This window comes from Callospermophilus lateralis, chromosome 12, assembly GCF_048772815.1.
Source record: "Callospermophilus lateralis isolate mCalLat2 chromosome 12, mCalLat2.hap1, whole genome shotgun sequence".
In the NCBI taxonomy this organism is placed as follows: domain Eukaryota; kingdom Metazoa; phylum Chordata; class Mammalia; order Rodentia; family Sciuridae; genus Callospermophilus; species Callospermophilus lateralis.
In genome coordinates this window covers 96,446,967-96,568,244 of record NC_135316.1, presented here as the reverse complement: position 1 = coordinate 96,568,244, position 121,278 = coordinate 96,446,967, and the positions used below count along the sequence as shown (strand labels likewise).

The 121,278-nt window shown below is 37.7% G+C and overlaps 2 protein-coding genes and 1 non-coding gene across 3 annotated transcripts; 2 read left to right on the top strand and 1 right to left on the bottom strand.

Annotated features, from left to right (window-relative positions):
• Positions 1 to 12,191: 12,191 nt before the first annotated feature.
• Positions 12,192 to 38,296, bottom strand: Gpr180 (G protein-coupled receptor 180). Its single transcript, XM_076872190.1, has 9 exons — positions 38,092 to 38,296; positions 35,597 to 35,755; positions 29,342 to 29,542; positions 21,629 to 21,809; positions 21,437 to 21,486; positions 18,313 to 18,470; positions 15,711 to 15,902; positions 13,627 to 13,704; positions 12,192 to 12,565 (listed from the first exon to the last, which is right to left on the bottom strand). Exons 1-9 carry the CDS (start codon positions 38,234 to 38,236, stop codon positions 12,407 to 12,409), a joined length of 1,323 nt encoding a protein of 440 aa, XP_076728305.1. The 5' UTR covers positions 38,237 to 38,296; the 3' UTR covers positions 12,192 to 12,406.
• A 4,506-nt stretch (positions 38,297 to 42,802) lies between these two features.
• On the top strand, positions 42,803 to 67,419 carry Tgds (TDP-glucose 4,6-dehydratase). The gene is made up of 12 exons (XM_076872378.1): positions 42,803 to 42,941; positions 45,092 to 45,158; positions 46,441 to 46,509; positions 47,719 to 47,809; positions 52,790 to 52,932; positions 56,698 to 56,796; positions 57,866 to 57,925; positions 59,331 to 59,374; positions 60,107 to 60,272; positions 60,892 to 60,950; positions 61,546 to 61,643; positions 63,276 to 67,419. The coding sequence occupies exons 1-12, from the start codon at positions 42,856 to 42,858 to the stop codon at positions 63,344 to 63,346; spliced, it is 1,053 nt and encodes a 350-aa protein (XP_076728493.1). The 5' UTR covers positions 42,803 to 42,855; the 3' UTR covers positions 63,347 to 67,419.
• Positions 67,420 to 81,496: 14,077 nt separating this feature from the next.
• Positions 81,497 to 81,569, top strand: Trnaf-gaa (transfer RNA phenylalanine (anticodon GAA)). The gene has a single exon. It is a non-coding gene; the product is annotated as a tRNA-Phe (tRNA).
• The last annotated feature ends 39,709 nt before the right edge of the window (positions 81,570 to 121,278 follow it).

Below are 121,278 nucleotides of genomic sequence, written 5' to 3'. Positions count from 1 at the left end.
ATAAAGGAAAAGATGAAGGACAAGTGGAAAAGGCCAAGTGTAGGCAAATCACCCAGAAAAATAAGTCACTATATATATGGAGATAAAATGCATTTCCTTTTTAAATGAAAAATGAGTTGAGCTCCACATCAGGATGTATTTCCCCTCTCCCGACTTCTGCCCTGCCCCTCCCCTGCCACCCATAACTCAGGGACCATCCAGCAGTGTTTACATTCATGACTGTAAGCTTTACCTCATTTAAAAAGAAAAATCAAACTCAAAGCAAATATATTAAAACTAAAACATGAATATATAAAGAGGAAAGTCACTCTGACACATAAAGATCTCATAAAATCAGATTCAAAGAAACATAGCCTCACTTTATTGCTGCCAGAGTCGAGCTCTGCACAGGTTCAACTTGCAATAAAAGGAAGTCTTTTCAATCTGCTCTAGTGACTTTACCCTTATTAGAATGCATACTCATTATTTTCTGATTACCCCTCTACATAAAACACACAATTTTGTACCTTGGTTTCCACACCCCCTTGTACAGTATTCATATTTTATCTCTAAAGATTGTAATAAATCACTTCAAACACAATAATCCGTTTAAGAATGGATTTTATAGGCAAAAAGGCACACCCTTAGTGATGTGATTGCAATCATCAGATGCTCCAATTCTCCTCAAGCGTGCATTACCCAGGGTGTACACAATGATGCGGCAGTGTAGAAGAGGCTATTACTGGCTGAATGAGTCAACTCAACCCTGTGTGTACTTCCTGGTTTCAGGAGGTATCCATAGGAACCCTTTGAAATGTTTTGTTTTAGTAATTTGGCTCCTTTTTAGTTTTCACTAGAGCCAACACTTTTAAGATAATGCAGTTTAGACATGTCACAGCTGTGGAAACTCAGCATGAGCTTGAGCTGACAGTGGTATATCATCAAAAACTAGAAACACCAAAACAACATTATGATAAAGAGTATACATGTGAAAAAGAAGACAATGAAGGGCAGGAAACCTTGCCTTACAGTCTTCACAGCCCTGGGGGAAAACATCTGGTTGGGAGCAAACAGTGATTCTTTTAACCTAGGGAAAGGGTCTCACTGATAGAGTGGTCAGATCTGAGGGATAGGTTCCTGGAAGGGGAAGAACAGGCAGTGAAAGTCTACTTTCAGAAGGAAATATATATATATAATTTTTTTTAAAGTAAGCCATAAAGACCTCTAAATCTGGATGAGAGTCATAATCTGCGATTTTTGCTCTGTGTTTAAAACCTGACCTTCCTACACCAGGAGCATTTTTCCACCTTGAATTCTCAGGCTAACTTTATGAACCATCTACATGTTTTGAGGACCCATCAAAGGTAGAATTTATAGGGCTTAAAAAGATCATTAATTTGAAAATATTAAATTGTAACCACTATGGAACATCATTTATTTCCACAGACTCAATATCTTTACAAAATAAAATCAAGAATATCTGTTTGCTAGTTTGGAGAGAAACATAAATTATAACATTTTGGGGTGTTTCCAAGAAGAAACAACTTTCTACCTAAAAAAAAAAAAAAATCCACCTCTCTCTTGACCACACCCCCCAAAAACTTCTACAAATATTGACTTCTGGGTAGTCTTAAAAACTAATCTTCTGAAGGATCTGTAAGGCTCACAGGCTAGGCAAGAGATGTAAAAGTTTATTTTGTGTGGGAGTGAGTTGGAATGCAGTTGTGTGTGAATTAGATAGAATCTTGAACATATTCCAATCACACCTACTTTCTGTTCTAACCACATATGTATGATTATTTAAAACAAACATTTCATCTCAGGGGCATTTAAATATTATCTCCATGAATGGAGAGATTAGAAATAACCTCAAGTTCGCTGAAAATTTTACACACAACCCTCAGGTCTATAAATAAGAAGCATTAATTGCACTGAGTAGGCAAAAACACCATCTGTCATCTCTGCTACAATCCTGAGGTGGTAATATTAGAACCGATCTCTCAGATTGGGCCACTGCTCTAACCTGCAGTTAACACTGTGATTCCTGTCCCCCTTTTTATTCCTAATATCTATCCCAAAGAACTCTGTACTCAAAGAATCTGTTTGCTCTGAACCAGATTCAAGATGGGAAAGTCACTGAAAACTGGCAGAGGCCGGTTTTGAAATCAGGTCTGTTGCCACAAAGTCCATGTTCTTTCCAGTACATTTATAATATCTTCTAATCATGAAAATTTTCAGTAACTTTTATTCCTCACCAGCCATCCACTGAAGCATCTGAAGTAGAAGTGATGTTATCCAGCAAAATTTCAAAATAATACAAGTGATTTTAAATATATCTTTCAAACACAAATGAGTTTTTCAACAGACCTTCTCAAGGAGTGAATTTAAATATTCTCCAGTTGCTAAAGTTTAGACTCTACTAAAGTACCCCCAAGAGTTGTTTTAATTTCCTCAGTTTGAAATGGTAAAACTTCCAAGAATGGATTGAATGATACATTGGACATCAAGAAATCTATGACAACTACTTATATTACTAGAACAAAAAAAGAAAAATCATATTCTTTTCTTAGATGTTGATGAGGGCAGACTTGATTTTAAAACAAACACTTTTGTGATAATGGCATTGATCTCTTGAGGAGGTTCTGCCTCATGGCCTGGTTATCTCTTAAAGGCCCCACCCGTAATCTAGCTATGCTGGGATCAAGCTTCTAACACATGAATCTGGGGGACACATCCAAATATAGCAACTTTTCAGTTTATAAGTAGGGTAAAAATCTCAAACCCTTCAGATTCTGGATATACAGTTGTTTTTAGGAGATCAGTCATTTCACCTAAATTGGCACGTACACATTAGAAGATTTTTACTCCCTCCCATGACCTTTTTTTGCAGTATTCCGCTGAGTTTGATATTTCCTTTGAAATTCTTAATATCAGTAATTTATATTTTCTCTTTTTTCCTGTGACAATCTTGCTAAAGGTTTATATAAATTTTATTGATCTTTCCAAAGAACCAGCTTTTGGTTCCATTGATCTTCCTATGGTTTTCTGTGATTAAGTTCATTAATATCTGCTCTTATCTTTATTATTACCGTCCCCTGCTTGCCTTTGAGTTTTTAGTTTTTTTATTTCCTTATGTTGAAAGCTTATTAAGATCTTCTTTTTGATTAAAGTATTTAATGCTATAAATGTTCTCCTAAGAAATACTGTAGCTGCCCCTCCGCCGCCCAATTTTGATATGCTCTATTTTCATTTTTAGTCCATTCAAATTGTATTTGTTAAGCCACAAATACTTTTTTTTTTAAGACAGGGTCTCACTATGTTGCCCAGGCTGGCCTCCCACTCCAGTGTTCACAGGATTGTTCTAACCCAGCCTTCTGAGTAGCTGGGATTACAGATGTGTGCCCCACAACCGGGTCAAGTCATGGACAATTTTTAGGTATTTGATTCTCAAGTGTTTGTAGATTTTCAGTTTACTGATTATGAGCACAGTGCATCTTTTTGTATAATTTTGAGTTTAGATTTATATGGTCTTTCTTGGTAATGGTTCATGTACACCTGAGCAGAATGTATATTTCCTGCTGTGGGTTGAGTGATCTTTAAATGTCAAAATACCCAGTTGATTCATAGTGCTGTTCAGTTGTTCTATATTCTAGCTGATTTTCAGTCTTCTAGTTCTACTGATTACTGAGAGAAGAGTATTGACATCTCCAATTATAATTATGGATTTGTCTATTTCTTGTTCAGTTCTATCAGTTTTTACTGCATGTATTTTGAGGATCTGTTTGGCATGTACATTTAACATTATTAACATCTTGGTAAATTGATGACCCTTTTATTTTTTCTTTATTGATTGTAATTTTTGTTACTCTGAACTCTACTTTGATATCAATATAGCCATTCCAGCTTTCTGAGATCAAGCCCTCACCTGATACTGAATATGCTGGTTCCTTGATCCTGGACTTCCCAGCCTCTAGAATTATAATAAATTTTTGTTTTTTATAAGTTATTTTGCTATAGCAACGTGAACAGACTGACACATAGCTACATCTTTTCCCATCATTTTAGTTTTCATTTACCTACAACATATTTCAAGTGTGTGTGTGTGTTGGGGGGGAGATAGCATATAATTGAGTCATTTAAAAATTTTTGATTAGTGTGTTTATAACATTTACACTTAATATAATTACTGATGTGTTTGGATTTAGGTCTACTGTTTTATTATTTTCTCCTTGTTTTTTTTTTTTAAATTTTGTTTTACTTTAACTCAGCTCCGCCTTCCTCTTTTTGGGGTGTCATTTTGATTTTTTATTATTACATTTTGATTTTCCTATTGCAGTTTTGACAATCCCTAGTTGTACAGTTTTTTTGTTTGTTTAGTTGCTGATCCAGAGAATGCAGTATACATATTTAACTTTTCAGTCCACTTGGAACCACTACATGTGGAATGTAGAAATCTTACCACCATGTAAGATTATCAAATTTATAAAATTATCAAAATTACTTAACATAATTATAAAGATACCAGCAGTAAGGAGGAAAAATGATATAAAATGGAAAGAAGACAAAAATGATCATTATTTGAAGAGGACATAATTGTTTATCTAGAAAAGACAAGAAAACCAACTAAAAATGTCTTAAAGATATTAGGAGAATTTAGGTGATTGGGAGCAAATTAGGTTATAGAAATCAATAGTCTTCATGTGAAAAACAACCATATACAAAATATAATGAAAGAAAACATTAAAATATATAGGGGCATCAAGAAATGCACAAAACCCATAAAAAGAAATCTTTCAAAGATGACTGACAAATACAAAATTACATTAAAGAAATAGGTATTTTCTATTGGTTTCTTGGATCACCATGAGAACTACCATACTTTCCGACAGTTGATATGTTTGGCCAATGGGATTAAGCTACCATCTTAAAATCTCAAAGAGGTAAATTGCTGAGGCTGGCTAGTGAGACTTTTCTATTTGGGAGATAGGTAGAACACAGGGTTTAATACCTACCATGTTAAGAAAGCCAAATCTCCTTAAACTAAAATGGAAATTTAATTCATTGCCTTAAAAATACTAAACAAGATTTTTTTCTTTTGAATCAGAAAAAAATAATTCCAAAGTTCATATGAAAAAACTACAAAAATGACTGGAAAAGTTATGAAAAAGACCAGCACTTACAGGAAATTATCCCAACCATAGAGTAAAGCCTATTTTAAAACTACAATAATGGAAACACTATAGTACTAGAGCATGAATCAATGGTTTACTGGACAGCCTTAAAAGTACAGAAATGATTAGCATCAAATCAGTGAAGAAAATATGGATTACATAATACATAATGTTGTAATAAGTGGACAACCATTTGAAAAAATTAAATTTGATTTGTAATTCATATTTTATAGGAAAATTCCAGGTGGATAAAACATTAAACATATAAAATAAAACTATAAATCTACTAGAAGAAAATATGAGGGATTTAATCAGAATCTCAAAGAGGTAAATTGCTGAGGCTGGCTAGTGAGACTTTTGTATTTGGGAGATAGGTAGAACACAGGAATTAGTAAAAAAGAGAAAAAAATCTGATAATTTCACTTATATTTAAAAAATCTACAAGGAAAAAATATATCATTAACATAGTAGAAAGAATAATGGAAAACACATTTTAAATTTTTATCATAAGTGACCAATTTCTTTTATAAAGAGCTTCAATAAACCAGTAAGAAACACAACCAGCTCCATAGAAGAGTGGGCAAAAAACATGAAGAGATAACACACCAAGAAAGAAAATGTTTTTTAAAAATAAATTAATAGGGCTTGGGGTTTAGCTCAGTGGTAAAGTGCTTGCCTACCATGAGTGAGGCCCTGGGTCCAATTCTCAGCACCACATAAAAACAAATAAATAAATAAAGGTTAAATTCTTAAAAAAATAATAATGCCAAGAACTATAATGAAATATTATTATTTGTCATACTGGCATCTAATATTGCACAAGGATACTTGCAATGGTTTCTATCTAACACCAACTACCTGAAGTTAAAGCAAATATCAGTTTAATCCTCCATAGGACTGTCCTCACTTAAGAAACTAGCAGAATTCTGGGCATTGTAGGGCCATCCTCACTTCTGACCAATTGGCCACATGTTTGAAATTCCCACAACCCCCTCAAGTTCGAGAATTCACTAGAACAACATGCAGTGTTATAATGCAAGAATATCTATGGCCCTTAAGTGACCACGGATGTCCTCTCATTAGTTCTTGTGATCATACCAGGAAGTTTTTAGACCATCATATGTGGTAGCAGATGTGAGTTTATTAGAAGGGATAGGAAAAAGGGGAAAAGGAGCTGGCACTAAGAGAGGGGTGGTATACCCCTCCTGCCCTCCAGTTGTATTAGGGGTCCCAGGGAAGTTTCCAGAGAGTCCCAGCCAAGTCCACTTCTTGATTTTTGGCTGAGAGCAAACTTGCATCAGACTTCTGAGTCCCCACTACACCTAGTCTTTCCAGGTGGAGAAGAAATTTTACTATTATAATGATATGCTAAAGATCTGAAGGCAACTCTGGGTCACTTCGGCCCACATTGATGGGTTCCTATAGATTTTATCCTTACAGGGCTTTGCTGCTACTTCCCTGAGTTCTGGAATCTAGTCTTTCCAAGGGTCACAAAAGTCCCCCACTTCAGGGTAATTTTCTTATTACATGACAGGAACTTTTGGGCCTGCATTTCTTTTGCAGAAAACAGGTTGTTTGCTAAGGAATGAATGTAAAATATCCTATTGACTTAAGCCAGGCTGCAGGTAAATTGCTTTTAAAAAGAAAGTATGTGGGGGTCCGCCCAGGAGGCCCAATTTATGGAATTATCCCCTTAACCCCATGTTCCCACTGCTTACGTCTGTTACCTATCAACAGAACTCAGGAAAAGGCTATACGTGCAATTATAGTTTATTATAGCAAAAGAATACAAATCAAAATAGCTTAAAGAAGATGTGCATAGGGTGAGGTTTGGAGGATCCAAACACAAAGTTTTTGTGTCTTCAGAGGCATGTTACCTTCCTAGAACATTGACGTATGACTACGCAGAGTACTGCCAACCAACCTGAGAAAGTCACCTGAGTGGACTGTTGTCTATATTGGGATTCCATTATGTAGGCAGGATTCATTGAATCACTGACCATGAGGTTCAACTCAATCTCCAGTCTCTCCCTGCTTCCTAGAGGTTGGGTTGTAATCATGTGACTCAATGCCCCAAACCTCTAATCAGATGGTTAGTATTTCTGGTGTGGCTAACCCTCATCCTGTGTCATCTTACTAGTAAAAACTATCAGGAGTCCACCGTGAATCACAAAGACATTCAATAACTCAGAAAATTCCAAGAAGTTAGATCTGGGAACTAGATTGGAGGAAGGCTAGGAAAATTCTTGATTACATAGTCTTAAACTCAGCCTTATTGATAATAGAAGACTAAAAACACCAAAGTCCAGTAAGAGAGAACTGATACAAATGTATAATATATACAATTTAATGGAGTTCTGTGTAAATGGTGTAAGAGTCTATTGGGATACACAGGGCTGTTTTCACTCAAACTAAATGACCCCAGGTTGCTGTGATGGTATTGTCACTTTTAGTTTTCTGTCTTCTTCCAGCGACCTCCAACTTCTGTCAACATTCTTTCCTCTAGATGACTCAAAAACTTTCTCTTAAATTAGTGCTTCTAGTTGTGATGGGCAAAGAAACCAGCCACAATGGTCCATGGAGTATTACAGAAAAATGGAAACTCCCTCGTGACAACCTGTGTCATCCTCTTATAACTGGAGAGTTTTACAGTTGAGTCTTTATAACTACTTGACTATTCCAGACTTACACACTTCCAAGTTCCATGATTTAATGGAGAACAGGTAGAATATTACTAAAGTCACTATGGAATTTTTATTATTTAACTAATGCCACATTATAAGTACATCTAGAACTTCAGGATTGTTTTCATTCATTCATTCAAAAATATTTTGAGTACCTGGTGTGTACCAGGGGATGTTCTAGGTGTTAGGCATACAGTGATGGACAAAACAATGGGCAAACTCCCTTAGAATTTATATTCTAATTGGAAAGAGACAACAAAGAAAAAAAAAGGATAATATGAGAATAATTAGGATGGGAGAGCAGAATTAGATAGGATGGTGTTTTCAGGATCTGATTAGGAGAACCGTTAGAATGTAACACATACCTTTAATATTTAAAACAAAGCAATTATATGGATTTTAGGAAAGCTGTTTCTCTTTGTCTGGCACTTGGGTACGAAAGATGATATAAAATGGAAGAATCCAGGAACTTTCTAGGAAGAATAAAACTCATGGGGACTAAACGGAACTTATAAGAATGGACTGGAACTCACACCAATCTCACTTCCTTCAGCTGTCCAAAGTTAAGGATGGTGTTGTTTTGCAGAAACTAATACTGTCTGTCACAGAGTAATATACACACTTGGTCCAGGAATCACAGGCTTAAGGGGATGATCCAGCAGGAAGCTGTGTTCCTTGCTATTGTCCCATAGGCCAAGAAGATGAGTCAACAATGTGGGGTAAGCTGCAACAGTGCCTAGTGCCTTGCTTGGACATTCTAATTAGAGAGTCTGGATCTGACTGCTGCTTTACTTCCACCTTCTAAATCTCCTCTATCAATTGTTTTTTTGTGGGCTATACTGTCTTAGAGTTACATAGGGACAAAAACTCTGGGGAACTTAATTGGCACCATCAAAACTACCACAGATGGTTGAGGTGTCTGAAAAGGCATTTGTACAGAGAATTTGAAGAATGAGGATTTGGTCATGCAACCATGATTTGGAAGAGAATATCCTAGGCAGAAGAAATGGCTAGTGTCAATTTAGGGACATAAGCGGGGTATTTTTAGATGAAGAACAATGAGGTTGAGGTATAGTGGAAGGGAGAGTGATACAAATTAATAAAATCACATATAGAGGTAGGGATTAACTAGACCCTATGGGGACTTGCAGAAAACATGGTAATACATAAGGACTTCTTTTTTCTAAGTACAATGAGAAGCAAATAGAGTTATCAGGGCTGTAGTAGTTGGATCTGATTTAAATATTTTTTCAATGTTTTATTTTGAAATAATTTCAAATTTCCAAAAAAGTCATAAGATTAGCACAAAGAATTCCTGGATGCCCGTTGTATGGCTGATTTGTCTTTAAGAGGCTATTCTGGCTGCATAGTGGAGAATGCCTACAGTGGCAGGGCTGTCTTCCCACACCTCCAGGCCTCACTGCATTCCTAGAGCCCAGTGTGCACAAAGCTTTTGGAGCTAGGCAGAAGGCTGCACAGGTATGGAGGCAGGAATGTTACTCACAAGCCACTACAAAAGTTCAAGCTATAGGGCTTCCACACTGGTCTCCAGACCTCATAGGAAAATCAATCCTTTATTGTCTCAATTCAGAAATCCATGCTGGAAGACAAAATGGCACTAACCCTTCCGATCTGACCTCTAACCAACTGGATGTTTCTAATGAGCATGACAATTCTCAAAACAAAAACAAAATCCTCAATGATTTGACACCACAGAAGCTATGTAAAAGAGTGGGTTTTACAAGTAATTTCAGGTTTCTAAAAAATTTCCAGAGAATGTGCAGTCTCCCAAGGGAGAGAAGGGGTTCATGTTCATGCTGATATACAGATTCTAGTCTTATTGGAGGTGACCTTAGACTTGTATCACTTCTACCTTCATGAGAATTGGCTTAACTTTACTTGAGATTATGAAAAATTTCCCTCAAGTAAGCTCTTCTGCCTAGATTAATTCTCCCTGCTAGCAATACAGTCTGGCTGAAAGCCAGGTTCAAATACTGAAGTACTGAGTTCTTTTCATTTCAGATTTCAGCACAATTCTGGATTTAATGTTCAAACCAACAGTAAAATTAACATGGATAACCATTCATTCTCACTAAAACCATACACACTGAATACATGCTCATTAAATCGTGAGGGTAGAGTAGAAAAACTCAATGGATGGATGACCTTAGAGGAAACAGTCTCCTACTCAGTTCATTGGGAGCTTGGTTATTGCAATAGGGCTTAGTGATAATGAGGGTTAAGTGCCTGATGCATAGCAGGCATTCTTACTATTATGCATGTCAATAAGGAAAGAATTTTTTTCTTCCCAAAGAAAAAAATTTTTGCTTCCCAAAAGGGGCAGGAGTGGCAGAACATTTATCCCAAGAAAAATTGTAAAAGTGGATAAAAAAGAATTATCTGACAGAGGAAGAGAAGAAAAGTTTTTATCTTTCATTAGAGTTTGCACTATATGCTTATCTTCCTGTAATCTGTAGTGAAGAATCTCCATGTAAACATTCAGAAAGAAAAAGAGATGCTGTGTCATGACTTACAAACTATAAATTTTGTCCCTGATTACTAACCAAGGACAGTTTTATATATTTATTAAAAACTGTTTTCCTTCATTTAACAATGGCTTTTCAATAACAAAATAAATTATCTGCAATTTCAGCTACACTTAAAAAAAATAAACAAAAACTTTTGAAGTTAAATAAATGCAAGTATAGTAATACATTTCACATATGTTGATTATAGTTACTGTGTTCTTTATGTAAAATAATACAAATAATTATTCCTTTCCCATTGTTGCAATTTCACAAATTGAATGAAAAAATTTCTCTCACTCTTTTAGATTAATTAACTGTGACTCAGTTGAACATAGCAGACATTAACTGGTTGTTATTAGTGATATGATAAAAGAAAAAGTTATGACCACTCAGCAGATCCTGTAAGCCTAAAACATTCTTCAGACTTTCTAGTCTTAACCTGCAGCACTCATTTATTCAATGATAGACAAAGAACTATTAGGGAGGTGATTTAATCAGTGGGTTGAGCTTTGTTACTGTGCCATTTTGCTAGTCACACACAAAAATATTTTGCCTTTAGAATAAAGTAGAATACTATTCATTTCCAGTGAGACTATGTGCCAGGGAAAAACACAGACAAAGCCATAGATATTCTTAAGTTGAGCTACATCATTTTAACTAATTTATAAGTTTAATTATCAGATCATTGCACCATTTCTTGTTTATAAATGTAATAAGCAGATAAAAATATTTTTAAATAACCAGAAATAAAAATAAAAAGGCCTGAACAACTTGACAAACAGCAACAGAATTATTTCCAGTCAGTTACTATGAATGGGAATATTCACTTTATACAGCAGGCAGTGACAACCATCTAGCAATTCTTTAATCAGGCACTTGATGGAGTATTTTTAAACTAGTGTACTCAACAGAAGGGCATCTTTCTTTCTCTCTCTCTCTCTCTCACACACACACACACACACACACACACACACACAAAACACAACCCACAAATATGGCTTTATTACAAAGGATTCAAGATGGCAACTACTTAAAATCCAGTGCCAACACGGATTATAACAAACCCAGTGAGTATTTTGTTTTTCAATTATTCATAGAAAATTTAATCCTGATTAAGTATCCTTGGGCAGGAATTCATGGGTAGTTGATGACTGAAACCAACATTTATGTGAAATGCTTCTGTTAATTTAATCTGGGTATATGGCTTAATTATGATTGAGGATTCAATGTAAGAGAAATGAATTATATCAGGATTAAAATTTTAGTACCATATCACATAGTACCTTTTCCTTTTTTCTTTTCAGACACATAAACCTTTTTGTCCCTTTACCTAAGTGCTCAAATTTTAAAATCCTTTGTCCTTAAAACCCATGTAAAGTGTCTAGGTTTTATTTTTCATAAATTTGTCAAAAATCCTTTACTAATCAAGCTAAACCTGAACTAGAGCCAAAAATGAAAGAATTGGCAAATAAACCCACCCACAAGTAAACAAAATCTTATTTAGGTAGCTGAATATATATTTTATATTCATTTCCTGAAGTAATCTCATTTTCAAATTCTTTAAACTCTAACATGAAATACATTTTCTTTAAAGCATTAAAATGAAGCAGTTTTTTCAACCAATGTATTACACTGATTTCATAACTGGACTAGTTTAGATATGTATATGTAAGTAATCATTTAACTGATTACTTTTTAAAATACTATCAAACCTGAGTTAGCTATTGATATGAGGCATTATAAGTGGTGAATATCTTACCAAACTATCATATAGTTCTTTTTCACATTTATTCCATATGGAAATTGCTTCAATCACCTTATAACAACACTCTTTCTTGAAAGTTTATTGTTTAAGTTTCTTTCAAAACATTTGACTTATTACCTTTTTGATTTTGGTACTGCTTAAATGCAGTTATATAAATAACATGCTCTGGTTTCAAAGTTCAATTTTTCATACCAAATGTATGAAAAAAGAGTCACTGTATTTGGATCCTTATTGCACTCCTTTAACCAATTCACTTTTTCTTTCAACAAAAATCAAGTATCAGAAATGAGGGCGACTTTTGTGTCCAGATGATATGGTCAGTGGTAGTGTTACTGAGGAAAGAGAAGAGACTTCCCAGTATAGACTGTGGGATACGAAAAGTCTGTAGAGGATAACCATGGAAACAGACTGGCAAAGGATAACACCTATTGTGATAACCTGAAAAGAAAAGAAAGAGAATGCTTTTACTGCAAGCAGAAACAGAAAATATATTCTATTTATCATGAACACGTATATGCTTTTTATATACAGTACTCTATCCTTCATCTTTACCACATGTACATTTTATCAAAGAAATCTTCAACAGGAAAATATGACTTATGTTATGAACTGTAATTGTTCAAGGGAAAAATTCCTCCAACAGTTTACAGATGCCAAGTAAGACACAAAAGAATAACTTGCTAAAACATTCTCTCCTAAGGGTGTGCACACAAGAGTATAGACAAGAGTAGTAACTCACAGGAAAAACCAGGTTCCTGGCTAATAGGAATTAAGCATGCCACTACCAAATGCCAGAGTACTCTAAAGCCCTTTCAGAGATTTTCAAGTCACTTCCCTATTTCTATATACTACCTTCCTACTTATTTAACCTTGTGAATACCTCAGGCTCAATAAACATTTGTGCATTCAAGCACATAGTGCACTGCTTTGTAAGGGGCTCCTGGCAGAACTCCACTATCAAGTGATGGAGCAGTTGGCCCAGGAGGGAAGGAATCAACACAATCAAGACTCGGCATACTTGAGCATGGCACTCCAGCCTATAGTCTGTTACAGAAACTAGACTGATTTTTATGAATCTATCATGATTTTTACCATTATGGAGCAAAAAATTTAATCTTTTTCTTAACAAAGATGTATTATAAATTCTATACTATGTGGCTGGGTATGTAGTTCAAAGTAAAACACTTGCCCAGCATACACAAGGCCCTGGGTTCGATGCCTAGCACTGGGGGTGGGAGGAGATATATATATTACATATTTAATATATAAAACATTATTCTGAAGAAGGCTGAATTAAGAACAAAAGATATTTCCATCATTTTGCTTATAAACTAAATTTCTAAAAATTATTTTATATTTTAAACAATCACAAGTTCAATATTTTGTCAGTTGTAAAGAACTCAAGAAACTTCTGAATCAACAGGCCTCTCCTACCTCAATATTTTTCAAAAAAAGACTACATTTTCATTTAAAACAACTAGTTTGATTATATTACTTACCTTATCTCTTTGGTAGTCACTGAAAAGGATAGAAATGCACGTAAGAACAGGATGGCATAAAAACCACAGGATACAACCCTGAAACAAATGAATAATAAGTCAAATAAGTACAGCTTTGTCTTTATTTACAGAATGTACCAGATAAAAACATTGTTACTAGCACTGAATTCCTGATTGGCCTCAACTGGCCTTTAGGATAAAGCTTGCAATAAAATGTAGAAAAAATTTACTGTTGCTGTCATATTAATACTGTTTCTAACCAAATGTGTTTTTAAAGAGTATTTATAACCTTCTATTTGTAAATCTGTTATATATACAAATTTTGATAATATTTATAAATACATTAATATAAGCAACAATAATTGAGAAAAAGCAAGGTACAAATGTAGAATATTTCTGTAAAAAAACATAAAAATGGACATTCATCTGTGAATGTAGACACACAAAGAAACTTTGTAAAAATACACACCAAAAAACTGATTAATAGTGGTTACCTATTTGGAGGTAATATGGAGGAGGGGGAACTGGGCAGGTAAGAATGGAAATCTGTTTATATTATACTTTCCAAATATCTTTTTCTGGTTTTCCTTGAACTATTTCAGCATATTCACTTTTCCAAAAATTAAATTTGAAACAAGTAAGTTAAAATATAGCTGTTGTGGGGTACACTGAAGATTCAAGGATTAAAAAGATGTAGAAAAAGTGTTTGGTACATTTTTACATGAATGAAAATGGAGGAAACTATCTGTAGAAATAAATAAAATTCTCTGGGAGGATAAATTAGGAACTCCTATCAGTGATGATATGAGGAGATGGTGGTAGCTGCATAGAAAGAAGCAAGGTAAGAAGTACTTTTTGCTACTCTTTGAATACTTTTAGATTTTTGACCCTATTCAAAAAGTTATATTAAAAACTAAAAATAATTTTTATTTAAGTTCAAATAAAAACATTTAATACTGTTTTGAACAAAAAAAATGGCCCAAACATCTCAAATATATATGAACTTATCAAACAATATCCACTCCTGCCCCTGTGAAAAATCCAAAAGCAAAATGGCAATTTCTTGCCCTTTTGGTACTCTGCAGTGGCCCTAGAACCCAGTCTGAAGCTGGGTTCTAGGGCCACTGCAGCAGCTTTGCAAAGTTCAACACCAGAAATAGGGAGGAATTTGGCCCTTCTGCCATACATGCCTCAGAATGCTGGTGGACCAGGCTGGATCTACTGCACACAGGATTGAAGGAACACAGATTTTTTCAACCTGACAGAAAAACAGAACCTCTACGGAAGGAAGGATTCTGTGAGTTACTGCTCCAACACTTCTCTTGCAATCTTTCCTTTGACTAACTAGGTATAGGGAGAATAAAACAAACAAATAAACAAACAAAAAAAATATATTTTTTAAAAGATCTCTCAGGCCTAAGAGTGATATACAAAGGGGGACTAAAGGGTTGGGGATATAGCTCAGTTGGTAGAGTGATTGCCTAGCAAGCATAAAGCCCCTAAGTCAATACTCAGCACAACAAAAAACAAATAAACAACCAAAAAATACAACAACAAAGAAAAGGGGAATAAAATGGACATGATTTTATATGGGTGAAGTAGCTGAAACACAATAGGTACTCAGCCACCTGGCTTCATCTGCTTATGCTACAGGATAGCTCCTCAAGTGTTATAAAACACTGCATAACTCTGAGACAAACAGTTCAGCTAATTAATAAACTGTTGAAAAATTGCAAACTGTATTCTAATTAGAATGATAAATTAGAATATCATTAAAAAATTAAAAAATATTCTGTTACCACAGAGAAAATGCAAAATCCCTATTGATATAAGAAACTATAATACAGGCAAAGTTGACAAAGATTACATGGAAAACACTACTCCATAGGTTCTCTAAAATTGGGAAGATAATGCCCACAGCATTATGGTTGTGAAGATTAAATGAGTAATGCAAATAAAGGACTTACAGTAGTTCCTAACACATAATAAGTAAACAGAAGTTAGCATGTGGATTTTATTAACTTCCCACAGAAATCAGAACAACATTCATAATCAGAATAATCACTTTTTACCCCAGCTCATACTTTGGCAAATGTGATGTAGAACTCTCTTTTGAGTGTGCTTCTCTCCACTGTGATGATTTGATAGAGTCCACATCCTAAAGACAATGCTAGGCAAATTCTTAAAATGATTAGGAGAATCCCCGCTAAGTTGTGGTGCGAATGGTAGCTGTGATGACTAGTATCTTCAAACTGTTCCCAAAGTAGTAAAATACTCTGCAAAAAATTTTTAAAAATTTAAACATTACATTTAGAGAAGAAAAAAAATGATACCTACCTAAAATATTTTTTTTTCAACTTTTGCAAACTTTCCCTTTAACATTATATAAATATTCCTAAGGGATGTAAAGATGTAACAGATTATAAAGGCTGTTAAATAATAAAGTACAGGCATAGTTTTTTCCTTGCTCTGATAACAACTAAGTCAGAGAAAATGAATTTTTATCAAGTGAAACCCAGTTTTAAAAACAAAACAAACAAACAAAAAAACAAACTAGTGCTATCCTGATTCAGATATGACATCTCTAAGGACAGAAATATATTGAAAAGGTTAAGTGAATAAATGTAAACTTTCTTCTAAATCCATCCTCTTCTTACTTCAGTATTGTCAATAAAAATCAAACTGTTCTGCATTACAGTCTATTATCTCAATGTAACTTTCAAATGTCTCAAGATCTTTTGTAATCCAGAATTAACAAGTCAGAGTTGTTGATTTCAGACTTCACTTTTTCATGGTAACCTCATAGCTAAAAGAAAACACATCTTTCATGTTCACTGTAAGTGCCCAGGGCACTGTTACACACCCTTATGTTGTCTGTTGACCTTTTCTCCCATATTGTTATTTCAACAGTGAAAAGCGCAGCAAGTTCTCATTATGCTGTTCTGTTCACTGCCATTCAGTAGAAATCAGTGTCCATCTTTCCTCCATCCTTACCAAACATCAACTGCTTAAATTACTGTAATATTTTTAGCATCAAACATACCTTTGGGCTTCATTTATTTGTCAACTCAGCCCACAGAACCAAGTCTTTAGTGACTTCTAAAGAGTTTAGATAAATCTCACTTTAAAATTCAATTCTTAGATTTTATGGGTTTACCAGCAACCTCTTCCTTTCCTCACTCTCATAGTTCTACCCTAATTTTATTGCTGCTAGTACTCTTAGTAAGTGAACTTTGTCATCCTGCACATGTAAAATTTTCTTTAGGAGCTTAAATTTTGCTATTACTGAAAGTGTTATTCCTTCCATAAAATTATGCCTATCTGATTTCTTAACCACATTTCTAAACTTAAATTTTACACCACAAGTACTATTATAGAATTACTATTTTTCATGTTTCACATTTTTACAATTTGAACTCACTATTTTCATACACATATGCCAATATGTGATCTGTATGATATATGTATTTATGTAGTCTTTGGTTGCCTGTCTCATCAACCTTGTCTGGCTGCTGAGGATCAGGGCTTTATCTAATGCATTATTCCTAAATGCCCACTTAAACTCTTAATTTTAAATCTTAATTTTCAGTTTGTATTTGTCTATGATAATGAATTAAAATTATAACAAAATGATTAATGAAAACTGAGTTTTTAAAAGAGCTATGAATTTAGAAATGAGAATTTAAAAAGAAATTAATAATATTCTCCATACATCCTGGATCAAAAACATGAAGTTGGTCTTACTTTATTTTAAACACTTCTAATTGAATTCATAGGCCCTTTCCTGGGACTCTCTACTTTCAAAATATCACCCACTAGGAAATAATCTTTCTCAAATCAATCATGTAAATTCAATACTCCTACGTCACTCAGCACCTACTATACTTTACTAATACTATGGGAAAAGATGAATACAGCATTGGCTCCACCACTGATTAGTGAATTTTCAATTTATTTAATGCATTAAAATCTACATCATAATGCCCTTTACAGAGCCCACATGCATATTTCATTATTATCTGTAGTTAATGCTGGCCACAGACTCAGTATAAATTTTTGTTCACACCTTTCTTTCTTCCTAATTTTTATAAATTCATTGCACATAGGCATAGAGATGTCTTAGAATACAGTCAATGCTACCAATATAGAGGAAAAGGAAAAAATTAAAAGGACCTACATTTTGCTATTACTGAAAATCCTCAAAACTTATGTCCTCTATATAAGACCAGATCTGTTTTTGTATTTGTTTCCAAAAAAATAGACCCCATTCTATCTTATTCCATATTTTGCCTTTTAATTAATCTCCTATAGTTACTCAAATATTTTTATGTATAAAGTAACCAACTGTAAAGATCCTTGTCAATGGAATAAAATCTCAAATTCATTGAATCACTCATTAAATGGTCAGTACTTACCATGTAATAAAGAAATATGAAAGAAAGCTATTATTAAATAGGAAACATTACATTTAGAAAAGCTGGTAGGATGCTCAAATCCAGGAAGTTACAATTAAATCCCACAAACTATATATATTAGCACCTGGAAGGTTAACAGATTATTTAATCTTTAAATCCATACTTCAAAATGATACAAATTCCTCATGGGTCCCAAATTTCAATTCTGAAATACGTTGGCATTTCTAAATATTGTTAAGCATAAAACTGGGTCTCAGCACTCACTACTCACCTGTGTTACGACAATGAACACGGCAATGCCAGTGGATGCAGGAGTAGAATCCCACTGGAGAGGTCTGCTTTGAGACTTCTTCATTCTGACTATAGTCCAACCCATGCATAGACTCAGAAGTAGGTATAACATGTAAATTTGGGAAGCAATGTCAAAAACTAAAGGGAAATAAAAATTGAAGTTAACCAAGTTTTCATAATACACAGAATTTGGTACTTTTTGCATTGAGATAAAATTACCTTTTGTTTTATTTTGTAAGCCACAAAAGTACAGGCATTTTTTAAAGAGACGCTAAGGAAATTCAATAAGAGATATTCATGTATGATAATTCTAAAGGATTACAAAAATTTCCGAAAAATGTGTAATGTTTATAAAAACAGTTAAAACAGTGGTAATACTACTTTAAAATATATACATATATATATACACATATCCACATATATGTATGTATACATATACACACACACACACACACACACACACCCATATCATACCTCTATTAAGTTTAACCTTAAAGATATACATGTTTTCCATTTTTCTAAGCTTTCATAACCATAGATAATCCTGATCAAAAGAATCAAATTTTAAATATAATTTGTGCAGTGTACAAAATATTAATACCTTTAGTTCTGGGTTGTTAAATTTTTTGATGACTAAACTATATTGTAAATAGCATTTTCTAAAATTATTAGTAAGAAACACTATGACAATAAAGTACATAGCCACTGTGACATCCAATTAATGTCAGTTTTAATTTCAAAGTGCTGAAGACAAATGGAAAGCTTGGTGAATTAGTGCAATGTGCCACCAGGTGGCTATCACTTGAACTGCAGGGGAAGCCTGCTACTTTTAAAAAACAGTAACAAAATCACCTGTTCATCCAGTTCAGCAGTATAGGGAAACAAAATCTATAAATACTTCAAGTTCCACCCATATTTAGATAAACTAGTAGTGATTGATTTTTTAAGGGCTATAATTTTTCATAGTGGTGTGTTCTGATGTGCATTTTAGAATAAATTTGTGATAATTTAACAAAGTGCCACACAGAAACTCTGATATTCATAAATTTTACTTCTTTTATGTAAGGATATTATAAAAACAGAGAAAACTAGCTCTAGTATATAAAGGCTCATGTTTAAAAACTGCAAGCTAAAAATCTATTTCTAATACACCTTTTCAAATATATTTTTACAGATTTTCCCCTTTCATCTAAATTAAAACTGGCTACTCTACATTTATACTAATGTATCTGTGGTAGTGAATTCTGATAATTGCCACTACATTTGAATAATATAAAATGTTATGGCCAATCACATCAAGAACACTTCTTTTCATCATAGATTTTTGAATCACTGTGATATCAATTAATTTTATTAAACATTTCACAAATACACATTCATTTAATTACATAAAGAAGCTAAAGGAATATTCCTACATAAGCTGCTAAGTAGCTTATGTAGAAATTGATTCACTCATTCAGTGTACTTGCCGTGCAATAGCAAATATGAAAGAAAGCTATTATTAAGCAGGAAATAATACATAAGCTGCTAAGTAGCAAAAACAAATACCTGGAAACCCCCCCTAATATTCTGGCTCATTTCTTTATGTACTAAGTAATACACAGATGGATATAAGACTATAACTGGATAGGTAGAAGACAGCTCATTTGTTGTTGGAAAGTAATTAATTTCATATAGAATACACAGATCACACAAAAACTCCATTCTGTCTTGAATTTTAATTACTTTAACTAACTAAACCTTTTGCTGTAGGAAACACCAAAAATCAGCAACATCAATTTATTGCCATTCTAAACACACACACACACACACACATATACACACAAATTTTTGTTTCTCAGCCTTCCATAAAAATTCAAGACTAACACTGTACTATATATAGCAGACACAAATATTCATCAGTCCTTCATTTTAGTAATAGCTTTGCCACTAATTGGCTCTGTATGCTTTGCCCCTTTGAATGTCAATTTCTTCATCTAAAATGCATAAGCTGAATTATTTCTAAGGTTCTGTCCAGCTTTAACAATCTACAATTCCATTAAATATTTGAAAGACTTCCAAAAGGGAGAAGCAGAGCTCTAGACAATGTTCAGAAAGGATAAGCCCCTCCTGCTTGTGTACAGGAGGTGCACTAAACATATCCGCTTCACAAGGAGAATGAAAGGGTTTTCAAGTTTCAAAATCTTGAAACAAGTGGCAAGGACTGGATGAGTGGGTCCAAAGATGATTAGTGGTAATTACCACAAGATACCCTAAAAGAGCAATGAGACTAGAAGAGAAATGTGGAAATATAAAGAAAAGTAAATCCTAGTAGTAAATCCAAAGATAAAATGAGTTTCATATTAAAAATCTGCTTTGTAGAGTAAATCTTAAATAGTTTTCCAGTATTAAGAGTGGCATAAAACTTAATGTCCCTTTGCAGTTCTCTAAAATGTCATGATTACAGGACCTTTTAAATATTTTTTTTCTATCATGCTTAATTGAAAAATTACTTCATAAAAGTTTCTCTTATAAATAAAAGAACAAAGATGTGCGATCAGCTCAATTATAGATGTACATATGGCCTAGTGTCAGAAACAGAAAAAAAGTTGGTGCAACAGAAAATGGAATTACAATAGGGAAAAAATATTCAGCATTGGGGTCAGACCTCTACTGCTCAATAGCTGACTGACATATGAAAACGTGCTTCATGTCACTGAGTCCAGATTCTTTATCTGCAAAATAGGGATAAGCATATCTACTTTTTGGTGAGGATAAAATCAGAGACTATATATGTAAATATGCTCTCAAAATAATGAAGAGTTACACATATTATTAAGAAGAAACTAGGGATGATAAATGAGAACTAAATCTGTAACCTTGTTTTCAGTCAATATGAGTTCTAACCAACCTTGGGCATAAAAACTGTACTATGTTAAAAAATTACATATTTATGTGGTTTTTGCAATGCTGGGGATTAAACCCAAGGCCTCACACCTGCTAGGCATGTGCTCTGCCACTGAGCTTTTTTCCCCAATACAAAATAATTTTTAAAAGGGAAAATGAACAAGCAGATAGCAAGTTTATCTTAAAAAAAATTAAACAGTGCTCAGAACAATACTCACATTCTGCCAAACTTCCCATAATAGGTACCCCTATTCCATCCTTGGAATACCTAAGGAATTGAAAAGGAACATATTAGTGTAAATTACAAATGTGAAAAAAAGTGTTCATAATCAAAGCAAGCATAATTGTGGTGCACTAATTAGGATTAATTAGACGTAATGATGAACACAGTTTTAGTGGTTTTGAGTTACCTGGAGAAATGAATGTAATTAGCTAAAGCTGAACCAGCTTGTAACAGCAATGCAGTTGTCAGAACCTTTAAAATCATGTGCATGGGTCCTCCTTTCTTAATAGCCTGCCACAATGATTGAGCATAAATGCAAGCAATCACAAAGTACACTAGGACTAGGAGGAAAAAGAACTCATGTAACCCTGCGAAGAGAAGAAAGGGAGTTTGCTTCAGTAAAACAAAGCCAGTGCAGTGTTGGGCTGCTTTCAAGTCTTCCTGTCAGTATATATCTAGACTTTTAAAACTGAAGTCACAGCATTTATTTTTGTGAGAAAATAAAGAGGGAAATTATTTAAAACCCAATTTTTTACTTTAGGACAAAGTTTTAACTATAAAAAAGTAGATTAAACCAACTACTTAAAGTCAATCTATTAAAAAAAAAATGCAGTCAAGGAAACCCAAAGATTCACCATAAAATCACACTTTAGTTTGAAAACAGCAAATGTAAACAAAGATTTCAATATTCAGTTAGATATACTTTTTACCCTAAAAGTGGATTCTTTTGTGAGAAGTTTAGAAATAGATCTATTTAGTCATTAATAGTTTGCTATACCTGGATGATGCTCCTCCAAGTGTCGTCCCTGGGCCAGCAGCATCACCAGAGAACTTGTCGAAAATGAAATACCTTAGGCCCCACTTCAGATCTACTGAATCAGAATCCCTGAAGGTGGAACTCATTAATTTGTGTTTTAGTAAGTCTTAGGGTAATTCTGATACCACTAACATGTTCTGGAATGCTCCATTACTTTAAATTTCCATTTGGATAAAACTTTAAAACACCTGTTATAGCCAAAGTCACTTTCTGAGGTAAACTTTGTGTAGCTCTTGCTAAAGAGGATATCCTATGGAGATCAAATGACTGCTCTACGATTAACTGGAATTGGGATACTAAATAACTGGCCACCAATTCAAGTTGCCAACAACATAACTTTGTTCTCAAAGGCAAGATGGGTCAGTCATACTTTTTGGAAATTAAAAAACAAAATATGAAAAGGGAAGTAGTACATAAAAGACTTGATGCTAGGACAGGACAGAGGAGTCAAACTAGGCTACAATGAAATAAAATTTTGAGTGAGCAGAAATTATGAGCAAAGAGCGCTGGTTGGCAAAGACGAGAACAAAGTGCAGATGCTATATTAAAAAGGATGCCAGTCATTATAGCGACCTCTAGTTCCAAAAAGCAGTTCTTCTCCATAGTCTTCACGTAACTTCATGATCAACACCACCTTTTCTGGGTTTTACTTGGAATCTTTTTCTGAGTGTTCCTCTTCCAGAAATTTTAGAATTTTTTTTATAATAAGCCAAAAGATGTACTGAGGTTTATTGCTTACATTTACAGGCATCCCTCAGTAACCAAAGAGGACTGGTTCCAGGATACCACTGAGATACCAAAATATATGGAGTCCTTCATATAAAATGGTATTTTATTTGCATAAAAGCAGGCACATGCTCCTATATACTCCAAACCATCTCTAGATTACTTATTATACCAATACAATGTAAATCCATGTTAACTAGATGTTATGCTGTATTGTTTAGTGAATACTGACAAGAAAAAAGTCTGCGTATGTTCAGTACAATTTTTTCCACAATATATTTGATCTGGTATCCATGAAAATAAAACCTGTGGATATAGAGGGCCAATAGTACTTGGTTACACTCAAGACAGTCCCTAATATAGAGCTTTTAAATTCTAACTAATATTAGAATGTCATGATAGCAGCTGAGATTAGAGCCATCTCCACAGAATCTGTGGATGAAGAATGTAAATTACACTCACTCTCCTTCCAATTGTGAACACTGAGCCTGCTCCAATTTCCCTGAGGAAAACTCCAGTTAATGAACAGAAAAGGAACATTCACATTATGTGGAAAATAATTTTGGAAAAGATATAGAAGACACAAATAAAAGGGAAAAAGTCAAATAGTTCAATCTCAATCACTTTAGGGGCATGATTAGGAGGAAAAAAAAAGGCAGCAAGAAGTTTTTCTCCACTGGGTGTCTCCCCTGCTCTACCTATATAAATATAAAGACAGTCACTTTCTAGAGCAGGTGAAAAAGTATGTTTAGACTTCAGGAAGAGAAGATCAAATAACAGAAGGGGCATACTTCCTTTTTAAATTCCTTACATAGAAAAGTACTGCAGCTTTAGAAATAATGGGACCATAATCCTCAGATTACTATAGGACTGGAACAATACAAAACACAAATGCTAACCATATTATAACAGCTGTGGATCAGTAAAATTCCTTATACTATTCTGTGTATTAGATCTTAGTTTTTACCTTTCCTTCTTTGTATTAAGGAATAAAGCATTCTATTTAAAGTTTTATTTATAATACTTTATAGAATATCTATTACAGGATAAAGTTTCAGGCTCCATTAGGGTACAAATCTACCATGAAAAGAAAATCCTCAGACTAAGAAATCAGAATAATGTGGGAGGAGGGTACTTTTAAAAATAAGACACCTATCACCAGCAAAAAAAAAAAAAAAAAAAAAAAAAATGCCTGAGGATTATTCAATGTTAAATGTATCTCTCAGAAAGGACCAATTTTATAGCTAATAAAGCAAATTGTTTCACTGAAATAATATATTAAATGAACCAAACTAAGATATTTGCCCTATACTTTGTTCACTAAATTTTAGATGATTCTTTCCTTGAGGCCATCCATGAGCTACTTTAAAGATAAAAAGGTGTGTTGTGTCTACACTGTTTTTAAAATTTTTAATGTTTTTAATGAGTATGTTATAGTTCTATATAATATATATAGAATCACACACGCATGGGATATAATTTGCTCCATTTCAGTCCCCATCACTTCCTCTTTTCTCTTCCTCCTTCCTGCTGTTCCCCTTCCTCTACCTACTGGGCTTCCCTCCATTTTATTGTTTTTAAAATTGATACTTTACAGAAGCTAGAGCAAAATAGGGGGAAAAAAACAAAAACAACAACAACAGTGTGGGGGGGGATCCTACAAAAAAGGAAGGGAGATCAGTGGAGTGGAGGAAGGAGATAAAGGAGGTGAAGGAGGGCAGGAAGAGAGGAACTCTGGAATGAAACAGACCAAAATATGCTATGTGCGTACATAAATGTCCACAGTGTATATCTACAAAGCACTGTTTTTTTTTTAAAAACAAATCACTCTCCCAAAAGTCTGATTTTTTCCTCTTATACCAATTATACGTTTTTTATGCCACCAAGCTTCACAAGACCAAAACAATCTGTGTTTGTTCACACTGAAATTAAAATCTAAAAACAGATGAATACAAAGTGTTACTTGTCCTACTTAAAACAACATTCACTAAAGAAGAAACACATTCTTAAATGAACATGTAACTGTGGTGACACAGGTTATAAGGAAATGTATAGGTTGTAAGGCAAGTTCAAATGAAGAACTGGCAAAATCAAGTAGGAAGAAAACTTAGAGAAGAGCTTCAATAACTTCAGCCCCACCTAAATGATGGGAGAGCAGAGGATAAGAAAAGCAGAAAGAGTCCTTGAGCCACGGGGCAGCACTTGCAGCAGATCTGCCTGCCTGTCCACCATCCTTCCTGTCTTGGTCCCTCCCTCCTATGCCCCAACAGCAATCAGAAATTCCAGTACCCTTGCCAGCATGAGGTAAACCTAGCCCCTTCGACAGATTTGTTTACCTTTATCATCTTTCTGGTATGGAAATTAACATTCCTCTTATAATGCAAAGATATATGACCTAGTTCTAGCCAATGAAATGTGATGGGAGCTTCTGGGAAAGATTCCCTTGCTATTAAGAAGAGATACCAAAATTTGCCAATACCTAGATGGGATGTCCAGAACAACTATAGCTAACCCTATGGGGAGCCAACCTAAAGACAAAGGTGACAGAGGATACCAGGGCAGAGAGACACTAAATAATCCACTCTGGAAAAGCCTTAGATCCTTTTCTTGTTTAAGATAATTAAGTATACCACTTGCCTTAGGGTTCTCTATTACTTTAAGCTAAAAACATTAAAACATGTTACTAATAAAACATGTTACCAGTGCAACATTAAGATCTAACCCATTATCTTTTGGAACATAGAGGAAAAAAGGGAAAACAGAAAAGCATGAACATATATGCTAAAATTAAATACAGTGAGATGGCAGATGTGAGAGCCTGTAATATTCCAATGAAAACCAGTCTATCTGCCTTAGGTAATAACGCTCTTGGATCCTATAACAAGAGCACGAATACAGTTAACAAGGATTTTAATCTTTTTACAAAGCAGTTTCATTTGATTCTACCTTAAAGCATTATGCTCCTATTTAGTACACTGTCCAGTGGCATCAAACTTGCCTTTCATTTTGTAAAATTAGACTGTATAGAATAGAGGATTAACCAAAGTCTGTTAGATATAAAAACACTAATTGTTTTGAAAGAAAACAAATTATAAAATTTAACCAGATTAACACGTAACATTAATTGCAACAATTATCAGCAGGTTATTCTAATTCAAACCTCCCAGACATAAGGAAATAGTCAATTCTTAATAAATAAAGCCATAGCAAATCAATTCTCCTTATTTGGAGCAGATACCGAGATAAGTGACCAAGTTTCTGAAATGAACTAATTGGAGATTATTCCCTGAAAACAAATACCTGAGAATAAAAGAATCCCTCTTAAGCTTTTACTTTAAAAAACTAACACATCACCAAAACAATGTGGAGTAGAGACTTTTAGGTCAGTGGTCCTGACAATAAACAGAATCAACTTCAGCGCTCTGAACCAATCTGGATTTTTAAAAATAGCTTCTCTAGCTATAAACACAGTAATAGGCTGCAAACCATCAATTTGGACTAGAATGACAAAGAATTGCAGGCATTTTAATCAATACAATGATATGATCTTTAGGAATTAAACTAGTCAAAAATTAAGGTTGAGTACTTTTGGATACTTTTGGCACTTTTTAATAATCAATCCCTGAAGGTTAGTCCGGCACAGAATCATGCTTAATGAAAATACACATTACAGTGAGGTTTTGCTCCTCGTTTAAATATTGTCATCTACATAACCAATGTAACTTTACACATTTTAGAATAAGAAAAAACTTTAAGATATCAGAGTGAGCATCAAATTAACATCAGTGACAACATTAAGAAAAGTTAAAATGAGTCAGAACTAAGAAGCAAAGCAGAATGTAAATCCTAAAAAGCTAGCCTTAACTCCAGATGTTAAGGAAAACACTAGAAGATATGGGCAAGGTTCAGGACAAGGCAGGTGGGTGTGGGTGGCATTCATTGGCCCAAGCACAACACAGGGCAGAGATGTAATTGCATAAAGGTGTGGGTTCAAAGTTCAGATGTGAAATTGGAATGAGGGAAGAGAGCAGAAATGGAAGCCTGAAAAAGGAGGCAAGAAAAAAGCATATCAGGAGTCTCAAGTCCCAGAGAGCCACACAATAAATAAGACAACCTTTTGAGCCAAAGGTCTACTGCCTAGAAGGCAGGAGGGGAAAGGACAGCGCATCTGGACTCCACTAGAGGCAGTGGGGCTGGCATATGAAGGATTACTTTCTAGTAAGCCCTTGCCTGGCCCTAAAAATTGGTGTTAAATGAAATAATGAAAGCATACAGTAAAGTGATCTTTCTTTCCCATATCTTTTTAAAACAACTTTACTAAGGAGGCATAACTGATATATATCATAAAACGCACTCAAGGTTAGTATACGATAATTTTTGGTATAGTTATACAGTTGTGCAACAACCACAATTCAGTTTTTTTCTTTTGGTAGTACTGGGGATTGAACTCAGGGCCTTGAATATGCTAGGCATGTGTTCCCCACTGAGCTATAGTCCCAGCCCACAATTCAGTTCTAAAACATTTCCATTTCTTCCAAAAACCCCTGGTGCGTTTTTGCAGTAATTCTCATACCTACTCTCAACTCCAAGCAACTATCAACTTTTTAAAAGTGTCTTTATTAGTGGATTATAGCTATACATAATAGTGAAGTTCATTTTGACATAACACATGCATGGAATATAATTTATTCCATTTCAGTGTCCATCTCCTCCTCTACTCCGTTGTTCTCCCCCATCTCTATTATTGCTCTTATAAATTGGTACTTCATAGATATACATAAAGGTGGAATTTACCATGGTACATTCACACATGCACACAGCATAATTTGGTCAACATCATTCTGCTATTCCTTCCCCTTCCCTTCCCTCCCCTATCCCTTTCAAACCACACCCCCACCCCACTGATCTCCCTTCTATTTTCATGGTGCTATTGAAAGGGATCTTAAAAGTAATTTAGTCCAGGGCTGGGGATGTGACTCAAGCGGTAACACGCATGCGTGGGGCGCTGGATTCAATCCTCGGCATCACATAAAATAAAATAAAGATATTGTGTCCACTGAAAACGGAAAAATAAATATTAAAAAATTCCCTCTCTAAAAAAAAAAAGTAATTTAGTCCAAATCAGTCATCCAATGCTATCAGATTTGGATTTCATCAATGCCTTTTCAAAATATGGAAAATAAATGTCAACATCTTTTATAAAGATAAAATAAATGACAAGACTAGCTTTCAATAATGATCCACACTGTTCTAAGGTTATCATTAGTGAAATCTGACCTTTAAGTTCATCTGCATTCAAAAACAACCTGAGTGGCTTAGACTCTCATTTCCCTCACAGAAAGAACTTTTAAAACTATTTTAAAACATTAGCATCACACTGACTCTATAAACTTTTTCAAACCAATGGATATTATAATATATTCATTCTTTATACCTATTACAAATGCTCTTTGACTTGCTTTTCTAGCTGTGGCAAACTTACACTTTGAACTAAACATTGGTTAAGTCTAACATGGCCTCATTTTGTCCCACCCTCCATCCATCCTCTTTATGGCCGATGAAATGCAATGGAATTAAATTCTTCTCTAAGTAGACTTTTTCAAATGGGCAAATAACTCATGAAGTCATCACTTTTCTTTGACAGATGGTCTACATAAATCCTTTTATAACTCTGACATGTTACTCCAACAAGTCTATTCTACTTCATACTGGGTTTATCGAAATCACAAGAATCCCTTAATTTTTGTTGAGGCTAGGAATCTCACTTCAATAGGGCCGGGCATAGTCACCTAAAATTTGGTAAAAATGTGTCTTTATGGAAGTAAATTTGACTCCAGAAAGCATTATATATTCTGATCATTCCTATGTACCAATAAAGGCAGTCCCTAAATCTGTTCAAACAACCTAGTGAAAGGATAGCCTTGGAAAATAATTCAGTTTCTAAGCTAAACTGCTGAAATATAATTTAAATTGCTTTACTAACATTTTTGTTTATAAATATAATTCTAAGATGTCATAAAACAATAAAAATAGGTAGACGACACAGAGCAGACTAAACACTATACATCTCTACCATTCAGAATAAGAAACCTATTATTTTTGTGATTTTTAAAAATTCATTCTCTGCATTTTTAAATACACTTGAAGTCATGCAATATAAAATTCAGTGTTCTGCCTTTTAAAGTTAATATTATAGCTATCAAAATGTTATCAAAAGATTCATTCAGCCATTTCCCAAATGCTAAACACATAGATGACTTTAAATTTTTAATATTCTAAAAACACAGCATGAAGGTGTTTTTTATGTCTTTTTTTTTTTTTTTTGTATTTAGGATATATTTAAATAGGTATTCTTACCAGATTCTCTAGCACTAAAATGGTCAAATGGATTTCCTTCAGCGTCTGGGTTTAGTAACACCATTTCAAAGGGGATATCTTCCACCTGAGAATTCTCCTTGTCATCTCTGCATGTATACTTGTCTGCATAAAATACGTGCCATGTTTGTGGAGATGGAATCTGGGACACTGTCAGATTATGTTCAGTCTGGTTCATTGTCACTTTAAAGAGAAAGAAAACAACACCTTTCAAAGCAAAATTCTTTTTTAATTATTTATATGTGACAGTGGAATGCATTACAATTCTTATTACACATATATAGCACAATTTTTCATATCTCTGGATGTATATAAATTATATTCACACCAATTCGTGTCTTTCATACGTGTACTCTGGATAATAATGATCATCACATTCCACCATCATTAATAACCCCAAGCCCCTTCCTGTCCTCTCCAAACCCTCTACCCTGTCTAGAGTTCATCTATTCCTCCCATGCTCCCTTTCCCTATCCCACTATGAACAGCCTCCTTATATTAAAGAAAACATTTGGCATTTGGTTTTTTGGGATTGGTTAACTTCATTTAGCATTATCTTCTCTAACTCCATCCATTTACCTGCAAATGCCATGATTTTATTCTCTTTTATTGCTGAGTAATATTCCATTGTATATATACATGCCACATTTTTTTTTTATCCATTCATCTACTGAAGGATATCTAGGTTGATTCCATAGTTTAGCTATTGTGAATTGTGCTGCTATAAACTTTGATGTGGCTGTGTCCCTGTAGCATGCTGTTTTTAAGACCTTTGGGTATAAAGTGGGGAGAGGGATAGCTGCGTCAAATGGTGGTTCCATTCCCAATTTTCCAAGAAATTGGTGAGGATGTGGGGAAAAGGTACACTCATATGCTGCTGGTAGGACTGCAAATTGGTGCAGCCAAAGCAAAACTTTTAAATATGCTCACTGTTTTAGTTGTATAATCAATCTAGGGATTAGAATCCTTTTTTTGCCTCAAAAACTCAGGCCTGGGTGTAGTACTGGAATAAGACATGTAAAGTATAAAGCAGATTAAAATGATGCATTTTATACCAAGAAATCACTATTAAAATACTGAAATACCACAAATGAAAATGATTTCACTGAAACTTTGAATTTACTGTGATAAGAAAAAAAGATACAAAATTTTATCATTTTAATCACTTTTAAGAGAACAGTCCATGACAATAAGCACATTCACAATGCTGTGCAGTAACTGCTGTGACATTTGACATTTTTAAGTTACTTGAGTTAAATTTTAAATGGAGCATTCAACTAACTAAGAAAATCATTATTATATCTAAAAATTATGACTGACAAATAGTTTTTCAAAAAATTTTTCCAAAACATTTTTCTGACTGGTCATTCTTAAAAGCAGTACTGGGCTAAAGGTACAGCTCCATGAGACAGTGCTTGCTTGGGCCCTGGGACTGATTCCTAGCACCCATATCAAAATAAAACAAAACAAAACAAACAAACAAAAACATCAAAAAGCACTTACAAGTGAAAAAAAGAAAAGAAAAAAAGAAATGCAGAAGATGTGGTGCCAACCTAGATGCCCTTCTGTAGATGAATGGATAAAAAAAGTGTGGCATATATACACAATGGAATATTACTCAGCAATAAAAGAGAATAAAATCATGGCATTTGCAGGTAAATGGATGGCATTGGAGAAGATAATGCTAAGTTAGTCAATTCCAAACAACCAAATGCCGAATGTTTTCTCTGATATAAGGAAGCTGATTCATAGTGGGATAGGGAGGGGGAATATGGGAAAAATAGACGATCTCTAGATAGGGCAGAGGGGTTGGAGGGGAATGGAGGGGGAAGGGGGTTAGCAAGGATGGTGGAATGTAATAGACATCATCATCCAAAGTACATATATGAAGATATGAATTGGTGTCAACATACTTTGTATACAACCAGAGATATGAAATATTGTGCTGTATATGTGTAATAAGAATTGTAATGCATTCTGCTGTCATTTATTTTTTAAAAAATCAATAAAAAAAGGAATACAGAAGATGAAAGTTACACTGGTTCAGGTCCATATAAAGTAATATGATATAGTGGGGGAAAACTCATGAAAGTTGGCATCAAACGGATCTGTATATGTATAATAACACTCACTTTCTTCATTTGTAAAATGAAGATAATACCTATAGCAAAGAACTGATGCAAGGACTAACTTATATGAGTCACCCAGCATGGTATTTGTCAAAGTAGTTGCTCAACAAATTAATTTTCCTTCTCCTTTCTTTAATACAAGGTTTTATACTAATCACAGTTCTCAAATCAGGGTAATCCTGCTTCCCTTTAGGGCATTTTGAAAATGTGTGGGGACAATTTTGTTGTCATAGTAGCTGTGAAAAACTTGGAGGGAAGCTGTGCTAAATCTCATGTAAGCTAGATAAAACTCACATAGCAAAAAACTGTTCCTCCTTAAAATGCCACAGTACCCTCTTTTGAGAAGTACAAAATAATGTCTATGATCTTTTCCAGCTCTAAGACCGTGATTCTGCCCTAAGAGGCATTAAATAATGCTACTTGAAGCAGTGGGGAAGCTGTGGGAAAGTGGTATCTCAGACTCCAGACACTATTCCAAACAGTGGAGTTAGCAAAGCAAGCCTTGGCTTTGTGTAATTCAGCAAATAAATTACATTTTATAAATTTGCTTCTTCAACAGTATAATGGAAGATACCTGCCCTATCTAGCTCAGAATTCTTCTGAGGACAAATGAGACACATGAAAAATCCTATATTAAGATATATGGTTTTATACAAAGTAGAGTATTCTTAATGCATAAAATTACATTGTTGGTCATTCTTTACTTTGAACTTTTCTGTACACTGGAAATTTTTCCTAATAGAAAATTGAGGAAGTGTTATGTATAGGATGGCTTGATAAACGATACAGATGTACCTAGTCAAGATTTTTGAAGACCTTTAGTAAAAATACAGTCAATCAATAGTTCAGGAATGAGACTGTTTAAATGTGAGGCTTGCAATTATATAATCTGGACCTCATTATATAAAGGTTCTGCTGTGTCTCTATCACTTGCACTTTTTCTCTTAGATAAGACAATACAAAAACTCATTATTATATTTTCATCAATATACTTTTTGATGTTTCATTTTAAATTACATGGATCTACAGAGACAAAATGTGCTTCATAAAGTGATACTGGCCTTTAGTTTTTGTCTGTCTTTTTCAGCAAGCCTGGTAAGTGAGCCTCTTGACAAAACTGTATGTTTATTGTTTGTGAGACAAAAGACTAAAGCACAGCATGCATATCCTATGCTGGTATAATTAGTACCTCAAATATTAACAAAAATTGAATTGCAGTGAATAGTGTTGAATGGCTAATTGCCTAGTCATATTATAAAAGAAAATGAATATTATTAACCAAAATACACAGAATAAAATACTAATATATTTAAATGATTTTAATACACCAAATACACAAAAAGATATAAAATATCAAAATATTTTACATACAATATATTTAGCTCTTATAATCTAACAGCAAATTATCCTGAATCTCATTAGATTTCTTTTAAATAGAAAGAAAAACTCACCATTTTCTGTGCTTGTAGGTGTTCAGTTTGCTTGCTTTTAAAACCAAAATAGTTCTTGTCATTAAAAAAAAAAAAAAAAAAAAAAAAAATCTGGCCTGGAGACACAACTCAGTGTAGGGCACTTGCCTTGTATGCACAAGGCCCTGGATTTGATCCCTACCACCATTCACACATTCACACAATAGGAAAAAAAAAAAGAAAGAAAGAAATCTGATGTGCTATGAAATTCAAGAACAAAAGAAGACTGAAAAATAATTTCTCAAACATTAATCTAGTGAATCAAGCAACTAGAGATTTTTCAAATCTACTAGTCTCTTCACAGTGAGTAGCAGCAGTAAGGTTTTACATAGGAGTTGGACATCATTGATGAGTTCATTCCAAATAGGTGAAAGACTATTAATTCCTAAAAGTCTTATTGATAGGAAATCCACTTCCTAAAAGAATTATTTTTAAGTATGTGGTACTATTACAGTGTCATAAATTTAAGAATATGCTTTGGTTTCAATGTACCCAAGCATCTATATAATAATATACTACAAATATGACAACTACTATATAAAAGTTCAAGACAGATTTTCTTAATATTTGGATTTTGTTACTGGGAAAAGAATTAATAAAATCTATAAATCTGTATCTATTTATATCAATACATATTAAGTACTTAATTTATTTCAGGCACGAATATTAACAAAAACAAATTTCATTGTTCTAAAATTCCTGTTTCCTGATATCTTCCGTTCCATAATTACAAAGAATACTTGTACTTCACAGAATAGAGAAAAGGAAAATAGGAAAAGACACAGCAGCAAAAGGCTTCCTTAAGTTATACTCCTACATATAACTGTATCCGAGTTGCAGCATCTTAGGATGGTCAGGAACCTAGAAACAGTCCGACTTATTTGTAGAACACATAAGTGAGGCTCAAAACAAGCCCTTTTATAAGTTACTAGCAGAGATTCCCAGTGTTGTGGATTTCCTATTGCACTATACTTTCTCCCTGTGTATAGAAGGTCTGGGAATGCAGGAATATGAATCATGAAAATGATGTTTTTTAAGAGTATATCATAAATGGCATAATACTGACCATGTGATGATAAAAAAATAAATTGGTATTCTTATAGCCCAAAGCTTTAAACTGCCTAACAAAGTTTGTTTTGTTTTTAAGGAAAAAAATTGTAGGAAAATGTCTTTAATAGCTAGTTTATATTTTTAGGTTAAAAAAATCTTAAAACAGATATAAAAAGCTTTTAAATAATTAAATTTAACCATATTTAAAACTAACCAATTTAAAATTATGTACACTCAGACAATAAATAAATACCATAAACAACATTAAAAGAGAAACCAGAGACTAGGAAAAATACATGAAGAATTCTTACTAATCAATAATAAAAAGCAAAATAATTCCAAATGGACAGGGTCATAAATAAACTATTAGCATAAGGGAAACCCAAATGGATAATAACATAATTCAACTAAACTCCAAGATAATATGTTCCTCAACTTTAAATACAGGGTATTACATGGTTCATAACTGGCTCCTTGTCCTCTTCCTGGAAGCCTGATAAATTTTTACTAAAGAGAGAAAGAAGTCTTTGCGGTACCCAAAACAAAAAGTGGTTCAAATCTGCTATTTAGAAAGAGCACTCTGGTTACAGAAGGGGGACCATCATGGCTACGGAGTGGCCAGGTGGGAGGCAATTTCAACAGTACATCAAAGGACTACGGCACTGCCACAATGGATGGCAGACTGAGGACCTTTACTTTTCTCCCTATCCTGACTGGCTGCCTTATGAGGGAACCAGATGGCTAATAGGAATGGATGTTTAGAAAGGGGAGTGTTTTACTTGCCTAGACAAAAAGAAGACTCTACCACATCCCTACATATGGATGAGTCTCTGAATAATAGGTGGATAAAGAGGGAAGAAGGTAATTCCTACTTTTTCTCAGGGATGATTCACATTTCTCATCTCCTACAGTTGGTTAACTTCCAAGGGGTAAAATGGGTAGAAGGGCACATGTGCTTCATTTCTAAATTCTAAAAGCTTTCACTTGCGCTGGATGGCTATCACCACAACCACGAGACAATGTTGAGGAAAATGGATGAGAGCAAGGATTCAAGCCACTAGATAAGGATAAGGGAAATCAAGGCTCACCAGAGGCAAACCCTGGGTTTTACAATGACTTGGTGCTGGTACCTCCCAAAGTTAAGTATTTTGTCACCATATGACTAAGTCAATGACATGAAACGGCATCACTTGGGCTAAGTTTTATAATTAACTAACATACATGTTAGTGTGTTAGCTCAGTGCTGGCAGAAATATGCATTCAAAAAATACTATCATTGGTTCCATGCTGACACTAGGTAAAAATATATTTGTCATATTACCATAAATTATATGAACAGTAAAGAGTCTGAATGAAAAAAAGGACTCCTTTATAAATTATCTGGATTTTTTAAAAAAAATTGAATGATATAGGCAGGGAGAGGCATTATATATTTTAAACAAGGAAAAGGTTATTTTCCTTAAAATTCAGCTTAAAATGTACCAAAGAGTTATCACAGTGTGATATAGGCAAACATGAAATATCTTATATACTTCAAACATAAGGAAAAAAAACATATCTAATGGTCAAAGAAAAAAGGATATACTCACTTGTCAACTGAGCTCTGGATAATTTTTCACTACAACTATAACCATGACTGCTTTCCTGCAGTTTTAGCCATTCCTGGGCTTGGAACAGGTAGAGTTTAGCTTCTTTTCCAATAGCTACTGCTATGTTGTTGATTCTGACACACAGAAGAGCATGGTCACCTTAATATTAAAACAAAAATGATCAACTCATTTGGTCTTATATGAAACTGAGATAGGACAATTGAATACTTTCACTTAAAAAAAAAACACAATTTTTTATATTTAAAAACACATATATTTCAAAAACAATTTTAACTCTTTTTTTGCCTCACTTTACAATCACTATACATCTTTTATATTGTTCATAATCAATAGAAATTTCCTGCCAAAGTTTCTTTTGTTTTTTAACATGGGTTTAATATTTCAATTTATTTTTAATATAAAAAAATAAGCCTAGAGCAAGAAAGTTTAAAGAAATGTGTTTTGAGGTATATATTTTACATCTAAGACAAAATTTTACATATCAGACTTTTACAAAAAAAAAAAAAAACTTTCATAACAATATGTGTTAAGTCATTAATAATCGAATGAGCCTGGTTGCACACAATAACAACAGTGAAGACCTGGAACAGAAATGGCAAAAAGTAGTTGATTCTAAGAATGGGGACACTAGGTGACGAGAGGTAAAGCAGGTGACTATTTTTCACCTTAAAATCTTCTTAAAAAAATTGTTATTAGAATTATCATTTTGACAATATATCATTTTGATTATAATATATATTTGTGTGTAGTATACATAATGAATGTCTAAGTCTCTTGCATAAATTGGTTACCTTATAAACTGTCAAATCATAAAACTGACTATAAAGCCCTGTTAACACCTTAAATTGCATTCTGAGTTATAGGCTGTTTTTTCAATATATTTTTAGTATCATTTTACTGAAGTGTAATTCACTGAAAAATTGGTAATAACAAAATATATATGAAAATATAATTACATATTTTACATATTACATACACACACACACACACACACACACACACACACACACATAGAATGAGAAAATGTATTTGGAACACCCTATACCCAATCTGTCTTGAGAAATTTAGACTTAGTATATGTTTCTCTCCCATGTTTACCAGGTAAAAACCAGGTTGTCTTCTAAGTCTGCAAGTCTGCTGGTACAGCATCCATGCACTCTAGATTTTTCAGCACTGTTCAGTTGTGCCATTTATTATAGTGATATTACTATCACTATTAATACTCAAAGTATTGTTACAGTGAGTTAAAAAATGAAAATCTGACAAAATAATAATGAAACTATTTAAAGGGTTTCTCCTTTATTCACCAAAGGTATATATTCATATTGGATTTTTTCCTTTCTCAGCTAGGTTCAAAAACTATAGATTTTTAAAAAATCAGGTTCCCCTGCCTTTATATCACCAATTCTTTAATCTCTCAGGACTTTAAATTCCTTTCCCACACCCAAACCACTTTTTATTTCTATTATCTTCTTCCTAAGAATCCTTTTTAGGTCAATATTCTGATCTCCATAGTTGTATCTTTTAATGCAACTAAAGGTTATTTAGACCAAAGATCATAAGTTTACCAAGGGGAAGGCCTTGGTAGAGTTTACTCTAATATTGTTATTTATTTTTAAATAACAATATTAGAGAAATAGTTTCAAGAAAATATCTGAAAATTTGAGGATACAAGTAAATGCAACAACTGCAGTTGAGTCAACTGCAAGTTCATTCATTATAGGAATGATTACTGATTTTTGAGGGAGACCAGACTGTACAAATCAAAGGCAACTCTGATTTCAGATGGGCGAAAGAGAATATCAATAATGAAATTTCCGGGACACTATACACTATGACGTTTCCATTGAATTAACTCCAGGCCTTAAGATCCATAGTAAATCACCCAAGTAACCAAACTGTTCTGGCAGTAATGGTAATTAGATTACAACCCCTCTGCTCCAAGAGGCTTTACCACACTGGTCTTTAAAAATAAAAGAATAAAGGAAAAAAAAAAAAAGAAATCTAAGTTCCTGGGCTTACATTCACCCTTAATAAGGGCCAAATGAATGTAATCAGGCCCAGTCGGGAATGAACAAAAGATGCTTGTTTAGGGGAAGGATCTCAAAAAGATGCAGCGATCAGATTAGTCATTTGTGTATTCTTTTGCAAGGGGAGGGCTGGTAAATGGACACGGGCTTTCAGGTGCAGAACACAACCTCTTTTCGCCAGAGGCTGCAGACAAGCTTGGGACAGCAACTGCGGGGCTGCCAACGCCTGCCGCGATCCCGGCTAGTTGCGGAGAGGGCAGGGCCGAGGCGACGGTGAAGTGCAGGTGAGGCTGGTGAAGTCGCCCGGCTGGCCCGACGTGGCAGGGAGGGGCTGGGTGCCACCCGCCCTCGGCCTACCCCCGGAGGCGGGGAGGAGCGGTCTGCGGGCCCTGCTGGAGCGATGGCCCGCGCGCCTCCATCCCTCTCCCCGCCCCCGGGACCTACCGTGGAACTCGAAGTGGCCGATGCTCTGGCCCTGAGTGTCTCGGGCCGCGGCGCTGCTGAAGCTGCCCCGCAGGGTTTTACCCTGGCTGCCCTGCGGCCACCAGCAGCACGTCAGGGCCACTGCCAGCAGCCGCAATCCCCCCATCCTTGCCTCCCGTTCGGCACCTGCACCCGGGGCCCTAACCGCCTGCGGCCGTCAGCCCCACGTCGGCAGCCGGAGGATGGGTGGGGCCAGCGCAGCGAGCCCGCCCCCCTGGAGACCAACAGCCAATGAGGTGAGGTTTTCGCCACGAGCCTAGCATATTCACCAATCAGAGGCAGAAGTGGGCAGGGCGTGCAGATCCGCGCGTCCCATCACTCCCCAGGCTTTTGGCTAGTTCCCGCCTTTTTTTAATGGAGAATTTGGAGGATGTTGCTTCGGGTTACTGAAAGCTTTTGCCCTCGGTGCCCCAGCGGATGGTGTCAATGCGCATGCGCGGGTTGCGCAGGTCGAAGGCACCTTGGAGCGGCTGACGGGATTAGGAAATTGCTAGTAAAACACGACGAGAGCATTCCGGTCAAAAAAAGAAAACTCCCTTATATTTGGAACCATGTTCTTTTTCTCCTCCATGCCTATATAGTTTACTGAGCATGTCCACTTTAATGTTTCGAAGACACATGTCTAAAGTATAAAACATGAGTCTGGCACCCAACTGATTTTTCATCCCTAGGTTTCCTCTTTAATTATATCATCACTTAGCATGCCAGAGGGTTAGGAAATGGAGCTCTCTTTACACCCTCATATCCCATCAATTCAATTGCAAATCTCTTCTGGTGATAGTAGGAAGAAGCAGCCTATGGCAGCGGACCTTCCTCCACTCTTGTCTAACAGGCTACAGTCTACCTCTTCCTTAGAACCACAGAAAACTTTAGGAAACAATATGATTGAACCACTTTCTTCAAAGGCTCTCAGCTGCCTTTAGTACACAACCCAAACTCTTTAGAATATGGCTCTCTAGTCACTCAAATTTTAGTCTCTCTACTGATCTCCATCCTTATCATTGTCAGTCTACAAACACCCCAATTTCTCCCCTCTAGGCCTTTGTCATTTGCAAATCCCTTTGACTGGAATAATTCTGCTTATCCTACCACTCAACCCTATGTCACCTATTATATCCCCTTCACCCCCCAACCCTGTCAGTTTAGGAGGCCTCTGTTAGGTGCCCCTAGGTCTGAAATCCCTTACTTCCTTATCAGGGAACTTACTACACTATATGGTGTATGACTTGACTTATCTGAATCCCTCACTACATTGTTAGGTCCAGTGGGTCAGAGACTATTCCTGTCTTAGTGAAAGCAAGAACTCAAAAATTGTTTCATGAATTAAGTGCATATAAATTATTCTCATTCCAAAACACACTTTAAAAATGTATAAATAAGTTCTCACAACACATCTCACAATTTAGAAAAGAAACTAGGGTAATACCTACTATGGTATACACAGCATTTTCAGTATCTCTGGCTGACCAGGAACAAACTGGAGGTATTAATATTTGGGTATTTTAAAAACTGCACTAGTTCTTTTTCATTATAAAAGAAATTCATGCAGCTTAGAAAAAATTCACTGTATAATTAAAGTAAAACTTAAAGTTTCTATTTCCTCCTTTCCCCTCCCATATCCAATACCCAAAGATTACCCTTGTTGGTAGTTTAGGGTGGATCCTTTTAGACCAGTTGTTACAAATAATGGTATTAAATTAAATTAAATTAGACCTGAAGCTATCTTCAATACTTTGAGTTAATACATGGAGAATCGCAACTTAATTTAGTATATAAATGAACAGCAACTTAAGCAGAAGTATAGTCTTCTAACAAGTAACTGAATCTCAGCCAATTATTGCAGGGGGGATTCAGCCAAACTCAGGCTGCCAACTGATCAGAGACAACCATATCTGGCAGATGTGTTGTCATATCAAGTCCTGATAAGGCAAAATTGGAGATGTAACCAGTTAAGCTGTTTCTGAATGTCACTTCCTTCTCCTTTGTGTACTTCTTTTTTTTTTTTTTTTTTTAAGAGAGAGAATTTTTAAAAATATTTATTTATTTTTTTTTAGGTTTTGGCAGACACAACATCTTTGTTTGTATGTGGTGCTGAGGATCGAACCCAGGCAGCATGCATGCCAGGCGAGCGAGCTACTGCTTGAGCCATATCCCCAGCCCTCCTTTGTGTACTTCTTCTATAAATATTTCCTGCCCCTGTTGCCCGGTAGAGCTAAACTCTCTGAATCTTTCTTTCTTCTGAGTCTGCCCAACTCATGAATCATTCTCTGTTCAAATATACTCTGCTAAATTTGTCTGAATTGTCTTTTAATAGTGTAACTTGTAAGTCAAAGACAGGGATACAATTGGTGCCAAAGGAGAAGCCGAACCTGGGCCTTGAATGCTAGGGGACTTTCTTTCTCTCTCTCTCTCTCTCTCTCTCTCTCTCAATTTAGTTATAGTTGGACACAACACCTTTATTTTATTTATCCTCATGTGGTGCTGAGGATCGAACCCAGGACCCCGAATGTGCTAGGCAAGTGCTCCACAGCTGAGCCACAACCCCAACCCTGGGGGACTTCTCTTTTTGTATCTTATTTTCTTCCCTTCTTGATCAGCTTTGTTTTTTCTCTCCAACTGAAGGCAGGTTTTCTGGTTCCTCAGTTCATTTGAAAGAATATGGCCACTAATAAGTCCCAAATTTGTAGGTTCTTAGAATTCATGAACAACCAGACTATTGTAGAACCTTAGTCCAATTTGACATCCCAGGAAGAGGCTTCAATTGGCCTAAGATGAGTCAGATCCCCATCCTTTGGCAGTGGATCTTGTGGAAATCATAAAGGGCAAGGTATTTAGGTCAGAAAAAAAAAATATAAGTATTCACTTTAATATATTTTGGTCAACATTTTCAATTATATCATACATTCCATGATAATACAATCTTTTAAAAGTCTATGTAACAGTCCATTGTATTTAAAAAGTTAGGCAATCTTACAGATTGTGTCTATTTTTTCCTTATTAAACAATACAACAATGAACAATTATCTATATTATACATCATGAAATTTGGGGGGCACAGACTATGTACACTTTAGATTTTCATTTATATTACCACTTTGCCCTCAAAATAAAAAGTTTGTAGCAAATAACACTTCCATAGACAGTGAATGTTCTTTTGTTGCTGTTGTTGTCTTTGCTAAAATACCGTGTAGGGGGAAAAAAGACATTTCCTATTTGACAATATTTACTAATTGTTTATTTTATGTCAGGCCTGGTCCTAGAGATTTGGAATTATCACAGTAAACAAAAAGGCCCTACCCTCATGGAGAAGAAGCAATGAACAATTCATCGAAGTATGTGTTGATGAGTGCTATAGCAGCACAATTCACAATAGCTAAACTGTGGAACCAACTTAGATGCCCTTCAGTAGATGAATGGATAAAGAAAATGTGGTATACATACACAATGGAATATTATTCTGCAATAAAAGAGAATAAAATCATGGCACTTGCAGGTAAATGGATGGCGCTGGAGAAGATAATGATAAGTGAAATTAACCAATCCCAAAAAAACAAATGCCAAATGATTTTTCTGATTTAAGGATGCTGATCCATAGTATGCTGGCCTGAGGGGGCTGGCGGAATGGGAGGATTAAATGAACTCTAAATAGGGCAAAGGGGGAAAGGGGAGGGGAGGGAAGGGAAGAGTGGGCATAGGGGTAGGAAAGACCGTGGAATACCATGGTCATCATTATCCTAAATACACATAAGACAACAGGAAGGATGTGACTCTACTTTGTGTACACCCAGAGATATGAAAAATTGTGCTCTATAAATGTAATATAAGTTGTAATGCATTCTGGTGTCATATATAACAAATCAAAATTTTAAAAATAAATAAAACAAAACAAAGAGTAAGATGGTTCTATAGGGCTAGGATACAGCTTGCTATTTTATTTGCGGTGGTCAGGAAAAGGACTCTAATAGAATGACATTCAAGCGAAGAAATAAAGAAATAAAAACTAAGCACAAGAGGGGAGAATATTAGGATAATACCTGAGAGTAAGGCCTAGGGAACATCTTTATCATGATTGCAAGTAGTCTCCTATCTATCTATCTTTTTTTTTTTTTTTTTTTTTTTAAAGAGAGAGAGGGGGCGGGAGAGAGTTTTTTTTTTTTTTTTTTTTTTAATATTTATTTTTTAGTTTTCGGCGGACACAACATCTTTGTTTGTATGTGATGCTGAGGATCCAACCGGGGCTGCACGCATGCCAGGCGAGCGCGCCACCACTTGAGCCACATCCCCAGCCCCTCCTATCTATCTTATTAATAATAACGATAAAAAATAAATTTGCAGTTGCAACCTCCTATTTCCACATTGCAAAAAGAGAACTCTGGAGTTCTCAGCTTAACTGGTGCCGTAATCTTTGGAGATGGGTGAAGTGCAAGAGCTAAAAGAAGGCACTCCTTTAAAACTCTGAACTTCCGTGTTTTAAGTTAAGCACAACTCGGACTAGCAACAGCTGCCTGGAAGACGTTCCAGACTCACTGCTCCGCCCCAACTCCCTCAATTACTCGCATTAGGTCTGGCTTTGGCCCAGAGGACCTGCGCCTGCGCGGTAGCCCTGCGCCGCCTTCTCTGTAACGTGTCAGCGGAACTAGGTGTGTCGCAAAAAGTCGCGGTGATACTTTCCTCTGGTCTTCAGACCCCGGCGCTTTACGGTGCTAGTCTCTGCAGCGCTGGGAGATGTCGGCGGAGGGCAGGGCGGAATCCCAGGGTGCTCCCGGCAGCTTTGCGAAGCGGGTTCTGGTGACCGGGGGTGCTGGTTTCATGTAGGTAACAGCGCCGTCAGTTTCTCCCCGGAAACCCCAACCTTTTCCTGCGACTCTGCTTGCCATTGGCAATTTGAGCCCAGCTTTGGGTGGGTCTCCTATAGGGAAGGTCCTCCTGCACCCCCGGGACCATCCTACCCATTCCTCTTTCCCTGGCCTGTGAAGACGTGGGTCTTTTGAAACTGGGACTTCTACCAAACGCCTGCCTCCCGAAGCAAGAGTACTGTAGTAATGTCCCCGCTTCTGCCTTGCCTGAGATGTACCTCCTGTCACTGCCTGAAGTGTGCACAAGTTAGTTAAGCTGTCGCCCACGGCTTCCCATGCGCAACCCCAGCCTGACCCCAACCTCCTTCACCGCGAAGCACAGGCCTTTACGTATAGGCGCCTCCAAAATGATTGGGGATTATGATAGGACTTATTTATTGTGCAAACTTCTAAAAATCCTTGGTTGCTGCTGACCTGCACTAGATGTTTGATCAGGTCCTTTCTCCTAATTCCATAGTGTGTCCTCGATGTGACCACTTCTCACACTCCCCGCCTTCCATTCCTAGTCCTGATCGCCGCCCCTCCCCCCCCCGCCCCCCCCCCCCCCACCACCACCACCACCACCACCACCACCACCTTTTGCCTAGACTACTGTTGTAGCCTCTTGATTGGTTATACTGCTTCCGCTCTTGTTCCCTTAGAGTGTTCCTCACGCAGAGGTCAGTGTTTCACTAAGTCAGATCATGTTAGTGCATAGAATTTTACTCCAATGGTTCCTGCCCACTTTAAAGTAAAAACTTATTACCATATTTACAAGCTTATTTGGCCAAGTCTTACTTTTCCAACCTGATCTCTTGCTTTTCTATTCCTGGCATGCTTACCCTCTTACGATTCTTGGAGCACACCAGGCTGTGCCCCCTTCTGTCTTGAGGCGTTTGCACTTGCTTCTCCTTCATTTCAGCTGCCTGTATCACTCAGTTTGGGTTTTTACTTGGATATCACTTCCTCAGAGAGTTCTTGCCTGACCACAGTATCTAAAATAACCCCTTTCCCAACTAACATACTTATCCTGCCTGATATTATATTGCATATTTGTGTTTCCTTGATTATTGCCTGCATCCCCATTCTAGAATGTAAACTCCATGAAGGTAGAGACTACTGTTCACTAAGCACTTGGCAGAATATCTGACCCATTTTCTGAAGGTCTTCAGTGATTGTTGAATGGATGAATGCAAGAATAATGATCAAGAAACTCCTACCCTCAAGAAATTCAGTGTCTAGTGGAAGAAGCGGAAATATGGGGATTGATTCTTATTTATTGCCTATTAGCACATTAATCATCCCTTCTAATCTGATGGTCATTTGGTGGAGAGTACCAGGCATGCAAGTTTCACTTATGAGAAGAGTATGAACAAGTGAGAGTGCTGGTCCAGGAATGGTATGACCTAGAAAATGCTGTGAAAGAACTACCAATGCACATCTTGATTTTATAATCTGGTCAATGCTTGCCGCTGTTCCAGGGGCCCCAGCATTTTAAGTATTATAAAATTGGGTAGATCTTCCACTGAAATATGCCTCAGGTTCTACTGCAGGGCCCCTCTGAAGCCCAGAGGCAAACAGGGGTTGGTTTCAACTGTTATTAGCCTGGGAAACCTACATTTTTTCAGGGACCCCCTTGAGAATTTTGGTTATAACACCAAACTCTTGTACCAAGACACAGGAATTGCAGAAGTTACTGTAAACAGACAAATGACTGCTCATATTGATTTAGTTTTTATGTAATCACATCTACAGTTCCTGAACAGGCACATTATAATTTCAGTGTAGTCGCTCTGAGTAGCACCATTATGTTTTTCATCCAGCATTAACTTTCACACTCTAAAAGATGCATGGACAGTATAATTTGTTGAACTGATTTTTTTTTCTTTATATCCAGAAACACTAAATTCTCTATTCTACATAGCATAAAGGGAGCATAAGATTTAGTTTATAGATGTTGTTGGTGAAAAGTGTGCATGTGTGTATATTGGTGTTGTTTCTGTTTTCTTGGAAACATTTAAAGTTATCTTTGATTATTTTCATAATAGTCAACAGCATAAGAAAATATTCAAGAGTCTGAAGGGGTTTACATTTTCCACTCACAAGATGTTTTTTTTTCCTTATAGTGCATCACATGTGATTGTCTCTTTAGTAGAAGATTATCCAAATTATATGATCATAAATCTAGACAAGGTGAGTTTCATAAAAATAAGCTTCATGCACTGAAATTACATTTCAATTTAATTACATTTTTTTTTTAAAGTACCAGAATCCTGTTAGTTTTTTATTTAGTCTTTAGCTGCTTGGGGGTCTGTATGGTCATGTGCTCATGCTGCGTTAAATCTTATGCAGAATCTTTGGAAACTTTTACTTATTATGCTAAGCCATAAAGTCAAAGTTTTTTTTTTTTTTTTTTTTTTTTTTTGTACTTGGGATCAAACCCAAGGACCCCATGCATGCTAGGCAAGTGCTCTATCACTGAGCCACATTCTCAGACCTTATGTGCAATATTTTTGCCAGAAGAAAACCTTCACTCTTTCTAAATTAAGTTTTTCGTAAAATGTGACTACCAGTTTTTTCTTGGTGTTGACATGCTTTATTTGATTTAATTATTTAACTATTTGGTTTTATAATTATCATCACCTAGAAAATTGTACATGTTTATTTTACAAAATAAAATTCAGTTAAATTAATTTGATTTTGTTGAGAATTCTGCAGTAATAATTGGAGTTTCCTTAAAGAATCCGAACGCCCTAGTTGGAAATCATAGATTTTTTGAATCTGAGCAAATACAAATGGCACAGATACAAATGGTTACCTTAATTTCCTAAAACACAATAGTTAAGAAGTACAGATAAAGAATAACCCTTAACTCTTAGGATTTTTTTTACTGCATTACTAGTGAACAAGAATTCTTTTTTTCCTCATCTGTACACTGATTTACCAACAGTTAACTCAGGAACTCAGGACCAGGTATAATGAACTGTAGTATGTATAAAACAGGCATCATTTTTGATTACTAGTAACTTCTCTGTCAGGAGTAGTAAACTTTTTTAAACACCAGTGGCCACAGGTAAATTTGGGTAGGAACATATTTTAAAGTACACATTTATAAAAAGGCTTTTTTTTGGAGTCCAGTATTTTGAAAAGGTATCACAATTACTTGTTTTTGTTTCTTTGTTTTTTGTTTAGTTTTTACTTGTAAGATGTCAGAAGCTGGGATGGGGATATAGCTTAATTGTAAAGTGCTTGCCTAGCATGCATAAGGCCCAGGATTTGGTTCTCTAGCACCTCGATCAATGTATGTCAGAAGCTTAGAATGTGTAAAAGCATAGAGGAAACACACTAGAAGAGAATATATTCTTGTATTACAATCATTAACATCTATAGTTTTAAAAATAAATTGGTATTTTTATAGGAAGAGCTAATATTATTACTTTTTGTGTTGCCCCTGGCCATCCTCTCTTTTTTTAAGCTGGATTACTGTGCAAGCTTAAAGAATCTTGAAACCATTTCTAACAAACAAAACTACAAATTCATAAAGGTATGGAAGTCTTCTTATAATTATTGAACTGTGCCTCTTTAGTCATATAGAGATCATAATAGCTTCCTACTTACAAGTTTGTGTGTAAAGGGCTTGGCAGGCACACTTACTAAAGGCCTTTTAAAAGACCAAATAGTTAATTTCCAGAAGTACCACATGCTCTAGAGAATTCTGCTTTTAGATATACCACATAAAAAATTGCATGTCATTTTTGGTACCTTAGAAAATCTATGAGTAGCTGGATGAATTTGTGTGGTTTTTAATTTTAAGTCCTCACTAGCCTGTTTAATAGTGCCTACCTAGGATTCAGAGTGGTTGGTGTGAAGTGTGGTGTTCTCCTGAAAGGCTAGCCAGACCATGAAGCACATGGGATAGTCTCTCCCCATGAGGGCACATGGCCTCTAGAAGGCTGATTCTTAACTCACCACTCTTAGACAAGTCCCAAGTATAAACCAGAGCAGATCCTTCATTTGCAAAGGGAAATGTTACTTTCCAGTGAAACTATGTTGTGATTTTATGTTCTTTTCTTTTAAAAATGATTTTACAGGGGCTGAGGTTGTGGCTCAGGGTAGAGCGCTCACCTAGCATGGGTGAGGCCCTGGGTTCGATCCTCAGTACCACATAAAATAAATAAATAAAGATATTGTGTCCAACTGCAACTAAAAGTTAAATATCTTTTTTAAAAAGTGATTTTACAAACTCTCTTTTAAACACAAAACCATAAAAATATACTGAGCAATTAGTTCATAATTCTGTTCTGTGTAAAAGTATTTTCTTCAGTTACCAAAGGTTTTTAGAGAATATATATTTTTAGAATAATTAAACCATAACTTTACTATAATTTTCCAATGTTCATTCCAGTTGTTATACTTACTTTAGATATATTTCAGTAATGGTTCTTTCAGAATTTTTAATACTATTTTCCTTTTTAATATACTAATCTTAGGTTGTCAAGAATATAATGAAAAAATGTAGAAGTATTTGGGTGGTCAATAAAATATTGTTTTATACTTATTTGCAAAAAATGCTTTGAATCGCATATCTGGAGAAATACATCATTACTGTACTTGTCTGACCATGTGGTTGAATGTTCAAGATATTCTCTATTGAACTGGGAAGTGGGAGATGGGATGTGTTATAGCAAAAATGGTTTTGATGATGACAGTGCTCAGAGAAACCTAGTGTTTTCATGTTTGCTTTCTCATATAGGGTGACATTTGTGATTCTCACTTTGTGAAACTGCTTTTTGAAACAGAGAAAATAGATATAGTACTACATTTTGCTGCACAAACACATGTAGGTAAGCATTGTCTTATGCTCTAGTTGTGACTGGCATTTCTTTTTCCTCTTGTGGCTAACTAGACTAAATCCAAAGTCCAGAAGTAGAACTAAATAAATGGTTATCTAATACACATCTTTGAAAGAGGATATACATGCTACACCATAAAAACAAGACATTTGCTATGTCATGATATACTTGACACTTTTTAGATCACTTTTATTAGTGTGGGTTGAAATATAACCCTGAATAGATCTTAAAACTTTGAGTGGAACCAAATTCAAACTAGTGATTACTTGTGAAAGGTAGGAATGAGGAAATGGGTCTTTAGCTGTAATTTTTATGTTGTTTTTCTTAAATTGGGTGGTGGATACACAGATGAATATTATGTTGTTTACTGTTTTATTATGCATTTGAGATATTTTCTAATAATTTTCTGATATTGTTATAGTGAATACAACATATATTCAAAAGAATTTAGAAGTGAAATAAATAATGGTAATGTGAACACCCATATAGCCATCATCCAAACAAAAATCAGAGTGTTGTCAGATCCTCTTTGGTAGTGCACTGCTATTGTCTGCTGTTTGATTTATTTCCTTTGTTTTTCTCTGTAGTTTTGCTATTTATATTCTTTTCCCTAAGCATTATAAGTTTTGGCTTTTAAAATTTTATTTAAAAAACATATAAGGTGATATGTAGGGTTTTTTTTTGTCTTTCTTTTTAAAAATCCATTTAGATTCATCTATCCATTTGGGTATAGGTACAGTTTGTTCGTTTTTCAGTACTGTATAACATTTCTAATTTAAGAATTGGCACAGTTTACTTAGCTTATTTCACTCCTGACGGAAATTTGGGTTGTTTATGCTTTAGGGCAATTTTGAACAGTACTACTGTGAGCATTCTTACGCATGTGTCATGGTACACATATGTACACATTCTGATACATATTTAGGATCGTAAGATTTGTCTGTTTCAACATAAAAATATCAAACTATTTTCCAGAGTATATTAATTTCTACTCCTCCAGTAATATGTAACTTCCTGTTGCTCTAGATCTCACCAAAACTTAGTTTTGTCAGATTTTTCCATTATTTCCAATCTCAGCAATGTGTGATTTGTCTTTTATTATATTTTAAATTTGTATTTTCCCTAATTGCTAATAAATTTGAGTATTTTTTGTTTTTTGGTAATTAGGATTTCTTCTGTGAAATGCTGTTGAAATCTTTTGTCCAGTTTTTAATTTTGTGGTTTATCTTTTTCCTCATTGAAAGAGATGTTTCCAGAATTAGTAATCATATTTCTTTTAGTTGTAGATGGACACAATATTTTTATTTATTTATTTATTTTTATATGGTGCTGAGGATCAAACACAGTGCCTCACACGTGAGGCAGGTGCTCTACCACTGAGCTACTCCCCCGCCCCTGAACCATTTATTTAGGAAGTCATTTTCTTAGATGATGTATACACTTTGAAGTCCATTTCATTTGACATTGATGTGACTGTATCACTTTCTTGTGTATCTTTTTTTATTAGTGCATTATAGTTATACATCATATGTCTTTTTCCATTCTCTTTTTTCAACCCTTCTGGCTTTATGGCTTATCTGTTTCTTAAAAACAATGTGTATTTGGATCATGGTTTTTATTTTAATTACTTTGAACATCCTTGATATTCATTTTCTTGCTTGCTTTTTAAAGGACTTAACTAAGAAATTGTTCTCTTTTTCTCCCTCTACTACTTTGGAAGATATATATTATTTGTATTCTTTGAGTGGTTACCTTAGGAATTACACATGTATAATTAGCTTATTTAAGTGTAAAGTCCATAAAACCTTTACCCTCCTCCTGGGTAATGAATTTTAACACCATTTATTTATTCCCAACTGTATTTATCTAGAATTTCAAGTCTATCTTATTTTGTTTTTCAATCCCATTATATATTTATCCCTACTATTTTGTGTAGTCAGTATTACTATTTTGTTTTATCAATATTCATTTTTAGAGGCTTGTAGATAATATTCAAATTATGTAATTTATTTTTCATTATATGTGGAATATCTACATACAAGTAGGTTTTCCACATAAATTATTAGGATGATTTAAGTGATACTGAAAAGCCAGGTTAACTGCTTGATACTTTTTGCTTATGTGGTAAGCTTTATTTGACTTGGTTTTCTACCACTCTCTTACTTTCATTTTTTTTTTTTTTTGTATAATTATGAATTCATAGAGTTGAACACATTTGATTCTTTGTTTGTTTTAATCAATTTCAGTTTATATTCAAATTGACCCACTACTAGCCACAGAGAGCCAGAGTTGCTTCCTGGGTCCTTAGAAGTATTTGTTGCCATCTTATTCTCTGGTGTAGCAGGATGTTCTAGGTTTATCTTCAAGTTTTCTTCTGAGGATCTGGAAACAACCCTTCTTCTAAGGACTGAGGTTCCTTTTAGTAGGAATTGTAGTTACAGACCTCAATCTGGGTATGTTGACTGTTACCAATTGGACATTGTTTCTAGACTTTTTCAATCAACTTCAGAGCTAAGGAATATTTATTTATTTGCCTATTTAAGATAAAATACATCATGAGTTCACAACTCATGAGTGCCTAACTCAAAGTTGTTATTAACCCCATGGGTCTTATATTTTCTTTCCCTTATCCTGAATACCTTGGTTCTCAATAGCACCATAATAATTTCTCATTTTCTTTTCTATTTCCCATTTCTTGGTACTGGGGATTGAGCCTAGGGATGCTTATCCCTAAGCTATATCCCAGGCCATTTTTATTTTATATTTTGAAGCAGGATCTCATTAAGTTGCTGAAGCTGGTCTTCAATTTGCAATCCTCCTGCCTCAGCCTCCAGAGTCTCTGGGAGTACAGCTGTCTACCACTGCATTCATTTGTCATTTTTTTAAAATCCCATAATACAACAATATAAGAATAATAATAGCACCATTATCTGCAATGACAAGGGTTTTGTTTTGTTTTGTTTTGTTTTCTTTTGTTCTTAGTAGTTTCCCACTAGGTCTATAGTCATTATTTTGTTTTATAGGTACTCAAAGCATGGTTATGTAACTAAGTAAATTCATTGTTTGATTCATATTTTCCATCTTGTTTTTGAGTTTTAGAATTTCTTTCTTTTTAATTGTTTTTCAGTTATTAAAAATATAAAATAGTTCCAAAGTCAAATCTCCCATATAAGGAATATTTATAAGTCTGTCTTTGGCCCCTGCTCTTCTTCTACTCTCCCCTGTAGAACACTTTATATACATTTTAGTTTGTTCTTTCTTTTAAAAGAATTGATATTCTGTGCCCCTCTTAGAGAAGTGATAATCTCTAACATACAGCTCTCTCCCTCTTGCCTTTTTTATTTGACAGTATATCTAGGACATCAGTCTATATGTACAGTGGTTAAGTTTACTTCCCACTGTTTTAAATAATGCTGGACTAGATGGCTTTGTACCTGTGTCTTTTTGTATATTTTTAACTGATGTTGGGAAGATATGCCTAGAAGTTGAATTGCTGGGGGCATTAATCTTCTAGAATTGCCAGGACAAAGTACCACAGACTGAGAGCTTAGAGAACAAATTTATTTGTCCCCATTCTGGGGCCTGGGAGTCCAAAGTCAAGGTGTTGCCAGGCTTGATTTCCTCTGAGGCCACCTGCTGGGCTTACAGCTCCTTTGCATTTACTCTGTGCTCACAGGACCTTTCCTCTATGTGCATTCCTGGCATCTCTTTTTAGGTGCAGATTCCTCTACACTAGGTAGATTGGACTGGGGTTCACCTTCAAGGCCTCATTTTAACTTAATCACATCTTTAAGGGCCCTAACTCCAAATATGCTCACATTCTGAAATACTGGCCAGGTATAGGGAGGTCAGGTGTCACTATACATTTTATGTAACAGTTCAGTTCATATCTTTGGGTTGGGGGTTCCTTAGGGTTATAAGCATTTTGCGTACTCATTCCCAGTGTGCAGAGTTAAGTCTCCCCCACATGCCACAAAGGCTCAGCAACAAAACATTTTGTCAAATTTTTAATTTTTTGTCATTGTGATAAGTTACAAGTGGCATTCTGTGAGTTTGAAACTTGGGTTTTCCTTATTATAAATGAGGTCGAGCATCATAAGCTTAAGGACTATTTATATTTTTACATCTAAACTATTTTGTACCCATTTTACTGTAGGATTGTTCTTATTTAGTTCTACAAGGTATTTATAGGTTGAATATATTAATGTTTTGTCTCTAATAATTTCAAATGTTTTTCCAAGTTTGTCTTTTTTTATTTTGTTTTTAGTCTAGTTTTTTTTTTTTTTGAGGGGGCAGGGGTTGACAATGAAAGATTTTTTACAAGGTAAAATTTATTAATCTCTTCCCTTATTGTTTGTGAATTGTGAGTCATAGTTAGGGAAGTTACCCCATTCCCTGGATGATTTATTCAACATTTATTGTTTTATTCAACATTTATTGTTTTTATCAGTAACAAGTTGCTCTGAAATGCATAGCCCTCAAATTGTAGAAACTGGAAATTTCAAAAATTTTTAAAATTTGAATACTTGAATTTTTAAATTTAGATGAATCATTTTGTGTTTCCTTTTTAGGATAAAATGTTTTTTCGAAAATTTAACAGATTTTTTTCTAGGTTCTAAAAAATTTATACATACTATATAATATAGGCTTACAGAAATAAATATCAATGCATATATATGTTATTTCCAAAATTATTTAATTATGATGAGTAAAGAGAAGGGAATAGTACTCTCTTAAAACTAGAATTGAGGGACTAGAGATGTAGCTCAGTAGTAGAGGGCTTGCCTAGCACGTGTGAAACACTGGGTTCCATCCTCAGCATTACATAAAAATAAATAAGTAAAATAAAGGTTTGTGTTCATCTACAACTAAAATTTAAAAATTTAATTAAACAAACAAACTGGAATTGATTGTTTGGTATTTGTTTTGTCCTTGGGTGAAATTGTTCTAGGTTTTTTTCTCTTCTTTTAGATTTGTCATTTGTCCGGGCCTTTGAGTTTACCTACGTTAATGTTTATGGCACTCACGTTTTGGTAAGTGCTGCTCATGAAGCCAGAGTGGAGAAGTTCATTTACGTCAGCACAGATGAAGTATATGGAGGCAGTCTCGATAAGGTAAATAATTTACCTTTTCTAAGTTTACCTTAGAAAATCTACACCATCTGTTTACTTATCATGTACCATGATGCAGATCCGTCTTACTAAACCTGTCCTGCACTCTTCTCATCCTCACTCTCCAGAATTCTATGCCATGGTCTCTTCTGTTCAAATCAAATGCCATCCTAAATGGAGAACAGCCTAGGCTCCTATAGATTTATTCATGATTTGCCTGACAGATTACAAGACAGCAGCAAATATAACATTTTTTGTCTCAACCTCACAAACATGTAAATTTACCAAGATGACTTCAGAGTGGACAGGCTGAAGCAGGAGTATGATAGGCTGCAGCAGACTCCTATGTACCATTCTCTGCCAATCGGCAAACACATTGGAATATCCAGGGGCAAGTGTGAAATTATTGTAGAAAGTGGAATCTATTTTTTATCATTTCTCAATATTATACTTTTTTGCACCAAAAGATGACTCCATTCTCCACAATTTATATATTTTTTCTTTTCTCTTGTTTTTTGGGAGATAAATATCTATGCTACTAGATACAGTGGTACTGAAATTAGGAAGGTACCAAAGGGAAATCTCAAAATATTTACAAGTAACAATTATTGGATAAATTAACTGTTAAGGGTTATTAACTCTTTTAAAGGTCATTCTCTGTACAATTGACACTTGAGGATGGTTGTGTGATCTTGTGCCATATTTAAAGGAAAACTGCAGGTAACATGAAATTATGTGGAAAAAATGTAGTTCCTCATATTTCTATAGTTTTAATCTCCAAATAACTACTGTGGCTGACCTATAAACCTCTAAAGACCCACCTAACCTTACCCAGTAAAAACTGTAGTTTTCCTTTATGGTAAGCCTATTTTTATGTTAGTTGAATTTTTTACTAGTACTTGTCATTTTAAAAAAGGTCTCTCAGATGCTTCTAATCTTTAGACCTGTGAGGGGTCATCAGACTGCTACTGGTTTCTACTCTGGCAAAGCTTTGAACTTGCATTGTGATAGAAGGGTTCAGCATTATCTGGATAGGGGTAAGGAAAGTCCAAATCTCTTCCAGTTCCAAATGTTGTCATTTCATTCAAGAGACTTAAATTATTTGTTGATTATACATTATAATGGAGGAGACAAAAGCATCATTCCTATGAGTCACTTATCTAGTGCCATTATTTAATTTAGATATATTGCATAGGATGTGCCCACAATCCTTTTTACCACCAAATAATTCTCTGATTTTGCTTGGGTGACCCTTACGCTGGTGAACTGCAGAATGTCCCAACAGTTACTATCAGTTCAACTACACCAAGATTTCTAGAGGCAGTGACTTCTCCACCAAGCAGATTGTAAATTAATTTCAAATGAAATCTGGCATCACCCTGAAGGAATTCTTACTTCACACTGTTGGGGAAGTTTACCAACATGGCTTCAAAGTAGACTAACTTTACACAGTGCAGTTAAAAGACACACTCATTACATTTAGCAGTCAGCATGGATACAACAGAAAAGAAAAGCTACATTAAAACCCTGGGTTGGAATGCTTCACATTTTCCATAAAACAGAAACTAAAATAACCTGTTACAGAGTTCTAAGGTTTTTTTTTTCTCCTTTACATGAGGATTATCTAAACATATCTTTGTAGTAACTAGGCCCTGCCAGCACTGTGCTTACTTGAGTTCACAGATCTGCTGTAACCTGCAGCTTCCCTGTCACTTCTGGCTCTCCTCTCCTACTAAGCTTTGTTTTCTGGCAGGCAGTAAAATATTCTGTCACCACCACAGCTCCTGCTGCTGCTGGAACCTCCTGGCCACCTTGGGTTTATGGTTTAACAAAGTATTGACTGTTACAATGGGTGATAATATTGAATGTTTCTATCACAGTGCAAGTTCAAAGCCCTGCCAGGAGTAGAAACAGCAGCTGGCTGATGCCACTCCACAGGTCCCCAGATCAGAAATGTCTGGGAGAGGGCTGGGGTTGTGGCTCAGCAATAGAATGCTCACCTAGCATGTGCAAGACACTAGATGTGATCCTCAGCACCACATAAAAATAAATAAAATAAAGGTATAAAAATATTTTTTAAAAAGTGTCTGGGAGACCTTTTTCAAAATGACAAAGTTTCCTCCCTTCTTAGATCCCAAATTTGAAGATTGATTGTTGCATTTGCCAAAATCATTGTTGCTCCCACTACCTCCAGAATTGCTTCTGTCTTTACCAGATCCATATAGATATCCCCACTACCACAATATTTGCCACCACCATGGCTACTATAAAAGTCACCATGACCACTGAATTTTCCTCCATGACCAGTGTTGTAACTACCACGAAAATGATTTCCATGGCCACCATCAGAGTTTCCAGATCCACTTCAGCCTCTTGGCTTGATGAAGCAGTAGCCATCTTGTTTCCAAAGGGCTTTCCTCCCCTTGGAGTGTCCATTCCCAGAGGAGTATTTCTCAGTGACAGACTGACTCACAGACGTGGCTGCCAGAGGTTATGAAAGCAAAGTGCTTTTTCTAGCCATTGCCTCAGTCAGTCCTGATTTCAGTTGCTTCAGTTTTCCCACATTGTTCAACGTTATCTCTTAGGTCATATTCTTCAGTGTCTTTTATAATGCAGTCCACAAAGATCTTTTCCACAGTCGTGTGGGCTCCTGGCCTTGGAGAATCTTCTCTTGAGACAGCTTTCTAAGGTTCCACAATCCCATCTCCTTTGTATGGCCTCACATTCATGGCTGCACCCACCTCCTCCACAGAGGAGTAAGTGGCAAACCCAGAGCCCCTGGAGTGTGTGGTGTTTGTATCTCATTACCACACAGTCTGAGTGTTCCACATTGTTCAGAATGGCTCCTCCGACTCCCATAGGTTGTTTCAAAAGTGCAGGCCTCCAGTGATCTCCAGGAGACTGTGACTTAGACATGGCTTCATGAGAAGAGAGATTTAATAGTGCTTACTTAGTGGCATCCATGGGCAGAAAGCTCTGTTTTTCACAGTCAGTTTTTATAGGGAACTCATTTTGTCTATATACACAAACACACACACACACACACACACACACACACACACGTGTGTTTTGGTTAAAACAGTGTGTGTGTGTGTGTGTGTATATATATATATATATATATATATATATATATATATATATATATTTTTTTTTTTTTTTTTTTTTAAACCAAAACACATACACACTGAAAAAAAAAGCCAAAAGTTTAAAAAGACCTCTAGTGAGAAAAAGGAGACCCTGACCACTTGTGGATCCCTAGTCCTCTGAGAAGTAGCCACTTTCAAATCTCTGCAGTTTTTATTAAACTTCTTCCTTATAATTCCCTTTCCACTCTCTATCAGATCTGGCACAGTAGCCAGAATGATTCTTAAAATAGAAATCAGGTCATGGCGTTATTCTGTTCAAAATCTGTCAGTGTTTTCACAGTGACCTTCCAGGGTTCAGGGTACTATTCTGCCCTCCGTCCAGCTCTCTGAGCTCATCTCCCATCTCTCTTCCTGAACAGCAGCTTTCCTGCAGGTCCTTTGGACATTCTTCTGTCTTAAAGTTTTTGTACTTGTTCTTCTCTCTGCCTGCCTTACAGGGTTTTTGTGATCACTAAAGAAGTTACTGTGGGTGCATGTAAAGATTCAGATACACAGTGTTCAAGAAACGGTGTTTTTTTTTTAAATGCTATAGTAAACAATTCAAGTTCAAGTTTGTAATATGTTTTCTACTTAGAAAGTATATGTAGTACTTATTTTTTTTAATATATCTTTTTAACATTAGGAATTTGATGAATCATCACCCAAACAACCTACAAATCCTTACGCATCATCCAAAGCAGCTGCTGAGTGTTTTGTACAGTCTTACTGGGAACGATACAAGGTAAGAACTGATTGCAGAAACTCTTGTACCATTTTATTTTGGACTTAAGTGTTAAAATTCCAACTCAACTCTAGCAGCATTTTAGTTATCGGGTAGAAGACAGCTTGAGAAAATATAGTACTAAGGAATGTAAGATAATTGATTTTTGTGTGTGTGTGTGTGTGTGTGTGTGTGTGTGTGTGTTGCTGGAGATTAAAACCAGGACCTTGTGCATGCTAGGCAAGCACTCAACCAACTGAGCCATATCCCCAGCCCAAGATTAATTGATTTTTATATTGTGTGGCCAAGATATGACTTAACTTTTCTTGTTCAGTTCATTATTAAAGGAATAGTTTGAATACATATTTTTTCCTATTTCAGTAATAGGTTGAGTGTTACAGGTATAGTGAAGGCCCTCTTGGAAGCCCATGAGTAGAGGAAAACAGAGAGAGGGAGGACAGATTCCTTTCCCTGCCACATACTTTTCTGTATGGTTCAGCACTCTTGGTTTCTCATGAATGGGAGATAGACCTTCCCCTGGTGTCTGACAGTGTTGCTGTGGGGGCCTTAGCCAGTAGGATCATCATCTTGAGGCCTGCATCTTTGACTTCACACTGATCTTTGAGTTATTAGGGGCTAGATCAGAAAGGCATTCAAGATCCTCTTGCTTTTTATGTTTTAGTAGCATTGGTCCTCTTCCCTTTTTTGGAGCTCTAAAGGGTTGATACAGTGGAGAGAGCCAACTTGGTTACCATCTAGCTAAGCTTAGAGTCCTAGAGTTGGTTCTTGAAATGGTCAGATGGAAGAGTCCTCAGTATTCTGCTGGCAGAATTACAAACCCGTCTCCATCTGTGCCCATTCTCCCCTGTCCCAATGAGGAGAATTGTCTTCATCCCCCTTTTGGACCCTTTGCTCTTATTGGAACCTCATCCTCTCCTGCCTTTCTAAGAACCGTACGTTAGAAATAGTCTCTTCATTCTGTCTTCATGACATGTGGAATTATTTAAGCAAAGGTGCTTCTTTTTAAAAATTCTGTGTAGCTTTCTAATAATCACTATTATAATTGCCTTAATGTTGAATATTCTTTAAGTTTCCAGTTGTCATTACAAGGAGCAGTAATGTTTATGGACCACATCAATATCCAGAAAAGGTAATTTTATTCCGAATTCATGCTGGTTGTTTTAGTGATTGTAATTTTTGTTTAAAATATCTTATCATTTCTTTGTCCAAAAAATTTATGCTGTAATTATACATAATTATTCTGTACAGGCCACAGAATTAGGCAAATCTTCTCAGACTTGAGTTTGAAGACTTGAATTTAAGTATCAACTTGATGCTCTCCAGCTGCCATGACCTAAGGCTCTTTGAGCATTGTCTTTAAATTGAGGGATAATGAAAATGCTTAGGATTTTGAAGGATTCAGGTGATGTATATGAAAATACCCTGTACTTCCTAGGACTCTGAAGTACTACAGAATTTTCCCACTGCAGCCACCATGCTGCAGTTAAGGCTCTCAGTTTGCAATCACCCCATTATGTCAGGATGTATGGAAAGTTGAAAGCTAATTATTGATGCAGGAAGCTTGTAGGTAAATTTGTATTATATCATTGGGTTAACTGTGCCCCAGCTCTTTTTTTTTTTTTTTTTTCTTTCCAGAACTGAGTATTGAACCCAGGCCCCTTTACCATCTGTGCTATATCCCGAGACCATTTTATTTTTAATTTTGAGACAGGGTCTCACTAACTGTCCCAGGCTGGCCTTGAACATGCCATCCTGCCTCAGCCTTCTGGGCAGTGCTGTGATCACAAGTGGTGAGCACCACTGTGCCCAGCTCCCAACTTTTTTTGATTGTGATGTGCCTGAATGTCTTCCAGAAAGTAATAAGTAGTGAATAAAGAAATGTGCTAAATGGCTGGGAATCCCTGTGCAGTTGGTTCTGTGTTATTAAGCCTGCTGTTGCCTGTTATGCCTAAATTTGGAGTCTGGGTTTTCTCACTTCCAAGCTGGTTGTTTTGATGTGTTTGCCCAAAGAAAAGGGCCATTTCATGGTGTGCTGGTATTCATATTCATATTGCTTAATTTTTGGAGTATCCTTATCAAGTTTAATATAAATTTAGTAATTTCTTGCTTGCCACGTTTAACATGAGTTTTCTTTGAATTCAAGCGTACTGTAATTTTTTATAAATCCCACAAGCACTTATTGAGTGAGTGGTTACATATAAAGTGATAAATAAGATTCAATTCCTGCTCTTTAGAAATCAACACAGAAGTGAGCTTTGTGATGACAGAAAACTGTCCATGAAGACTTTCTCGGGTTCTTCCACTGTTGATATAATTTTATCTTCAGAGAACTGCTTTTTGTGAAATAGCAAGCTATCTTGGAGTTCTCTCACTTATTGAGTATTCAGTTTTTTTTCATGAGTTCCTGGTAAAAAGAATTCAATTTTTTCCATATGTATAGTTTTCTAATAATGATTTTTAATATATCATGAGTTCAGATTCATATTAATGAGTGAATATTTGATGTTTAAAATGAATCTTAAATATTCTTTTAGGTCATTCCAAAATTTATATCTCTACTGCAACACAACAGGAAATGGTATGTTGTTTACCTTTGTACCTGTATGCTTTTCTGATATGTTGATGGTAACAGTCTCTCTTGAAAATCAGTCTTAGAGTTGGAGGCCATGAGTTGAATGTCCCACCAAATTTAAGAGTTCCTTCTTCATTTAGTGTGGTAGTTTTTTGAATAATTATAAGCTATAATTCATTTCCATAATTTAATAAAATAATTTGTTTTTAAATGGCTTATTATAGATCTTTGAGCCATAGCATTAAAATTTGGTATCTGTCTTTACATAATTTTACTTTTTCAAAGGATTAATTTATATAGAACTGTAGACATTTCTTTAAAATGAACTTGTGGTATAAAATTGACAAATATTTATTATGGGCCCATGTTTGCTGATTTTTTATTGAATAACCTCAGATGCTTTGGACATCATTGAAGAACTAAGTAAGGTTAAAATTAAAAATAAATTAAAATAAAAGAGCTGGGCTTGGATTGTGGCTCAGTTGGCAGAGTGCTTGCCTGGCACATGTGAGGCACTGGGTTCGATCCCCGGCACCACATAAAAATAAAATAAAGGCATTGTGTCCATCTACTAGAAAGAAATTTTTAAAGAGCTATTCATATTTTTGTGTTTTCAGTAAAAGGTTTCCAGGCTCTCTGTGGGAATTGTCTTCTCTTTACTTGTACCCAGTGTTTTATCCTGTTTAGGAGCGCTTACATTTTTACATTTGATGATTCTGCTTCCTTTAATCTGTTCAGCTGCATTCATGGATCAGGGCTTCAAACAAGAAATTTCCTTTATGCTACTGATGTAGTAGAAGCATTTCTTACTGTCCTCAAAAAGGGAAAGCCAGGTGAAATTTACAACATTGGAACCAATTTTGAAATGTCAGTTGTCCAGCTCGCCAAAGAACTAATACAACTGGTACGTATCTTTTGTAAAAAGGTGGTGTTTACACAACTGTAACTAATCACTAATTTAGTCAGTAGTAGTTTATAGCTGATTTAATTTTAAAGTGAGTAAATGGAAAATGAAGTTCATAATTATAGGTATCCCATATATGTCTTCACTTGAAGCTCTAGCATTCATTTAGTAACATTTTTTGAAAAAAAGATAATTCATTAAATGTACCTGCCCTAATTGTAAGATACCTCAATTTTGTAAATATAGACTGTGTCTTAGAACCAAAGAATACTGATATGTAAAATAACTATGGTTATGAATATACATATATGTGAGGCAATATCAATTATAAATTATAGAGTTTAGTAGAGAGGGGAACCAAGTAATACCAAGTAATAAGTAAAGGTCAGGAAAATTTGTTTTCTCCTATGGTTTATACAATGTGTATTATTTTTGAACTTCAGGTAAAATTTAGGTTATGAAGTATAGGAAGCATATGTAAAGTATAAAAAGTATTTTTGCTGTCTCCCCTGCTTTGAGGCAATTGTTTTTCTTGTCTTTTTAATCAGCTATTAAATACCATTGTTATTCTCTAGTCTCATTTTATAATTTGACTCAATACCCTTCTGCATTTTGACAGATCAAAGAGACCAATTCAGAGTCTGAAATGGAAAATTGGGTTGATTATGTTAATGATAGGTAAGTAACAAGTTAAAACATTGGGAAAAGGTTGTGAAATCTTAGGTATTATAAATTATATGGGCTTAACTGAGAACTAGTTTATCTGTTTTGAATTTTCTGGTAAAATATTTTTTTCCTAATTTTAAGTGTTATACAGATTAGGCACAGCACTGTTACTAGCTATGTGACTTAAAGAAGTTATCCAAGTCTGAGGTGTCCTTCATTGTGAAATAGGGATAATATTATCTTACTTATAATGATATTTTAAGGTTTAATTATGTATATAAAATACTTGGATCAGAGCCTGGCACATAAATGTATGCATTTATTTTTTCATTCATCACACATTTCATAAGTTCCTTCTGTGTGCTAGGCACTGGAATTAAATTGTGGCTTAAATAAATCACAAAAAGTCTAAACCACAGAGAGGGTTAAGTATTGGGGATTATGGTTTTTTTAATAACAAATTTTCTACAATAAGCATATCATTAGAGGGAATTATTCTAAACTTTAATTATGGTAAAGATGCATGAAAACATATTATCTCTCTTAATATTTAAATTTATAAATATTTAGCTACAATGTTATTTTAAATCTCTTTTGTTTTTCTAAGACCTACCAATGATATGAGGTATCCAATGAAGTCAGAAAAAATTCATGGATTAGGATGGAAACCTAAAGTGCCTTGGAATGAAGGAATAAAGAAAACAAGTATGTTATAACTGGATATTTGGGGGGCAATTCAGAAAAATTAAAAGGAAAAGTGATGCATTTTTAGAACACCATACAAATTCAGCAGAATATCGTGATGGATCATATGCACTCTTCAAATTGTAACATTTAATATACTTCTCTAACAACACTACTGTTTCCTGAGTATTTTGAATTTCATAATTAATTTATAAGTCTTTCTTTCTCTTATCATTAATCAAATACCTATTTAATTGATTCTGAAATTTTTCTTTCTTCATATCTGTGATAGGTATTTGTTTTATAATTGCTGATGTCTTATGATTATTATTGCAGCTTTCTTTCTCTTAGTAATATTTTAAATAAGTATCCATCTAGTATGGTCAGTGGCATTTTAGATTTCATGTAATATAAATACTTATAATCCTTGAGTGTCTTGAGTAATTTTATATTGAAACAAATACAAAACAAATTCAGATATGCAGGAAAATCTATTAAAATAGAAAATCTGTATGTATTAAAAGTCTATTTAGAAATGTACTCATGAGAAAAGATCTATCCAAATGTAGAAAAAAGTCTTTATTAAGAACATGATCCTGGGCTGGGGTTGTGGCTCAGTGGTAGAGTGCTCGCCTTGCATGTGTGAAGCCCTGGGTTCAATCCTCAGCACCACATAAAAATAAATTAAATAAAGGTATCATGTCCATCTACAACTAAAAAAATGTATATAAAAAAAGAATGTGATCCTATGTTCATACATAAATACATGACCAGTGTAACTCCACTTCATATATAACCACAAGAATGGGAAGTTATACTCCATGTATGTATGATATGTCAAAATACATTGTATTGTTATGAACTAAAAAGAACAAATAAATTTTTTTAAAATAGCAAATAGCAAGGCATGGTGGTACACACCTATAACTCCAGTTCCCATAGGCTGAGGTAAGAGGATAGCAGGTTCAAGGCCAGCCTGGACAACTAAGCAAGACCCTGTCTCAACATAAAATATAAAGGATTGGGAATGTAAGTCAGTGATAGAGAGTGTCCGTGGTCAATCCCCAGTAACAACAACAACAACAAAAAAACTTGAAATGTAATAAACTTGGATTGAATATTAAAAAGCAAAATCAAAGAAAACTTTAAACTATTAGATTTCTTTTAACTTTTAAAAAAATGCTTCTTGTGATAGTATGGCATGAAATAATTTCATATATTAATAGAAGGAAGCTCACTGATCTCACTCTGCCTCTGATGCAGTATTACCATATTTATATGACCAAAGAGTACACTTTTTTATAAAATAACTTGTAAAACCAGTACAAATGACCTGTCCCTCTCACCTCAAATTACTTAAAATTAAAATGTCTTAAACAATTGTTATCAGCAGGTTCAGTATTGTAGAGCTTTTTAAAGAAAAAAAAAAGAAAAGAAAATGAAGGATTGATTTTTAAATTCTCATATTTTCAGCCAATAAAATGTCTTCTAACTTCATTAAGTTCAAAATCAGCTTATGTCAATGTACATACAGCCTTTGTCTGTTGCTCAGCTGATGAGCAAAACTTCTTATGTATCAGGAACTCAGTTGTTTGTTGATTAATTGATGTTTAGTTTTTCATTTTTTATTTTTGTCTTTTTTTTTCCTACCAGTTGAGTGGTACAGAGAGAATTTTCACAACTGGAAGAATGCAGAAAAGGCACTAGAACCCTTTCCTGTATAGCCAGCATTCATATACTTGGCATTGTTTTTCAGAGAAGAAAATTATCCTACCTCAACAAATGGTATGAAATCAAGTGACCAAATGAAGTGCCCTCTTTTCATTTGGAATTAGATTCATCACTTTTTGTATTAAATTCAAAATCAAAGTGCCTCAGGCTTTGGAAGATTGTCAATTGGCACAAGATTTAAATGTCAGAATTCTTTCAGAAAACATCTTCTGGAAATTAGGAAGTAGTAGGCATAGACAGATATATCTAGGGGTGGGCCAGGAAGGAATCTCCTGAACAGTGCTGGGTGGATTGCAGCCTTGGCTGGCTTGGAACTCAGTTGGCTTCCCAGCCTTTACCAGTGCATAGAAGTCTTTTAAGTTTTTATTTATAGGAGAAGTAGGATGAGTATTATGCTGTAATTCAGCTTTTTTTTTTCCCAAGGTATGATATTGTGCTTTAAAAATGGAACAAAATGAATGCATATCTAGCACTTTTTAACTTTGGATAATTTTGTAAAATGCTTTTTAAAAACAGAATTTAAAGTTTTTGTATTTTCAAAATCAATTGTTGACCCCTGTATAACCTGTATCAGAGAACTTTTATCACGTTTACTGTTTATAATTATTTTATTTATAAAATTACCAGTATTTTAATATATTTAATGTAGAATGAGACATTTTAAGTAATGTATATTTTTATTTTGCTCTAGAGGAAATTTTTAAAATACTTGATTATGTATTATTTAATCACTCTGTCCTAAAGACTGTAAGTTGACTTGAAAAGTAACTGACTGGACACTGGGCTGAGAAAGTGAGAGAAAGCTGGTTTACCCCTCTGATTATCAAGAATACAGATTTCAAAGCTTGTCGCCTTGGGTCACTGGAGATATGGGCTGGAGCAGTTTCCCTCTATGTGGATTGTGTTGTTGCTAGAACCTCAGAGACTACGGGGCACCACTTTCTTCTTTGTGGAAGAGGATGTCAGAAACGGCAATTTGACTTTTACTTTGGAGGGCATGTCCTGGCACACCCTGATCATCAGACTCCTAAAAACTTTATTGAAATAGCAAGCCTCTGAATCATCATCAGGGTGAAAGAGAATTATCAATGCCACCAGTGTGCTCTCCTCTTCCTCTTAATCTTGCCTGGTCAGCCTGATGCCATCAATGTGATAGATCCATGTGACACTTTACAGGATATTCAGAAAATTCAAGTCTCCCAGGAAAACAGAACTAGTTCATGCAGCCCTTAGGTGAAACTGAGTGCATCTGTCTCCTTGTCTTTTGTGATCAAGATGGAAATGTACACATTCACCAAATCATTGATTGAATACCATGTATCCTCGCTAAGAAGATGCCCTGTGGGCACCACAGCCACCTGGGGAGTTGCTGCTTGTTTCAGCCGGCAGTTGTCTGCAGTTGCTCTCCAGGCTACCCACTTTCATTGGGGACCAGATAAATGAGTTAAATAGACATGTGGTGGGGACCCACCTCTGCATCCTTGAGAGCCTCAAGGGTGACCTCATCCTCACCATCTCCAAGATATAATTTTGTTATTGATTTACTATCTTGGCCAGCGGAGTGGCCAGTTGGGGCAAGGCTGTCAAGTTAAGGTCAGGGCACTGATTATGAAAACTTAGGACCCTGACATGTGCATGGAAATATCTGAGTGGATGTCTTTAAAGATTTGACTCTGAAGTTTTTAACTATTAAGTCCTGAGTTTGGTCTTGGACTTTGTCTTTTCTCTACCTCAGGTGATAAGGTACTCATTTAATTGTCACTTGTTTGTTAATTACACTCAGTTTTTCCTTTCCTTCCCTTCCTTTCCCTTCTGTAGGTACTAGTACAGCATATTAAAGACCAATCAGTGCCATTATCCTTGTATGACTTGTTCACCTGAGCTTTTCAAAATCCCAAATTATTGTACCAGGCATGGCAGGACATCCTCCCTAGTCACCATACATGGGAGTTTTAGTGATGAGGTGACTGCTTTGCATAAGGGACTGTTCGTGCCCCACACCCTGGATGGTACTCATGACCAGCAAGGCAGGAAGTGTTTCAGTTCCAAATCTGTCTTACCAGCTGCCCTGCTGGATCACTCTCAGAACCAACTATGTCATTTGGATCCTCTGGAAAGCAGGGACTGAGACAGAGGGGCACAAGAAGTTTAAGGGGGAATGTTTAATGGGCAGGAGAAATTGTGAGGGACAGTACAGACCTATCAGCTGTAAAGAGAAGGGAGAGGAAGAAGGGCTGGTAGAGAAAGCCTCCAGGTGTGGTGCGGATCCAACAGGATGTCAGCTAACCCAACAGGGAGCTCCAGAGTAAGATCACTTGTAGGAGAATCTCCCCACTGGGCAGAAATGGCCAGGCTCCTGGATGTGCTCATTGATGGCCAAGTGAGCTCAGCAACAGCCGAGGTGAATCCAGAAGGCATTGCAAGGTGAGGCTGTTAGTCAACTGTGTTCTTGGCAGTGGAGTGACAAGCTCTCTCCAAGGGAATCCTGCATAATTGCCACCTGTCTATTTACAGTAGCAAAGGGGGTCTTGGGATTTAATTGCTCTCAGTACAGATTTTCAACTAAACCACTGCCTTTAGTCCAATCCCTTGCTCTCCTAAGCTTCTCTGGCATTCTGTTAGGTTACTAGCCTAATCTAGAGGTTCCCAGAAGGTTTTCTGGAGATGAAATTCAAAGTGGGTCTTAACGGATGGAAGGAAGTTAGTAGAGGAAGCTGAGGGTGAGTCGAGGCAGAGGGATTGGCAGAGTGAAAGTGTTAAGTGGTGAATAATACTGTTGAGGGGATGGTGGATCCTCACTGTTACTCTAGCAGTCATTCTCAAAATGTGTCCCCAGGTCATTAGGAAATGCAAATTGAACATATAGCACTTCACACCCATAAGGAGGGGGAACTGCATTCTTGACAGTGGAGTCATTAAAAAAAATGAGCAAACATTGTTAAGGACATAAGAAATTAGAACCCTGATGTACTGCTGGTGGGAAGGTCAAGTGAAGTAGCCACCATGGAAAATCATGTTGTGGTTCCCAAAAAGTTAAGTTGAATTACCACATCCTCTTGCAGTTTCACTTAGCATGGTTGAAGGAAGTATGTCATTGTGGGGACCGTGGGGGATTATATCTTATCTCTGACTCCTTTCTTCCCCTGTTTGTTTCCTGAGTGCCATGAGCTGAGCAGCCCCCCTACACCCTTTGGCCATGATGATCTATATCCAAAAGAATTGAAAACAGAGACCCAAATATACATGTGCACAGGGGTTATAACATTGTCACTCACAATTAGTTACAAGGTGGAAACCACACAAGTGTCCAAGGAGAGATAGAATGGATAAATAAAATGAAGTATGTAGAGACAAAGGGAATATTATTCAACCTGGAATTTTTATACATGCAAAAACATGGATGAACTATGAGCAACTTATGAACATTATTCATAAGCCAGACCCAAAGAGCAATACAGTATGATTCCTCTCCTATGAGCTACCTAGAGTAAGCAAATGCATAGAGACAGAGAATATGATCGGAGTTTACTAGGGCTCAGAGGGAGAAAGGGGGGATTGCTTAATGTGTACAGAGGTTTTGCTTGGGAAAATGAAAAAAAGTTCTAAAAGTGGAAAATGGTGATGTTTGTACAAATTTGTGAAGGTATTTAATGCCACTGAATTATACACTTAAAAGTGGTTAAAATGGTAAATTTTACATCATATACATTTTACCACAGTAATAATTGTAACGAATGTGTTCCCAAACCAAAATCATCTGCATCACCAGGGAACCAATTAGGAAGGCAAATTCTTGGGCCACACCTTAGACAATCAGAACCTCTGGAGGTAGGGCTTAGTAACCGAGATGCAAGATGTTTGAGAGCCTCTGCTCTGTGATGTAAGATGGGGAGAAAAGGCTGGAGGGGAATTAGTAAGATGCTTGGACCTTATCTTGCCAGTGAGGAGCTGATTCTGGATTTTAAGGAAGAAATTGACATTGTCAGATTTGTGGATTTATCTTTTTTCTAATTAGCCTGTGCTTCTTGCAGAAATCTTGGAAAATTAAACAAAAATCTGAAAGCCATTGTAATGGTTTGGATTTCATGGGTTGAAGACATGGTCTCCAGTGCAGTAATTAATGTCCAGAGGTGGGACTTTTAGGAGTGGGTCATAAGGGCTCTAACCTTTTGAAAGGATTACTAGATGGTAACTGTAGGCAAGTAGGCATAGTTGAAGGAAGTCTGTCATTGGGGGGACCCTGAGGGACTATATGTTGTCTCTGACTCCTTCCTTCCCCACTCTTTGCTTCCTGAGTGCCATGAGCTGAGCAGCCCCCCTCTGCTACACACTTCGGCCATGGCGATCAGCCCTATCTCAGGCAGGCCCAAAGCAATGGAGCCAGCTGACCGTGGACTGAACCTCTAAAATCATGACCCAGAATAAGTCTTTCTTACTCTGAAGTTGTTTTGTCAGGTATTTTGGTCAGTGATGAAAAGCCGACTGCTAACTAACACAGTCATCCTTAATCTACCCCTGGAAGGTAACCTCTGTGATTATTTTGGTGTACTCCATTTCATTTTTCGGTGCATTTGTGCACATTTTTAAAAACCAAATATAGGATTATTGTAGACATACTGGTTTGGAACCTGCCTTTTTTCCCTTAGCAATACATCATGAACATTTTTACATGTTATAAGAACTTTTGCCATTTTTATTGACTGCAGAATTACATTTTGATAGCTTATTCTGGGAACAGTATGGAAGATGAATTTAAGGAAGAAAAGATTGAACTCCTGCAGGGATCCAACTTATGAAGCCATTGCAGTAAATCAAGCTAGCCATGATAAGGCCTAAAGCGCAACACTACAAATGGGGATAGAGCTGGGGACAGATGTGAGAACTTTTAGATTAAAAAACTTATTGATTGATGGTACATGGAGGTGATGTTTCTTGACATGGGTGGTATTTTAAGATTTTGAATGTTGAATTGGAAAGAGTGGAGAGGGGTAAGTTTAGAAGATGCTGAGCTTTGGAAAATGTTTAGTCTGAAGGGTCTGTGGGACATCCAAGTGTCAAATATAGGAACCAAGCTCAATCTGGGAAAGAGTTGAGATTTAGATATATATATATATATATATATATATATATATATATTTGGGAATTAAATGGTTTATCAACACCCAAGAGTGGAACCTTTAAGAGACAAGACCTGGTGGGAGGCCGTTAGGTAATGAGGGGCACGCCCCTCAGGAGTAATTAATGTAATTCCTGGTAATCTTGTTGGTTCCCACAATAGTGAGTTGTTATAAAAAGAGTAAGCCTCTGAAAGTGCTCTCTGAATCCCCTCTCTGGCTTTTTGTCTCACCATATGATCTGCACACACACCTGCCATTGTGATGACATCTGCCACAAGGCCCTTAACAGAGGCCCAAACACACAATTATCTTCTCTTGGATTTTTAACCCCTATAACTGTGAGCTAAATAAATCTCTGCTTTATAAGATGTCTGGCCTCAGGTATTATACCAATAGAAAACAGATTAAAATATTTGGCCTCACCTGCAGATGTTGAGGTTCCACCATCTGTATTAACCATACTTTATGAGTATGATTTGTGCGCTTATAATTTGTGTGCCCTATTAGACTTGGGAGTGTAATCATCTCTGCATCCCTAGGCCTGGATGCGCAGCATCTCAATTCATGTGTAGGTTTGTAAAGGAGCCGGGTCTTTGTTGTTATCTGTCAAGGTTTCTCTCTGCCTCTTTCTCTATCCTTGCTCCTATTGAGCTCATCTCCCCAAATAACCCTACCACAGGCAGAGGCCTTTGCTTTTCTACACACCACTGTGTACACAAAGCTCAGTTTCTTCCTTAAGCCTTTCGTTTCATGAAGGAGATCAACCAGTTTAGCAAGTCTTATGCTTGCTTCTGATTTCATTTATGTCTGTTTGTTTTTTATTATTTAGAAAGACTGTTCTCCCTTTGGGGCTTCTTTATAGAAACTTCTTTGAGTGATTCTTATTTGATCCTTTCTTACCTTTAATTGTATTTCTAATACTGCTGTGTTCATAGCTAAACTTGCTATGTTCTAACTGACAGTTTTAAAAAGGGGTTTTCTCAATGACAGAAGATTTCTCTTTGACCAACGTAACCTTTCTTTCCTAAATTCTGAAAGCAGGAAGCCCCCTTTCATCATCTTGACTTAAGTCAATTTAGAGGAGCCCAAGAAGCAATTTTTTTTTTTTTTTAGTTGTTGATAGACCTTTTTTTATTTGTTTATATGGGGTGCTGAGAATCAAACCCAGTGCTTCACACATGCCAAGCAAGTGCGCTACCACTGAGCCACAGCCACAGCCCTGCGAGAAGCAATTTTAATTCTCGGTTTCTTTCCTTTGACTCTAAAATACTGGAAAGCCTTCCAAATCAATGTTTCGAAACAGTTCTGCACTTTGCTTAGTCCCTCATCTATTGATTTGGAATGAAAACATTGCTCTCTTAATGAAGATGGTTGTGAGAAATATAAATATATGGGTGTAAGGGGAGGGAAAGCACATTTCCAGATTAAACTGCTGAATAAAAATAATAGAGGTATTAAATAAATATTATATAAGCCCTTGAGAAACATGTATTTCTAGAAAAAATAAAAACTTGAATCATCGACTCTGTAGTTTCATCCACATTTTTAAAAAATAAAATTAGGTGAAAATACAAAGCAATTTTTCTTTACCCAGAAAAAAATACCCTCCAAAGTAAAATGTTTATTTGAGCTATCTGGTTATTACACATCAAATGAAAATTCCAAGCGAAATGTACATTTCCCTTAAGTTAATATACTATTCTGCAGATTTTCGTATTGTCCTTATAACATTCTAAATAAGTATACTACCTCTGACTAACTGCAAATATTTCAGTTATCATAAAAAAGAATAGTGTACTGCACAGCTAAAATTAAATCAGTTTAAAATTCTCAGGAGTTGGGATTGTGGTTGCTTTAGTTAATGGACTAATCAAACCATAGTTTTAGATGATGTTACTGCAATATTCTAATTACTGCAATCTGATTTCCCTTAGTAATTGTGAAGGTCAAAACTGAATGCTTGATTCAAATAGGAAATTAAAAGTTAAGAATAAAAGACAAGACATTTTTATACCCAACATATGTCATGATAGATTATTATGTTGACCTTGTAAAGTTAAATATTTCACTATAAATTACATTGGAGTTGACTACAAAGTATGGAAACTCTGTTTCCAAATCCTTGAGACAGTATATGTCATTAAATTGTGTTATTTTTCAAGAAAGATGATTCATTTTGTATTAAAAGCTATGCATACATTTTTATTTTATGCTTTTTAAAGATTTTCAAAGTAAAAACAGAAGCAAGAAATTTTTTTGTCATATTATTCTGATCTGAGGATTTAAAAAATATGGCTTGTTATGTACATACCAAATCTTAGCAATAAATGCACAAAGAGGCTACCAAGTCTGACTATTTTAGGAAAGAACTCTTACAAAATCCCTGGTTACCTTCCTGTGCCTAAAATCCTATTAATAGGAAACAGTGTTCGTCAGTCTTTAATGAAAAATAGTATTAAAATTCAGAAATTTCCAGAGGCTATGATTGTGGCTTAGTGGTAGAGTCCTTGACTAGCTCATGTGAGGCACTGGATTCACATCTCAGCACCACATTAAAAATAAATAAACTGAAGGTATTGTGTCCGTCTATAACTAAGAACATTTTTTAAAAAAAATTCCTGGATGTTATGTTATTGTTTCTAGAGGACTTTGCTGAAGTGTTTTAAGTTGAACTGTCACATCTATCACTTACTTTCAAATCACTCTCTCCTATATAGAGATAAAAGCCAATATAGCAAAATGTCAACATTGTTGTATCTAGCTAGAAACTATATCTCCCAATTTTTCTATATTGCTAGGATCTGTAAGATATGACTAATATTTTAATATTTGTCTTTTTTCAAAAAACATATTTTTGGTAGTGCTGGGGATTAAACCCAGGGCCTTGCATGTACTAGGCAAGTGCTCTATCACTGAGTTACATGCCCAGCCCTTTAAAAATAATTTTTTAAAATTTTGATCTTGTTAATTTGCCCAGGCTAGACTCAAACTTGAAGTCTTGCCTCAGCCTTCCCAGTAGCTGACATTATGGGTATGAACTTCCACACTTGGCTCTTTTCTCAAATTTTATTATGACAAATTTAAAACATACAGAAAAATTGGGAGACATAGTTTCCACCTAGATGCAACAACATTGACATTTTGCTGTATTGACTTTTATCTCTATATATGAGAGAGTGATTTGAAAGTAAGTGATAGATGTGACAGTTCAACTCAAAATACTTCAGCAAAAAAAAAAAAAATCCTCTAGAAACAATAAATAAATAATGACCATGTCATTTTCATTCTTAAGAAATTAAATCATTTCCTGCTATTCAATACACAGGTTCAAATCTCCCCATATTCCCCCATTTTCCCCCTACACATTATCCAATAATGATCCACACATTACAGTAAGTGATGTCTTTTAGACAATTAAATATAAAAACTATCTTTCCAATTTTTTTTGATGTTTTAGTTTTTTTCCATGACATTGACTTTTTTTTTTTTTTTTTTTTTTAAGTTTTGACTGTGCTGGGGATGGGACCTAGGGCTTCACACATGCTGGGCAAGCACTCTACCACCAAGCCACACTCCCAACCCAACCTTGATGTTTTGTAGACAAACAGGCCAGGGATCTTAGAGAGTGTCATATTCTGGGGATAGCTGGTCATTTCGTCATGGTTTCATCAATCTCATTTCTCCATTTTCTAAATTTCTTACCAGTTGGAAGTCAGGTCTACCTGGAGGCTCGAGTGGCTTCAGGTCAGACATTCTCAACCAGAACCCTTCATAGGTGGCACTGGGCGTGTATGAGAACACATCCAGAGGCCCACAGAGTCAGTGTGAAGGACTTCTATTTATACTGACATATAAATCATTCTTAGCAGGTCCTTTTTTAGGGCCAGACTTTCATTTGGAAGCAGTTAGGCCTCAAGATTCTCAAAGTTGGCACAGAAGTTCTTTAGGGGCTCAGGGACTTTGTCAGTTTAGTGTAAGTAGCATGACTTGAGGACTGAGTAAGTCATGACAACTGCCTCAAGACCTCACACCGATGGCATCTGAGGGGCATTGGTTCCAGGACCTCTGAGGATCTGAGGCTACTTAGGTCTCTGATATAAAATGTTACACTGAATACAGCTGATATACATTGTATACTTTAAATCATCTCTAGATTATTTGTAATATAATGTAAATGCTGTGTAAATAGTTATCATACTGTAACATTTATGGACAAAGGACAAGAAAATGTACATGTTCAGCATAGACAGGCTTTTTAAAAAATTTTCAATCTGTGGTTGGTTGAATTCAAGGAAATTGAACCCTCAGATATAAAGGACCGACTATTCCTGAATTGTCTATTGATCATAGATTTAAATAAACCTGTATTCTGACAAGGTTGGTCTCATATAGGGACAGGCATGGTGCAGTATAGCAGCTTTGACCTGGGACCTGAAACCTAGTTCTAGCCCTACCTCTGTCACCAAAAACTGTGTTACTGGGAATCATTCGTTTCTCTGGGCTTTCATGGATTCACAGTTAGGGTAGAAGTCCTGTCTCAGCTGATCTAAGCTCCCTTACGTTTTATAAATATTACTCTAGCACCAATACTTGATGCCTCTGTGTGTGTGTGTGTGTGTGTGTGTGTGTGTGTTTATTTTAATGATGTAAAGAATAGCACTTTGATCTTGCTTGTTGTATTCCTTATGGAACAAACAAGAAAGTATCCATTATTTTCAGACGGAAGCATTGCTCTTTATCCAGCTATCTAGACACTTACTGCCATCAGGGCGGGCAGAATGTGTTGTCAGAAGAGGGGCTTTTGTCTGTGGCATGACCTGCCTATCAGGAAAGGATCAGACCTTGCGTCATCCATGGGAAAAACAGAATGATGGGGCTGGGCTGCAGGTTTATTCTCTTTGGAAATGTATGCAACTTCCTGTGATTGGGAAAAAATGTAAGCTAACTTTTCCAATTATTAATGTTTGTACTGGGCTGGAATTCCAAGGGGGGGAATCTGAGGTTAGGGCCCTACTTTCTAACCCCCTAATCTGGGAAAGCTCTGAGCCAGTGTCCTGACCTCTCCAACTTCAGAAGGAAAGTGGGTCTGTGAGGCTCCCACCTCACCCTGCAGTCCTGCAAAAGTCCTGACCACAGGAAACAGAAAAGCTTCGCCCTTCCTTGCTCTCACCCATCCTACCCACCCACTCACATCCCCTTGATAAACTCTGGCTATGTGTGCAAGGGTAGGGAAGAGCTGACTTGTCTCTGTTCTTTTTTTTTTTTTTTTTTTTTTTTAATAACAAATTCTACATTCTGAGTGCAGGTGCAAGAGGGTTTAATCATTGCCTAATGGGAGGAGATGGAGTTGGAGAATAAGGATACAGAAAGATAGACCTGGAGAAGAAAATGAAAGCAGAGGAAAGTGTTGCGAGAATTTTCCTCCTACTAGGGTCCAGTGGTGGAGGTTGCAAATTAACTCACAATACATGGATTAATGGAGAAAATTGTAATTCACATGCATGTAGGATCATTCAAATGTAGAAAATGGCTGAACAGCTAAGGACAAAAGTTTGTGCATGAACTTAATAAGGAGACAGGAAGAGAAACAAACAGCTTTTAGGTGAATAAATGAGAAGTACTACCATTTGGTTTATGCAATTTCTTACCCAGCTGCTCTTAGCCTCCTTTCTTGCTGGAAGTTCCCCAGAGAGGAGACTTAGGGCAGCTTTACTTCTTGGAAGGCTATATAAGGGAAGCTCAGAAAAGGTTTTCTTCTGCATTCATTGTATTTCAAACGTGGTTAGTTTTAAGTAATTTTTAGACCATTTTAGGGTTGTGAGACCCTACAAATCAAGAATGTGAGGCACCTGTAAGGTCAAAAGGGAAACAGAGTTTCCTTTTCAGAGCTTCCAGCCAATGTGTTAGGGAACTGACAGATGTAAATAGTGTGAACACGTGGTTAATAGAGTAATTCCATAAAATGGGCCCACTGTGCTGATGCCCATAAGCTTTTTTTTTTTTTTTAATTCCCAAGAAGTGAACAGGATTATGTCACATTTTTCAGCAAAATACCAGTTAACTGCAGGAGAAATTGCAGGCTTGAGATAATATCAACAGAAAGAACCCAGGAGACTCTTGTGACCAGATTCTGAAATTCAGAGAGATAAGAATAATTTTTCCTAACAACAGAATCTGTAAAGAATGTATGGTTAAGAATCCAATTAGAACCAGTTAGCACGGGCCAAGGTGACCAAGAGTTGCCAAGGCCGTGGGTACTTGAAAGTCCGATGTCACTGATGATATTTGCAATCAATGTCACTGATGATATTTGCAATCAAGAGGTGGACCTGGGTGGGACTCTCTGGAAACTTCCCAAGGATGCCCAATAAAACTGAAGTGCAGGGGAGGCACATTGTCCCTCTCTTCTCTGAGACGACCCACTCTTTCCCTTGAGAATGTCCCCTTCCCCTTTTCCTATTTCTTCAATAAACGTATACCTATACCTCTGAGCGACAAGTCTGAAGTTTTTCTGACATGATTGCAAGAATTGGGGTATGACCGGGGGACATTGTGTTGCCTCAGGTTCTCAGAAGGCCCCAGCTCTGTAACAATTGAATACCATCTTGCCCCACCTTCACTGGGGCAAAAGAAAATACTGATTTATTTGTAATTCCTACCATTTTAAAAAAAATCAAGGGATTTAGAAAACTTCTATATTAAGTTTATTTCATTTGATTTCTTTGGGTGAATAATCAGGCCATATCCTTAGTCACTGGATGAGGGTGGGCAGATGGGGGGATGAGGACAGTTGGAGGAATACAGTTGGGAGCCTGGCCCACTTCATCAAAAGGGAGAAACAAGCCATTAAACTAAGCAGTATTTAAAGAGCACTGAGTCTCTGAAATTTAAGTTCTGGAATCCAAGTTTTCTGGCCTTTAGGGCATTGAGCAAAATCCACATGGTTAGTTAGGCCTTTGGTAGATGGACGTGGGAGGATTGGATTAGAACATAAAAAAAGCTTGGTAAGTTGTTCTTGAGTATAATTTACTTAATTGTTTCTGGCCTGGTAAGTATACCCAGAGGCTTTATATTGATGCATGTGATTCAACAAAAACAAAAAACAATAAGATCTTCATCGACTTGTGGTTTAATGGCTTTAAATAAATTAACTTCTTTTGGATCAATTCAGCACACTGATGATATTTGTAATCTATTAACTTTTTTATAATACTTTTCCCCTAAGACAAAACTTTAATATGTAACTTTGGAGAAATCATTTTACATCCATCAATCAAAGGTATCGTTTTCTACATGCAGAGAACTTCAAAATGCATAGTCATGCACATTAAAAAAAAAAAAAAAAGCATCTATAAAAAAGACTGGGCCCCAGCCCCAGATTCCAATTTGAGAGTTGGACTCTCATGCCAATTATCAATTGAAATAGAGTCTGATTTATAAAAAAAAAAAAAAGAAAGGAATTTGATGAAAGGTGAAGAGTATGTTTTATGGGTGAGCAATCAGTTGTGTATCAAATTGTGTAACTACTATAGATTTGATTGTGTCCTCCACATGCCCAATGCATATATCTCAACCCTCAATGTGATTATTTTTGGAGACAAGGCTTTAGGAGGTAATTAAGGTTAAAGAGGTGGTAAAAGTGGGGTACTGATCCAGTAGGAATGAATGCATGTTCTCACACATGCATGGAAAGAGAGAAGGCACTGTTGGCAAGTTAGGAAGAGAGCCCACACCAGAAATTCAATCATCTGGCTCCTTGATCTTGGACTTCCTAACCTCTGAACTGTGAAAATATTGACTTCTGATTGTCAATTTTAGTCTATGATATTTTGTTATGGCAGCTCAAGCAGACTAATACAGTAAATCGCAGCAAGATACTCAGTGTTTCTGGACCTCCATATCCTAACATGTAAAACTTGTGGATCAGGCTAAATAAGCCTAAGTTTTCTACATGCTCTAACTGAAATAGTTTTGGCTTCAGAAGACAGTAAAAAATATTTGTATTTTTTTTTTAAATCTTGAGTTTCAAATTCTCAGAAAAGTTACAAGATGGCACAAATAAAGAAGTTCCATACAGATTTACCCAGATTCATAAACTTTTAATATTTTCCCTATTTATTGTTTCATATTTTCTTTCTCTGCGTATGTATTTACATATAATATGCATACATTTATTTATTTTCTGAACCATTTAAGAGTTAATTATCCTTGAATACTTTAGTATTTCCTAAAAAAAAAAAAAAAAAGACAGTTTTTTGCCCATGGCTGCCAACTTCATGCAACTTAACAATGATATAATATTTATCTGATCTACAACCCATGTTCCAGTTTCAAGAATTGTCCCAATAATATCCTTTAAGACATCTCCCTCCGGAGTAAAACCAGTACAGGTTGAGACACTGCAATGGGCTGTCATGTCTCTTTAGCCTCCTTTCAGAGGGGGCAGGTCCTCAGCTTTACTTTCATGATCTTAATACTTTTTGGTGAATACAGGCTAAAATGACCTTTATTTGGGTTTTGTTTGATGTTACCTCCTGATTAAATTCAGCTTTTGTCCCCCTGGCTGGATACTCTCTAAATGTATGGTGTCCTTTTTAGGGCATCACATTAGGAAGTGCATGCTATTTGAATGTCCCTTTGTTGGTGATGTTAATTTTGATGACCAAATTAAGGCATTGTGGAGTTTCTCTACTGTACAGCTGCTATTTCCTCCCATGAAGTTTTTTTTTTTTTTTTTTTGTACCAGAGATTAAACTCCTCAGGGGTGCTTAACCACTGAGCCATATACACAGTCCCCCCCCCCTTTTTTTTTTTTTGGCAAGGTGGATATTGGAGTTTGAATTCAGGGGCACTCAAACGCTGAGCCACATCCCCAGCCCTATTTTGCATTTTATTCAGAGACAGTGTCTCACTGAGTTTCTTAGTGCCTCACTGTTGCTGAGGCTGGCTTTGAACTTGCAATCCTCCTGTCTCAGCCTCCCCAGCCACTGGGATTACAGATATGCACCACCACGTCTGGCTGTTTTGTTTTTGTTTTTATTTTTGAGACAGGGTCCTGCTAAATTTCTTAGGGTCTGGCCAAATTGCTGAGGCTGGCTTTGAGCCTGCAATCCTCCTGCCTCAGCCTCCAGAGCCACTGGGATACAGGCATGAGCCACCATGACTCCCCCTTGTAGTTATTAAGCAAACTATGGAGAGACACCTTGGAGCCATGAGCTGATGGCCTCATAAAAACTTCCTACCCCAGACTTTAACATCCATTGATGCTTCTTGGATGAATCAATCTTTACTGGTGTTTGGAAAATGGTGATTTCCAGAGCCACCACTCCCTCCACATTTATCATTTGACACAAGTCAGGTACAAGCAAAAGCCCTCACTTGTCCCTCACCTCCCTTCCTAGATATCGCACTTGTACTCATGGGTTGATTCTCATTTTACTTAATCCCTTTATTCTCCTTGTTTATTGTGATGTTCAGAAAGTCCCGGTTTGGGCCCACAGGAGCCATTTAAACTGCTCTTTGTCCTTTTCATATACCCACATCATATTTTTAACCCTTTTGAGAAATACTGAATAATTAATAGCAGAGACAAATAAAAATAAGTGCTCTGTGTGTCTCCATGCTATGGGGTCCCAGAAGCAAAGTTAAGGGCAGATAATAAGTTGACAGCAGTTCAAAAGTTGATCAGATGTTTTACCCGTATACAATGTACTCTCTTTACTTTTATTAGATCTACATAGTTAGTTCTCATAATTAGTTTTCATAGTTATCATAGGTAATTAGGTTGGAGCTGGCCAAAATTCTTGGGCTAATTGGGAAGACAGAACTGCAGCTTACAGAAAGTTTTTTTTTTTTTTTTTTTTTTTTTTTTTTTTTTTTTCAACTTGGCGTCTTCTTCAATATCCTTACCCTTATTTTGAATGCCAACATCTTTATCATCTGACCCTTCTTACTGTGACACATGTGCCCACATTTTTGCTTCACTTAGCACATGATACTTGGTCTCCACAGATGCTCTGGTAGGTAGCTCTTCTTGCCTCTGCAACTGAGTAAAGCAAAGTTTTCTCCCTAACTCTAACAATTTTCATTCACGAACTTTCTCTGCTCACAATGTTCTTAGTGTCTTGGTATTTTTCCTAATGCCCCCAGGCCAAAAGAAATACCCAACACTTCCTTTTATTAAGAATTGGGGCCCAAACAGCTTAATAAGTATTTATGTTCCACAGCTGTGTAGCCTCTTGAAAAAAATTATACACATAAATTGAAAGAAATGTTGTACTTTCATTCAATTCTTAACCACAATTACTTATCATTGGGATGTGTGTGCACCTTGGGTGCAAAACTTCTCAGACCGATTTCACAATTTCTCAAGGAAGAAGATTCGCTACCTCAACTTTAATTTCCTAATTCCCATTGGTTTTCATGGGCACTTGCTTTTTATCATGACTGTAGACAGCCTAGCTTTGGCAAAGAGATGGCATCCCTGAAAGAAATGTCGAGTGACCAATTGCTGAAGCTATCAACTGCCTGAAACTTTGCAGTGTCCCCAAGATATTGAATATGGCTGTTTTTGTAAGATGTTCTGTAGAATCCCTGTGGATTTACTGAGTTAACCCAGGACACATGGCTATAGTTTGAGAACTTCTATGGTTTGAACCTATGGTATTCCCCAAAGACACATGTGTTAAAGGCTTGCTCCCCAAAATGGAGCTATTGGGAAGTGATAGACCTATAAGAGGCAGAGCCTAGAGAGAGGTCTTCTGGTCATTGGGAGCCTATCCTTGATGAGAATAGTGAGACCCACCTCTTCATCGTGGTCATGAGGTAAATGGGCTTCCTTTTCATGTGCTCCCACAATAATGCACTGCCACTCCCAAAGCCATGAATCAATCCACCAACCATGCACTGAAACCTCCATACTGACAGCCAAAATAAACCTTTTTTTTTTTTTAAAGAGAGAGAGAATTTTTTAATATTTATTTTTTAGTTTTCGGCGGACACAACATCTTTATTTGTATGTGGTGCTGAGGATTGAACCCAGCACCGGGCGCATGCCAGGCGAGCGCACTACCGCTTGAGCCACATCCCCAACCCCATAGGGCTAAGTCCCAGAAACTTTCAGTTTGCTTTGTAAAATAACAACAGCAAATATTTGCTTGGAATTAAAAATCTTTGAGCTGATCATGAAACCTGTGTAGTTCATTGTATGATAGCAAACTGAAGCTCTTTTCCACAGTGTTTATAAATCAGCCCACTATACTATTTATGTTCTGGTCATTCCAGGGCATTTTAAACTTTTAACAGTGAAAGGGGTACTACCATAGTGGGATTCTGGGACAATACATGTAATAAGGAATATCCTGGAAAAACCAGGACACTGTGGAACCCAGCGTACCCATGACATGCATCACAACCTTACATTCTGAAATCAACCTTTACTCAGCATATGATCCCTATTACAATGTAGTTTCTATTGTCTCATAATTTGCCACAGGATCTTATTAAATTGTAAAGACAATGTTATTAGTTACACTCTTTCTTCTTCATGTGTCTCTTACTCCTGTTCCTCCATTTCCCCTCAGACTAAGCACTTTTTCTTACCCCCTGTTCCCACCCCAAATCCCATCAAAAGTTACCTGCCACTTTCTTAGTTACCTAGGGTTTGATTTTCCAGGTAACAACATGTGAAGCTACTGGTTTGCTTGTGTGGCTAGCAGATCAAGAAAGGGCAACACTATGACCTGGATCTCATGTCTATTATTGACCCCCTCCATTGACATTCATCCAAAATACATATTTTCAGGAGAGACTTCCTAAATTAGATGTTAATCTGAAGAGATGACTTGTAAAATCTAAGAAGTTCAGCTACGGCATGATTCAATCCAGGCAGGCAGTTAACAGTAAAGAGTTGCCAACTGGGAACCCAAAGAGTCATTGAAAATAATTCAAGTCTTTCCTGCAGTATTTTCAGAATGTGAAGGGGACATTGTGAACATGTAAGAAAACCTGTAAAACTCTTCTTTCTCTGCCTCCTTTTAAATGTACAATATTAAGGCGACTACCCCAGATTTCTTCCACTCTAAAGCTCCCTAAACCTCTGAACTTCTCTAGCTCCAAATTCTCTTGGGTCTCTCCCGCCTTTACCCACTGACTTCTAAATCTCAGGCTCTTTGTGTTTGGATATGGCACAACCAAGGAACTCAGAGAGAGACTCCTTTCCAGAAGGGGAGGAGAACTGGTGGTAACAACAGAGACTGCAGACGCTTTCAATTTACTTTTTCTTTCCCCTTTGAATCCATCCATCCATTCATCCAAATTGGTTGAGAAGCTTCCACTTTAATGCAAAGCTCTAATGAGCAGGTTAAAAGGGCGGTAAAGTGAAAGATCCTTGCCTTGAGATAAATCCAATTTAATTGGAGAGGATGAAAAACAGAACATAACAATAGGATGTTGGGAACTGCAGAATGTCCTAGCTTGGCACTTAACGGGTACTTGAGGAATATTTGCGACTTGCGGTAAGAAGTAGCACTGACATTTGAGTACTCGTCCTTCGAGAGCTGGCCTAGCTTTTGCCAAGCAGGATCCATTCAAAGAGACGATAATTAAGGCGGGCGCTCCCTCACCCAGGTGCACCGGAGGGTGCAAACTCCTCACCGGAGGCGGGCGGACCACTATTCTTGCCTCCAAGGCCCTGTCCACTCCATACAACAGTTTTGCGCCAACACCGCTCGTCGGGTGTGTGTGTGGGGGGGACCCTGGAACTTTCCCGCACAGTGACGCACATGTAGCAGGGAATCGGCTCCCTGGGACCCCCAGTTCCAGTCCCCCGGGAGCCATCGCCGGGGCTGCCGGCGCGGAGGTGGTGCGCGTCGGATTCTGGCTGGGGAATGGCGGGCGGGAAAGCGGTTACCGTGGAGCAGGACAAAGAAATCGCGGAACTTTGCAAGTGCTCATTAGAAAATGCAAATGTGACAACTGGACGTGGAGTGCTCAGTAATAGCTTAGCCAGAGAACACCACAGAAGGCGCCGAAATAGCTCAGTTGGGAGAGCGTTAGACTGAAGATCTAAAGGTCCCTGGTTCGATCCCGGGTTTCGGCAGTTAGGTTTTTAGTTTTAACCGGAACGACTCAAATTTCATAAAACCCCCCACGTCCAGAGTATCGTGGTGTATTCATTCCAGTCTGCGAAAGGACGGGGACGAGAGGGCGGCAGAGGAACAGACACCGCGGTTCTCAGCCAGTAGGAACTGCAGCCCCTCGGCACGGCCACTTCCGGGTCCCTCTTCGCAGCCGAGGCACTGGCGCGCGTGCGCAGTGGGGAGTCCCGGCGCCGTTAGGGCGGCCCCTCTGCTCAGGAGACGGAGACGGAGACGTCCCGCCCCCTGGCCCGCGCAGCCGCCGCCCGGCCCTTGCCTCCGCGCGCGCGTGCATCGACGGGGCGGACTGGACGGGGTGGGCTGGCTGGTGCTAGGAAGGAAGCCCCGTCAGCGTGAGTCTGCGCTGTACGCTGGGGCGAGCAGGACAGCTTCGTCCCAAATTTCATTCCGTTCCCGGTAGGCATCTGCCTTTGAAGAAACAGCAAAACCCTCCCGCACACTCAAATGGGCCCTTCTGGCATTGCCCAGGAAGGGAACCCGATTCTGGCTAGAGGGCCAGGAGCTCTGGCTTTGGTGGCGTAACCACATTTACTTGTCCAGTGGTAAAAGACTGGCAGCTCTACAGCCCCTGACCTTTTAAACTAAGCAGAACCGGTGATTCTTTAAAGTATGAGCAGCAGCAGCAGCAGCAGCAGCAGCAGCATCATCGCCTGGGAACTAGTTAGAAATGTGAAATCTGGGCCCTGTACCAGGCATACTAAACCTGTACCCAACATTAGGTGTTCAAACCAATTCACTAGGGAGTTCTCAGGTGGCTCAAGTTTGAGATCCACTGATCCACACTTTCCTTTTTATACTAGCATTTTCGTTTGCTGTCCTTTGTGCTACAAGCGTGAAATAAAACTCAGATGCACGCTTTTTCTGAGTGTTTTACCTTTAACATTGTGTGGGAAGCCGATAGGGTACACGAGGGCATCAAACTTCCCCAGCTATCCCATAGGAGCCCACCCCAAAGCCAAAACAGGAGTTGAGAAGTAAAGAAACTGGAAGTGTAGCTCTTGATTTTATGTTGTGTGACCCGGGAACTGAGCCAGGATCCAGGGACAGAAATTGCAGGGATGTAGATTTGAATTAAAGGAAGAGGAAATTTCAATCTATTGGAATCACTAGAAAATGAACTAATCAGGTTAGTGTGTGTTGGGTGAGCAGATGCAGATGAAAGATAGTTATGGGATTTATGCATTGGACCTCGCTTATTTTCTGTTTTGTCATTTTGAAAGATTTACGAAGTACCATGTGCTCTCTGCCATTCATTCCCTCACTAACTGGCCACAACCTCCAGATATGTGCTGGGCATTATTTGCTGTCACTACCAGCCTGTGCAGTAATTGTCATCATCCTCATTGTACATATAACAGCCATTCTGGAACTGCAAGGATTAAACCTGTGTTAATCAGTTTTTTTGTGCTGCGATGAGAACAACTTAGAAGAGGAAAGGTTTATTTTGGCTAATAGTTTCAGAGGTTCCATCCATGGTTGGAAACATCATGGCAGAAGGGTGTGGCAGAGGAAAGCTGCTCTCCTCAACACAGCCAGGTGAAAAGTTTGTGAATAACTAGGGACAACATATAGTCCCCAAGTGCACATCCTTGCTGCAGTCCAGCTGCAGCAAAATAACCGATCAACTTGTGTAGATCGATACAGCAGGCATGGAAGCCCTTTATTGTAGGACAACAGAGGTATTTATACATTCCACACAGCTTATCTTAATTAACATAAAATAGATACAGCAGTCAACCAATAAGGAATCTCCACACTTAATGGCTCGCTGGAGTTACTTCACAAACCACTCCCTCTGCAAAATGCCAGGCGCCATCCAGACTTGTTTACAGACTCTAACATTCAGTAACCTATATCCTGCAATCCTGCTCCACCTGCCTATAGTAACCATATAATAGTCTACTCCAATGATTAATCCATCAAATGGATTAATACACTGGGGAGATTACAGCTCTCATGATTCAGTCTTTTCACTTCTGAAATTTTCACTGCATTGACTAATGTGAACTTCTTGGGGGAACATTCTTATTTCCAAACCATAACATAACATAATATACTTTTGGCATCTTAATTGCTGCTACCTCCTGAATGATTCCATATGTAATTAGTTGTAGGAATGGGAAGTTAAGGCCTGTGTGCTTCAATTTGAGGGTAGTTACACAAGAGGACTACAAGCCTTTGGTTAATCAGAGAGGGTTTTATGGGGGAGTGGGTCTTGACTAGTGGGTCTTCTCACACAGAGAAAGATTTCTTAAATATGGAAAAACTTAACTGGAATGCAACTGGCTACCAGGGGTCTAACTGTGGGAGCTGAGGGTGACAGGTACTGCTCCTTTCAGACAACCAAACAGGCCTAAGCACCCTGGCTGGGAGATTAAGTAAAACCAGGCACTCGCTACTGGTGTTGTGGGGGAAGGCTGGAGGCATGCACCTGGTTTTGTCAAAGATAAACAAAGCCAGACACTAGTTAATCTGTAAGGACAGCTTTTAATCAGTAATAATAATAATTACATAAGCAATAATAATTGCAGTAAAGAAGAGGGTCTGGCAGTGAACTGAACTCCCACTTTTACAGAGGTGACAGCGCCTTTTAAAAGAGAGAATGAAGGATTAGGGGAAAGGACTAGGCAATCAGGGAAGTGAAAAATTTCAAAGGGTTGGTCACTGTAAGTGCTGATTAGGCCAGCTGTGCCTGTTAGATGGTAATTATTGAGGTTAGGATTCAGTCCTCCCACAGAGACTGAGAGAGACAGGCCCTATCCTTGTGGAGGATACATTTCAAAGGAAGGGCTTTCAGGTCCTTGAGAAAGACATTCTCTGAGTAGTGCAGATACGCAGCCATCTCAAAGGGACAGAGGAAGGATTCACAATTGTAAGCCCTTTTTAGTTAAAGCTCTGAGAAAATGATCTGGGGCCTAGTTCCGATGTTGGATCGATTTTTTTTTTTTTTTTTTCCCTCCCAGCAACCTTGGGCTTCCGGCACTGTAAGGGGTTAGGGTCATCCTAGGGATTGGGCCTTGAGCTGTTAGAAACTACATTAGCCTTTTCATGTAGGAGGAAGGCGGTAGACAAGATCATTTGTTCTGAGAGTGGGTAGTTTAAAGACCCGGTTGAGGCCTGGTGGGGAAGCCTGACTGGTGTTGAGGAGAGAATCTTTCTCCTTAGAATTCTGAGGAGGGGCGAAGGCAGGTGGTTAGGCAGGCCTCCACGGGAAGAGTGGAGGTGAAGGGTTTCTTAAGGCCATGTGACAGGGAGGAATGAATGATCAGAAAGCAGGTTGCCAGCATCACACACACACAGGCAAAATAAAGGAAGACCAACCAAAGCAATACAAACGCAAAGGCTGCTGATTAAGAGGGTCATAGCATGACCTAAAGGCTGTAGCATGGGGACCGCCACCATCACTTGAATTTGGCAAGACTTAAAGGTGGGCAGGAGAGTGGGAGAGCACAGGTATAAAAGGGGCAACTTCAGGACGCTCTTGGCCTGGGGAAACTGAGGCAGCTTAGTAGAAGCAGGGCAGCCTCTATCATTGGTTCGAGGAGCATATTTGGCTCTCTCTGACTGGTCCTGAATTGGAAGTGGGAACAGAAATTAGGAAAGCTGTGGGTTATTAATCTAGTTCTGTCCAATTGTGGCCAATTTGTTGCAGAAATTTTTATTTAAACTCCTGAATTACTGTTGGAGGTAATAACATGGCTCCCTGCAAGGCTGACTCTTAGCAGGCTGACTTCCAGGGCTGAGTTTTGTAGATATGGCATGGTGGTGTGTGTCCTAAGCAGGCTGCTCTAGATTGTGCCAGAGTTCTATTTTTATAGACTATTTTATAGTGTGACCATGGCCCATTTCTATACTCAGCCTCTCAATACATATTTTATGAAGAGGTAATGTCTGAAAATGTAATCTGATATCTATTTTTTTCTTTTCCTGTGGTATGGCCTGTGCTGGTAGATATCAAACACAGTCACCTCTAGAAGAAAGGACCAAAAAAGATGGAACTGAGGCAGGAGTTAAGCAGAAATGGGGACCTTGGAGAGTGGGCTCCCACCACCCCAGATCAACACCCTAGGCTAAGGCCCGTCTTATTGTCTGATTTTGGCTTTCTTACTGAAGGGCCCCTCTCACTCTTGGATGCCCATAAATTCTGTTGTCATCTCAGGTTTCCTGGACTACCCTAACAGTCAACCCTAGAGAGTTGTTTTGAACCCAAGCAATTCTTTTGTTTTAAGGAACAAATATAGGACAAACTCTGGCTCACATTAGACCATCTCATTATGGGAATAAGAATTTAAAATTTCATACTTTTAATTGAGTCAGAAAAAGAAAACAATCAAGATCTACTTTCCAATGGAAAAAAAAACATGTTTATATTTTTATACTGTTTTTATAATGTTTTATATTTTTATACTGTTTTCCTCATCAAAACAGTATAAAAATCCAGAGAGTCACCAACTATCCTCTTTGGGACCTCTGTCATGGGATAGGTGCTTTCCTTGCTGGCTTCTAATAAATATGCTACTGAATTCTCACCCTCTGTCGTCTGTATACTTCATTCTTCAGGTGCATGCAAACAAGAACCCTCCAGGGCTCATAGGACCCTGTGTTACAGAATGTCACATGGCCCCTAGGAGCCCCACTGATGCCATGCAGCTCTGCCATAGTGCTTTGTAACAGAGGAAGCTGTGAAGGGTGGAAGTGTAGAGTCAGCTCTGACTTTAGAAGAGACAAGCTTTCAGTGGAAAGAACACCACTGTCATTAAACATTCATAGGTGTTAATGCTCAGCTCAGCATAGTGACCGCTTCCGTTTGCTTTGGTCGGTTTATCCAGGGTTGAAGAGGGTTGAAATCTCCTTAAATTTCCTTGCAAAGCTTTTTAGAAAGAAACCTGGGACATCTGGCTCACCTAAAAAATTTCTAAGGCAACATGCAAGCATATCCCTGAGTAAATGTTTCCTTCTTCATCATTCTGGGTACTTTGATACAGTGAAGCCATTATAATTGCTACACACAGTAAAACTAGATGAGCATTTAATTATTCATTGAGGCCCTTCATGTAATAATGTGTACATACATTAATGCCCATTTTATTAGTCTTGGATCACAGTTCTACTCTTTAAAATGGAGCGTGGTTTAGAGTCATTTACCTTCATGCTATAATATTTGTCATATCTCAGATTTGTTTGATATGAGAAACTTAGCTAGAAAAACAACTCCCACTTGGATTTGTCTCAGATTCCAGGAAGAGGGCTGAGGTTGTGGCTCAGTGGTAGAGCACTTGCCTAGCATGTGTGAGGCACTGGGTTTGATTCTCAGCATAACATATAGATAAATATGTAAATAAATGGTCCAGCGATAACTAAAAAAAAAAAAATAATAAAAAAATTCCAAGAGTATATGAATTCTGCACCATCATCCTTAATATGTGGTACTGGTGGATTACCTCATTTCTGGCTGCTCACTAATCCAACTGGTGATCTGGTGGACCTTTACCGTATTTATTTATTTATATGTAGTGCTGAGAATCAAACCCAGTGCCTCACACATGCTAGGTAAGCACTCTACCAGTGAGCTACAACTCCGGCCCCCAGCTGGTGATCTGGGATGTGTGTTTGCAGGTGCTGCTTAATATTTGGAAGAGGGCCAGCTGATAACCTGGGGAATAATTCCAGATACCTTGAGTAAGGGCCAGGCTTCTCAGACTGGAGCACCAAGTCATTAGTTGCATAAATTTCAATTTTCATATAATGAATTGTCTTAAAGCAAGGCTCAGTGGTAATCTACTCTTTTCTGCTGAAATATATTTTACAATATATCTCAAGCCATGTCCTCCATATATCCTAAGTCCAAAATATCAAGAATAATGATGGGTACCATTTATGGAGTGCTCTTTATGGGCCAGGCAGTCTAACAACTTTCCATACATAATCCCATAATCTTATCAGGTAGGAAGCAGAGTTGAATATAAATTTAAAACTAACATGCTACACACCAGTGCTGTTGTGAAAAGCCAGCACAATTCTGAGATGTATTAAAATGAAGTATGAGTCATAACATTGAAGTCCTAGTTCTTTTATACATTGCTTAAGTGAGATCCACTGGAGAGCATTTTGTTCAGGTTTTGATTAACTTTGATTAGCTGTAAGAGGGTTAACAAAAAATAAAAGCATGATTAAGGAAGAGGAAATTAATTTTTAAAGGACCACAATAAATGAGTATGAAGTAGATTTACTAAGAAAAAAGAAGCTAAGGGTAAACTGATGAGTGTTTTCAAATTATTGTTTAGGAGTAGGTAATTTTCAGGAAGATAATGCAAGTATAAATGAACTTGGATGAAAGTTGGAGAGATTTTTGTTAGATTAAGACAGGAGCTGCTTGTCTGGGATGATAGGACATTTGATCTAGTTTTCTGATGGATAGTGTCTATCCTGGGGTAAATGAGAAAATCGCCATTGAGTGGATTTGAACGTATAGGGCCTCTAGTCAACTTTTGGCACTTTTAAAAATCTTTGTGTTGGGCTGGGGATGTGGCTCAAGCGGTAGCGCGCTTGCCTGGCATGCGCGGGGTTCTGGGTTTGATCCTCAGCACATATAAAAAAATAAAAATAAAGATGTTGTGTCCACCAAAAACTAAAAAATAAATATTAAAAAAATTCTCTCTCTCTCTCTAAAAAAAAAAAAAATCTTTGTGGTTCTTTTGTGGTTGTTGCTACTGATAGTTCTGGAAGGAAGGAGATGGGATGGCATAGTGTGTTGTGTGGACAGTGGGGGCAGAGATTGCACAATAGGCTCACTGAAGTGAATCCTGTTATCTCGTGTGTCTTAACACTAAGTACTGCTGTATGCTGTGTAACAACATTTTGGTTAGCGGTGGACTACCCCTGTAAAAGTGATCCTTAGTGATGCTACAGTCATCTCAGTTGATTTATATCAACTCTGTGATGCTTGCACAATGATGAAATCATGCAAGAACATATTCCTAAAAACTCATCTCTATAGTTAGTGATGTATGACCAAATGCCCAGAAACAAATCTGACATCTTTTCCCAGGGCTGTGGCAAATTAGTGTGCACCTCACAGTCATGTACCTCATTGAGGTACAAAAACCCTAAAAGCAAAACAAAAAAGCACTTTGCATCGTGAGTTTCACCAAGAGAAACCTTCCCATAGGATCTCCCTGTCCGGTTAGGGTCCCCATAAAAAAATGAAGCCACAAGTCTTTTCTGAAAGAGATTGATTCTGCATCAGTATTTTATTCATATTCAGTGTTGTAGATAAGTGATGATCATTGTAGAGAAAATGCTGTGACAGAATTGCTATTTTCCGACCAGAAACACTGTTGACAAAGTAACATTGTTCATTTGTGTGTAGATGTGGGCATGTCTTGATTTTCTGGCTTATTTCAGAAGTTCTTAATTGTTTTTTGTTGTGTGTTTACTAGTCTTTCAAAAACCTGGACTGGACTCCCTTGTTAAACATGTGTGCAACTGAGTTACTTTTTGCTCGGCTAAGTGCATTTCCCAGAGCTGGTCTCAACGCCAAATATCTGCTTAAAGATGGCCTCAGTGGTAGAAAAGTAAAAATCTGGGATCTTCAAATGGGAACTAGGGGAATTGAATGCATGAGGCAGGAAGCAGTATGTGTGAGAATTCAGATTTAAATTAAAAAAACAAACAAACAAAAAAACATAGTGCCATCTCATAATAGCTGGTGACCTTGAGTGAAGAGAGTAGGCATTGAAAGATGGAATGCTGCCAAGCACAGTGGCTCACACCTGTTATCCCAGTGACTCAAGGCTGAGGCAGGAAGATCACAAGTTCAAGGTCAGCTCAGCAATTTAGTGAGACCCTGGAGCAACACAGGAAGACCCTGTGTCAAAAAATTAAAAAAGAGTTTGGGGATGTAACTCAGTAGTAAAGCACCCCTGTCCCAGTAGAAAGGAAGGGAGGGAGGGGAAAAACCCTTGAGAATTCTTGGTAGGTTTGGAGACCTGGCAATGTTCAAAGTGCGTGGGTAGTAATGCATGTTGTTTCGTAGTGAAGGGGAGGAATACCTGTTGCTAGTCTCTTCCCTGTTATCATTTATGATTACCTGGAGGGAAAATTGGTCAAACAGGACTCCATCATATTGATTCAGGTGTGGACATTCACCATCCGGAAGACAAATGAAGCTGCAGGGGTTTTCTAAAATTCAGAGCCCTCCTCTGGACTCTGTCCAGCTGCAACGGCCCTGTGCAAGACAGGCAGAGCCCTTCCTCCACGTTTCTGTGGTTCTCTTTGAAATTTGAATCCTCCCATGATATTTCTGCTTTTCACAAATACTGTGTGTGTGTGTGTGTGTGTGTGTGTGTGTGTGTGTGTTGTTGACTATGCTCCTCAGCCCAGTCCCAGGGCAGGGGTCTTTCCCACACTTGGACCAAGTGAACAGAGGGTTCCTTTTTACAACCTTTGGTACCCAGAGCCAGGCAGCTGCTTCACGCTTTCTCCTTTTCTTCCTCCCATTCTGTCTTCTTTTACCTTTCTTTCCCAGTCCAGAGAGTCTAGTCTCACATTTAAGCATTGAAAATTCAAAATATTATTTTAAATTTTTATTATTTTTAAATTTGTTATTCTCACTTATTGTTTTTCAGAAGCCATGAAATTATAGAAGAATATGAATTTTAATGGATGTATAACATTCCATAAAATATGTATTGCAAATAATTTTGTAACAAATTTCTAGAATAAATAATATACTCAAATTTTGGTTATTATGAATAATATCATCATAAAAAATCAGTAAAGCCAGATAATTTTCAGTACCTCTGGTAATTTATTCTGGATAAATACCTAGAAGGCATTAATTAAACAGTCATATATTTACATATACATACACACTATGCATATTAATAATTCTTTTTATAAAACACATATTTTTATTTTAGATAACATATAAAGTACAAAGAATAAAAAGTAAAAAAAAATATTACCCACAACCCAGAGAAAATATTGTAAATGTATTTATTATTATATAATAAGCAGATCTTATGCACATGCTATTTTTAAAAATTTTTTGATTAAAAATAGGTCCTAATCATTGTTCTATATCATTTATTAATTTTCTCCAACATAATTTCTATATTTATATTCCTTTGTATAACTTTTCCTCCCAGCTTCATTAAGATAGTTGACAAATAAAAATTATACATATTTAAGGTATACAATTCTTAATTTAATTTTAATTAGTGCATTATAGTTAGACTTTAAAATGGAATTCACTGTGATATGTCACAGAGCATAGTTTGGTTAATTTCACTCTGCTGTTTCTCCCCTTTGCCATACCTCCTGCTTCCCCCTGGATCTCCTTCCTCTACTCCACACTGACTTCCTTTCTATCTTATGAGGTCTGATTCCACCCACCCCACCCAGCTATTAAATTCTTTATTTCTCTATAGCTTCTCTCTAGTTCCATCCAGCAAATGACATGATTTCATTATTCTTTATGGTTGAATAAAATTTCATTGTGTATATATACCACATTTTTCTTATCCATTTGTGTATTGATGGACACCTAGGCTGGTTACATAACTTGGTTATTGTGAATTGTGCAGCTATAAACTTTGGTATGCATGTATCACTATAGTATGCTGATTTTAGTTTTTTGGTTAAATACCAAGGAGTGGAGTAGTTGGTTCATACGGTGGATCCATTCCTAGTCTTTTGAAGAATCTCCATACTGCTTTCCACAGTGGATATAATTTGCACTCCCACCAACAATAGATAAGTGTACCTTTTCCCCCACATCCTTACCAGCATTTACTATTATTATTATTATTATTATTATTATTATTATTATTATTATTATTATTAGTTTTGTCCTGGAGATTTAACCAGAGGTGCTTTACCACTGAGCTACATCTAGCAATCCTTTTTATTTTATTTTATTTTATTAAATTTTGAGATAGGCTCTCACTAAGTTGCTGAGGCTTGCCTTGAACTTGCCATTCTCCTGTCTTAGCCTCCCAAGTTGCTGGGATTACAGATGTGCACCACCATGCCTGGCTTATGGTTTGTATTTTTATGATTGCTAGTCTGACTAGAGTGAGATGAAATCTCAGTGTAGTTTTGATTTGCTTTTCCCTGATTGCTAAGGATGTTGAACATTTTTTCATATATTTGTTGGCCATTTACATTTCTTCTTTTTTTTTTTTTTTTTTTTTTTTAATTAATTTTTATTGTAGGTCTGAGAACCATCTCTTTAGTTTTTTGCCCGTTTGTTGATTGAGTCTTTGGGGTTTTGATTGTTTTTGGTCTTAAATTTTTTAGTTCTTTATATATTCTGGTCGGAGGAGCAAAGGGCAATAATATTCTCCCATTTTGTAAGCTCTCTCCTCATGCTCTTAATTTTTTTCTAATCAGAAGCTTTTTAATTAGAAGCCATCCCATTTGATTTTTGGTTTTATTTCTTGGGCTTTAGGAGTCTTATTAAGGAAGTAGGTGCCTGTACCAATATGTTGGACTGGTGACCCTATGTTTTCTTCTAGCAAATGCAGTGTTTCTTATCTAATTTCAAGGTCTCTGATACACTTTGAGTTGATTTTTGTGCAAGGTCAGAGATAGGGGTCTAGTTTCATTTTTGTGCATATGGACATCCCAGGTTTTCCAGCACTATTTGTTAAAAATGCTATCTTTTTTTTCCCCAATGTGTTTTTGGCACCTTTGAGGAGGATCAGATGACTGTATCTATGTGAGTTTGTCTCTGTGTCTTCTATTCTATTCTACTGGTCCTCCTGTCTGTTTTGATGCCTGTATCATGCTGTTTTTGTTACTATAGCTCTGCAGTATAATTTGAGATCAGGTATTGTGATGCCTTTTGCATCGCTCTTCTTGCTCGGTATTATTTTGGCTATTTTGGGTCTTCTATTCTTCCATATAAATTTTAGGATTGCCTTTTCTAGTTCCATGAAGACTGTCATTGGTATTTTGATGGAGGTAGCATTGAATCTCTTATGACTATATCTATTTGCTGATGACATGATTCCATTCTTAGAAGATCTAAAATACTCCACCAAAACACTTCTAGAATTGATAATAAAATCAACAAAATAGCAGCACCCAAGAGAAACATACAAAACCCAATAATATTCCTGTATCCCAATAATGAATCTGCTGAAAAACAATTTCATTCACAACAGTCTCAACAACAACAAAATCCACTTGGGAATAAATCTAACCAAAGAGGTGAAAGATAGCTATGTTGAAAATTATATAACACTGAAGAGAGAAATCGAATGAAGACCTTAGAATCTGGAAAGACCTACCATGCTCTTGGAAAGGCAGAATTACTATTGTCAATATGGCCATTTTACATTTCCTTTTTTTGAATTATTATTTGAAGTATATTCAATTGGAAAAGATGGTATAAAATGAAAAAAAAAAAAGGTGTTCCTTTTAGCTCTGTGCCTAAGTTCTCTTATAGAGAAAACCTTTGTTGTTTCTGGTGTGTTGTCTGTAATTTTTGTATATATATGTGCATACATTCATATATGTATATCATTTTACACAAACACCATTTTTACTTGTGCACACTGTTGTAAAGCTTTTTTCTAATGATGTTCATTCTGTTCACACTAACAACATCTACTTCCTTTTTTCTCCCTTCCCCACCTATTTTAAACCCTTTTTAACCATATTTTGTATTCAACTGTAATCTCAACCAGTAGCAACTCTGTTTGAATCAAATTCTAAAGATAATGTTGTGAAGGAATTGAATATGAAATCCATAAGTTGTATTTAAATTTTAATACCCTGATCAATTTTTTCAGGAACAATTAATTCAAGAAAATTTGGTTTATTTCTTATACAAACGGAAGGGCTGATCAGTTGTATGGGCTCAGTGATGGCCTGTGCAGGTGAAATCCAGGTGTGCCGTAATACAGGAACATTTCTTTTTTTAAGAATCTTTTATGTCAAGTTGGTGAACTGCTCATAAAACAGTTTAAGCAGATGCTCATTTATTGCACATCTTATTTTCTTGTGTCTTGATTCATACCCATCTTTCAGGTTCTTTCAAGTTTTGCATCCTCATCTTTTAAGTTTTACTATAGTTGAAGCTAATATTGATTCCTTCTCACCTTGACCCCCTGAGTGCTGGACAGTGCATCCTTGTCCACTCTGCACTGAGCCTGTGATCCTGTCCTGTGTTTTACACTTCATTTTGGGTGTGCTCTCTTTCTCATTGACCAAATGTTATATCTCCACAGAGGTGCTTTTGGCCTCGGGGAGGAATACTTCATTGTGCATGCTATAGTAATAAAGAGGGAGTTTTTGTAACTGAGAGTTCAACTGAGTTTCAAGATCATGGGATTGTCTTGGTCTAGCAGAAGACAAGTTGAGGCATTTTGGGGACCATGATCTGCCAGGGCACTAACCCAGGTTAATTTAGGTTGTAAACCCACAAACCAGAATCATAGCCATACATTATACGGTTGACAGTCAATTAATGCCTTAATGACACAACAGAATTCTCTCCATTTTTCAAGTTACCTAAGATGTTCTGACTGCTATTTTTAAAAGTAAGGTTCAAAGAACTTTCTAAATAAACAGTGTTTTGAAAAGCTTTCAGATATAACTGAGAGATTAAAAACTAAACGAAAGTTTTGTGTTCAGAGAAATATAAAGAAACCAAACAGCCCAACACAAATAGAAATGTGTACATAGAAACATTTTACTTAATCCACCAATTATTAATTCAGTTGCTCTTGTAGGAGTGCTAGGTGTGCAGGTGTTGGTCTTCAGCAGGTGTTCTTGGGAGGTTCTCTTCTGAAGAGCAGCTGCTGGGCACCACAGGCCTCAGCAGCTCCCAGAACAATGTTCTGCCCAATGTCTATGTTAAATAATCAGGCCCCAGCCATTAGACACATGGAATCTTTGGATCTGTCAACCCTGGATCTCAGACTGTGTCTACCATTGGCCTCTGGCTTCTGCCATGTTTCTAAGCAAATCCTTTGTCTGCTGGATCTTAAAGAGAGGGCTCAGTTTTTCTAGATCTGGAACTTTTGGGTTGTTTCCTGGCTTCTGAGCTGATTCTTGAGACCATTTCGGAAGCACAGTCAACTCTTTCGCTGAGTCGGGGTTTGGCTATTTCCATCCTCTTTGGGATGCTTGATGAGGAGCTGGGTTGACTTTCATTATACTCTTCAAAGGAAACCTCCCAAGCACACCCACTGAAGATCTCTGTTGGGTGTCAGGAGATGTTTTTCCTTAAAGATGGCAATAGGCTGGGCTATGTCATTTAAAATACAATGTAGTTTTACTGCTTGTGTGAAGTATGCCATGCCCATGAGAGTGTAGATGGGGTCATGGTACTGGGAACAACTCAACAGTTTTCTAGCTGTTGACCTGACTATTTACTGAGGGCCTCAGCCACCAGAAAGCATGGTACACCCACCTGCCTGGGGGTGTTCCACAGGTCTGTTCTTCATTTTCTGCTTGGTCTCATGGGCCCTGCCACAGTTCAGGCATTCTCTAGAAACAGCTCCTGAAGCTGGACCGAGAAAGGATCCTATTATGTCTAGGGGAAGAAAGCAAGTGAGTCGCACATGAGCTCTAATATAGAACAAATTTCTTTTTTCACTAAAGCAGAGTCACAGAGAGCCAGCACTTCAACACAGGCTCTGCTTACACGCTGTCACTTCTTTGCAAGGATTCTGAGCCCAACTGCTGGAAGGGTACCAAGACCAGTGGCAAAGTGAGGGCCTGGGCTTCCCTCACACTGCTAAGAGCCGACAGGCCAGTGATGATGGCCAAAGGCTGGCCTGGCTCAGGATTCCTCATCCTGAGCAGACAGCAGGCAGTGCTCACAGCCGGCTGCCTGCATCCCTGTCATGCCTGGGACAGTGCTCTTACTATTCATTCACAAGGCACCACAGCCCTTGGGGATTGGTGCTGGGTTCTGCGAGAAGTGGAATTCTATGGGGAATTCTTGTTCCAGAGGCCAACCTTCCATATCCCAGTCCCAACGGGTTTGAGTTTAGCAGTTTTCCTGTATGGAGCAGTCTGGAAGGACTTGTCTTGTCCTGATAGAAAGAGGGGGATATTAACTGTTAGAGTCTGTAAACAAGTCTGGATGGCGCCTGGCAAAATGCCAGGGGGAGTGGTTTGTGAAGTAACTCCACCGAGCCATTAAGTGTGGAGATTCCTTATTGGTTGACTGCTGTATCTAGTTTATGCTAATTAAGATAAGCTGTGTGGAATGTATAAATACCTCTGTTGTCCTACAATAAACGGCTCCTACTCCTGCTGTATCAAGGTACACAAGTTGTTCGTCGCCCTCCCGGTTATTTTGCCCAGCCAGCCGGGCTGCGGCAATTAACTCATCTTGCTGAATTTAAATCCACAGAGGAATACAGAACCCTTTTGCCCTCTCCCTCTTCTACTCCCAGTGTGGCTTCCAGATTTTGTCTGTATGCCTTACACCCTAGAGTTGGGCACATGAATGGTTACTGTTAGCAAATTCTTTTGCTTTAGGCTTAGAAGATAATACAATATGGTAAAAACTGGAAAGTGTAATAATTTTGGGTCATTTCTCCTCAGCTCAGGGTGCAAGGACATTGAATCACAGGAGGGACCACAATACTGTACACATTTGCATCCAAGTGTTGGGGTTTCAACGGGGGATTCCAATGCAGAAGGAACTGTTTCTCCCCCATCAGCCAGGGAGGAGTCTGTCTGATCAGTTGTGCTGCTTAGAAATGACATAGTTGTCAAACCTCACACAGGGATTTAGCCAGGAGGCTGTGAAGAGGGAAGATTTAACAGAGGAAGGCTTTGCTTTTCCAAGAAGTCATCCCTAGTAGAAGCTGTGATACATTCACTTTAAGGTTGGAAAATCAGGGTCCCCTTCCTCGTGCTATCTAATTCCTGGTGACTGCATTTTGCTGGCAAATGGAGGTCATGAAGCTCTTATCTACTCTCAGCTTTCTCCAGACACAAAGAGCGCATCCCCAGTACCACGGATCTCCACACTCAACTGTGGACAACGTGATGGTCACTGCAGCTCACCTGTATTACGAAACACAAAGACTCCACTCAGAAGGTCCAAGTTTGAGTCCCAGGTCTACAGGTAACCAAACAGCAAAGCAACTTTTACTGACTCCTAACTTCTCTGGCATCATCTTTAAAATGTAAAACACCTGCCACTTAAGATTGTTGTGAATTGTATATGAAATCACTCATGTTCAAAGAAAACAGTTCCAAACTGATGTCAATTTGAACCACGTTATTACTCTTTTACCAGTTAGATTTGGATTTAAAATTACTCTACCAAAAAAGAAGAGCTGTGGAGAGGTAAAAATGTAGTATTTCTAAACAAGAGAATATTATTCAGCCATAAAAAGGAATAAAGTCCTGATACATGTGCAACATGCATGCTTGAAGACATTGGCTAAGTGAAAGAAGCCAGTCACAAAACCCCACAAGTTATATGGTTCCATTTATCTGAATGCCCAGAACAGGTAAATCTGTGGAAACAGAAAGTAGACTAGTAGTTATTTAGTGCTGGAGGAATAGAGGGATTGGGAAATGATAACTAATGGGTACAGTTTCTTTTTGCAATAGTTAAAATGTTCTAAAACAACTCTGAGTATACTAAAAATCATTGAAGTGTACACTTGGAGTGACTTGTGTGGCATGTGAATGACATCTCAATGAAGCCATTACCTTTCTCCTGACAAAAAAAAGGAAAAAAGCAATTATAATTAACAAGGGGTTCTTCAACATGAAATAGTATTTTTTCCTCTCTTTGAACTCATTAAAAATATTTGGGTTCCTCTATTGATAATAATGGTAGTGGTATTGGCCTATTTTTGTGCTGCTATAACAAAACCTAAGACTGGGTAATTTATAATGAATGGAAATATTTTTTTGGCTCATAGTTTTGGATGCTGGGAATCCAAGACTGGGGTTCTGGTCTCAGTAAGGGCCTTCTTAACACATCATCCTGTGGAGGGCATCACATGGTAGAAAGGCAAAGAGACACTGAGAGAGCCAAGAGGGTGAACTTGCAGCCTCAAGTCCTGTTGAGGCTCACGAGGGTGGAGGCTTCATGACCTAAACAGCTCCCATCAGGCCCCACCTTCCAACCCTGCTGCATTGGAAATCCAGTTTCCAATCCATAGATTTGGGGCATCCGTTCAAACCCCCATAGTAGCTAACTTTAACAAGCCCTCATGACATGCTAGGTACAAAGCCAGGCACGCCACCAGCATTCTCTGCTTCATTCTCACAACAGGTTTTTGCTCCTATTTTAGAGGTTCATAGCATAATCTTAGAAAGGTTAAACAACTTGCCCTAGGTCATACAGCTAGTGAGTTGTCTGTCAGGGTTTGAGACCAGGCAGATGGACCCACTGCCTCTATCCTGACCATTACCCAGGTCTGCCTTGGGTCTTCCTTGAGAACCCGTGTTGAAATATCTTTACCATCTCAGCAGAAAGTCAGGCCTTCTGACTCTATTCAAAGCCTGTGTATATACTTGTTTCCAGGCGGGTGGGGGAAGTGGGCTAGGATGATTGTTCCAGGGAATCATTTAACATTTTCATCAGATATCTAGGGTCCAGGATTTGTGTTGGAGCTGGCTGTGAATACAAAAGACACAGCGGATGCTCAGTGTCTCCACACGCCAGCCATCGCCTTCCCCTTTGACGCAGGGTTAGATGCTGTTCCCAGCCCCGTGGCAGGCCTTGCCACCAGAATAGATTAATTTTGTCATTACCCTTTCTCAATTTCTGCCTTTGACCAGAAAAAAGAGGTTAATTGTGTGCCGTTTCTCAGGAGAATGAGGTATCAGCATTTTAATTCCTGATATTTTATGAATTGTGGGCAGCTAATTAAAACTTAAAGATTAGAGGAGCTATTTTAGCTAAGAGGCCATTTGCAGGATTGTGAAATGAAGAGAACAAAGGGTTGTCTTTTCTTTTTATTCTGCAATTTAAATGAAACTTCATACTGAAATGGAGACTTGAATTGTTTTGCATACTGAGTATTCATTGTATTGATTCTAATTTTAATTTTGCAGCAGATGACACAATATCCAAAAGCTACTGAGGAGTTAACACAGAGATTGTTGGGAATGTTAAATAGCAAGATTCATGTTCTAAGGCTCCGTTTGCCCCTTTTGGACCTCAGAGAGACATCTTAAAGTCAGATAGGGACCACTTAAAGATTCCATTAGATGTCCTTAATTACCATCTCAGAACTCACTGTGTATTTAGATCTTCTCTTCTGTTCACCCTCTCAGTTAACTGTTGAGTTGCTCCATAGCAGATCAATGGACTCCAACAATGTTTTTTTTTTCTTGGTTTTTCTACTAGCTGGTTATCTTTGGACATCACTAAAATCACCAAGTATCCCTGCCTTTGAGATGTGAATCCAGTCAGCCACCAGCCCCTACTGCATCTTTGTAGAAATTAGAAAAAAAAAAGACATCTTCAGCGGATGCAGGGGTTTGGGGAGAACATAATTAGCAGAGCTGACCTCATCAGGATAATCATGGAAGGTTTCTTGACAAAATGACATTTATGCTGGAACTTAAAAGATAAAGAAGCATTGGTTGGGATGGAGAAAAAGATAATTTCATCCAAATAGAAGAGTGTGGGCAAAGACCCTGAAGCTAGAAAGAACTGGTGTAATCTAAGCATTGAAATAAAGGCGGAAAGAATGAAGCTTTAAGGGAATTGGGCCAGATCCTGGGGGCCTGCAGTCTGTGCTTGGGATTGGAAATTTATTCAGTCAGGAACTGGAATCTATTTGGATATTCAGTTTTAAGCAGAAATCTAAAGCAATCAAACTTGTATTTTAATGATTACTCTGGCCACGAGTAATGAACCAAATGAAGAGGGTCAAGGTTAGAAGCAGAGATCTATGCAGAGGCTTTTGCCTCAGCTCAGGCAATCAAAGATGGCGAGCTGAACGAGGCATTGGTAAAAAGTGGGGAAGTGTAAATGGTTTTGAGAAGCCTCAAGATAGTGAAGTCAACAGGAATTGGTGACAGATTGGTCAAGGGGATGAGAAAAAATGTTCTGGCATGAATAACATCCTCTTGGAGTGTCTTCACGTGGGCAAAAGAGTGTGAGGGAGTTTCATTTTGTGGGGCACTATTCCCATTCTTGAGGACTCCATCCTCATGACCTAGCAAGCTTCTAAAAGCTCCACCTCCTGATACTGTTACAGAGGGCTTAGGATTCCAACAGATTGATTTGGGTGGGATGTGAGGTGGGGTGGGCACGCTCAGTCTGTACCAAACTCAATTTTATTTTTTTACCCTGTCACCAGATTGATCTTTCTAAAATACAACTCTGATGATGTTACATCCTATCCTAAAATCCTACAAGCTCCTCACTGTCTCAGTCCAACTTCCAGTCTTCTTTGCTTGCTGTACAAGGGCATCTAGCATATTCCCAGGTCTCTATTCACCTCATAGTGAGGTCCCAAATTGAGGTCCAACCATATTCATGGTTCAAGTTTCCTCTTCTCCTGGCCTTCCTGCATTCCCTTCCCCTGCCTAGGTCCTCCCTGCTCTGCCTGGTCCACTCCTATTTATCCTTGGAGAGTGAGCATGGCCTCTCCAAGGTTACCCTGAAGCCTGGTCTGATGCTTCGTCCTGTGCTGTTGCAGCCCCCGAACACGGAAATTTCTGGTTGCTCAGCTCAGCCAGGGTGTCCCAACTCACAGACTCCAGGGCACCAGCCACTGACTTTGCTGACTTCCTGACTCTGCAGTGTCACCCTTCTGAGGGAGGAAGGGTGTTTTAGTCAGCTTTTTGGCTGCTGCTGTTATCAAAAGACCTAACAAGAACAATTAGAAGAGAAAAAGTTTGTTTGGGGGCTCACGGTTTCAGAGGCCTCAGTCCATAGACAGCCAACCTCACTCCTCAGGGCCTGAGCTGAGGCAGAAAACATCATGGCGGAAATGTGATGGAGGAAAGGAGCTGGGAACATAGAACCAGGAAGCAGAGAGAGAAGGCTCTGCTCAACAAGGACAAAATATAAACCCCAAAGACAGGTCCCCAATGACCCACTCCTCCAGTCACACCCTACCTGCCTTCAGTTACCGTCCAGTTAATCCCTGTCAGTGGATTAACACGCTGATTAGGTTAAGGCTTTCATAGCTCAATTATTTCACCTCTAAACCCTTTTGACTCACACATGAGCTTTTGGGGGACATCTTATATCTAAAACCTAACAAAGGGGAATAAGAAGATGTGGTTCAGAAAGTCGGCTTGAACTCAAGTGTATTGAGCCCATGGACCACTCCTGCGTGGAAGGTTTGGTATGAGCACCACAAGTTTGTCATATAAATCCTGTTTTGTAGCTCCTGCTCCTCTGTCAGGCAACTCGCAAACTTTTCACATCAGGTTTCTTTCTGGTTTTTCTTCAGAACTGAAAATGGTAGAAGTACATGGCTCTGTAAGCAGGTGGGGATTTGACTTTGAGGCTAGTCCTCAGAGGTGAGTGTAAGCTTTTTTTCTTTTTCTTGTCTCTGGTCCCATTTCTTGTCTCTGTCCCAGCACCCTGGTTGTCCTGTCTTCCATCCTTGGTCGATAGGAAAGATGGCATAACTTGGTTCATCCTTCAGCCTGACTCCTTGGTAAAGTTTTTAGGGCCAGCCTACCCACAGTTGGTGGGTCTAGAGTCAGGCAATGTCTTCATCCTGGTGGATTAGTCTCCCTGTAACAGGACACCCCCAGCAATCTCAGAAAAATAACACATTCTTAATGAGAGCTGCCCATCATTTTATGTAGTATTTCTGAAAAAACAGATGATTGGAGGTTACTATATTGATTTCTGGGTGTGCTAGTTGTATTTTAAGCTCAGGACTATTTCACAGACTCCAAGAAAATCATAACAAACCGTAGTTATTCCTCAATGTGATAAATGCAGGTGCTCCATGAAGCTCCTTGAGTGAAAGTGTAATTTAGGTGCCCAGGTAGACCCAGTGTATAAATCCACCAGCCAACCGCAGTGTGGAATGGGAACTGGGAAGTAGCTGGTTGACATCTCAATGGAGATAGGAAGGTGATGCCACTGGTTTCCTCTCTGAAGGTGGGAGGGAGCTGTAGCCTTGGGCAGGACTTACATTCATGGGGCACATTCTTTCACAGGTGACACAGGAATCCAGACAAGAATCAGAAGAAATGAGGAAAGCAGCCCTTGTTGTTTTTAAAACTTGGGTAAGAAGTAAGCTTAACAGACCAGCATGCTTGTGGCCTCTTCCTGGATCTTGCTCATGCCGTTTCCTCTGGCTGCAAAGCCCTTCTTTCTGTCTTCTGGACATTTGACCTCCCACATGTTCTCTTCAAATCTCATTACCTGCAAAGAAGGGGCATGAGGTTACAGTGATCCATGCTGATCTCTTCCTATCCTGGCGTTCCAATGGGCTGGGCTTCTTAGCTTGGCTTTGTTGTCTTAGCATCTCATGAGTTTCTTTTATAGTTCCTGCTTATTTTCATATATATATATATATATATATATATATATATATATATATATATATATATACATAGCTGAGTGTGTATTTATGTGTAGGGATGTGTGCATATTTGCTGTTACTCTGTGTGGCTATACTCATATGACATATATATGAAAAGCTGACTTGCATACATTCTCTATTATGAATATTACATAATTTTTGAAAAAATTTTTTTTAGTTGTAGTTGGACACAATGCCTTTATTTTATTTGTTTATTTTTATGTGGCGTTGAGGATTGAACCCAGGGCCTTGCACATGCTAGGTGAGCACTCTACCTGAGCCACAATCCCAACCCTAACTAATTTTTTTGAATTGGTAAATTAACATGAACCATGTGAGACTGGGTGGAACATCCCATAGGCCAATTTAGCATTTTGGTGAACGAAGCCATACTATAGGGAAAGTTTTGGTTTCACTGAATAGTTTGCATCCTTTTCTTACTTCTGGTTTCTCAACTGTTCATAATAATTAGAACCCCATTGATACGTTTTTATTTTTAGATGCCAAGAGCAATACTTTCTTCAATAAATTTGAACTCTTTTTTGAATGGTGTCTTTCTTTGGGTGGTAGTATTATTTGGAAGAATCATAAACTATTACTGTTATTTGATGTTATTTCCAATTCCTTTAGATTAGAGAACATGCTCCTTAGTGTATCATATGATCTTTAGCACAGTGTGGGCACATGCTTTAATGTTATTATTTTAGGAAATGTTTATGAAGTTTATATTAACAGGCAATAGCTGTGAAGCAGAGTGCAGTTTCTGACATGTGGTAATTAATCCATTCCTGCTGTTATTTTAGCATTTTTTCATTGCCATTACTATGTATCTGGCACTGGGTGGGGCACTAGGGAGACAGATGGGTCAGGAATGGTACTGCCTTCACCAGACTCATGGTCTGACAAGAAAAGTAGAGGAAGCAACAAGACAGTGACAATGCTGCGCCTTGAGGTGGGTGATGGAAGGGGACATAGGCAGCTATTAGAGCATGGGAGGGGGACCCCCGCAGACCCAAGGGTTGCCTGGTTGGGGCAGGCTTCACAGGGAGGAAGGAACCTGGGAGTCCCAAATTAGGAAATCATGCAGTTGCAGTGGAGCAGGCAGGGAGCATAGTGTGGCAAAGATCCGCAGCCCCGAGCAAGCCTGGGCAGTTCCGTCAGCTGGAGGGACAGGCGCAGTTCCCAGGTCCAGCCTGGGAGAGAGAGGGCAGCATCCTGTCATGGCCTGATGGACAAGTTAAGACTTTGGCACTTATCTTCAAGGCCACTGGGAGCAAGGAAAGATTTTAAGCAGAGGAGATCTGCATTCTTCTGCAATAGATTACAGAGGAGATAGGGAGGCTATTAAAAGGAGGTGGGGATGGAGATCCTGTAAACAGAGAGCAGTGGGGGCGGGTACAAGAGAGATTTAGGAAGGATAACGAGGAGGAGTTAGTCCCTATGGTTTGGAGAAGAGGAGGGAATTGAAAGCTTTTATTTGTGAATCAGTAGATGTTCACAAATGCTACACTGACAACTAGAGTAGGAAAAAAATTCCAATTTTGTGAAGATGTTATATTTGTTTTGGACACATGAACCTGGAGTTCAAAACAGAACTAGGCGCTGGAGAAACACTATTCAAGGGTTATCTGTACATAGGTGGGGAAAACTATGAGCAGGACGGGGTCACTCTGGGAGTATGGCAGCAGCTTCAGCTCGTAGGAATGTAATATAAGCCCCAGAGGCCATGTAGTTTTTAAAGAACTGCGTTTTTAAAAAGTACAAATAAATAGAGAAACTTAGTTTTAATGATATCTTATTTTACTCAATATATCAAAAATATCATCATTTCAATGTGTGCTCAATATAAAAGTTATGAACAAGTTAGTTCACATGCTGTTTTTCATACTAGTCTCTGCAAGCAGGTGGGTATTTTACACATCAGCACATCTTACCACAATGCTAGCACAGAATGGCCTCATGTGGCCAGGGGTCACTGTGCCGGACAGAGCAGGTGTACAGCAATACTTCTCCCCTTTGGTTGCACTGGGAAACCTTTGACTCTCCTGATGCTAAGGATGCCTCTGGTCTAATCATATCAGGATTCTTATGGTTAGGCCTACAAAGCAGGTATGCTAATTACCTAATCAAGAGAGGATGCCCCCTGTGTGAAGAAGAGCAAAGATCATCATTATGCCAACCCTCAGAAATAGGAGTCCATACACAGAAGCCCATTGCAGCCTGGGCTACTGTTTAGGTCCACTGTGGACGGTTACTAGTTTGTCTGAGTTTGGAGAGAGAGAACACAACTCACAACTACATACAGCAACTTTTGCAAAGTGGACTTATTACTTACAGATAGGTAGAAGGGGACAAAAAAAAAAGCCTAGGATCCATTGTGACCTGGTCCCCCAATGCTCAAGAAGTTGCCCAGGGCTGATGGAACATGACTGTAAACGAGCCACTTGATAGTTGCACCGCAGCTGAGGGACTCTGAAAGGCAGCCCTCCCTGGGCTGTATATCTTAGGATCAGTGGGGCTTACTGGGCAAAGCTTTGACATCCTGATTCCAGGGGAGAGAGGAATAAAGCTCAGGGTGTCCCAGGCAGGTTCTTCCTAACAGTAGATGTTACTTCCCTAGGAGGGATAGGAACAAAGCCCTGGCTATTCTAGGCAGTTCCTTCTCTTGTGATATTCCACTCCCAGAACATTCTACAGTTATTACTAAGAACTACACACAAGAAAGTGGGGAGAACAGGCTAGCCCAAGGCCACCCGAAGAACTGTCCTATCAAATCCATGCATTAGGATTTTTTCTAAGCCACCCAGTGATTCTAATGTGAAGAGAGCCAGAGACCTAAGTCTGGAGAATGTCTTTATAGGGGTAGAAAGAAAATGGAAAGGAGATCAAAGAGTGCTCAGAGAACCAGGAGGAAGCCAGTCAAGAGTGATTTCCAAGGGGGAATTTCAAGGAGGAAGCTGCCACCAGTGAGGTTAGATGAGTATTGTTCATGGGTTTGGCACCAGCACGGAATATTCTTCTCAAGAACAACTAAATTAATTTTCCCCACAAATTGTTATTGAGTACCTACAGTGGAGCTTGTGATGTAGAGGTAATAGTCAATAACATTTTCGAGCATTTCCTTAGAAGCTAGGCACAGTGTTAATTTTGAATGAATGAACTCTCTCACTGGATTCTCACAGCAGTCTACAAGATGAATGCTGTTATTATTCAATTTTATAGATGAGAAGTCTAAAGTTTAGAGTTAAATAATTGACTTGAGCCTGCATATCAGTCAGGGTAGGCTAAGTTATGCTGATGTAACAATGCAGATCAAATTTAAGTGGCTTAATACAACAAGATTTATTTCTTATTGCTGATGTACATCCATCATACTTGCTAGGGGCTAGGATCTGCATTAACCTCATTTTGAGACGAGGTTGAAAATTATACTGGTATTACTTCTTTCATTTCACTAGCCAGAGTGAATCACATGGCCACCTGTGAGTGAGTGTGTGTGTGTGTGTGTGTGTGTGTGTGTGTGTGTGTCTCCAAGTCTACCATGCAGGAGAAAAGTTCCAGGAGAGGGGGAGCCAGGATTTGTACCCAGACAGACTAACTCTGGGGCTATATTACCTATCACACTGCATGGCCTCTCACTTATAGGTAAGGACTGTCCAGGATCTTCAGGGAGCAAATTTTAGAAAGGTAAGAGTCTTCCAAATTTTAGACCTCATTTAGGTCTCTTGGCACTGAAAGACTTTGATAGAACTTTACCAATAGTCTAAATCAGCCCAAATCCTCAAATTCCCCAAATCCCCAATCCCAAATCCCTCTTAATCCAAATCCCCAGTCATTATTTAAGAGTAAGAAGAAGCCATGTCAGAAGGACTGATGCAGTAAAAAGCAGAAGCTAAGAATTCTTCATAGGCAATCCTAGCTAGAAAGGACTTTCAAGGTCATCCAATTTAAATACTCATCCCCAGCTTTGAGAGCTGGTCTTCCAGTATCCCCTGTAGCACTCTGGGGACCAGCATCTCCCCAAGCTCTCAGGCAGTCACTCCATAACTGGGCCACCAAATTAGGAAGTGTTTCTTAATGGTAGCTGAACTGTGTCTCTGTAAACTTCCACCTGGTGGTCTCCAGCCTTCCTTCTCAAAACACCCAATCCTAACTCCCTCCCTTCAAACAGCCCTTCTCGTTTGGAAGAAAGTCTTCTTGTTTCTCCTGAGTCTTTCTCCTCCATTTTGAAATTAATTTAAAACACATCAAGCTGTTCCATTTTTGTTACAACACTGAGATTCTTGATACAATTTAAGGTATTTCATTCCTTCTTTGCTTTTTTCTTTCTCCCTTTTCCCTCCTTCCTCCCATTCCCACCTTCTTCTCCCAATGCTGGATAAACTGATTTCAAATACATAATAGAATGGAATTGATCAATAGTGTTCACATTGCTGAGACAAGTTGGTTACTTGTTCAGGACAGAGCTTCCCCAGGGCTCCGTGGAACCCACTCAGCTCTTTCTCTGAAGCCAGATCATATTAGGGAATACATTTGCTGACTCATCTCTTCATAGAGCTATTGAAGGAATGAAATAAATAATCCACAAAGTGTTCTGCTTGGTGCCAGGTGTGTAGTCAGAATAACATTGTAGTTATTACGACAAATAATTAGGGCAACAATAGACAGTTTTTACCACCAAGATAATACATAATGATTAGCAGTAATCACTTTTTCCTAATGTCACGAATTGCAGCCTGTTTTGTATGCCATGGACATATTTGCCGATAAGTGAGGTTTGACTGTCTGTCATGTGAAAACATTAAAATGTGACTGAAGAGAAGTAGGGCCCTTGATGAGCCCATTTATTCTTTGTTTATGATTCAGATGAGCAATTCCTTCACTTAGGATGTGAAGGGCAGACACTAAAACTTGCAGATTCTTGACTCTGTAAACTAGAAGGGATTAATCACAACTGAGTTAATGTCTTACAGGAGTGTAAATGAAAATAGTCAATATGGCAGAGATGCAAACTCCACCTGTTTTTCTAAAGCAGGATGTCCTTTGATATGGGGTTGATATAGATCTCTACTAAGGAGAGACTTTTCTGTAGTTGACATCAAAGGAAAGGTGAAGTTCAAAGGCCACCAGGATTCCATTCTTAGAATATCAGATTTTTCTTATTTTTAATAACTTTAGACTTGCAGAATAGTGACAAAAATATAGAGACTTCCTATCTACTCTTCATCCATAGCTTCCACTTCAGTTAATACTTTACATGATCATAGCATAATCACCAAAGCTAGGAATTTTACTGATACAACGATACAAGCTAATCTGGAGATCTTACCTGAGTTTTACCAGTTTTCCATCAATGTCCCTCTTCTGATCCCAGATGACAGTGAATTTTCATGTTTCCATAGTCTCCTCTGATTCTTGCAGTCCTTAATCTTTCTTTGTCTTCCATGACTTTGACACTTTTAAAGAATGCTGGCAGTCCAACGCCCACTTTTTTCTAGGTAAAGAAACCAAGACTCAGAGAGTCCCATACACTAAGATCATAATAGCACACTCAATGTGTATCTGATGTCTTTTTCTTCATAAGATAGAAGTTAAGCATTTTTGCAAAAACACTAACTACCAAAGTGATGCTGTGCTCCTCCTAGCGCATGACATCAGGAGGTATGTGATGTTGGTATATTCTGTGTTATCATTGGTTATGTTGAATTTAATCACTTGCTCAAGGTAGCATCTTACAGTGTTTTTCTACGTTTTAGAAATGATTTCCCTCTTTGTAATTAATAAGTATCTTCTAAGAAAATATTTGGGAGCTATGCAAAAGCACTCTTTCATCATGCAAAAATGATAACTGTGGGATTTGTCTAATGGTTGTTTTTTATTTGCATGGTGTGTTTATTAATTAAATTCTGGAGTCTCAGATCTCCCCCTTACTTATCTATTTAGTTATTTCTTAATAGTAGTATGGACTCATAATTATTTATTTTATTCTGATGGGTTATAATCCTTGACTATCATTATTTATTTTCTTGCTGAAATTATTTCAGATTTGACCGCTGGGGTTTCCCTCAAGTTGGTTCCTGTGTCCTTTTGCCTTGTCCCTTTATTTTGGGGAGCATTTCCTTACTCTCTGGCACCATAAAATGTTGCAGGCTCTTCTCTCTCTCTCTCTCTCTCTCACTTTTTAACTAACCCTGGATTCAACTATTTCCTCAAGAACCCTGGTTTGTTTTAAAGGGGAATGGAATTTGGAAATAAAGATTTGGATGCTAGGTGACCAGATGGAGTTTTAATCCATAAAGTAAACACCAGAAGGGAGACAAAAGGCAGTCACTGTGTTTAGACTCTGGGATGGCAGATAACAGATGGTCTGTGAATTTCTTAGTACCAAGTGTATTAGTTATCTATTGCTGTGTAATAATGCACCCCCACATCTAGCAGCTTAAAACACCACACATTCATGATCTCACAGTGTCTGTGAGCGAGGAATCCAAGTATGGCTGGGCTGGATTCTCTACTTCAGGGTCTAACAGGCAGCAGTCAGGTTGGCTGGGCTGTATCATCTTAAGGCTCAATTGGGAATGGTTTGATTTCAAGCTCACATGACTGTTGGCAAAATTTGGCTCCTTCTGGGCTACTGGACTGAGGGTCTTAGTTCCTTGTTGGCTGACAATTGAATTCTGCTCTCAATTTTTTGCCACAAGGGTCTCTTCCACAAGTCAAATTGTTCCAGCCTAGAAGGTAATAGAGAGAGTTGGCTAGCAACTAGAAACTATAGCCTTTTTTGTAGAAATCACAGTGACATTCCATCCTGACATCTCTTCTTCCACTCTTTGTCATGCCCAGTCTCTTTCTACTCTCATTATAAGAACAGACCTTGCTGTCCTCACTTTCTTCCTACAGCCAACAAGAAAAATATGCTACCATGGAAACCAAGATGCACAGCTCACATAGCTTATGTTCTTGAGTTAGGTACATGCATTTTTCTGTAATGCAGCTTCCACAGATTGATGTTGGGCCAGTTCTAGATTCTGATTTTGAATGAGATAATAACTGCTGTTAGAGCATTAATTGAGAATTCAGAAATTGTTTGCACTTGACAATAGGGTGATGATGTCTAAATCTTGTTGTAATATTATTTCCATTTTTCAAGGAAGTAGAATTTTCAAAGCTGAAAGAGACCTTAGGATAATGCAGCTCAAAACCTAACTCCTTCCACCTTCCAGATGAAGAACCCAAGACCTGGTAAGATAATGATAGAACCTAAGTCAAGAACCCTAGGCCAGGATACCAAGTCCTGTGTTCTCTCAACAAGATTAGACCAAAGCCCACAGGACAACAAAAGGGATAATTTTTTGTGTGAACATTTTGTAAACTTCTTGGCTTACCATGCTTTCCTTCACTCATCAAACCTAATAGAGCTCTCACTGTGTCCCTACACTATGCCACAATGAATGAAGTGTCTTCCCTGTTCTAATATAACATGGAGACTCTGGGAAGATGCACATATGAGCACACATATCCTGGTGAAAACAAGATATAAGAGACTTACGCATAAGGTGCCTCAGATACAGAGAGAATACAAGTCACGTTTTTAATATTTATTTTTTAGTGTAGGTGACACAATACCTTTATTTTATTTATTTATTTTCATGTGGTGCTGAGGATCAGACGCAGGCCCTGGCACGTGCTAAGCGAGCGCTCTACCGCTGAGCCACAACCCCAGCCCTACAAGTCACTTTTGATTGTTTTTCAATCACCTGGTGGCAAATGCTATCACCTTGCCATGTCACAAATGTTGGAATGGAAGGCCTTACCACTATTTTTCACAGTGGTGCTTTGGGGCATTTTGGGTGGGACCATTCTGGCTCCTGTCTGTTGAATGCCAGGAGCAAGTACCTTGCTGTCTCTAAAACCATACCCCAGCTCTACCAAGGCAGGGCTCTGCATTGGTTGAGAAGCTCTATCTGTGCTCACAGACAGCAAGAATCTCCCTGCAGTCAAGCTGCTGAGCTCATCCTGAGAAGCAAATAGAAGCAGTATGCAGCTTTCCAAACATTTTGAAGCATTCAGAAAATAGCATGAATTTGGAACATATGATTTTAGCTGAAGATTAATTACATCTCGCTTATCAAACATGGGCATCACATTCTGTAAAATAGTTAGGATTGTGCCATTTTACAGCAGCATCTTATTAATTTTGCATCTTTCAGATTTGGCTTTGGATTAGGAGGGACTAATGTTTATTTTATCCTTGACTATGATAAATGAGTTCACCAAGCAAAGGCCATTACCAAGAGAGAAAGAAAATGTTTACCTCACTTATGCACAACCAACACGTTTCATTTTATAGGTAAACAATGAACAGGTTGTTCATCAATAACTCTAATTGTTTTGAAAGCCAGGGCCTCTGCTTGATAATTATATGAACAATTTTTAAAAAGAGAATAATGGATTGTATCTGTATTCATTTCCTAGGACTGCTGTAGCAAATTACCATACACTACGTGGTTCAGAACAATGAGAATTTTTCTCTCACATTGTGGAGGTCAGAAGCCTGAAGTCAAGGTGCAGGCTGACCTCTCTGTCTCCAGAGACTCCAGGGAGGATCACAATCGTTCCTTCTCTCTTCCAGTTTCTGCTGGCTCCATGTTTTTGTTCGCTTGTGGTAGCATCACTTCAGTCTCCGTCTTCACATGGTCTTCTTCCTGCATCCCTCTGTTTTTTTTTTTTTTGTTGTTGTTGTTTTTTAGGTACCAGGGCTTGAATTCAGGGGCACTCAGCTACTGAGCCACATCTGCAACACCATTTTGTACTTTATTTAGAGACAGGCTTTCACTGAGTTGCTTAAAGCCTTGCTAAATTGCTGAGGCTGGCTTTGAACTCATGATCCTCTGCCTCAGCCTCTGGAGCCGCTGGGATTACAGGCATGCGCCACCGCGCCCAGCCCTCTGTTCTCCTTATTGAAGGATGCTAGTCATTGGCTTTAGGCCCATCCATATCCATCATCTCAAGATCCTCAGTTACATCTATAAATACCCTGTTTCACATTCACAGGGACCAGGGCTTAAGACCTGGGCATATTTATTTGGTGGACACTATTTGACCCACTTCAGTGTTTTTTAAAAGTCTTCAAGAAATCAATCTTTTCATTAATTAAGCTGAGCTTTCCTTCCTGCAAGCCTAACTTTGGGAGGTCTCACTGGATCTCTATGGCAGTGGGAATTTGAGGAAACTGGTCTTTGCGGCAGCTGGTTAACAACAGTTCGAAGTTGGATCATTGGTCTGCAAGAGCAGAGATGGGCTGGGACTCAGGTTTAGGGGACAGTGCAGTGAGGACCGGAAAGGACAAACACAGCGAAGGGTTGGTAGCTGAGAAAGGACTATAAAGATGACTGAGGAATATTAAAACAGAAGGGGGAAGGAAGAAGAACGAGGTAGCCAGTGGCCTAGGAAAGGTAAGAAGGGTCAAGAAACTGCAAAGCTAAAGGTGGCCAAGCCCTCTGTGTTCAATCACAATGAGTGTGTCGGCCTCTGGCAGTTGAGTGTTGAGGAGGGAGGCCTGAGCCCAGAGGCAGGAGGTTAAGGAGTGAATGGAAAGGAAGCCGAGGCTGGGAGTCTAGACACTCTCTTAAGAAGTCTGGCTGGGAAAAGGCGTGAGGGATATGACAGTACTCACTGGAGGAAGTCAGTCCCTGTCCTTCCCCATGGTAAAGTAAAATGAAAATGGCAGAGATAAGACATAGTGTCAAGAGAAAGATTTCCCAACGTCAAACTAAAGAGCATTTATGAGACACAAGTTGGTTCCATTCTCAACAGGTTCCTTGTGGGTCTCAAAGGAGGCCCCAGCCTTGGGTAGCGATGGTGGCAGCACTGAGATGTGCATCTCCCCTGGTTCTGTCCTGGTACAGAAGCAGGTTGCAAGCTGCTATTGTGGTTTTCCTGCAGTGAACATGCAGGCGAGTGCCCCTGGGTCTGCCCAATGCACAGATCTGCTTCTGAAGCTCGTGTGTGTTTATGTGAGGTGCAGGGTCTCTTATGGCAGGAGTGGGCTACGGAAAGTGGACATTGTTGCCTGAAGGGAGTGGCCTTTGCCTCAAGGTGCTACAGGGAAACCAAAATAGAATCTCACCAAATTGAGGAAAGCAAAGAGATGGAAATCAATCTGCAATCTCAGGGTTAGATATTTTATTGGGGTCCCTCAATAATTGTACTTTTCATCTGGAAAGAAGAATGAAAAACCTCAATATCACAAACTCAAAGACTAGAAGTACTACCCGGATGGGCTCAAGAAAACAATCTGCATAGAAATCACATGACTAACAATATAGAGGAAAAGAGTGTCTTCCAGCAAAGAGCCACCCATTGTTTGTCAAGGACTCCAAGAGCCCCGTGCTTCATGAGACTGGAACACGTCCTCAAAACAATAGTATATTACTTGACAGTCTTAGAAATAAAGCCATAAGACATGCATTTAAAAAGACCAATTCCTTCGTTTCTTGTGGAAGAAAATGTTGTACTTTATATGGGTATAGATAAGGAATTCAGCTGACTAGGTATAGAAAATCTAAATAAGAACTTCCTAAATGATGCTTTGATTCTAAATTTTATCAATCAAGCTTAAGATGATAGCTTATAGTAGGGGACAGTAATTTTTACTCAATTAACCTGGTTTATTGTTCACCTTTTTTTTTTTTTTTTTTTTAATACCAAGGATTGAACAGGGACACTCAACCACTGAGCCACACCCCCAGCCCTATTTTATATTTTATTTAGAGACAGGGTCTCCCTGAGTTGCTTAGCACCTCACTGTTGCTGAGGCTGGCTTTGAACTCTCAGTCCTCCTGCCTCAGCCTCCAGAGCTGCTGGGATTACAGATATGCACCACTGTGCCTGGCTAATATTTACTTTTGACAGACTGTTTCAAGCTAAACAAATATGCCACAAACAGGAAACAGAGACACGAAGAGAGGAATGAAAAATGTAGGGAGGTCAATACCTTCTTCTCTGGGCTCCCATGGAACTTTCCCAGGTGCCTCTTCTTTAGGATTTTGCTATCTCACTTTCATAGTGTTTGTGTGTTTTGGTCGGTCCTCAGACTTCACACAGTGTGGAGCCCATAGCAGACGCTCAGTATATGTTTGTTAAATGAATAACCAGGAAGAAAGCCAAATTGTGAACAAAACAGGACAAAGCTCTGCTGAATCCCGAGAAAGAAGCCAATAGATGATCCTTACTTTTTGTCCTAGCTTAGCAGTAGGACTTTGGTTCTATATAGATAATTGTCAGCCAGATATTCATACATTTTGCAATCTTGGTGCTTTAGCAGTTAAAAGGGAAAGCTCAGCATATTGAGCCTAAAATACACCCCACATAAATATCTTCTCTCCTCCACACCTCATGTTTCTCTGCCTTAGCACATCCAAATTATATGCCTTACCATCAGCCCAGATTTGAAGAAGATCAACATGCCACAGTGAAGTCTCTGAGATGGGTGGACATGTTGGTAACCTGCCAGAATCTGTTCCCCAAACAACTTGTATAGAAAGTTCCTTTTAAGCTCTGAGTTGATTAATCTGGATTGTAAAGTACAGGGTTCAGAATGAGGTCAGAAGAGTGGGTAGGGTAACGGCAACGTGCCCCTGAAGATAAGTGAATGTTGATGGCAGAAGTGAATAGGGTATGGAAAGGCAGAGAGAAGCACCACTTGTCAGTGACTGGAGGCATGCTAGTGTAATGCTTCTTGCCGGGAAGGGCCAGCCTAGACTGTCATTTATACAATAGCCTTCACATGCAGCTTCCCTGGTCCTGCAGGGTCATCTTTGCAGGAATTCTGAGATGGTGCCATGTCAAATTATTTATAACCAGATTTAAAATAAAGACCTCATAATTGAAATATGGTACACTCACTGCTCCAGAAAGGTTCATACAGTTAAACCTTGTCTCCTTCTCCCTCATAATATCCTCTGTCATCTACAATTGTGGAGTGATTTACAGAGTTACAGTAGGTGTCAATGAACTCTTAACTGAAAGTCTATACAATTAATGCCATGACCTCTTCCAAAAAGGACCTGTGTTCTATTCTTAGTTTCTCTTTACATTTTTGCACCTTATATTTTGACAAGTGCTGTCAAACTCACTAAAATGTACACTCTGATGATATGTGGAATGCATGGTTTTCAGAATAGTTTCACTGCCCTAAATCTCCCCTGTGCTCTGCCTATCCACCCTTTCCTTCCCCTCACCCCTGATTCTCCCCACCAGTCCCCAGGCAGCTACTGGTCTCTACTGTCTCCATGGTTGTGACACTTCCAGGATGTCCTTGGAATCATATGGTACCCAGCCTTTTCAGACTGGCTTCTTTTGCTTCGCAATATACATTTAGATCCCTTCATGCCATTTCACATGTGTTAGCTCATTTCTTTTTATCCTGACATAATATTCCACTGGAGAAATGTCGCACAGTTTATTTACTTGTCTAGTAAAGAATAGCTTGGTTGCTTCTTGCTCCTTTTTGTCCCCCATAATTGATGTCCAATAAATTGCACACATTTCAAGTCTACAACTTGGTGACTGTTCACATAGGATTACACAAGTTAAACCATCACCACAATCAAGATAATGAATACACCTACCACGTTCCTCACAGCCCTGCCTGCCACCCTTTCCCCAGGCAAACGCTTGCCGGCTTTCTGTCACTTGAGGTTAATTTGCATTTTTTAGAGTTTTATATCAGTGGAATCATATGGTATATATTCTTTTTGTCTGCCATCTTTCACTCAGCATAAGCATTTCCACTAGATTGCATACACTTGGAGAAGCTGGTAAATCTCCTTGGGATGGTAACAAATAATAAAGAGTCAGAGATTCACCCTGTTATCAAAGACCCCTTTATAAAGTATACTAATTCTGAAAAGAGTCAAAAGTGTTATTTTCTCCAGGGTCATGATGCAAATGAGTGTCCACTCTCCTGAGTACAGGCATGAAGCATTTTCACAGTTTGATACAATGAACCTCTAAGCATGATGCACCCCTTGGATGCTGCCACCTCTGCGATGGCCATGTTTTGATATGACTGCTATGGTTTTGATTGAGTGCAGGTTGCCGCAGTCTGGCTGGGCACAAAATCACGAGCCACTCACAGCCTTGTAGATTCAAACAGCAATTCTTTATTCCAGAACTTACACCGGCACTCTACAAACACGTTCTGGGCAAAATCCACACTCTCCACCGGGCTCTGAATCCTAAATACTCTCTGAATCCAGCGAGAACTCAACGGGAACTCAAGGCGCCTGAGGCAGCAGGATGCGCCCTATTCCCAGCAGGAATCACCTTAAACCTGGAACCGCCCTAAACCCCCGAACGCCCTAAACCCCCATCTGCCCTGGTCCTTGAGCAAGGTCACCTTTCATGCAAAGTCACTGCAAATGACCTGGGTCCACTATGGAGAGTCCTTCCTCTAAGCAACATGGGGCAGGCTGACCAAGAAATTGCCATGCGTCATTCGTACTTGGCAATGGCTCTCAGCAGCAGGTTATAGATTTTCTTTGCTCTGAACCTTGCTGCAAATTATAGACATACACTTTAAGTATATAATTAAATGGTGAGTTAAAACTAGATTATAAAAATATGTATACATGATGAGCACCCCTGATATGAACACCTGAAATCTAAAGTGCTCCAAATCTGAAACTTCTTGAGTGCTGACATGAAACCAAAAAGTAGAAAATTTTACTCCAAGAATTTTTTTGGTGGGGGCACAAAATTATTTAAAAATGTATAAAATTATCTTCAAGTATTGTGTATAAGGTGTGTAAGATAAATTGTGTAGACTTAGGTTTCATCCTCGGTTATCTCATTGTGCATATGCAAATGTTCCCAAATCTTCTTCTTCTTCTTTTTTTTTTTTTTAAAAGTGACTTGAAACTTGGTCCCTCTGAGAGTGGGTCCATTCTTTTTTTTTTTTTAATTGATTTTTTAAAAAACTAAATGACAGCGGAATGCATTATGAGTCTTATTGCATGTATACAGCACAATTTTTCAAATCTCTGGCTGAATATAAAGTATGTTGAAACCAATTCGTGTCTTCATACGTGTACTTTGGATGATGATGTCTATCATATTCCACCATCCTTGCTAACCCCCTGCCTCCCCCCTTTCCCTCCCATCCCTCTGTCTTATCAAATCTAAAAAAAAAAAAAAATCAGAAATCTAAAACCCTTCTGATTTCAAGCATTTCCAATAAGGGATACACAACTAGATTATAATTGCAAGCTTACATTAATAAATCTATTGAAGAAATGAATAATTCTATTTACCTGGAATGGGAAACACCAAAAGGACAGGGACAATAGGAGGTGAATGCAGTCTCCCAGCTACCACCAATCATGCTGTCCTGGGGGACCAGGAGGTGTCCATATTTCCTGCAAGAAGAGCAGCTGCCACATGAGGAGACTCTCATGAGTTTGGTTCAAAGGAAGAATCTAAGAAGGAAGAAGGAGAAGGTTTAAGTAGAAAGAACCCAACCCACCTCCAACTCAGAAGGAAGCAAAATATCTCTCTGGACCTTTCTGCAGAGATGGAGGGCAAGAAAATCCATAGTACACCTACCTGTACATTCAGTTGAAGAGTTTATCCTTAAAGGCATACAGCTTCTCTGTTCTCATGTACGAGTTCATTTAATACAATAGATATTGTTGAGCACTTATTATCTGTCCACCCCTAACTACTAAGTTGGCAGAAAAATTAGATAAGAGGGGCTTTCATACATGAGATATTTGACACAAATATGAGAAGGAAAAATAACATCTATATCAAGGAAGAGATGTTCATATTTTACTTGTCCCTGGTTGGCTGACTGATGGATATTGAAGCTCCATCACTAACTAGCTCTGTGGTCTTGAGTAAGTAAAATGGGCTTTGGTTTTCTGAACCAAGAGTGATGCTCTAAATGATCTTTAGCTTCTCCTTTAGATGTAAAATTTATGAGATGATATGGCTCAAAGGGACCATGCATAATACTTACTGGAGAATGCTGACTTGGGGCTCCTGGTACTGGCTGAAGAATGTTAACCTTTGTGGAAGTAGATGCTAACCCTTCACCCTTTGGAATTTCAGTAAGATTAGCAGAATTCCTTGTGTCATTAGAAAGCAGCTAAGACTTTCTTCTGTCTCCTCAGTTTTTCTTCTTCATCTATGTGGCCCATACCAACACTCTTTCTAAACCCCCAAGTTTGCAGATGTGTAATGGGTGACATGATTCTGAAGAGAATGAGCTTATGAGCTTTGTTGCTAATTTCTACCACTTATCATCCATTACAGGCTGAATTGTGCCCCCTCAAAGTTATATATTGAAGTTTCAACCTCCAGTACCTCAGAACATGATCTTATTTGGAAATAGCATTGTTGTGGATGTAATTAGCTAAGATGAGGCAATTGTGGAGCAGGATGGTCTCCTCATCCAATAAACTGGTGTCTTTATAAAACAGAAAATTGGATAGAAATACAAACACAGGAAGAAAGCCATGTGAAGATTCCCCAAGCCAAGGAACCAGCAAAAGCTGGGGGAGAGCTGGAACACATTTCTTTAGCACCTTCGGTAGGAACATGGCCTTGCCAACTTCTTATCTTGGACTTGTAGCCTCCAGAACGGTGAGATGATGAGTGATTATCCTTCAAGCTGCTCAGTGTGGGGTGCGTTGTTATGGCAGCCCAGTAAACTAACACACCATCTGTGAGGTCTATCAAAGACATGTAGGGAGATTTATTTATTTATTTTAAAAATGTAGGCATTTTCCTTTACTTTTTAACTCTTCACCCTCTGTGGTCCCCAGTCCCCAAGTGTACCATGACTTTACTCACTCACCCACAGCTTCACATTCACTCTGGTCTCTGGTAAGGACTAAATATTTCCGCAAGAGGATGACTCTCCCCCATGATGACTGCACTCCTCTACTAAGTTCTGATCTGGTCTTCGAACCCAAGGTGAAATCATTTCCATGATATAAACAGACAGTGGACTTTCATAAATTCAATTAATATCATGACTATAAAATATGACATCATTCTAAATTTCAATTGAGGGTAAATCAAAATTTCTAGAAATCATCTCGGTTTGGTTTGTACTTACTACTTTTTTTGGTTTGTTTTTCTCTTTCACTAGAATCCTTTTTAGAAATGAAAATTTCATAACAGCAGCATTTGCATTTACTAGGCAGCTGTCTGCCATGATTTGTAAGAACATATTTTCTACTGCTTATAAAATGAATTGAAAGTTTAGAGTTGTCTTTTGTGTGTGTGTGTGTGTGTGTGTGTGTGCGCGCGCGCTCCACTAAAAGTAACCAAATTAGTTCAAATGAGATTAAATAAGGACTCATTATCAAAGACAATGTCAGACAGACACCATGGTTAGACGCTTTCTGACAGCAGTTATAGAATAATGAGCTTGGTGTAAAAGCATCAGATGCAGGTCAAGAATTTTTTGAAGAAAATTTTCTCTTCTTTTTAATGATAGAATTCATTTTTGTCAGCTCTTGAAATTAATGATTGGTCTCATATGTAGTTTACCCAAAGTCTCTGTGACTTACTTAAAGTTTGTCCTCACATATACTTGTTATAATTACTGGTGGAAATTTCTAAGTTCTAAGCCTAATAGAGTAGCATCCTTGTAAACATACTGTCATTCAATTAATTCAGCAGAAACTAAGAAAGAAGAATTACTTTCATTTCTGTGTAGAAGTACCATGTTATGGGCAAGAATATTTGAATTATGCTGGAGTTAGAAATAATGATTTAGTTTCCAGGAAGAAAAATATTATACAAAGTTCTTACAAGTAGATTCTAGGATGAGATGTGTACATGTGTGTATAAGTGTGTGTGTGTGTGTGTGTGTGTGTGTGTGTGTGAGTGTGCACGTGCGTGCGCGGGCGGAAGCGGGGCGGATTTTTTGATATGCTAGTGGGATTTCCCCACTTCCTGGTTGCCCATTGAAGAGGCAGTTGCCTAAGTTGCCTAGAAGGTAATTGTTTCCCATAGGACAAAAATGGGTAAGAAAATGGTTTGCCAGTGCAGAAATCTGAATAGATTATTAAATGTCTAGAGACCGGTGTAGCCTCTTGAACAGATTATTACCATAGAGTATGGCCATAAGAGTAATTACAGTCCCCGTTTGCTGGGTGCCAGTGCTGATTGTCCCACTGTGCCACACGTTCAGCTGGAGAACATAAAAGGTGCCATATTTCATCCTTACCATTAAGCTTTATGAAGCAGAGTTTATACTCTGGGGTTTGTAGATGAAGAAACTGAGGATGAGTTTGGCTCCAGGTCATTTGTCTCTCCTTATAAACTTTAGGATGAATTTGTCCTTGTCTTGGGGTTTTGATTGAAATATACTCTTTTTTAGCACTTATATTAACTTTCTCTATTTATGTAATGTTATCCTCACAAATACTCATCATCATAAATTTTTTAAAAATATTTTTAGTTGTAAATGGACATAATACCTGTATTTATTTATGTAGTTCCGAGAATCGAACCCAGGGCCTCACATGTGCTAGGCAAGCTACAGCCCCAGTCCTTGAATTTCTTTTATTAATTTTTTGAGTAACTTCTATATAAACATGGTTCAAAACCAAAAAGTATGAAAGCATGAATTAAAAATGTTTCCCTTCCTTTCTTGTTCCCCATCTTTAAGCCCTCTTCCCAGGAACAGCCACACAACACATTTCTTGTGTTTCTTCTGTATATTTACACATGCAGACAGGCACCAACAGACAGACATGGATATGTTCCCCATCCTATCTCTGTACCAGCAAATGTTAGCATAGTGATCTCATAGTGACATGCCCTGTGACAATCTTAATGGCACACTTGGAATCCCTGGCATCTGTGTTAGTACCAAAGTCTAGAGACAGGTATAGCCTCTTGCAAATGTGTAGGTGGTATGTGCTGGGTTTGACCAGAAGTGGGCAGGAAGGGGAGTTGTTCCCTCCCACAGATCCGTATTCTGAAGGAGGAACAGCTCTATTACTTATCTCAGGCAGTCATTAAATTATAGGGGGACACATAACAAAAATACAAACTGGATGCCCATGTGCGAGGATGGAGGATTAAAAACCAAGAAGATAAAATGGGCATTGGAGGGCACAAGTGTGCTCAACAAAGAACTGAGAGGAATACAAAGACGAGCAATGCAAAATGTGAAATTAAAGGTGTGTTTGATGTATACACACAGTCAGAAGGACCCACTACCCATAAAGGCATGCAAAAGGGAGAAAATGCACTCGATTGACAAAACGGAAACCACACAGACCATTCCTAACCCTTAATTCCTCTGAAGAACAATTCACACCACAAGGAAAAGAAAAGCTCTTAGATGTAGAAAGCAAAAGCTTATCAGGACAGACACCCAGCATTTAGAAAACAATTTGGACACAGGAAAAAAATAATCTCATTTCCCCATGATGTGGCAGCGGAGAATAGATCAAAAAGCATCCGACAGAGTCCAGCAGGGGGCTAAAAAATGGGGAGGATTTTCACATTCAGAGGCATGGGAGAAAAGAGCAGGCGACTTGCTGTCAAGCAGAAGAAAGATGCGCACGCTTTCTCATATTAATCTTAGCAACGGCCCTAAGACATTTACCATCCGATTCAATAGCTCACCAGGTTTGGAGCCATTCGTTCCTTTGAATGTAGGGAAGGCGGGGGCTGTCATCCTGCTCCAAAGTTTTGCATGCCCAACCTGCATCACCCACTCTTAATTCTCTAAAGTACCTAATTCAATTCGTTTCCATCAACCATGCATTGAGTCTTTCTTATGGGCAAGATGGAGCTACGTGCTGAAAGGCAAAATGAAAATGGGCAGGTCATCTTTTTTTTTTTTTTTTTTTAACATTTAGAGTCTTGCCTCATTTTTTAAAAGAGAGGGTAAAAGGGAATAGTGAAAAGGGTACTTTTCTATTCAGTTTATTTAGTTCCATAAAATGCAGCTGCCTTTCTTTACTGGGTTTCAAAATTCTTTCTAACAATCCTTGATTTTATGGCTTTTCTTGGCAACAAAAAGTCTCAATACACCCTGAACTACCTCCTCTTGGATTCTGATATTCAATTCCCAGCAGAGTCTCCATCATGTAAATAAGGCAATGCTTAATTG

What these genes read in the sequence shown, in the direction of transcription:
- Gpr180 (XM_076872190.1), bottom strand. Translation starts at nt 38,236, where the DNA reads ATGGGGGGATTGCGGCTGCTGGCAGTGGCCCTGACGTGCTGCTGGTGG. An exon ending in CGGCCACTTCGAGTTCCACG is followed by an intron (nt 35,756 to 38,091) that starts GTAGGTCCCGGG and finishes TTTAATATTAAG; the next exon opens with GTGACCATGCTCTTCTGTGT. An exon ending in TCTACATCACATTTGCCAAA is followed by an intron (nt 13,705 to 15,710) that starts GTATGAGCTGGG and finishes CATTTGTTTCAG; the next exon opens with GGTTGTATCCTGTGGTTTTT.
- Tgds (XM_076872378.1), top strand. Translation starts at nt 42,856, where the DNA reads ATGTCGGCGGAGGGCAGGGCGGAATCCCAGGGTGCTCCCGGCAGCTTT. An exon ending in TGATCATAAATCTAGACAAG is followed by an intron (nt 45,159 to 46,440) that starts GTGAGTTTCATA and finishes TCTTTTTTTAAG; the next exon opens with CTGGATTACTGTGCAAGCTT. An exon ending in GTTGATTATGTTAATGATAG is followed by an intron (nt 60,951 to 61,545) that starts GTAAGTAACAAG and finishes TGTTTTTCTAAG; the next exon opens with ACCTACCAATGATATGAGGT.